The sequence below is a fragment of the Rosa rugosa genome, chromosome 6 (genome assembly GCF_958449725.1).
Source record: "Rosa rugosa chromosome 6, drRosRugo1.1, whole genome shotgun sequence".
Classification (NCBI taxonomy): domain Eukaryota; kingdom Viridiplantae; phylum Streptophyta; class Magnoliopsida; order Rosales; family Rosaceae; genus Rosa; species Rosa rugosa.
Genome location: NC_084825.1, coordinates 53,695,375 through 53,810,211, shown reverse-complemented (window position 1 = coordinate 53,810,211; position 114,837 = coordinate 53,695,375). Strand labels below are relative to the sequence as shown.

The following is a 114,837-nucleotide window of genomic DNA, read 5'->3' as shown; positions in this document are numbered from 1 at the left end:
TGGGGCTATGCAATATTGCATGCAGCTGTGCTTATTCGTCTGAGGCCTACTGCCACTCAACCCTTTTCTGCGTCCCAGATGGTGACTGGGTATGAGCCCAATGTCTCACACTTACGCATATTTGGGTGCGCAGTTTATGTGCCAATTGCGCCTCCACAGCGCACCAAAATGGGTCCTCAACGACGATTAGGCGTTTACGTTGGTTATGATTCTCCAACGATTATCCGCTACATAGAACCCTTGACAGGCGATCTCTTTCCCGCTAGATTTGCGGATTGTCACTTCGATGAGACAGTCTTCCCGTCGTTAGGGGGAGATAAGAACATAAATGTTCAACAGGAACGACAGGAATTGTCGTGGTCTGTCCCCACTCTGTCTCATCTTGATCCCCGAACCGCACAGTCCGAAACTGAAGTGCGGAGAATTCTCGATCTTCAGAACGTAGCAGAATCGATGCCTGATACGTTTTCTGATATCGCTAAAGTGACGAGATCACACATACCTGCTGCAAATGTGCCTGCAAGGATTGATGTCCCTAAAACTAGAGGACATGACGCTAACTCAAGAGGATTTGAGCATGGCGCCAACGTCCCCTCTCACAGTGATGGTGACGTTGTGGCTAGGCCCATGGCTCCTGCCAGGAAGTGCGGGAGGCTTATAGGTTCGATGGATTCTCGCCCAAGAAAGAAAGCGAGTTTGGCACAAAATAATCCATTAATCATCGATGTGAATAATCCATCTCATGAGAATATTCCGGATTATGGTTATGTCCGAGAGACATCATTGGGGGACGCTCCAATGTCAGAACCAACTCCAGAGAATAGAGAGATCTCCATAAATTACACTAGTGTACATGAGATGATGGATAGAAATTCTATGGCAATTGATGATGCGTTTGCATATCATGTTGCAAAAGGAATCATAGAATATGATGATATCGAACCTCGCTCTGTTGAAGAATGTCAACGAAGAGCAGATTGGCCTAAATGGAAAGATGCGATCCGGGTTGAATTGGATTCACTAACAAAGAGACAGGTATTTGGGCCTGTAACGCAGACACCCCCAAGTGTAAAGCCTGTTGGCCATAAATGGGTCTTTGTTAGAAAGCGTAATGAGAAAAATGAGGTGGTAAGATATAAAGCCCGCCTCATGGCGCAAGGTTTCTCACAACGCCCTGGAATCGACTACGAGGAGACATATTCTCCCGTAATGGACGTTATAACGTTCCGCTACCTTGTCAGTTTGGTAGTTTCCGAAAAACTTGACATGCAGCTTATGGATGTGGTTACAGCATATCTCTATGGGGATCTAGATTCAGAGATATATATGAAGGTTCCAGATGGACTTCAATTACCCAAATCAAGTGGCTCTAAACCACGGAGCGCGTTTTCAATAAGGTTAAAACGCTCACTATATGGATTAAAACAATCCGGACGGATGTGGTATAACCGTCTAAGTGACTACTTGATTGGGAAGGGATATATTAACAATGAAATATGCCCATGCGTGTTCATTAAAAGAACAACTTCCGGATTTGCAATCGTAGCAGTTTATGTCGATGACATGAACCTAATTGGAACTCTAGATGAGTTGAAGGAAACTGCTAAATACTTGAAATCCGAATTTGAGATGAAAGATCTTGGGAAAACACGGTTTTGTCTCGGTTTAGAACTCGAGCACCGTAGTGATGGGATTTTGATCCATCAGTCTGCATATACTCAGAAAATTCTAAGGCGCTTTAATGAAGATAAAGCGAAGCCTGCGAGTACTCCCATGATCGGCCGTAGTCTTGAGCCCGGAAAAGATCCGTTTCGTCCAAGGGATGAGGACGAAGAACCCTTAGAGGCCGAAGTGCCCTATTTGAGTGCAATAGGCGCATTATTGTACTTAGCTCAATGCACAAGACCGGATATCTCATTCGCAGTGAACTTGTTAGCTCGACACAGCTCTGCGCCAACACGCCGCCATTGGATTGGTGTAAAGACCATCTTTCGATACCTAAGAGGTACGATTGATATGGGCCTATTCTATCCCTACAGAGAGAAAAGGAATGACGGAAAATTGGGATCGGACCCCAAAAGGCAAAACGCCCCCGTCCATGGAATGGCCGCCGGCCATGTGGCCGCCGCCGGCGCCGCCGCCGCTCATGGTGGCCGGCGTCCTCCTATCTCCCTCCATCAAAACGACAATGATGTCTTGATGGGTTTTGCTGATGCAGGGTACCTCTCTGACCCTCACAAAGGTCGCTCCCAAACAGGTTATGTCTTTACCATGGGAAGCACTGCGATATCTTGGAGGTCTACGAAACAGACCCTTGTTGCTACTTCCTCAAATCATGCAGAGATTATTACTCTACATGAAGCTGTACGTGAATGTGTATGGCTAAGGTCTGTAATTCGACACATTCAAGGAAGTTGTGGTTTGAAGTCTACCACAGATGAACCTACATGCATTTATGAGGATAATGCAGCTTGTATTGAACAAATGAAGTTAGGTTTCATCAAGGGCGACAACACCAAGCATATATCGCCTAAGTTCTTTTATAATCAGCAACAACAATCACTTCTAAAGATTGAAGTGAATCAAATCCGATCAGAGGATAATGTAGCGGACTTATTCACTAAGTCGTTACCTAAATCCACCTTCGAGAAACATGTGAAGAGTATCGGATTAAGAAGGTTATCCGAACTCCCATGATTGTAGCAATCAGGGGGAGATTTCGACATCAGGGGGAGTTACTCAGTCTCGAAGGATCAAGGACGTGTTGCACTCTTTTCTCCTCCTCGAGTTCATTTTTATCCCACAGGGTTTTTCACTTGAGCAAGGTTTTTAACGAGGCAACGGATGAAGCGTCACCACCAAGTTTGAGCGGCACAAGGGGGAGTGTTGAAGGATATTGACACTTAGTGTGCCTAGTCAAACTAGGATAAGTTCTATAGTTGTAATAGGAGAGGTTTCCTACTCCAAGTTAGATAAGGAATCCTTGTACTCTTAGATTATGCACTTGTAATCCCTATATATAGGGCTCCTATTCTCTATAATGAAATATACTTCTCTCATCAATCTCTCTCAATACCAATATACTTAAACACGCCCAACTATTTTGAAAGCAACTATGTGTCTATGTGAGCCTTTCTTCAATGATTTAGGCATGATAAGCTGATCATCCGATTTTTGTTGGGAAATTCTATCAGTTCTACAAGACATCAAGCAAATTACAAAACCAAAAAAATGAATAAAAGATTCTACATCACCAACTGTTTTTTTGGCTGGAAGTTCTATCAGTTCTACAAGACATCAAGCAAATTACATGTTGAAAGAATCGACATGATATGAATCACATTGTTTTCAACACCGTTTTTATTGGTCCACTTTTGTTGCAAGTCTTTGTACAGAAGAACACTTATTCAAAAACTTTTTTGTTTACCAAAAGAAAGAAAAACTTGTTTTCAAAGGTGTATATGGTTGAATGATTCAAAGATTGATGTACTGATGTAACTGATCTCACAAAATTTTTCTCTTTTCTGGATGAGAAGAATGCTTCATGTAGTTTGTATGCAATAAGAGGAACATTTGCTAATGAAAATTGCACTCAAATCCAACTGACAGCACTCTGTTTTACATTAATAGCAATACTTTTCTGAACCCCATCTATCGCTAATCTTTCTCTAAGATGAAACTTAAATTTTTCTCATATCTAACTTCAAAAGCGTATGATATGGAACCATGAACAATTTATGCTTAGTTAGTCTTCAATTTTCAGCTCGGAATATCGAGACTCTGCCGGTACGTTCCTCTGTCAACTCTAACACATATATCACCTTCTTGCAGATGATTGTCTTGACTCCTGAGTATATGCTCTCCAACCAGTAACTGAAATTCTTGCTCGTGCTCCATCATCACCGTCTCTGTAGGCAGTGTATTCAGCAGTCCAACTTCTGTCTAAATGTGCCTCCTCTACCGAAAGGTACCGTGGCAAAAGATGTTCTTATACCCTGCAATTGAAAAGCTAATGGTACGGTTGTTATCGACTTGATTATCTAACATGTTCCTCCTAGCTTGAAGGAGTGCATTGCGACCAGCTTGTTACTTTCTTTCATTATACAAAGTTACAAACTGGGATTGTTGAGAGAACTTACCAAACGATAGCTTAAGAATGAAGCAGTTAGTCGTAGCTAAAGATTACTAACTAAAACAGAATAAAAATTTCAATATATATGTTCCTCCTCCACGAATAGGGTATTTGATTTCAATATCATTCCAAACAAAGATGCGTACTTGGAAATGGGAATGTTCTCCTTCGATCGTAGCTAAAGATTGCAAAATAGCCTTGATCTAGTCTGTAAAAGGTGGCAAACTCCTCCCATCCCTTCTCTAACCATATTCGCTGACGACGAGATGATTGTTTCAATTGTATTTCCCAAGGCTTTCCACAATTTGGAACCTTGAGGAAGATATGTTCTGCCATTAATTTATCCCCATGCTTCCCCATAACTGCATTCAGATGTTCCTGTACATGTTTAAGTTTACTCAGATTTAGATGTGTAGGTAAATTCTAATGTTTGTATCCTAAACAAATAAACATATATATAACAGCATTATGCAGCAACCAAGACCAAGGTCATATAAATTAATCAAGCTGAAAATAAATTAAATAACATTTATCTTATGTGTTAAACAGCATTGCCAAAACAAGCCTCAAACAGATGAGAAGATGAATATACAGCTAAAAGCCAAGGGCAAGGGATTATAAACCCAATAAAGGTGAAAACTTGTTATGCGAAACAAGCCTCAAACTCATTACAATGCTGCTTCTTGCCTGTGTGCATGTACATTAATGCCTGGATTGCAAATGTACACCTAGCTGGCCCAAACTGAACTGTAGTGAAGTTAAATAATTGACATTTCCATACCAAGCCGCAAACTGAGAGAATACAACAAAATAAAGCAGATCAGGTAAATCCATACTCATTTCCCTTTGCCACTCTACCAGTAAAGTTTGTCTTAGCTCAACTTCCATTGCCAAAGGACCATAACCAAAACCAAAAACTGATCATAAAATGCATGTAGTTTCTTCCATTTCTTTACTAAAAAAAAAAAAAAAAACACATAAAATAAACATGTACAGGTCTCAATCTTCAAGAACAAGGAACATGAGAAATATTAAGCAAATGTATGTTCTTCAAAAAAAAAAAAATGTAAAGGTTTTGGTTTTCAAGCTGCAAAAATTCAGAAATCAAGCAGATCATTTTTCTTGGCTAACAAATGAGAAACAAAATCATGTAAAGATTTCTACTTTCAAGCTACAAATTAAATGAAGAAAATGTATTATTATTTTTTGGTCTTTTTAAAGAATAACTGAGAAAAGAAACTGTAAACTTAACTTCTAAGCTAACATCGTTGAGAAATTAAGCAAATACATGCTCCTAAATTCTAAAGGTATCAACTTTCAAAGCAAATGCATGTTTCAGCTTACAAAATATACAAGCTTTAAGAAGATTATGAGAAAAAACAAGCAAAGATGCAAATATACAACCTTCTACCGATTCAAACTTGGGGACAAATACGGTGAGATGCTAAAGAACGTTTAAACCTAGCTTCCCCCCTTTTTTGACCGAGTAAACCTTTTCTCTTAGTTGAAATAGTCATCGATTGAGATTACATGAAGGCAAAGGGTGTAGTAATTTCATGTTCTTTTCAGAACAGGGCACCCTATTACATCAAATAACTAATACCTTTTAATTAATGGGGAATTTGATTCTACACCCAAATTCACACACCAATTTTAGAATAAACCCATCCACAAGAGTGTTTTAATATACACCCAAACCAATTAATTAGGTTTATTCAAAATAAAAAAAAACCTATTAAATAGGATAAATATTAAAATCCAATGTTGTTAAGAATTACTAAAGCTGCCACTATCAAATTCTCCATTCACCTATTAAATAGGATTAATATTAAAATCCAGTCTTGCTGCTGATGGAAGTCATGAAACGGTTGCCCATAGACGTTGCCCGGAATTACTCAACCCTAGATTCCAATAATTGAAAACTCTCCTCTGGGTTGGAGGTTATGTAATCTCCACATTCAAAAGCCTAATCTCTACATTCAAAGCCGATATCAATATCTCCACAATCATGCGATTATGTTTTTGATTTCAAATTGTGATTGTGATATAAATGGATCTCACAATCAGAGGTTGGTGGGTTACCTTTGTTCAACTGCATATCCCTTTAATCTGATTGGCACGGTTGATGAGCATTGTGTTTTCTACCTATTCAATAGGTGTGTGTCTTCCTGGCGAAGAGGTATTTGTTTTGTGATTTTTCAGGGTTTATGCTATTGAATAGGTATAATAGACTCTACAAGTTCTTGATTGCATGTTTCTTTTTTCTCTTATTGTTTCTCAATAGATTCTACAAGTTCTTGATGGCTAAAGAATACTCCCACCTAGAGTTTATGTGCTATCTAATAATAGGAATATCTCCACATAAGGATGTTTAATCACGTTGAGAAATCTACGAAATCTAATAGGAATATCTACACAAACATATCTACTAAAAAATAGCAAATATATAGATCAAATTTGAAAGGAAGAGATATACAATAATTAAGGCAGTTAATCTTTTTAAATAAGGAATATCTACACAAACATATCTCCTAAAATATGGCATCAGTTATATACTATAATTAAGGCGATTATTCACATTTAGATAATAATAGGAATATCTACACAAACATATCTACTAAAAATGGCAAATATATAGATCAAATCAGAAAGGAAGAGATATACAATAATTAAGGCAATTAATCCTTTTTAAATAAGGAAAAATAAATTGACTGTATTAAATTCTAATTTGTGTTTATAACTGATGCCATATTTAAATTCAAAAAAAAGCTATATTTGAGGAATATTTTCCTTATTCAATCAGAAGGGTAAAATAGTCAAACTAAAAAAACATGAAAAAACTTAATTATAGACTTAAAACCTATAAGGAAGATTTTTCTTAATAGTAGCTTCATTTTTTGGGTTTTTTTTTTTTCTAATTTTCTCTTTAATTAATAAAAGGGTCCTTGACCAAAAGCCCCAAAATGAGCAAAAATTATCCTACTTACCCCAGCAACAGATTTTTATTCCCACTAACCCAATTTGAAATAAAATAACAATTTTACCCTCCATCTAATTAATGAATTACATCCCTATGCCATCAATTTTCTCTCCTCTGTCTCTATCCCTCTGCGATCTGCAGACTCTCTCTCTCTCTCTCTCTCTCTCTCTCTCTCTCTCATCCCTCTCCGATCTGCTCTCTCTCACCGCCGTCGTCATTTTCAAATTCTGCCGCTGGTCTCACCAGGCTCGCAACGTCGCCGGAATGGATTGGGTCGTCGTGGAGGCCAGGAGATTTCGTCGGATCCAGTTTTGGAGATCATCTCCGAGCGCCGGTTATGGACATCGTCTCCGAGCGCCTCCACCGCTGCTTCACCGCCTGCGACACCGTCAACTGCACCGGCTCCCTCTTCGACAATCTCAATGCCGGCCATGGAGACGAGGACCGCAAGAAGGACCACCACCACAAAATCATCACCAGCGACTCTTATGCTGGAGACGACGATGCCGACCCAACCCGGTCAGGGCTTCGCCTTGTTGGAATTCGGATCTCCATGGTTGGTTCCTTATATTCGAGTCCAATTTGGCAGGTTTGGCACAGTTTCGACTGCAACAAAAATGGAGAAGACGACATGGGTGCCCAGAGCTTTTCTCTGGGTGCCCAAATCAATTTATCTGTTTTTTTTTCGTACAATGGTGCAGAAGGCCTAGAAAGAAAGAAAAAATGAAGGAAAAAAAGTTCTATTGGGGCAATAGAAGTCTGTTAAAGCGTCTATTGGGGGGTAATAGATGTTTTGAATTGATGTAATATTCTCATTTTTTTCTTTAATAAAAGTTTTATTTGTCTAAATCTAGGAAGATTAGTTCCTATTCTGGCGACTGAAAGTCCTATTGGGAGACAATAGACATCTATTGGGGGGCAATACATGGCTGATAATCGTCTATTGGGGGCCAATACATGGTTGAATAGTCATCTATTAGGGGCAATAGACGTCTATTAGGGGGCAATAGATGTCTATTGGGTGCAAAAAAACTTTCCGGTGAGATTTTCAGCAAATTCCGGTGACCGGAATCCGGCGGCCGGTGACCGGGCTCCGGCGAAGTCTCTCATGGTTTCTCTCTCTTCAATTTTCTCTCTCTCTCTCTAAGTAACAAAGGGGTGAGGGTAAAATGGTATTAAAAAAAATTAAAAAACAAAAAAAAAATCTTAATTGGGTATTAGAGAAGACCTCCTTAGAGTGTTTTGGGTAAGAGGGAATTAAAAAAACTTAATGGGGTAAGTGGGAAAAAAATCTCTAAAAATGGTGTAAATGGACAAAAACCCTTAATAAAACTGCGAGCCAATACAATATGAGTTGGGTGATGTTTCACTTTCAGCCAAAGTCTTCTCTTTCGGTCGTCTCCTTCTGTGTCTCTCTCCTTCGTTGTTTCCATTACTTGAAACCCCTTTCTCTCGATCGCGTACCATTTCTTTTCCAGTGATTGTGCGTTTGGAGCAGAACTCTGATCACCAATCAGTCACTTTCCAATGCCGTTGAGAGCCCAAGTTAGAGCTTCTGGGGGTTCAGCTTTTCGGTGGAAATACAACGTGTTTTTGAGCTTCCGAGGTGAAGACACACGTAAGGGCTTCACAGACCACTTATACGACAAGTTACAGTGGCGAGGAATTAAGCCTTTCCGGGACGATCCACAACTTGAAAGAGGCACAGCCATCTCTCCGGAGCTCCTCACAGCAATTGAACAATCGAGGTTTGCGATCGTTGTTCTTTCGCCAAACTATGCTTCTTCCACATGGTGCTTGCTTGAACTGTCTAAGATTCTTGAATGCATGGAGGAGAGGGGAACAATTCTGCCAATCTTTTATGAGGTGGATCCCTCTCATGTGAGACATCAAAGGGGCAGCTTTGCTGAAGCGTTTCAAGAACATGAAGAGAAGTTTGGGGAAGATAATAAGGAGGTGGAAGGGTGGAGAGATGCTTTAACCAAAGTGGCCAGTCTCGCTGGATGGACTTCAGAGAGTTATAGGTAAGCTCGAATGACACATAAATAATGTACTTTAATGTTTGAATGCTAGTGAGTGCTTACACACACTATGCCAAATTTTGCAAACATGTGTGAAGTTTTACTCTTGCTAGGAGCATAGAATGCCACTTTATTATTGCGGTTCAGTTCTATCTTACAAGAGAACTTTATATTCAACATGGGATTTGTTATATTCTTGTTGTAGGTACGAAACACAGCTTATCAGAGAGATTGTGCAAGAACTATGGAGCAAAGTGCATACTAGTCTCACAGTATTTGGTTCCTCAGAGAAGTTAGTTGGAATGGATACTAAGTTGGAGGAAATAGATGTTCTTTTAGATAAAGAAGCAAATGATGTTCGCTTTATAGGGATATGGGGGATGGGTGGTATCGGTAAGACAACCCTTGCTAGACTAGTTTATGAGAAAATCTCTCATCAATTTGATGTTTGCATCTTTCTTGATGATGTCAGAAAGGTTTCCGCAACCCATGGTCTAGTTGATCTACAAAAACAAATTCTTTCCCAAATCTTGAAGGAAGAAAATGTTCAAGTATGGAATGTTTATAGTGGAATAACTTTGATAAAGAGATGTTTTTGTAATAAAGCGGTTCTTCTAGTTCTTGACAATGTGGATCAATCAGAGCAATTGGAAAACTTGGTGGGAGAAAAAGACTGGTTTGGTTTAAGGAGTAGAATCATCATTACAACCAGAAACCGGCGTGTACTAGTCACACATGGTATAGAAGAACCATATGAGTTGAAGGGATTAACTGAAGATGAAGCTCTTCAGCTCTTTAGTTGGAAAGCCTTTAGGAACTATGAGCCTGAAGAAGATTATGCAGAACAGTCTAAGAGTTTTGTTAGGTATGCTAGAGGTCTTCCCTTAGCTCTTAAAATTTCGGGGTCTTTCTTGTACAAAAGAAGTTTAGATTCATGGAGTTCTGTATTTCAAAAACTAAAACAAACTCCCAACCCAACAGTTTTTGAAATACTGAAAGTAAGTTTTGATGGACTTGATTATATGGAGAAGAAAATTTTTCTGGACATCGCTTGTTTCCGCGGGCTGTTTCATAATGAGTCTATGATTGAACAAGTATATGGTTCCGAGTTTTGCTCTCGTATTGCAATAGATGTTCTTGTTGAGAAATCTCTCTTAACTATTTCATCATACAGCAGGATATTTATGCATGACTTGATACAAGAAATGGGATGTGAAATTGTTCGTCGAGAGAATGAAGAGCCTGGTGGACGCAGTCGGTTGTGGCTGCGCAACGACATTTTTCATGTATTCACAAAGAATACGGTAAGATTTTGAAAAAATTGAATCACCAAACTTGGTTAGTGCTGTCATTTAATTTAACATGAAACATACTTAATCCTGGAATTATCTGTTATAACAGGGAACAGAAGCCATTGAAGGCATATCGTTACACTTGTATGAATTAGAAGAGGCAGATTGGAATCTTGAAGCCTTCTCTAAAATGTGTAAACTGAAGCTGCTCTACATTCATAATTTGAGGCTTTCTCTTGGCCCAAAATATCTTCCTAATACCTTGAGATTTCTGAACTGGAGTTGGTATCCTTCAAAATCTCTCCCACCATGTTTTCAACCGGAAGAACTTACTGGACTCAGTTTGGTTCATAGTAACATTGATCACCTCTGGAATGGAATAAAAGTAAGTTTATTGTGTAAAACCATAGTTACATGCTCACAACATATGCACAACAATCATAATAAGATTAAGGCTTACCTTCAGCAATAACAGTCATGGATTCCATCTTATGCAGCTGCTAAACACGATCACTGAATATGGTCTTCTGTTACTTACCAACTTGCTTCTCAATGGACAGAACAATATGCAATAGTCGTGGTAGTAATCAGGGACCAATTCATCTGTATATATATGAGACTTAAACCTCAAGAAGCTTCCCATTAAAGCATTCCTTGTCGGTTTAGGTTTCACTATTAGATTCCTAATGTATCACAACTTGTAGCCTTTCTTGTCGACTAAGCAATGGATTACTATCCTTAATGAATTGATACACTATTCATTAAGTTATTAGTATTGATTTACTGTTTGTATCCATGTTAAACTAGGATTGATATTAAGCTAATCATCAATTACTTTATGATGATATGTGTTATGTCCATATTTGATCTTACAATCTCCCCCTTGGACTCATACATATCATGCTCGATGATTTGCACCAGAGAACATCAAAACCTACTTAACTTACTGAAGTGCGCGCCAGATAACAAACTCAAATCGAAAATCCATTCCAACATGGTCAGATCACAGTTACTTATGTAGAGCAAGAAACAGTATACATTTTAACAAAAATGCAGAGTTTCAAAACCACTAACACAAACTTCTGAAATCCACATATGTTCAACCAGAAGTGATACAATATATGTTAATGTGTATCAACAAGTAAACATATATTAGGTCCTACTTTATGTTTCTAAAACTAGAAACTCAAGCAAATTCACTGAACACTGATGGCTTAAAAATATTGCTTGAACCTTATCATCATGCTTCACATGATTTAAGCCATCTGATAGCAAGTATAACTTTAAACACAAAATCGATAATTTTCAGAACATTTAATAAAAGCTGCAGCAATAACCAAAATCTGAAAATACCTCAAAATTTATTAATAATAAAATCTGTCATTACAAACAAGTTGTGATAAATAAAGTCAAAAGATCACAACTAAAAATACAAGAACTCAAAAACCTTAGAAATTTAAATTGCTCCAACTGGATTAACTCTCTACTGAACCTAAGCATCTAGATTAGCTAAAACTCCAATGTTGGCTGTATGCTTCTGGAATGCTGCTACTGACAATGCCTTGGTGAAGGGGTCTGCTAGCTGTGAATTCGTGTCAATGCTCAAAACAGCTATCTCACCATGCTTAACCCTTTCTCTAACACTGTAATACTTTAAATCAATGTGTTTAGAATTATTTGATCTTTTACTGTTCTTGCTAAAGAAAACTGCTGCTTCATTATCACAATAAATCACAAGTGTGCCTGCCACAATGTGACTTAACACTTTGGTCTGCATCAAGAAATTCCTGATCCAAAGTCCTTCACACACAGTTTCATATACTGCAATAAATTCAGCTTGCATGGTGGAGGTTGAAACTAGTGTTTGCTTCATGGTTTTCCAAGCAACTGCACCTCCTGCTAGCATGTACACATATCCACAAGTTGACTTCTTGGAGTCTGGATAGTTCCCTGCGAAATCAGAATCTGAAAATCCAACGAGTTTCAAATCCTCCACTTGCCTATAAACTAGCATGTGACTTTTAGTTTTCTGCAGGTACCTCAACACTTTCTTCCCAGCTACCCAATGTTCATGGCCTGGATTAGATTGAAATCTCGATAAAATCCCTACTGCAAAAGACAAGTCTGGCCTAGTGCAGACTTGTGCATACATGAGACTTCCTACAAGTCTAGCATAAGGCTTTGACTCCATATTTTCTTTCACAACATCACTTTTGGAACTTTGCTTATTGGTTAGTTTATCTCCTTTGGACATGGGGACTTCTCCAGCTGCACACTTCTCCATACCAAATCTCTTCAAAACTTTGGTAATATAATTCTGTTGAGACAAACCAAGTAGTCTCTGTGCTCTATCTCTTTTAATCTCAATGCCTAGTACATAGGATGCTTCTCCTAAGTCTTTCATGTCAAAATTCTTTGACAGAAAGCTCTTGGTGTCTTTGAGCAGTTTGATGTTACTGCTAGCCAAAAGTATATCATCCACATAGAGTACCAGAAAAATAAAATTGTTCCCAACTGTCTTCAAATAAACACACTCATCAACAAGATTCTCTGTAAATCCAAAAGTAGAAATCACAGAATCAAATTTCTTGTACCACTGTCTAGAAGCTTGTTTAAGGCCATAAATTGATTTTCTTAACCTGCATACTAAGTTTTCACTTCCAGCTTGCACAAAACCTTCTGGCTGCTTCATATAAATCACTTCATCTAGTTCACCATTCAAGAAGGCTGTCTTAACATCCATTTGGTGTAGCTCCATATCAAAGTGAGCCACTAAAGCCATGATTATCCTAAACGAGTCTTTTGTAGAAACTGGAGAAAAAGTCTCAGTAAAATCAATGCCCTCCTTCTGTGTAAAACCCTTGGCAACTAATCTTGCTTTATGTCTCTCTACATTGCCATTTGCATCTCTTTTGGTTTTGAAAACCCATTTACAACCTATAGGTTTCTGATTAGGGTCAGGTTCAACTAATTCCCAAACTGCATTTTGGCTCATGGAATCAATTTCTGCTTCCATTGCTAGCTGCCATTGGTGAGATTCATTACTTTCAATAGCCTGGTTAAATGTAGTTGGATCATTGTCCTCTGCACAGTCCATTTCAATTTCTGCTTCTTGCAGATAAACAATGTAGTCACTATCTTCCCCCCCATAAGTTGGTTTTCTTGCTCTCTGTGATCTTCTAGGCTGAGGGTTGACAGGGACTTGATCAGTTACAGGGTCAGTTACTTGACCAGTGACAGTTACTTGGTCAGTGACTTGACCAATGACAGGTACTTGATCAGTTACATGGTCAGTTACATGACCAGGTACAGTTACTTGGTCAGTTACATGGTCAGTGACATGACCAGTTACATGACCGGTTACTTGATCAGGGACAGTTACGTGGTCAGTTACTCGACCAGTGACTCGATCAGTTACATCTTGTTCTAAAGGCAATACAACACTTATATTCTCATCCGACACAATTTCCTCAAAATCTGAGGTTAAATCCTCAAGGTTTGTATTGTGAACTTTTTCACTTAGAAACTTTACTTGATGTGTTTCAAAAATTCTAGGTGAATGATGAGCAGAATATAATTTATAGCCTTTAGATTTATCTGGATAACCTATAAAATAGTAACTAACTGTCTTAGGATCAAGTTTATTCAAGCTTGGATTATAAATCCTAGCTTCTGCATGACATCCCCAAACATGGCAGTGATGAAGACTAGGTTTTCTGCCACACCAAAGCTCAAAAGCAGTCTTTTCTATAGCTTTGCTAGGTGTTCTGTTGCAAATATAATTTGCAGTTTTTAAAGCCTCACCCCACAAAAATTTTGGCAAACCAGTTGTACACATCATGCATCTAACCATGTTCAAAAGAGTCATATTCTTTCTCTCTGCAACACCATTCTGTTGTGGGTTATAGGGTGTTGTATATTGAGCTTTAATTCCATTGTCTTGCAAAAACAAGGCAAATGGACCCTTTTGTTGGCCGGATTCAGTGTACTTGCCATAGAACTCACCCCCTCTATCTGATCTCACTGTTTTGATTTTCTTTTCTAGTTGATTTTCTACCTCAGACTTAAAGATTTTAAAGGCTTTCAATGCTTGTGCCTTTTCTGAAAGTAGATAAATATAACTGTATCTAGAAAAGTCATCAATGAATGTGATAAAATACACATTTCCACAGATAGTTTGATGCCTAAATGGTCCACATATATCGGTGTGTATGAGTTCTAATAAATTTTGGCTTCTATATGCAGTCTTCTTTCTAGTATTAGTTATTTTTCCCTTAAAGCATTCAACACAGTCTGTTAGATCAGAAAAATCAAGTTCATTTAGGATGTTGTTTTTCACCAAAATTTTCAGTCTCTCTTTTGAAACATGGCCGAGTCTTCTATGCCATAAAAATGCAGACTTTTCATTTAGTTTGGTTCTTTTAACACCTGTTAAAGTGCTAGTACTGTTGGTGTTATTTTCAACAAGTAAAATTTCTTGTTGAGCCATTGAACAATTTAACTGTAAATAATCATTCATAATAACACCAGAACCAATTTGAACAGAATTTTTAGAAATAAGAATTCCATTACTATCCATAACAAGTCTACAACCAGATTTTACTAAAAGAGAAACTGAAACCAAATTCCTTCTCATGGAAGGTACATAAAAAACATTGTCCAGAACTAATAATTTTCCTAATCCTAAATCGAGCTTTAAGGTTCCAATAGCCTTGACTGCCACTCTCATGCCGTTGCCTACACACAGGTTCACTTCATCACTTTTTGGGATTCTCCTCCTTATGAATCCCTGCAAAGAATTAGTAATATGAATAGGTGAGCCTGAATCTATCCACCAAGACTGTGGTTCAACATTTATAAGATTAATTTCTAAGGAAAAAACTGTATTAGAAAAAATCTTACCCTTTTTGGCTAACCAATTCTTATAGCCAGTGCAGTCCTTTTTCATGTGTCCTACTCTTTTGCAAAAGTAGCACTTGAACCTGAATGGCCTGTTTTCCTTGGCCACTGCAGCTGTTGAACTCTTAGTTATGGCTTTGGTAGGCTTGAGCTTGTTCTGGGGCTTTTTCCTTTTAGGCTTCTCAATGAGGTTAATGGTTGTAGCAGGTTCCTTTTCTTCCTTGATCCTAGATTCCTCATCCACACAGATGGATATAAGTTCATCTAGAGTCCAGTTTCCCTTTTGAGAGTTGTAACTGGTCCTAAGATGACTAAAACTGTTAGGCAAGGAATGTAGTGCATAATGCACTACTTGCTCATCCCTAACCCCCATTAAGAGTTCCCTGAGTCTGCCATTTATATTGATCATCTTCATAATATGCTCTCTAACTCCCCCTGAACCCATGTACTTTAGATCATGAAACTCCTTGGTTAGCCTAGCTGCTTCTGCTTTTTCACTTTCTTTAAACTTAGCACCTATGAGTTCCAGAAAATCTGATGCTAGCTCAGGCTCTTCTATACTTCCCCTGACAGTCTTAGACATAGATGTTCTAATGAGGTTCTTAGCCATTCTATTGGATCTATGCCACTTCTTGTAAAGGTCAGTATCTTTCTTGGTGCTCTTTTCATTTAACTCTTCAGGCTTATTCTCAGTAAAGCAGTAGTCTATGTTCTCATGCATTCCCATATAATTTTCCACAGAGTCTAGCCAAGCTCTATAGTTGGTTCCAGTTAACATCAAGACACTGTTCAAGTTCATGTAAGAGTTACCTAAGGAGCAAAACAAAAATTCGAGTGAGTTCTCAGTTTGTAAAGAAAATATGTTTAAGTTTTCTGTGTTTTATTTAGCTTTAAGTAACCAAAACAAGAACATACAGAAAACCTAAGCAACCATACTTGCATTCATGTCAGTCCATAACAAAAACAATATTAAGCATCACTTTTGAGCAGAAACTTAATATCCTGGAGTTCTTTATCAATATGCCATGTTCAATGAAAACAAGTTATCCAAAGAAATTTATCCACATCTTTAGACAGAAGAAAAATTTCTAAGTATCCGTATTTATTTTCATCAAGCATGCATACTGCTGTTTTGTATTCTAAAACCATACTTAACCACTTCTTTGGAAGATAAAACTGAAGCATAGTTTTAAAACACAAAACACAATTTCAGTTTTGTTACTCGATCAGGTACAGTTACTTGGTCAGTTGCTTGGTCAGTTACTTGACCAGTTACACGTACCTGATCAATGTTTTCTGCCAACATCAATGAAGGATGCTTTGTGCATCATAATCACTTATGCCAACAGAAAACCACAAAACATATGAGCTCTTTTACTTTACATTCTATCCAGATTCATCCTTGTAAGAAAATTAAGCTCTTGTATCTGTCAACTTTAACGTGTAAACAAAATCTGGGAGATTTCTGTTCTTCATACAATTTTACACAATCACAGATACAATACCATATCATCAATCAATTCAACATGCATATTCAAGCATAACCAAAATTGATTCGATTCCAAGAAACCACAGAACAATCAAGAAATTGTAAATTTCATCCGGTCACCATCTACTTTAACCTAACGCACGCCGGGAATGCAACTAGGGTTCTTGGGCACAATCAAAAATTCAATTATCATGCTATGAATCAAAATCAATCTCACAGAAAAACCTGTTTTTTGCTTTTTCCCCAATTTGCTGCTAAAAAATCATAGCGGAAGCGTGAATTTTATAATTAACCAGATGCAGCAGTCGACTTAAGTAACTTACCTTGATCAGGTACCTGACCAGTTACTTGGTCAGTTACCTGGTCAGTTACTTACTTGGTCAGATACCTGACCAGTTACATGACCAGTGACTTGGTCAGTAACCTGATCAATTACTTGACCCGTAAAGCAATTACTTGACCCGTAAAGCAAAAAACTCTTAAAAAATTTTATGTTTGTTTTGCAAAACCCTAAAACGATTTTTCATATTTGTGAGCCTATGCTCTGATACCAATTGTAAAACCATAGTTACATGCTCACAACATATGCACAACAATCATAATAAGATTAAGGCTTACCTTCAGCAATAACAGTCATGGATTCCATCTTATGCAGCTGCTAAACACGATCACTGAATATGGTCTTCTGTTACTTACCAACTTGCTTCTCAATGGACAGAACAATATGCAATAGTCGTGGTAGTAATCAGGGACCAATTCATCTGTATATATATGAGACTTAAACCTCAAGAAGCTTCCCATTAAAGCATTCCTTGTCGGTTTAGGTTTCACTATTAGATTCCTAATGTATCACAACTTGTAGCCTTTCTTGTCGACTAAGCAATGGATTACTATCCTTAATGAATTGATACACTATTCATTAAGTTACTAGTATTGATTTACTGTTTGTATCCATGTTAAACTAGGATTGATATTAAGCTAATCATCAATTACTTTATGATGATATGTGTTATGTCCATATTTGATCTTACATATTGCAGAAGTAAAATTAAATTTTAAAGTTCAGGCATGGAAGCTGATTGTTCTACTATTCTTCATGTTTTCTACAGTACTTAGGCAAGTTGAAATCCATCGATCTTAGTTACTCAAGAAACTTGAGAAGGACCCCAGATTTCACAGGTATTCCAAATCTTGAGAAGTTGGTTCTGGAAGGTTGTCCCAATTTAGTTAAAATTCATCCATCCATTGCATTGCTGAAGAGACTCAAAATTTGGAATTTTAGAAACTGCAGAAGTATAAAGAGTCTACCAAGTGAAGTAAATATGGAGTTTCTTGAAACATTTGATGTGTCCGGCTGCTCAAAACTGAAAATGATTCCAGAATTTTTGGGGCAAACGAAAAGATTATCAAAGCTTTGTTTAGGTGGGACTGCTGTTGAGAAACTGCCTTCATCAATTGAGCACTGCAGTGAGAGTTTGATGGAGCTTGATTTGAATGGAATTGTTATAAGAGAGCAGCCACACTCCTTTTTTCTTAAGCTGCAGAATCTCATAGTAAAATCTTTTGGCTTATTTCAAAGAAAGATTCCTCAACCTTTGATTCCTCTGGTAGCGTCCTTGAAGCAGTTCTCTTCTTTGACGAAATTAAAGCTGAATGACTGTAATCTCAGTGAAGGAGAAATTCCCAATGACATTGGTTCTCTGTCCTCCTTAGAGTGGTTGGAACTCAGAGGAAACAATTTTGTTAGCCTTCCTGCAAGTATTTATTTGCTTTCTAAGCTTAAAGGTATTGATGTGGAGAATTGCAAAAGGCTTCAACAATTGCCAGAACTTCCGGCAAGTGATGACTTATGCGTGACGGCCGACAATTGTACTTCCTTACAAGTGTTTCCAGATCCACCAGATTTGCGCAGATTACGGCACTTTAAACTCACTTGCATCAATTGCTTGAGTATGGTCGGTAACCCCGTATTATATTCAGTGGTGAAGCGGCTGCTTGAGGTAGATACTCCTCTCTCGGTTCATATGCAGGATTTCTATTTCCGGTTTGTAATTCCTGGAAGTGAAATTCCTGAGTGGTTCAATAATCAAAGTGTGGGAGACTCGGTAACTGAGAAGTTACCTTCGGATGCATGTAATATCAAGTGGATTGGGGTTGCTTTGTGTGCTCTATTTGTACCTCAAGACAATCCGTCTTCCGTTCCTGAAAACCGTCTGTTAAATCCTGATTTCTGTTTCATTACTTGGACTTGGAACCGGGTAAGTTACGGTTTCAGTGTAAGACAAATTGTTTCAGATCACCTTTTTTTAATTGTTTTGCCCATGTTTAACTGGAAACCTGAGAACTGTCTGAAGGACACAGACATTGAGGTTGAATTTTTCTTCGAAACCGCTCGAGCCGTAGGAAGCAACAGATGCATGAAGGTAAAGAAATGTGGGGCCCGTGTATTGTACGAGCACGACATGGACGGGCTGGTAGTAAAGTGAACCAATCCAAGAGCAGCATTTGTCTTTACCAGGGTATGGATGAACAAGAAGGTGCCATGGTTAAGGCAACACAAGAGGCAGCAACAAGTGGAAGTGGTGGCTCTGACGACGAATATTACTATGCAGAAGAATGAAGGAATTTCAGAAGACTTGCACTGTCTTGCTTTGTGCTTGGTTTAACCACCCAGTGCCTCGAAGCAAAAGTACGTGAAAGGCCAACACTGCTATTCTCACTAATAATAAGAAGTGACCATTTCAAATTATGACTCCTAGTTGCAACTGGGTATTCTCAACATCTTTCCTCTCTCTCATGTGCTTTTATGTCGGGACACATATATTTTATCATTTGCTCTGCCATCTTAATCAATAACATGACTGTAGAAAACTGAATCAAGACGTTTTGTCTTGTGGTAATCTTGTTTCAGAGGTTTCATCTTTCAAGCTAGTGAAAGAAGATCAGAACTGACGCAAATGCATGTTTCAGCTTATAATGTCACAAGCTTTAATAAGATTATGAGAAGGACATAAAGTAAAGGTGTAATTTTACAACCTTCTTCACGTCTTTGATATCATCAAGATTGAGCATGAAGCCACTGGAATGGCAGGTCGTTTTCCCTTTCGATCTCTGTTGGGGGAAGAAGCCACTGAGCATGAAGCGGAGTGAAGCTGAAAGTTCCAAATTTTGAAGGTCCTTTTTGTTTGGGCAAGAGCAGAAGGACCAATTTACAAGTGAAAAACCATATACTAGTGTTGGATATAAAACAATAAAATTGTCCAAAAAAGAAAGAGAACACAAAACCAAAGTCAATACATACGTTACATTTATTTTCTGTCATTGAACCATCTAGTCCATCATTTACATTCATCACACCACTAAACTAAAAGAACAATGATTTGGATGAGAGTTCCAAGGCTAGAGCTCATAGAGGTCTTTCTTGACGGCCACTCGATCATAGACACCTAAAGCTGCACCTTTTGAGCCTTGCACCATAGTTCTAACTATGTTGAGAGTGTTACACTAATGGCCTTACAAATGATTTTAGGCATAAGCTGATCATCCAAATGTTTTATCATTCTCTTCAAGATATTTAAACGAGATGTTTGTATTGATCAAATGATTTCTTACAACTTGTTTATTTACCCCAAAGAAGGAAAATTTTGTTTTAAAAGTGGAATGGTTGACTGTCAGAGATTGGTGCATTGATCTCAGTCTTTCTTTTCACTGCATCAAAAGAATGCTTGACATAGTTTGGATAAAAGAGAGAAGCAACTGTGTAAAACTATCCCCTTAGACATAGGAATATCTGCAAATGAAAATAGTACTCAAATCCAACCAAAAGCACTCATTTTTACATTGATAGCAATACTTCCTCTGAGCTTCCTCTACCACTGATTTTTTCTTAAGATGATACATAACTTTTCCTCACATCTAACCTCAAAAGAGTATGCTCTGGAACTATGAACAATTCATGATATCTTCACTTTTTAGCTCAGAATATCGAAACTCTGCTCTATCACCTCTAGCACACAGACATCAACTTCTTCCAGATGATTGTCCTGCCTAAATACTTTCCAACCAGCACCTGAAATTGTCACTGAAATGGAGTTGGTATCCTTCAAAATCTCTCCCACCAGGTTACAACAATTATGCACATGGTAGGATTAGCTTCACAACACAATTAGTAAGCTATTGCATAAAATGAGGACAACCAAAGAAGAAGAAACAAAATCCTTAATATTTGATGCACAGACATATTATCCAATTTTTTGACATTCAACTATTCTAATTCTCCCAAATACTAACTGCGACTAATAGATTACTAATTGTGTTGTGAAGCTAATCCTACCATGTGGGAAAGATTATAGAACATAGCGTTCTGGCCATTAGAATAGAAAAGCGCATTTCACGAGTAAGAGACGAGCACATATTAAAATAACACAATTGAAGAGCAGCTGCATTTTTCATTACATTCTCAACAAGAGTATAGGACAATCAGCTGAGGAGGTAAAATACATGGGAAACTAAGAATAATTCCTTAATCTTATAACCAAGAGAGTATAGGACAATATTTTCAAAGAAAGCATTGACATACTGAATAGTGTTAGGATCTTTGCAAACATGGACTTCACACACACATAAATGGCTTCAAAACTTGAATACAACAAAATGTGGGAAGCATCTCATAAATGAAATTGAACTATCAAGAAGATATATAAAATCTGCCACTTGTTACAATGCAATACATTTATCAGGGAAGGGGAGGGGGTTGCATTTATGATTGAATCATAAGAGAAACAATCAGGAGTGCAATAACAAATTTGTATGTGCGTGTTTGAGAGAGAGAGAGAGAGAGAGAGAGAGAGTCTGAAGGTCGAGTACGAGGCTCACTTGTTGATTTATAAGAGCACTTGTTTATGAACTGCAAAGTTGCACCCACATAAAGAAGACAAGCTGTCGGTAGCCTTACATTACACAATTTAGTATCAGAATGAATTCAAACCCAAGTTTACCTTACAGGAGCCTAAAAAACTCAAAAAATTAACAATTATTAGTACAGAACATAGATATCCCCAGTTCTATGTGAACTGAAACACTCACTTCCATATTCAAAACTGTTGATTCGATCAAGCTCATATTTGAATAAGGGAAACAACAAAACCGACTGTGAAATAAAAATTAAATGAAGTTCAATTACAAACCTAGGAGGCTAGAAACAGATTTATAATAGCAACCAGTCGAAAGTTAACAAGTTCATCAGTAACTCTCAATCTTCGAAACAATATGCTACTATCTTCAACAATGCCAGTAAATTATCTCAATCCGTAAGCAACTCTAAAGCATCAATCATAAAGAAACATTAAACGAAGCATTACATAGTTTCTAAATAACAACCTTTCCAACTATCCATTATCCTCATTTCCAGGACTTGTTTACTTCAGCCTTTCCTAAAATGATCATCTTCAACTCTAAACATTAAAAACCAACCCATAAACCCTAAACTCAATGAAACTTTCCATTTACAAGATAATATAGAAACTAAATAACTACTCATTCTAAATTAGGTGAAGCTAGTTTGCGCACTAAGACTACTGTTCCCATAAACCCTATCTCAGCTTCAATGCGGTGATCTAAGGTTCTGCTGATATAGTGTAGTCCTAACAGTACCATACACAATAGAACAGTAGAAGCCGTAATTGCACTCCTAACACCAGAAACCTCACCCAATTTTCAAATGCAGGAAAGATTTCATGAGAAACAGAACAGAGCACTCACCTCTGCGCCTGTAGGTGCTCAGTCTTGCTCCCCTATTCCAGCTTCACCAAGCAATTACATCATTCAGCACACAAATCACAATCGAAATTTCCCAATTCAATCAGCAATATCCAAAATTATCTCAAATTTTCAACAATTCAATACTCCAGATCACTCTAATTCATTGAATACTGATCCGTTACCTTTCGTTTGAGCCCCTGCAACCTGGAGACGAGGAATTGAGGTGACGTAACGGCGTCGTCGCAGAGCATGTCGTCGCGGTCGGCGGCTTTGGTCACTTTATTGATGACGGCGGACATCTCCTTCTCGTCGACGCGGTGGTTGGCGCGGATCGTCGGAGCCGGAACCCGAGGTCGGTGGTGCGGTTGGAGGTACGCGAGGGATTGGAGGAGCACAGCCGAGGCGGACTCGACGGAGGCGACATTGTGGCGGGGGATCCGATGCCGGCGCTGCTCATCGTTTCGGGCGGTTTAGGGCTTAGGCTGGTGAGGGCTTCCATTTGCTGTTTGAGAGTTGAGAGGTTCGGAGTTCAAATCTTCACTATTTTACATGTTGAAAGAATCGACATGATATGGATCACATTGTTTTCAACACCGTTTCTTATTGTTCCATTTCTGCTGCAAGTCTTTATTATAGAAAAAAAAAAACACTCATTCAGAACTTGTTTGTTTACCAAAAGAGAGGAATTTTTTTTCTGAAAGTGTATATGGTTGAATGATTCAAAGGTTATTGCACTGATCTCACACAATCTCTTTCTCTTTTCTAGATGAGATACTTTGGATACAATAAGAGGAACATTCGCTAATGAAAATTGCACTCAAATCCAACTCAATTTTACATTAATAGCAATACTTCCTCTGAACTCCATCTATCACTAATCTAAACTAATTAATTTTTCCTCATATCTAACCTCACAAGCGTATGATATGGAACCATGAACAATTTATGCTTAGTTAGTCTTCAATTTTCAGCCGGAATATGGAGACTCTGCAGGTACGTTCTACTCTATCATCACCGTCTCTATAGGCAGTGTATTCAGCAGTCCAACTTCTGTCTAGATGTGCCTTCTCTACCGAAAGGTACCATGGCAAAAGATGTTCTTATATCCTGCAATTGAAAAACTAATGGTTGTTATCGACTTGATTATCTAACATGTTCCTCCTCGAAGGGGTGCATTGTGCCCAACTTGTTAATTTCTTTCATTATACAAAGGATTGTTGAGACAACTTACCAAACGATAGCTTAAGAATGAAGTTGTTATTCGTAGCTAAAGATTACTAACTAAAGCAGAATAAAAATTTCAATATATATGTACCTCCTCCACGAATAGGGTATTCGATTTCAATATCATTCCAACCCAAGATGCGTAGTTGGAAATGGGAATGTTCTCCTTCGTCAAATCCTTGGTCAAATCTGTAAAAGTTGCCAAACTCCTCCCATCAATTCTCTAACCATATTCGCTGACGACGAGATGATTGTTTCAATTGTATTTCCCAAGGCTTTCCACAATTTGGAACTTTGAGGAAGATATGTTCATCAGCCATTTTGTCTCCATGCTTCCCCATCACTGCATGTTTAAGTTTCTGTACGTGTTTGTATAAGTAAATTCTAATGTCATATATATAACAGCATTATGCAGCAAAATAAATTAAATAACATATATCAAATGACCAATATGTTAAACAGCATTGCCAAAACAAGCCTCAAATAGATGAGAAGATGAACATACAGCTAAAAGCCAAGGCCAAGGGAATATAAGCCCAATAAAGGCGAAAACTTGTTATGCGAAACAAGCCTCAAACTCATTACAATGCTGCTTCTTGCCTGTGTGCATGTACACAAATGCCTGGATTGCAAATGTACACCTAGCTACCCCAAACTGAATTGTAGTGAAGTTAAACAATTGACATTTCCATACCAAGCCACAAACTGAGAGAATACAACAAAATAAAGCAGATCAGGTAAATCGATACTCATTTCCCTTTGCCACTCTACTAGTAAAGTTTGTCTTAGCTCAACTTCCATTGCCAAAGGACTATAACCAAAACCAAAAATTGATCATAAAATGCATGTAGTTTCTTCCATTTCTTTTATAAAAAATAAAAAAATCAACACATAAAATAAACATGTACAGGTCTCAATCTTCAAGAACAAGTAACATGAGAAATATTAAGTAAATGTATGTTCTTCAAAAGAAAAAGGAATGTAAAGGTTTCGACTTTCAAGCTGAAGAAAGTTCAAAAATCAAGCAGATTATTTTTCTTGGCTAACAAATGAGAAACAAAATAATGTAAAAATTTCAACTTTCAAATTTCAAATTTTTCTTGGCTAACAAATGGATCCCGTGGTGTCTTGCGGCGGTTGGAGGGGAGGTCGGGCGCGATGGATTGTAGGATCGGATCGATGGGTTGACGGGTTGGTGGAGGGAAACGGAGCGGAGGCGGATCTTTGCTGGATCGGAGTGGGGATTGCTGGGCGGTTTCACGACGGTGGATTGGGTGTAGCAGAGCCACTCCGGGTTGGTGGATCGGGATCGCTGGTTGGTGGTGGGTTGGAGGAGGGCGGACGTGCTTGCCTGTTTATTGGATTGGATTTTCGATCTGGATTTGGGCCATACGGGTTTGGGAGTTTGATGGGGTGTGGGATCCTCGCTGTTGGTCCATCAGCGGCGGGGCGGCGTTGGGGGTGAGGGTCCGACCTTGGGGGAAGTGCGGCGGCGGTGGCGAGGTGCAGCTGCTAGCTTGGACCAGGAGGGTTGGATACGATTCCTTTACTGATCTGGTCTTTTGGGCTTGGATACTGTCTGTGGGCCCTCGCTGGGCTGGAGTTTGGGTTTGGGCTTACTTTGTGGGCCTTGCCCTATGTTTTATTTTATTTCAAGTTTTTACTTATTTATGTTGTTTAGCACGGTGTTGGGAGAAGGCGGACATGGGTGTTGCCTGTCACTGGCCTGACGGCGGTGGTGACACGATGGTGGTGGCGCGGTGGGCCCTTGTTGGTGGGCAGTTATTACTAGTTTTTAGGGCTTGGTCTTTTGGTTTTGTTTTTCAGTAATAAGTTTTAATTGTTGGGTCGGTGCACTACAACTATTGGCATGGGCAATCTTCTCTTCGGCGGTCTAGAGGGTCGTTCCTGTTCTGGAGTTGGGTCAGCAGTGGTGGCGAAAATGTCTGGCTGTGGCATACTAGCATAGACAATCATCCTTGGCCTTCTAGTGGGTCGTTCCTTTCTGGTTTCGGGTTGGAGGTGATGGCGATTTGGAGCATCTGTGGATTGCCGGTGTTGACATTAAGGTGGCAATGGAGTTGGGTTTAGTTTAGTCTCAGGTCTGATGGTCCAACATTTCAATTTGGTCGGGTTCGAAGTCACAATCAGTGTAGACTTGGTCGATCAAAGGCAGGTCAGGAGGACTCTGGGTGGCGAGTTAGTGTTGACATAGTTGTGAGTTAGGCATTCACTGCTCCTGCGCATGTTGTCTCTGTCTTTTAGTTGATGTGCAAGTTTTGAGTCTGTCGTTGAGTCGGGGTTTTTTGACTCCATCAGTCAGTCATTATGGATTTCTAGTGTGAAGTCCAGTGGCAATTTCTGTGTAAGAGATGTTGCCCAAACTCATTGTAACCAGTTCATTATTAATGAAGTTCTTTCTTGATCAAAAAAAAAAAGCTAGAAAATGAAGAAAATGCATTTTTTTTTTTTTTTGGTTTTAAAGAATAACTGAGAAAAGAAACTACAAACTTAACTTCTAAGCTAAAATCGTTGAAAAGCAAATGCATGCTTCTAAATTCTAAAGGTTTCAACTTTCAAAGCAAATGCATTTTTCAGCTTACAAAATATACAAGCTTGAAGAAGATTATGAGAAAAAACAAGCAAACATGTCAATACACAACCTTTGACATATACAACCTTCTACCGAATCCAACTTGCGGACAAATACGGTGAGATGCTAAAGAACGTCTAGACCTTCCTCCCTTGTTTTACCGAATAAATCATTTATCTTAGTTGAAATAGTCATAGATTGAGATTACATGAAGGCAAGGCTGTAGTAATTCCATGCTCTTTTCTGTACAGGCCACTCTGTTACATCAAAATTAATACCTTTTAATTAATAAATTAGACTGCCTTATCTCCCAGATCCAATAGAATATAAGAGTCGTCTGACCCTACCCAGTTCTCTATTATTGAAAGACTTTTTGTGATGTTTCAGTCAAAGTCTTCTCTTTCCGTCGTTTTCTTCTCTCTCTCCCCTACTTCATTTTGTATGGTCGTTGGACTTATGCATACAACGGATTACAGAGAAATTTCCAATGGATAAGTAGATGTACGTGTCACAATTGGCTTCGCTAATGGTGGGAATGGACCCCGGAATCAATTGACAATGAGATAGTGCACTTCTCTCTCTCTATTATTTCCATGACTTGAAACCCCTTTCTCTCGATCGTGTACAATTTCTTTTCCAGTGATTGTGCGTTTGGAGAAGAACTCTGATCACCACTCACACACTTTCCAATGGCGTTGAGCAGCCAAGTTAGAGCCTCATCGGGTTCAGCTTTCCCGTGGAAATACGACGTGTTTTTGAGCTTCCGAGGTGAAGACACACGCAAGGGCTTCACAGACTACTTATACCATGAGTTGGAGCGGCAAGGAATCAGGACTTTCAGGGACGATCCACAGCTTGAAAGAGGCACAGCCATCTCTCCGGAGCTCCTCACAGCAATAGAGCAATCGAGGTTTGCGATCGTTGTTCTTTCGCCAAACTATGCTACTTCCACGTGGTGCTTGCTTGAACTGTCTAAGATTCTTGAATGCATGGAGGAGAGGGGAACAATTCTGCCAATCTTTTATGAGGTGGATCCCTCTCATGTGAGACATCAAAGGGGCAGCTTTGCTGAAGCGTTTCAAAAACATGAAGAGAAGTTTGGGGAAGGTAATAAGGCGGTGGAAGGGTGGAGAGATGCTTTAACCAAAGTGGCCAGTCACGCTGGATGGGCTTCAAAGGATTATAGGTAAGATTGAATGACACATAAATAACATACTTTAAAGTTTGAATGCTCGTGAGTATTGAAATTTCAAAATATGAGCTTAGATTAGTGAGTGTGACACACACACACACACACAATGCCATGCACATTGAATTATTGAACTAATTGGATGGCTCGCATCTGTGAAGTTTTACCCTATAGGAGCATAGAATGCGCGCCCACTTTATTATTGCGGTTCAGAGAACTTTATATTCAATATGTTCATATATTCAGCATGGGATTTGTTATATTCTTGTTGTAGGTATGAAACACAGCTTATCAGAGAGATTGTGCAAGCACTGTGGAGCAAAGTGCATCCTTGTCTCACTGTATTTGGTTCCACAGAGAAGTTAGTTGGAATGGATACTAAGCTGGAGGAAATAGATGTTCTTTTAGATAAAGAAGCAAATGATGTTCGCTTTATAGGGATATGGGGGATGGGTGGTATGGGGAAAACAACCCTTGCCAGACTAGTTTACGATAATATCTCTCATCAATTTGAAGTTTGTATCTTTCTTGCTAATGTCAGAGAGGTTTCCGCAACCCATGGTCTAGTTCATTTACAAAAACAGATCCTTTCCCAAATCTTGAAGGAAGAAAATGTTCAAGTATGGGATGTTTATAGTGGAATCACTATGATAAAGAGATGTTTTTGTAATAAAGAGGTTCTTCTAGTTCTTGATGATGTGGATCATTCAGAGCAACTGGAAAAATTGTTGGGAGAAAAAGACTGGTTTGGTTTAAGGAGTAGAATCATCATTACAACTAGAGATAGACATGTACTAGTCACACATGATATAGAAAAACAATATGAGTTGAAGGGATTAGAAGAACATGAAGCTCTTCAGCTGTTTAGTTGGAAAGCCTTTAGGAAACATGAGCCTGAAGAAGATTATGCAGAACAGTCTAAGAGTTTTGTTAGATATGCTGGAGGTCTTCCCCTAGCTCTTAAAATTTTGGGTTCTTTCTTGTACAAAAGAAGTCTAGAGTCATGGAGTTCTGCATTTCAAAAACTAAAACAAACTCCCAACCAAAAAGTTTTTGAAATACTGAAAATAAGTTTTGATGGACTTGATGAGATGGAGAAGAAAATTTTTCTGGACATTGCTTGTTTCCGCAGGCTGTATGACAATGAGTCTATGATTGAACAAGTATACAATTCCGAGTTTTGCTCTCGTATTGCAATAGAGGTTCTTGTTGAGAAATCTCTCTTAACTATTTCATTTGACAACCACGTATATGTGCATGACTTGATACAAGAAATGGGACGTGAAATTGTTTGTCAAGAGAATGAAGAGCCTGGTGGACGCAGTCGGTTGTGGCTTCGCAAGGACATTTTTCATGTATTCACAAAGAATACGGTAAGATTTTGAAAAAAAGAAAAAAATTGAATCACCAAACTTGGTTAGCGTTGTCATTTAATTTAACGTGAAACATACTTAATACTGTAATTGACTTTTCTGTCATAACAGGGAACCGAATCCATTGAAGGCATATTGTTAGACTTGGCTGAATTAGAAGAGGCAGGTTGGAATCTTGAAGCCTTCTCTAAAATGTGTAAACTGAAGCTGCTCTACATTCATAATTTGAGGCTTTCTGTTGGCCCAAAATTTCTTCCTAATGCCTTGAGATTTCTGAGTTGGAGTTGGTATCCTTCAAAATCTCTCCCACCATGTTTTCAACCGGATGAACTTACTGAACTCAGTTTGGTTCATAGCAATATCGATCACCTCTGGAATGGAATAAAAGTAATTTATTGAATATCTTCTATTGCACAAATACAATTAAATTTCAAAGTTCATGCATGGAATCTGATTGTTCTAACATTCTTCATGTTTTCTACAGTACTTGGGCAAGTTGAAATCTATCGATCTTAGTTACTCCATAAACTTGACAAGGACTCCAGATTTCACAGGTATTCCAAATCTTGAGAAGTTGGTTCTTGAAGGTTGTACCAATTTAGTTAAGATTCATCCATCCATTGCATTGCCGAAGAGACTCAAAATTTGGAATTTTAGAAACTGCAAAAGTATTAAGAGTCTACCAAGTGAATTAAATATGGAGTTTCTTGAAACATTTGATGTATCTGGCTGCTCAAAACTGAAAAAGATTCCAGAATTTGTGGGGCAAACGAAAAGATTATCAAAGCTTTGTTTAAGTGGGACTGCTGTTGAGAAACTGCCTTCAATTGAGCACTTGAGTGAGAGTTTGGTGGAGCTTGATTTGAATGGAATTGTTATAAGAGAGCAGCCACACTCCCTTTTTCTTAAGCAGAATCTCATAGTATCATCTTTTGGCTTATTTCGAAGAAAGGGTCCTCAGCCTTTGATTCCTCTGTTAGCTTCCTTGAAGCATTTCTCTTCTTTGACGACATTAAAGTTGAATGACTGTAATCTCTGTGAAGGAGAGATTCCCAATGATATTGGTTCTCTGTCCTCCTTAAAGAGGTTGGAACTCAGAGGAAACAATTTTGTTAGCCTTCCTGCAAGCATTCATTTGCTTTCTAAGCTTAGACGTATTAATGTGGAGAATTGCACAAAGCTTCAACAATTGCCAGAACTTCCGGCAAGTGAAGATTTAAGGGTGATAACGGACAATTGTACTTCCTTACAAGTGTTTCCAGATCCACCAGATTTGGGCAGATTAATGTGGTTTGATCTCGAATGCAGGAATTGCTCGAGTTTGGTTGGTTATCAAGATTATTTTTTTTATTCAGTGCTAAAGCGGTGGATTGAGATTGAGGTACTCTCTCGTTGTGATATGATGGTTCATATGCAGGAAACCCGTCGCGGCCCTAAACTGTCTCTCTCGTTTTTAATTCCTGGAAGTGAAATTCCAGAGTGGTTCAATAATCAAAGTGTGGGAGACTCGATAACTGAGAAGTTACCTTCGGATGCATGTAAAGGCAAGTGCATTGGGTTTGCTGTGTGTGCTCTAATTGTAGCTCAAGACGATCCGTCTGCCGTTCCTGAAAACCCCCATTTAGATCCTGATACCTGTCTAATTATGTTTGATTGGGACAAGTATACTTCTTATGGTCAAATATTCAGAGTAAGACAATTTGTTTCAGATCACCTTTGGTTATCTGTTTTGCGAAGCCCTTTATGGGAACTTACTGAGAAGCGTCTGGAGGTTGTCTTCGAAACCACTGGACCTGTAGGAAACAACAGATGCATAAAGGTGAAGAAATGTGGGGTCCGGGCACTGTACGAGCACGACATGGAAGAGCTGATCAGTAAAATGAACAAATCCAAGAGCAGCATTTCTCTTTACCAGGGTATGGATAAACAAGAAGGTTCCATGGTTAAGGCAACACGAGGCAGCAACAAGCGGAAGTGGTGCTCTGACGACGAATATTACTCTGCAGAAGAATGAAACAATTTTAGAAGACACTGTCTTGCTTTGTCCAGTGCCTCGAAGCAAAAATGAAAGGCCAACACTGCTATTCTCACTATTCATAAGAAGTAAGTGACCATTTCACATTTTGACTCCTAGTTGCAACTGGATATTCCTCTCTCTCTTGTGCTCTTATGTCGGGACACATTTTTTCATTTGCTCTGCCATCTTGATCAATAACATGACTTTAGAAAACTGAATCAAGAAGTTTTGTCTTGTGTTAATCTTGTTTCAGAGGTTTCATCTTTCAAGCTAATGAAAGAAGATCAGAACTGAAGCAAATGCATGTTTCAGCTTATAATCTCACAAGCTTTAAGAAGTTACGAGAAAGACATAAGTAAAGGTGTTAGTTAACAACCTTATTCCCGTCTTTGATATCATCAAGATTAACAATCCTGAAGCAGAAGAATGGAGAGTCCTCTGGAACGGCGGGTCGTTTTCCCTTTCGATCTCTGTTGGGCGAAGAAGCCATTGAGCATGAAGCCAAGTGAAGCTGAAAATTCCAAATTTTGAAGGTCATTTCTGTTTGGGCAAGAGCAGAAGAACTTATGCAGAGTTTTTTAACTGAATTGTTCACACTAGAAGGTTCTATAAATTGTTGGTGTCAGTGTTTGAAGACTTGCAAAAGTTGTACTCGACCAAAATCACCACCGTTCTTTCAATTCAAAGGAATGGTGCAGATAATGAGTACAGTTACCAAATGAGAAGGACCAATTTACAAGTGAAAAACCATTTACAAAGTGTTGGATATAAACAATAAAATGTCTAAAAAAGAAAAAGAACTCAAAACCAAAGTCCATACATTTGTTACATTTCTTTTTTGTCATTGAACCATCTAGTCTATCATTTACATTCATCACACCACTAAACTAGAACACTGATTTGGATTTTTGGATGGAGTTCCAAGGCTTGAGAGAGGTCTTTCTCGCCGGCCACTCGATCATAGACACCCAAAGCAGCCACCTTTTGAGCCTGGCACCATAGTTGTAACTATGTTGATAGTGTTAAAGTAATGACTTTACAAATGATTTTAGGCATCATAAGCTGATCATCCACATGTTTTATCACTCTCTTCAAGATATTTAAACGGAATGTTTGTATTGATGAAATGATTTCTGACAACTTTTTTATTTACCCCGAAGAATGAAAAATTTCTTTTAAAAGTGTACATGGTTGAATGTCAAAGATTGGTGCACTGATCTCAGTCTTTCTTTTCACTGCATCAGAAGAATGCTTGACATAGTTTGGATCAAAGAGAGGAGCAACTGTGGAAAACTATCCGGTGAGACATAGGAATAACTGCATATGAAAATAGTACTCGAATCCAACCAAAAGCACTCATTTTTACATTGATAGCAATACTTCCTCTGAGCTTCTTCTACCACTAATCTTTCTTTAAGATGATACTTAACTTTTCCTCACATCTAACCTCAAAAGAATATGCTCTGGAACTATGAACAATTCATGTTATCTTCACTTTTTAGCTCGGAATATCGAAACTCTGCACTTACGTTCCTCTATCACCTCTAGCACACAGACATCACCCTCTTCCAGATGATTGTCCTGCCTAAATGCTTTCCAACCAGCACCTGAAATTATTGCTTGTATTCTTCCGTTACTTCTTTTGTATGAACAACACTGAATTGTCCAAACTTTGTCACCTTGAATATTCTGTAGCGTCAAGTCACAACAAGTGTCTGCTTTATAGAAATGTTCCGAGGCAAAAGCTTGATTTATAAACTGCAAATATGACCAAAAAAATAATGGTTAGTTAATTACGTCACCATCTAACACGTTCCTCCTTGAACGCGTGCACAGTGCCCAAACTCGTTAATTTCTCTCATTATACAAACTAGCGTTGTTCAGAAAAGCTTACCACACGAAAGGCCAAGGTCTTGGCTGGAATTCTGATATCAAGAAATGGCTTATCCGACCTGAAACTGCTCACATCATATTCGTGTTCATCAGCAGAGGATCTTGGGGAAATTGAAATGGCTCTAGCTTCAGCTTCAGATCCTGATACACTCCTTCTTCGTCTTCTGACCTTAGCCCCTGTTTAATTACGATGATTAAGTCAACACAATGCTGTCCATGAGACATTTCTAAGGAAAAACCCTATAGAAGTTGTAAACACCAAACTAACATACATACTTCCACGTTCATCAGCAGAGGATCTGGGGGAAACCGAAATGGCTATAGCTACAGCTTCAGCTCCTATTTCTTTTCTCTCTGGTGTGCTGACATCACCTGCTGTTTTAATTCCCACGGTTAATTCAATAGTGTTGTCCACAACAAATTTTCCAAAGGAAAAATCGTATAAAATTTATAAACGCAAAACTAACAAAAATTTCCATATATGCATACCTCCACTGCGAATAGGGTATTCTATTTCCATATCATCCCAACTATAGATGCTTACTTGAAAATGGGAATTTTCGCCTTCAGAGCTGAAGGTTGCCATATCGCCTTGGTCTAGTAAGTAAAAGCTGGCAAACTCTTCCCATCCCTTCTCTAACCACATTCGGTCACCACGAGGTGATGTTCTCAATTCTATTTTCCAATGTTTTCCACAATTTGGAACCTTAAGGTATATATGGTCTGCCAAATGATGTCCATACTCCCTCACAGCTGCCGGCGGAAGTTCCTGTACATATTTAACAGGTAACTCAGATTAATATGTACAGAAAAACTGTAACATTAGATCACATACAAACAAATATGTATGTAACATCAGTGTGCAGCAACCAAGACCAGCATGTCATATGAAACTAATACCCATTTATCTAATGACCACCATTTTCAATAGCATTGCCAAATCAAGCCTCAAACTTAGTACAATACTACACTTAGACATCGCCACAAATTCAACCACAGTGAACTTAAATTAGAGTGCCAAAACAAGCCGCAAACAGATGAGAACTTGTTAGATTAAAATGCGAAACAATCCTCAAACGCATTATATTACTGGTAAGAGCCTAAGTACATTAATACCTGCGTTACAAATGTGTACCTAGCCACAAACCTGTAGTGAACTTAAACAAAAAACGTGTAATACTTTCAAGCTTATATTCTTCATACAAAATGTACCCACAAAAGAGAAAATGAGAATATAATTTAAGCCGAAATTGTTTAGAAGAAGCAAATGCATGTATATAAACTCTAAAAAGGTTTCAGCTTTCGTGCTAAAGAAGATTAGAACTGAACGAAACGCATGTCCCAGTTGACAAAGCCACAAGCTTTAAGAGCCTTCTGAGACCAAAAAAAAAAAAAACAGAAGCAAAAGTGTAAGTAATTCACAACCTTCTTCCCGTCTTTGAGATCTTCACGACTGAAAATCCTCAAGCAGAAGGCTGGAGAGTTCTCCTGAACGGCATGTCGTTTTCCCTTTCCAGCAAGGGAGCTGGAAGAAGCCATCTGAAGCTGAAAGGTCCAAACTTTGAAGGCCCTTTTTCCCTGGGCAAGAGAGTGAGAATTTCTCAGAGGCTAAAACTTCGAATTGGGCTAAATTCCCAATTGGCTATGACCCAAAAGTGAGTGGAAAAAGAAGTGTGATCAATTGTGAAGAAAGGGTTTTTGTACCAACTCAAACATTGAATTACAGTACAATTTTGTGATGTGTAGATTTGTCTGAGGAAGAAGGAAGGAGAAGAAAAGGACAGAACATGGATGAAGAAGGTTCTGTGTTGTTTGGGAAAGAAAAAAAAAACAAAAGAAATGGGGAAATGGGAAGAGGTAATGACCATTTTATCCTATTCAGATTGCATAATTCCACTGTAGCCGAGTGGTGTTAGTACTGTGTGCCTGACCATCCAATATTCTTGGGAATTTGTATTAGATGTATGAGAAGCTTTAATCACCAAGTGCTTGTTTTTTTTTTTGTTTTTTTTTGCTGGAAATGAATTCTCACAAGTTGCATCGAGGTTTTACATATTGAAAGATCTTTGAGTCTATAAAAGTTTGAAGTTCATGAGTTTATAAATGAGCAATTATTCAATGAGTTTAGGCATCATGAGCACTTCTTCGATGATTTTAGGCATCATAAACCGACCATCCAAAAGTTTATCAACTCTATTCAAGATCCTCAAGCAAGATGTTTGATTTGATGAAAATGAAGTCTCACAAGTTCTATAGGGATTTTACATGTTGAAAGAATAGACATGAATGAATCGATCACTTCTTTCTCAGGTTTTATCACAAAAGAAAGAAAAACCTGTTCTGAAAGTGTATACAATTGAATCGATGCACTTTTATCACAAAAGAAAGAAAAACCTGTTCTGAAAGTGTATACAATTGAATCGATGCACTGATCTCCATATCTTAAAGCCAAACGAAGCCTATCTCACAAGGTCTTTCTTTCTACTGGAGTTCTGGATGAGAAGAATGCTTCCCAGAACTCATTTTTACATACACCCCAATACTTCTCTCAACTCCATCTATCACTAATCCTTCTTTCAGTTGATACTCGACTGTTCCTCAAATCTGACCTCAAAAGAGTATGTTGTGGAACCATGAGCAATTCAAATGCTAGGAATCTTCACTTTTGCGCCCGGATTATCGAAACTCTGCACCTACGTTCCTCTATCAACTCCAACACTAGGACGTCACCCTCTTCTAGATGATTGTCCTGCCTAAAGGATTTCCAACCAGCTCCTGATATTACTGTTCGCATTCTTCCATCACTTATTGTGTAAGAAATGCACTGAACCGTCCAAATCCTGTCACCTAGAGTATTCTGTAAGGACAAGTCACAACAAGAGCCTTCTTTACAGAAATGTTCCAACGCAAATTCTGGATTTATGAACTGCAAATTTGAGAACAAGAATTGGTTGTTAACTACAATTATCTAGCACATTCCTCCTCGAAGGAGTGCATTATGCCCAAACTCGTGAATCTCTCTTGTACACAATTGTTGAGAAACGCTTACCACACGATTGGTTAAGGATGTAGCTGTGATTTGGACATTAAGACATGGCTTGTCAGATCTGAAACTGCTCACTTTGGAAATATCATATTGGTGTTCATCAGCAGAGGATCTGGGGGAAATTGAAATGGCTCTAGCTTCAGCTTCAGCTTCAACTCTAGTTTCTTTCCTTTTTGGTCCGCTGACATCAAGTCCTGTTTAATTCTCATGATAAATTCAAACACCATGTTGTCCATGAGAGATCTCCAAAGGAAAAATCCCATAAAAAGCTATAAATACGAAATAAAAAATCACAACAGAAATTACCCCATATGCATACCTCCTCCACGAATAGGGTAATATATTTCCATATCGTCCCAACTAAAGATGCGTATTTGGAAATGGGCATGTTCACCTTCAGAGCTGAAGGTTGCCAAGTCGCCTTGGTCCAGTAAATAAAAGCTAGCAAACTCTTCCCATCCCTTTTCTAACCACATCCGGTCACGACGAGGTGATGTTCTCAATTCTATTTTCCAATGTTTTCCACCATTGGGAACCTTCAGGAATATATGGTCTGCCATTTGATCTCCATACTTCCTCACAGCTGCCGGAGGAAGTTCCTGTACATTGGTAACAGGTTACTCAGATTGAAATGTAGAAGCAAATTGTATACAAACAAACATGTATATTAACATCCTTGTGCAGCAACCAAAACCAGCATATCAGATGAAACTAACACCATTTACCTAAATGATCAAGATGGTAATAGCATTGCCAAATCAAGCCTCAAACTCATTCGCATACTACACTTAGACTTATCCACCTACTGAACAGTAGTGAACTTAAACCCAATAAAGTCGAAAACTTGTTCGATCAAATTGTAAAACCAGCCTCAAATTCATTAGCACAGTAACAGCCTCAGTAGATCAATGCAATGTAGGTCTAGCCACAAACCGACTGTAGTGAACCTAAACAATGAACATTGCCAAACCCTTTTTCACTCTTCTACTAAAGTTTCGTTTACCCAACTACAATTAACAAAAGAACTAAAACCAAATCCACAAATTGATCCAAAAATGCATTGCACATGCAACTCCTCAGCAAAAAAAAAAAAGCTACTAAAATCCTCAACTTCCAAGCTCCAAATCGTTCTAAAGCTAAAAAACTGAGCAAAACTAAATATAAAGGTGAAATCTTTTGCACGTTTCACCTCACAAATTACAATCTTTACCAACATTATGAGCAAAAAGCTTTCAAGAGGTACATAAGTCCACAACCTTCTTCCCATCTTTGAGATCCTCACGACTCTGAATCCTCAAGCAGAACCCCTTAGACTCCTCACAAACGGCGGGTCGTTTTCCATTTCGGTTCCTCTCCCCCATCTCAAAGGTCCAACCTTTCAAAACCTTTCTGGGTTCTTTTCTGCATTTTTCAGAAGCCCAAAATGGGGCCCTACCTGTACTCAACACCAAATCACAACCGTCCATTAATAAGTAAATAAAATAAATATGCCCGAGAGCCCTTCAGCCCTTGCACGCTTAAAGCTACTCGCACGTGCGGAGGAGCATGTATTCAACAAGAAAGGCAAAGACTTTAGAGTAGTAGTCATAAACCAACTGTCGATCAATGAAAGTTGGTTTTGCTCGTCTTCTTCAGATTTTGCCCTAAATCCCCAATTCACAGCTCTCGCCGATCTCGTTGTTTCTGATCAAAAGGTACCACTGATTCATAATACCCATATCTGTTTGTATATAATCTTCGATAAAGATTGAAGCTTTTCTGTGATTTGCGCTAAGTTTCGATTGATTGATCTGAGAAATTGCCCCAATTTTGTGCCCTAACTGGGGAAATTGGATGTTTAGAGCTGATTATATTTGATGAAGTTGAATTGGGTTTTGCAAGATTTGAGCTTGGAATATTGGGTTGTAGTGCATTTTAGCTCTTGAGGCATGAATTGGGTTTAAGCATTATAGAACTTACATCAAGTGCATATTGTGTGTGTGTCTTTAGTTCAAAGTCGTCGGGTTTTTCAAGAGCAAGAGGGCATGTTTTGTAATGTGTAGGCCATGAAGTTTTTATTTATTTTTGGTTGTATTTTTCAGGTCTGTTGAGAGCGATTTACGACTTGGGTTTTTGTTGTTATCAGCATGGTAAGGTTTCATGGACAGTCATGCTTGCTGCTGCTGCCATTCTTTTACTGTCGTCTGTGTACGGATAAATTGTGATTGAATCTTCCTGATATTGATTTGGAACAATTCGGATTTGTTGCAGAATTACATAATTGGAGCATTCAAACCATCTTGCAACATTTCAATCACATTTTCTGATGCAAAAACTCGCAAGCAGGTAATCTACCGATAAAGAATGAAGCAAAATATTTTTAAGGCCATTATAGAATAAATCAGAGAGGAAGAATAATTCTTTGCTTCCAACAAAATATTATTTCATTCTTCCTGGCATAAACGATGGATTTTTTCTTTCTTTATTGGTGATGATGTCACGTGGTATTGCGGTGTGCTGCTTGTTATAATTTGAAGATTCTGACTATGATAGTTAACTTACCTGTATATTTGGGATCATTTAATTGGTTTTGGGTATATTGGTGGTTTACATAACGAACTAGTGCTGATACCCAGTGCTACAACTTTGGGTCATCAATAAAATCAATGTGTGGTTAAGGTTGTTCCATCAGTGGCTTATATTTTGAATATAATTTTGTTTTTATGAAGCCGAATCCATTACTAGATGCATTTCTATAGGGTTGAGATGTTCAGATGTTTCTTGACGCTTTTAACATCCTTTGCAATCTATTTCTGCAGGTTCCATTAAAGAAGGAAGGTGGTCAAGCAGTATCCGTCCCACTCTTTCAAAGTCAAGAAAACATTTCTGGGAAGGTATATTGTTTGATTGCGTTGTTTTTATTGTCCAGCATTATTGTACAAGATAGATTTCTTTTTGAAATTGATTTATGATAGTTTTGAGTACAAAGATTGTTTATTCAGTGACAATTCCTTCCCGTGTTGTCATTTTCAGATTTCTATTGAACCAATTCAAGGGAAAAAGGTTGAACACAATGGAGTGAAAGTTGAGCTCCTTGGTCAAATAGGTATCATCTTCTTGATGAAAGCTTTCTTTGTGTTTCATTTTCAACAATTTCACAAGAGGAAGTTTGTCGTAAAATACTAGCATGTTAGTTTTTTTTTTTTTGGATGATTACGTGGTACTCTAGCTGCTCCTCCCAAAACAAGCACTCTAAGAATTTTAATTTATGTTGCAGAGATGTACTTTGACAGAGGCAACTTTTATGACTTTACTTCCCTTGGTGAGTGCGCTTTGGCTTCATTGTATTAGCTTTGGACAGTTTCTACTTGTTTTTTAATAAAACTGACTCTGGTATATGGTTAAATGTTCCCCAACCCTTTCATAATAAAGAAAGAAAATAAAGGCACTACCATTCTGACTTTCCTTCCGAAACCATCACCCTTGTGTATTTCTTGTATCACAAAAGATAAAAAAACTTGTCCGTTTCATTTCCGAACTGTAACTTTGCAGCTGTACTCCCTGCAACTTTTTTTTAGGAAGCGCTAAGCTCATTGCTCTTGTTTACAGTTCGTGAACTTGATGTTCCTGGAGAGATATATGAAAGGAAGACATATCCTTTTGAGTTTTCTACAGTTGAAATGCCTTATGAGACTTACAATGGTGTCAATGTGAGGCTTAGGTAAGTCTTAAACCTTTCGGTGGATACTTGTTTAATTTATTCTTCTGTTGTTATAATGACAGTTTGAGTACTTAGGGATGCTGAAGCATTTGTTAATGTTTGTTCGCCTATGAACATGTCACTTTGTATCACTGATACTAATGGAAGAGTAAAACAATGAAGTAGCATGTTTTATGATACTTTTTATAGATGACTTGATGGATTTCATGTATTTGGCTTAATTAATTTTCTTTCCACTTACCTGTCTCTTACAATATAAGCCAACAGTATCTTAGTAAAGCTAAACTATGCGGCAGTTACCAATGATTGGTTGAGCTGCTTTAGTTAGCTGTCTTTTGTGGAGTCAGTGAGCCATTATTTTCTTTTTAAAGTTTTGGAAGTACTGTGTATTATTATTGTGTTCTGAACATGAAGGGTAGAACTTGTCAGTTCTTCCAACGTGTCCATGCTCATTAGGTTCTTTACTTAATATATAAGTAATTGAAGTAATTATATCCATTGCCAACTTTAGAATTTTTTGCATTGCAACTGCAGTTAATAATGTAAATTGTAAACATGACGTTGAACATGATAATTTATGCTGACATGTTTGGAAATGTGCTTGTTCTAGGTATGTTCTGAAAGTCACAGTTAGTCGTGGTTATGGTGGTAGCATAGTGGAATACCAAGATTTTGTGGTAATCTCTCTCTCTTTCTTCTCTCACAATGGAAATACCAGGACTTCAATATTGGTTTTTTTAGTTAGTATTTATGTTTACTATTATTTATTGAAGTTATCTTGTTCGTTTAAAATCTACTAGTTCAAAATTATTGCTCACAATTTATATTGATATCATTTTCTGCTTCAGGTTCGCAACTATACCCCAACCCCATCTATCAACAATAGCATCAAGGTGAGTACATCATTCTAATGTTTGTGTTCTCAGCATCTCGACCTGACTACCATGGAATCATGGTCATCATTCATACTTAGAAGGGAGAACAAAATGTTTGTCTCCAATCCCCCATTAGTTTAATTCCATTATAAGGGTATATCGAGCAAAAGTTAGTCCCATTGTTAGCCTCCCCAATTGAATTTTTCTTATAAACTTATTGCCTTTGCAGATGGAAGTGGGAATTGAGGATTGTCTGCACATTGAGTTCGAGTATAACAAGAGCAAGTAAGTTGAAACATTTTTCATGAACAGGGATTTCTTGTTTATTGTTAGTGCTCTAAATGCGCGAGATGAATTCTGGAAATATAGAGTTATATTTGGTAGGCTATTGATGACTCAATCTAGGTCCAGCCTTCGCAGCTATAGCCTGAGCTCACTTGTTAGGGTGGATTATCAGAAAGATTATATGTTTATTAAGTTGCAATAAACAAAACATTTTGGTATTTGACTATTGGTGTGCTGATATACAGGTACCACCTGAAAGATGTTATTATTGGCAAGATATATTTTCTTCTAGTAAGAATCAAGATAAAGAATATGGATCTGGAGATCAGGCGTCGAGAGTCAACAGGGTCGGGGCCCAATACCCATGTTGAGACAGAGACACTTGCTAAGTTTGAATTAATGGATGGTGCTCCAGTCAGAGGTATGTTTGCAATGCTTTTGCTTATAATACTGGTACGAGCAGGAGAAGGCTTTAGTGTAACAATGCTTGTGTGTTTAATTTGTAAAAAAAAAATCACAATAAAGGATTTTTTCACCAAATTTGTATCTTTAATCGGGATGATCGGGTAAAAGTAGTGTGATTGAATTCAATAGAAAAAAGTTACTCAACTCTAAGTCGCTGACCTTTATGCCTATGGATGAATGGCTTACATGCATATGCTTGCTTTTTCAGGTGAATCTATTCCCATTAGACTTTTTCTTAGCCCTTATGAACTGACACCTACACATCGCAACATCAACAATAAATTCAGCGTGAAGTATTATTTGAATCTTGTTTTGGTTGATGAGGAGGACCGACGATATTTCAAACAGCAAGAGATCACCATATACAGGCTTCAAGAGACTTCATGATCGCTCATCTCATATGCTATCCCCAATTGATCTGGTTAATAGGGAAAAAGCGCCTTGTAAAGCTTAAAACTATCAGGATCTTGTTGTGCTGCAATCTCCTGGTCCTTGCCGAGTTGCACTTTGATACAGTATTGCTGCATGTATATGGACGGTGGAAAGAGACAAGATCAGTGGTTGCTGTTACGAGAACTCATGAACAATCTCCTGTATCTCCAACTTTTTGTGAATTACCATTGCAGAGGAAACATCTTTGGTTTGAAAATATTATCCGTGCTATGTTTGAACTATAAGTCTGTTTTTCAATTGTTATTGACGTCAAGATTAGGGATTGAGATATCCATGTTTCAATATAATTTCTATACATCATACTGAACTATTGTTGGTTTTGTCATTACAACAATAACACAATCAAATTCCACACCGAGACCTTTCTAATTACGAGATTTTGCATCAGAATTCACAAGTGCTGTTAGTACTTATGGCTAACAGTTCATTGGCAGTCACTCATTTGGGGACAAAACACGAGCTCATTTCCTTTGGATGCCAACGCATCTTCACTCTTCTTCTTCTTCTTCTTTTGATTCTACCGGCAGTCCCTCTTTGAACCACGAGTAAAGTCCGCCTTCTAAGTGGAACACATTGGTATAACCGTTGAGGACAAGTAAGTAGGCTGCTATCAGTGATCTGTGGGAGTGAAGTAGTAGTGTGAGTAATCAATCATATATGTTATTCATTTGAACAAGGAACAACAAGCACTTTAAACTCTAATGAAATGAAGTGTCACCTTGATTGTTGACCTTCTGGTAGATTCTGGGTTGGTCTCATTGTACCCCCAGATGCACAAGCCACTATTATCTTTGCCTTCTTATCTATCTTTGATTCCACAGCTGAACGTTACCATATATTCCAAACATTAGTAATTTCTAGTGTTTCTAAACACAAGGTAAGGGTAATAAGACTTTCTCATACTTTGGATGAACTCAGGGTTCTCTTCTGTGCCCGCAAAAATGCCGAAAAATGCAAATGCAGCTCGCCTAGCTATATCCCAAGCTGTCCACTCCTTTATAAGCCTGTAAATTTGCACATTGACAGCGTTCGGCGGATGAGCCTACATGATGCACCAGAAAACATTGATCTTCTGATAAGTAGCCTACACCAGAATCGTATAACACTAAAAATGAAATGCAATGGCTTGGTGATGATCAGTAGACAAACCTCTTTAAACTCTGCTACAGGCCGTACGTCAAGAATCACGAAGTTGTTTTCTTTCTGAAGCCGCAGAGCTTCTTTTGCATCCACACTTCTTACCTGAAAAATAATATGAATCATCTTTAGCTAATTGTCACTATAGTCTTTGTTAGGACTTGGGAGTTTAGGACCTTATGCAATACATGATCTCATTCAACACTTGTTGGAAAGCTAGCTAAAAATCTCTACTTAGTTGAAGCTAGAATTATAAATGTTGAATTGTGATCTACATAAACTGTTTTGTGATCAAACTTGTACCTTCTTCTGTAGCAGGAGTTCCCTCTTAATCTTCCAATCCTCTTCAGCTACCTCACCAAAAGAAGAGAAGCAAGAAACAAATTGAGGGTTTGTCGATTTAAGAGATAAAAACTCAAACTGATATGCAAACACTCGGTTCAATGAATACATAAGAGTTGGTTACCTGGTGTTTTGGCTTGTTTTGTTGCTGCACTTCGAATTTTCAGGCCCCGTGGGACGGTCTGCGATGACAATCCTTGCCTTGTGGATCTTACTGATCTCACTGTAAACCAGCAAGAAGTATGATCATGTTTAGAAGCAAATCCCAATAGTGAAGATGAGTGTAGGCTGATTGAAGTAAGAGAAGCCATTGGTTATATATGAAGGCTCCAAAACAAAGAAATGAGCTATCTCTCTAGCTAGCTATTGAATGTTCACTAAAAAATCTTTGGTTACAGATTAGGATGTACAAGAAAAAGCTAGCATATCACTGTCTCTGCTTGATTGGTCTGCTTTTTATTTGATTAGGTTCAAGATCCTTTTAGAAGCTTAGATTGGACACTCTAACTGGGGCCATGGATATTGTAGAGAATTTTATCTCCACCAGAATCTGAGTTTGTGGTGTATATTCATAGATATTACTCTTTGAATTTCTTTCATCCTCACCCATTTGTCATCTTGTAGGGCCATATAACTCAAAATGATATATGCTTCTTCCAACCTGGCTAGTAGCCTAGTACTTCATTTATAGAAGCATATAAAGAGCGCGTTACGGAGACACTTTAAAGAGTAAAAACATTTATTTTTAAAGGTTTCAACTTTGATTATCCTCTCTCTCGGAATAACATTGAACACCAGTTTCGAAAAAAACTCATTCAGGCAGTCTTTGTATCCAATCTAACAAATTAGCAAACCTAAGCTTCTGCCTAAGAAGCAATCGGAGGTAACAGGGCCATGTTTGTATCAAATTGTACTAAAGTATCCATGTCTAAATATGCTATGGCCTGGCAAGCATTGATGAGCACATGACTCTGGATTATGAAAGTAGTAGGTTAAATATATTTCTTAAATTAGTAAAGAAAAAATTGAACAATTAAAATGTTTATTTCCTTTTCATTTTTTCAAGGGATCATCTACAGTACATTAATGTACCGATACATCAAGTAGACTAGTTCAATACAGAGGTAGACTAGCTCAGTACATGGGTAGACATGTATGGAGTTAGTCTACCTTTGAACCGAGCTAGTCTACCTCTGTATTGAACCTAGTCTACTTAATGTATCGGTACATTAATGTACTGAAGTATTTCCCTTTTTTTAATATAAGAACAAAAACCAAACAATTAAGAGACACCATTACCCTCACATTGTTGTGTCACCTTTCCCCGTTAGCAATATTATGCACCCACCTCTCCTTGCTTTGCTCGTACCCTCATAATTTCATAAATACCATGACGTCAGCTACCATATTGTTTGGGCACAAAATGGATACTCTTGCATCAGCAATAACTATCAAATTAATTAATGAAATTGTGATCCACAGTTTCAAGATCCAATACGCTGCCGCTGCAGGTGTGCCTTTTCAGCACCGACACCAGCAATTCTCCATCACGAAGCCAGATTTCGCCACGTGTCACATCAGCGCCATTGCCGCTAAATAAAAATTATAAATTTTAATACCGCGTCCTCGCTTTTCTGTTCCTCTGCAGTCTCACCCCACCCCTACTCCTACACTCGCAATCTCTACCCCGATCAGAGATGTGCATAATATAAGAAAATATATATGTGTGAATCATTCAGAAATTTTAAAATATTAATTTAAATTCATTTTTGTTCAATACTATTCATAAAATATGTGAAAAAAATGTAAAAATCATGTATGATACATGCATGCAGAAATGTTCACTCGGTCAGTAACTGATTAAAAAAAAAAAATGTTCAACCATCCTTAGATGTAAGTCTAACGGCAGAGAGAATTATTATTAAATCGAGATGTTTTATTTTCCACCATTACATTTACATATAAAGGGTGATTGAATATTATTTTCTTAATCAATTACTAACTCGGTGAATACCACTGTACATGGCTACGTGCATAATACTTTTAGTCTAAAAAATATGGTTCCTTTCAAAAATACGAAGTACGTAATTATATTTTTATTTTTATTCGCCTATCATACAGTAAACTACCGACAGAATTAAAAGCACAGAAGTCAAATGCACAACCCTCTAATCACTCTAAATGCACGTCCTTGAAACACAAGCGTCACACGGGATCCCAACCCCACCTCCTTCTTCTTCTTCTTCTTCTTCTGCTCACTCCATCGCTGTGTATAAATACCAACACAAATCCTCCACTGCTCTCAAAAACCACGTACATTATTACCAGTGAGAGCACCAACAATGGAGGCCTTCTACTACCTCGTCTTCGGAGTACTGGCGGTGGTCGTCGCCGGCGCCGAGCTCAGCAAAAGCAACAAGGACCGAATCAACACCTCCTCGGCTTTCAATTCCTTCAAGAACAATTACCTCGTCATTTACTCGCTCATGATGGGTAAGTCCTTCTAGATCGATCTTTCTCTCTCCATTCGTGTGTTTACGATGTGTAAATGTGTGTGGATTCGGTGAATTTGGATCTGATCTGATGGTGTTAGTGAGTTTTGTGGCGTTGTGTAGTTGAATTGAGAGTAGATCTATGCTTCAATATGGTCTTTGATGGTTGTGATTGATTTTGTGTGTTGAGAATTTTGATAGTGTGTGTGGTGGCATTGCTTTCGTTTTGACGCTTAGAGCTGGAATAGTAGTTTGAAGCTGCTAGTTACTTAGTGGCTTGCTTTGTTAATCTAATTGGTGATTGGGAGGTTGGATCTGGATTGCAGAGGTTGTAGTGATTTGATCTATTCGAGTCGGTAGCTCTATCTGTTGTAGCAGCTGATTCCTTTAAACCTCAATAATGATTCTTTGTGTTGCCATAATAGATATTGCATCGTAGATTGATTGCATGCGATACTAAGCTTTTTTACGAAACTTATTTCTTGTGGAGCACTTTACTAGTCATGTTTTGAATTTGAGCCGAGTTTTTTTTTGTTTATGATCCAAGTAAGCTTACTGACAAGTTATTGTTTGTGTGGCAATAGCTGGGGACTGGTTGCAGGGTCCTTATGTCTACTACCTTTATACTACATATGGATTTGGAAAGGGCGAGATTGGACAGCTTTTCATTGCTGGCTTTGGCTCCTCCATGTTGTTTGGAACGATTGTTGGATCTCTGGCAGACAAACAGTGAGATTTCCCTCTAAACTTTGTTATAGGGTTTCCGTACTTCTTAGACATTGATAGCTTTCTTACTGACGATGTCTTCAATTTAGGGGTCGAAAGAGGGCATGCATCACTTATTGTATTACTTACATACTGAGCTGCATCACCAAACATTCTCCTCACTATAATGTCTTGATGTTGGGCCGTATTTTGGGAGGTATCGCCACATCACTTCTCTTTTCAGCGTTTGAGTCATGGCTTGTTGCTGAACACAACAAGGTAGGGGTTCACTGGATGGTCATTTTGCTAGTATGTTAAAAATGCCTATAACTATCAGCTTGTAACATGTGATTAATCCATTCTTTTTGTCATTAGAGGATAATACTAATATGAAGGTTACTTGTAAACAAAAAACTTGCTTCAGGTGCAAACTCCGTTGCTCTATATTTCATTTTGATAAATTAATATCAATAGGCCATGATTTTGATAGTGATGGCTCTATACGCTGAGTTGTTTAAGAGCTGTCCGGTTATTTGAATAGCCTGTGTTTTCCTTAGTTGCAGTTTAAACTGTAAAGTGTAAACTGTGTATGAATTAATTTCTTCTTGGAATGTTTCCCCTTCTTACCAATAATCATATATGTGATATTTTTGTTTTACTGTGCAGAGGGGTTTTGAACCACAATGGTTGTCAGTAACATTCTCAAAGGCAATATTTCTTGGTAATGGTGTTGTTGCTATCTTGGCTGGGTTGCTTGGAAATACGCTTGTTGATACATTGGCTCTTGGGCCTGTTGCACCGTTCGATGCTGCTTCGTGCTTTCTTACAATTGGAATGTTCGTCATTTTATTCACATGGTCCGAGAATTATGGAGATCCTTCAGAAAGCAAAGACTTGTTTACCCAATTCCGCGGTGCTGCTGTGGCTATTGCTTCTGGTAAAGTATTAACTATATCCTAAATACAGTACTACTTTTAGATAATAAACTGTATATGTGCAATGGTAGGCTGTGGTGATTGTCTACATGACACATGCTTTGTGGCTGGATTCATTTCATGGTTCTGTCTCATTAGTGAGCCAAAATGAACCATTTTTCCATGATAGTTCTGTGTTCTTAATAGTTGCTTAGGATGGCTATGTAGAATGTGGCAACGGTTACCTTGTCTTGATGTTGGTATCTTTTATACTATAGTGCTTATTCTTTTGTTTTTGTACAATACACATACACATATATTAATGTTTATAATTTCATACTGAGAAGGTACAATATGATTAACATATACAAAACTCCCACCCAAAATGAAAAGTAATGTGACTGAGCATTATTCTCTAATCCATTACTGGAGATCTATATATATGAACATGTATATGAGGAACTGTAAATTTCTAATGGGCCAAGATTAGCCATTTCTTGTTGTCATTTGTTCAACATTATGTACTATTTTTTCCTTATCTTGAAGTCTTAGTCTTTTGGTTTATTTTGTCTTCCTTTGGTCTTTAAGTTATGCCTTTCCCCTCATTTAGTATTACTTTTTGTGTGGTTCAGATGAGAAAATTGCATTACTGGGTGCAATACAGTCTCTGTTTGAAGGATCAATGTATACGTTTGTGTTCCTCTGGACTCCTGCTTTGAGCCCAAATGATGAAGACATTCCACATGGTTTTATCTTCTCAACATTCATGTTGTCTTCAATGCTTGGAAGTTCCCTTGCATCTCGGTTGATGGCTCGCCAATCACCTAGAGTAGAGAGCTATATGCAGATTGTCTTTGCCATTTCAGCTACCTCTCTCCTACTTCCCATTGTGACCAGCGTATGTCATGTTACACGGTTTCAGGGGATTGTTTTCTTAAATATTTTATGATCGTTTGCTGTTCTCTAACTTTGCTAGTTTCGAAACAGTTCTTGGTAACACCTGCCGGCACAAAAGGAGGGAGCATCTCGTTTGCAGGCTGTATCCAGCTTCTTGGATTCTGTGCCTTTGAGGCTTGTGTTGGACTATTCTGGCCATCAATTATGAAGATGAGGTCCCAATACATACCTGAGGAGGCCAGGAGCACCATCATGAACTTCTTCCGTATTCCACTTAATATTTTTGTCTGCATTGTGCTGTACAATGTATGTTTCTAGCCTATACTTACAATACAGTTCCTTACCTTCAAATTGCATTGACCCCGTAGATGCAGATAGCATGTTATTAACGATTGTTTTGTTTGTCTTTGAAGGTTGATGCATTCCCCATGACTGTTATGTTCGGGATGTGCTCCATTTTCCTCTTTGTCGCATGTTTCTTGCAGAGGCGCCTCATGGCAATTTCAGACAAGCCTAGTAAGTCCAATTTCCGCTTCTTTATCTTGCTATTCTAGTTGGCAATTTTCTTTAGGTCCATCTCCCAATACCTTATTACTTGGTGCTTATGGTTGGAATTATTTTTGTGTTTAACAGAGACAGAAGATTGGGTAGGAATGAAAGATAGGGACACCGAGGCAGAGCCATTAAACCTTTGATGCAGTTGTTTTTGGATATCAATCATTTAGATAGTGAATTAGTAACTGGCAATTTTTTCGACAAAGGAATCTGCTCTTGTAATACCATTATTATTCTTTTACAGCATCTATAGTCTATAATTTTCCTCAATTAAGTTGAAGTGAAACTGTACCTATGATTAGTCAATTCAGTTTTGTATTAATCTCTACTTTCTACCTTAACAATCAAAACTTGGATTGGTGCTTTTAATGTAGATTATATGCTCGCAGCTCGAATGCGTTCTAAAGATAACAATTGAGTTCTCCCAAATGAACAACATTCATTGCTAATTTATTTCCTTTGGATTTTTGGGACTGTGCTTGCTAGTGTTCATCTCTAATGATCGAGCCCTGCCCTCATTTTCACCACCTTCATTTCACTATAGTTATTACTCTAACGACTCACTCATCAGCAAAAGACTCGAATAAAATAAAAACACACTTTTGACGACAAATCAAGCGATGACAAATTCAATCATAAATAATAAAGGGGGTGAATATTCTTACAAAATTTTGTCGACAAATTTCTCTTATAAACTTCCTTCTTTCGAGGCATTCTTTTTCTATATCATATTATCAGTGAATAACAAGAGTGATCAGAAAGACACCACAGTCTGCTTGTGTAACTGAGCCAATACCAATATTTGCAACGAAACCTTTAGACCCAACAGATCACCAGCTACAAATACAATTTCCACCTGACAAACATATTAACATATACAGCGAACTACCAAATTCTCATTACTATTTTCATTTAGAGGAAAAGAAAACTAAAATGCCTTTTCATCTAACGTTAGTTGAAAGCAATGACGATGCATGTCGGATCAGATTTTCCATCTTGCCTCTCAAACTGGAAATAGTGTTCTGCAATGCATCTTGTGAATGCGTCTCATCCGGAGTGGATTTGTCATGTAGAACATTAAGCTGCACCTCCAGAAATCTTCCGAGACTTGCCTCGGCAATATTAACAAGGCTAAGTGATGCATTTGTGTGCATAAATTTTGTAACAACGAGTCCTGCTAGAAGCTGCTGATCTCCCTTCACAAGCTCTGAAATAAAACAGGGGAAGAGTACTCTTCGAAAGAGCAATAAGGATCTCTCATTTTCTCCCAATGCACTGTTTCCTTTCTGCCTCTGATTTTGTAACTGAGCTGCTTGACACTTGTGGGATAAGTTCCCAACCAAATAGCAGATATAAGAGAAAGTGTTACCATAGGAAGAATTAGAAATGATGGAGGACACGACACCAGAGAATAATACAAGCATTAAAAACTCGATGTCTCCACCAATCGTGTCAGAGATGCCTCCTTGCTTCAACTTGTCCTCAACAGCAGCCAAACACTGCAACTGTAGTGGTTTGAAAGGCAGTAATAGCACCAACTTCAAAGCCATGAAGCAATCTATTTCAAGAACGATCTGGCTCAAGCTCTTTGCACCTTCTTCATCAAGCAATATCCCACCAGATTTAATTAAGGACCGGTCAATCAGTCTTAGGACAACTTTAAAATGGGAGAGCGTTATGAGTTTCTTGAAGATCGCCAACCAACACACATGCAGTGGGTTAATGGAAATAGAACTCTCGTTTTCTTTCTCAGAAGGCCCTACTTCCTGGAAACTCTCCCATCCTTCGTCCCAGTTATCTTCAGTCCAGTCATTTCCAGCATCAGATACTTCTACAGAGGCTTCCTTATCGTCCCTCACCAAGAAAAATCCTTCCCATTCTCCCAACACAGCAAGCAGAGATTCAACATGGGAATAATTTTGAGCAACATCACACAACTTTAGGAAGCAAGAAACAGCTGTCTCCAGATTCAAGAGATCATCTGGGGTAATTTCCATGGTGGGTGAGATATTTGCCACAAGCTGAGATGATTTGAGGGCAACTAATGTACTTGTAAACCTGTTCGATCTATCATTATGATCTGCCAAACCCTGATTGGCAGTAGTTTCACTTTTTTTATTTGTAAAGTGCACCTCATCCCATCCTTCCCACGGTATAACACTAGATTGTATCCCAGCAGAGAAACCCTTTATATTTTTTCCTGTCAGGTATTGCATCAGCTCTAAAGCAAACACTCGAATGGAACCGGGAAGCTGCGGGTTATCAGAGAACTCAGCCATTCTTTCCCAAATTATATTCCTGACCTTATCCAAATCCTCCAAATCTCCTTCTAATTTACTCAAAGAGGACAAAAGCTGGTATAAATTCTGGTATTCCTGGGATTCACTAATGACCACATCCTGTAAAATATGTTCCAAGATATTCAAGTAGAGATGGGGGAGTTCCTGGATTTCTCTGTCTCCCACCAACGTGAAACCAGTTGGACCCCGAATTACTGCTTCAGAAAATACTTCAGCCACAGGTCCAAATCCACAACCAGAAAAAATCATCGCTCTACAGAATAAATAAAGTTCAGAAGCAGATTGACCAATTAAACCATGCTTGATAAAGCTGACAAGTGTGCCCCACCCCTGACTAGGGGAGACACTGTCCTCCATTACCAACCTCATACAAACTTTTAGACAATGCAATAAGCAATCTAGATTGAGCTTGAGGCTTGGTCTAGCATCCTCATGGGATGCAATCTCCTTCATCTCATCAATCAATCTTATCCAAAAGTTCAAGAGAATTATAAGACATTCTTGCAATGCCGAGTTATCTGGTAGACCCCCATAAGAACCAAAAAGAGGTAGGATTATTGTGAAATACCGCTTCATAATGTTCAAAGAATCTACACGTGCCAAGAGTCTGATATACCTTCTGCAATATTCATAGCTCTGCTCAAGTTGACATACAAAACCTTGAAGAGTTTCAGTGCTTTTGATGATGGAAGCTGTTCCAGCTTTAGTCTCTAAAGCTGTCAGCAAACTCCATATATAATGTTTGTAGACATCCTGCCATGTTATGAGACCCTCTGGCAACGGATCAGAATATATGCTGGTAAAAGTCTGTATCATCTTTGACAAAGCTTCCAAGCTACTATCATAGACATGCATGTAGACTTCAGAGCTTAAGCACTTAAAGTTCAAACCACCTAATCCAGCAATATTTTTAAAGTTCAGGTTCACAATAAAGGCAACTCTTACGCACTCTTGCTCCACCAACCTGTAAAAACGAGATAATCCAAAACCAGAGACATGTGCTTGATCAGGATGTATTATTGGTAATTTTTTACCGGTTTCTTCCAGTCGCAAGTAGCAGTCAGAAAGGAGACCAAACAGGTAAGCAAGGCGCAACTTGTTGCATCCATCGACTGCAGGGTACACAGCAGAGGAGATCGCTTTGATGGTTTCAACAGCTTGGTCAACTATTTCTCCTCTAAATTCAGAAATTTCAGCTGTGATATCATCATTTGTCCATACCTCAGAGACAAGGACAGAACTTAGATATCGTAAAAAGACCTGCAAATAAACAGTTACACACTATTACCAAACATGCAAAAGATGTATTCGTCTATATGCAGGCCTTTACAAGATATGCCAACAGAAGCTGCCTACCTCTGCACGATTCAAGCCATAGCCATCAGCTAATTTCAGAATGTCCTTTAAAATGTGCTTTTTCTCTAACTTTACAGAATCGATCAGGGGAAGAACAACACTCCCAATGTAATTAAAGTCTCGAGACAAAAAGCGTGTTGTGTCAACACCAGGAATTATTTTCTCTAATGCTCTACAGTGATCTGCAACGCGCTTTTGGTCTTCTAATTTCAGCTTCCATTCTCTCCAAAAGGTAGACTTTACCTTGTCAAATTTGTCAAATTCATCTGACATCAATAAATAACACGAGAAAAAATGGGTCAACACAAAATCAACAGCACAGCGCACTAGCTTCTACAATTACTCTTAAAAGAATGTATTTTCAGCATAGCAAACTTTAAATAAGTATAATATCAAGAAGAAAAAATGAACTGTATATAGTACAGAAAATCACCAGTACTAGATTGTGTGTGCTTCTCTTTAAACTTCCTCAATAGCAGCTCCCTCCTTTGCATAGGACTTTCACACTCAATTGCAGAACTATATAATAAGCTATATGTCATCCCCACATTCATGATGCTAGATATTTCTTGGTAATCCTTCCTTGTTCTAAGCTGCTCTTCTATCACTTCAACCCCATTCAATGGATCCACCAGATTCAAGAGAAAGGAGCAGCTGGCTATATATTCCTCTTCAGTAACAGGTGGTTCAATAATAGATTTTGCAAGAGAGGCAACCACATTGTCTGTAGGAGCTAAACCATGTCTTGCCAACCAGGAGAGAATGGTTACCAAAGCCTGTGTTCTTACACTGACATACTGCTTTCCAGGAATCACATTAGTATTTCGCTTCTTACAGTGTTCTGTTTTCCTGCTTAGTTCAAGCAACCAAGGAAGCTGTATGGCAGCAAAAGACAAAACTTTTCCATTTTCTCTCAAAAGTGATTCCAAATTGGTACCATTATCAATAGGCGGGTTTTTAGTAACAGCAGAAAGTGAATTCTTAATGTTACTAATATGAACTTCTTGGTCATCACAACTAGCTCCCTCAACCATTTCCAAGCAACCTTTTAGCTTGATTATATCTTGTATACTGTGGGCTGAATCTGTAATGATCGAGGAGCCTTGAATTGAGAAATCTGGACATTTTGTCTCACTCAACATCATTAATGTTTCACACTGACCTTGCAAATCTAGATCTTTCCATGCATAGAGCAACTCACTAACTGATTCCTCATCACAATTACTTAAAGCAAAACCCAGTAGCTGCTTTCGAGAATTTATATCCATGTTTTCAAGCGCAGGACCCCTTGCTATTGCAGCAGATAAATCCCAAATATGACCATGTCCTTTCTTAGCCAAAACAAGACAGAGATCAAGTGCCAATTGCAGATCACCAGCAACCGCAGCTTCTCTGGCAATAGCTTCCTGAACAGAAGATATGTTGTCTGGAGAGCTCAATCCAAGTAGTTTGGCAATTTCAATGAGTTCATCAACATGTATATATGCACCAGTTTGACTTGTGATTGCCATTTTGATAATCTCCATTGGATCTTTTATTTGCCTGAATTGCATGGGTAAGAGAGTCACTCCTAGACTGGGAAGTCTAAATGTAAGTGCATCAATAATATCCGACTCTACTTTAACGTTTCCACTGCTTGGAAATATATTGAGGCATTCCTTAGCCTTCCAGATCTGAAAAAGAGTTGCAACAATAAAATAAAATAAAATTTTAAAAAAAAAAAAAAACACACAAAGTAAGTATCAGACCCGACTCTATCATTTCATGCTTGCATATATCATATACAACCAGAAAATATAACCATCACACTTACTTCGGGACAAGAAAGGCTTGAAGCTGAGAAAAAATACTCCCTTGCAGCTTGAATGACAAGGTTCTCAGCCTTGTCTGATGCCAAAGCAACTGAACTTGTACCCTTTAAATAATTCCTGGCAAGAGAAAACTTCCCAGCTTTCAGCAGTCCTCTGCAAAATTCCATTAACATATACTCCAAGTCCAGAAAAGGAAATGCTTTTTCCCTAATGCATTGCATATCCCGCCACATGGTTGCCCAATCAGTATCTGAACGACCAGGCTGCCGACGTATAAACTTTGAAATTATAAGGCGAAGAATTTGCTTTACACCTTTTCCATCTGCATGAGACTCTAAGAAAAAGTTCACCGACTTTGGTACCTGAATAAAATACCAGTCATTCATTAAATGCCAAGTCATCATCATTGAATATAGAATTCCAGTCTCAATTATATTCTCAGACCAATTAACCATGGATATAGTTCATGCCACAAATACAAAATCTGAGATTTTAGGATTTCCTCGTTAATAATATCAAGTGATTCATTCTTACTCTGTCAAGCAAGCATTCTAGTGCCTGCTCATGTCTGTCCATCTATTCTTTTAGTTGGGTGGGGGGGTATAAAACTAAATTAGAAAAGCCTCCAACAAAGAAAGACTACAGACCTGATAAAATGCAAGGAGTCTCCCAACATCAATATGGCCTTCCGCCAGTTTCAATCTTCTCTCCAGACTCTCAAAAGATATTTCACTACCTGTTCAGTAAGAAAGACAAACATTACCATATACATGTATATGGAAATACATAAATAAATAAATAAAACTATAATTCTTACAACAAAAGAAAAATTAAATTTATTTGTGTAGCTTCTCTCATCATATTACGCTACCTGACAATTTCCTTGTAAAGTAAAATTATATTCTTTCATCTTAAATAGAAGGATAAATGTAAAATCCTCAAAAGAAAAGATTCCACTGTAAAACTATGTCACCAATGAACATAGTACATATGATTTCTGTGACTTTTTCCAATTTGGCACCCAGGTCCTCAAAGGAGATCTATCATCCCCTTAAATAAAGACACAACTCGATATAATCTCATTGACCATTGACAGAAATTAGACTTCTAAGAAGCAAATTACCTTGCATTTGTGGAAGTTTTGACAATATAGCTGCCATTGTACTCCATTTATCTGTAGATGTGCACAGATAAATGCACTGCAGTGCACAATCTATAGCTTCAACCTCATCGTTGAATAGGCTGCTACTTTGGAAATCTTTGCACCCTTCCTCTATTACCAGCAAGCAAATGTCCAATTTGTTCTCATAAGCAGCTTCCTTCAGCCATCGAACCAGAAATGACTCGTCCTTATTACCATCTGCAGCATGATGGTCATCTGTCAACCAACCTTGAGAAACAGAGGTTGTATAATGAAACCTATCTCGCATAAATGGAACTGCCATATCATGGAATCTTGCAATCATATTCTCTTCTTTAACTCCTTTAAGCATCGCTTTAAATTTATCATAATCAGATAATTCTTCCCACATGACAAGACTCAAATTTACTTCACCACCACTCTCATCAGAATAAATAAGTTTGTGCAGGTAAGAGACATCCTCATGGAACTGCTGCAACTCATGAACACCTTTGTGATGAGCGAACTCAAGCAAAGAGATACAATTGTCTAGCTGCCCACTAAGAGTGTCAATATCCCTAGCTCTCTTCTTGTACCACATTGAAAGTTCATTAATGGATGGCCAAACAGATCCTAGGCACTGCTTGACTATAGGCTCAGTCTGGATTTGGATATTGATCTCATGATCCCTGGTTGTCTTGTTGATAAAACTTATCATTTTCTCACATTCAACCCAATCCACTTCCCTCATTGCTATATTTGTAGGAGGGCACCTCCCAGGAAGAAGTTGACCATATGTTTGCACAGGAATTGTTTCAGGGATAGAACCTAAAATCTCCAATACATAAGGAGCCAATGAATAAGGATGACGCTTGAACAGAAGGTTTAAAGCTCCGATTTTCCCACTCTCAGCAAGTGTTACGGCAGCTTCTTTTATAGGCATGACTCGAAATTTGCTATATTCCTGCACAGAAAACCTACACAAAACTAAGTCATTCAACCGTGGATTAAGGGCAACCATCAGAAAATAGAAGTTCACAACAAGTTGTGACTGATTATGTTCCCAGGCAAAGTAAAAACACATGCGATCATCAACTAATAAAAGAGAGAAGAAAAGAGCTACAAAACAAAGAATAAAATTGAAAATATTAATATGTATGCACTACACCAAATTTATGCCAACGAGTGTGCAATTTCTACCGAGAAGTAATTTTAGGGTCTAGGTACATGATTATTTTTATAGGAGGGTTGCACATACCTACACATAGTAAGATATCATCCAAATTGAACACTTTCAATATGTACAAAATATACCAATGCATCGTCATTTAAGTTACAGAAAAAATAAAAGGTTTTTTGGTCTGGCAGTGAAAATAAAGGTTAGGAGAAAGCTAAAAGAAAACTTATGTGCATACACATCTCTGCAAGCTCGATAAAAAACATAAAAATATACAAAACTGAACATACTGGATCCAAAATGCATAATTTTTTCACGCAAGTATTCTTAGCTTCTGAAGAGTGTACCTGCCCATATTTATCCCGAGATATGTCTCCAACCTGTCACTGTATTGCAATAACTTAAGTCTAGCCATGCGGAAATCCCAAATTTGGCTACCTTCAGTATTTTCTGGTTCAGAAAACCTATACTGGTTAGTTATGTGCAGCCCATGTACAAGCAAAGCCCTCACAGAATCTTCTGTTGGTCCAACCTCTTCAACACATTCAGAGAGTACAAAATGTTTATCCTTAACCTTTGACAAGAATGTACTTATTTCATTTGCTCCTTGGTTGGAGTGTAACCATTGTGATTTTATAACTTCATCTTTGTCCAGCCCATGACGATCAGCAAATTCCAAGGCAGCTTGATACTTTTTATTTCGAAGTAAAATATTATACATTTCAACAACGGATCTCTCAGAAAATGATACGAGGCTCCAGTTCAACCTGGAAATGTCAATTTGGTCAAGGCTGTCCATAGTTATCCACTCCATCGTATGTGAATCTTTAGTTTCATCAGAACTAGATCTCTCATCAGAAGTCAAAGTTTCCAAAAGAAACAGATTTCCTTGAAACAACTTTATTCTTTCTAAAACAGGCTTAGAATATACAGTTCCATTCTCCTCTACTTCTAACCCACTTAGAAGGTCAAGCATGGTCACAAGGCCACTCCGCTTTGCAAAAGTAAGGATGTGGTCGGACCACCATGTAAAGTCAACAATATCAATTAACTCTTTCCCTTCTCCACTTGACAAATTATTTGTCACTTGTGACTCGTATCTCTCTCTGCATGTAAATTTTGAAAGTGAAAACCTTTCTTTATCCATCTTAAATACGTGCAACCTTCCTGTCAGATCTAAAGTAGCCACAAATTTGGCTTGTGGTGAGATTAGAACCTTTGGATATGCTAGCTGACTTCCAAGAGCTATTGGTTTGAAATAAAAACCATCAAACTGAATAGTAAACAACTGCTCCAGATCAATTATCCCACTTCTACGCCAAAGAGAAATATAACAAGACCCTGGAAGAAGACTACAAGATTCATTAATGTTTATTTAATATAAGTAATACAGCTCATCAGTGAAAAGAAGGCAAACGAATAGTCACAGTCTTATCAGATACAAGTTTATACTCATTGGTAGAGATTTTAGTTTACTTCGATTTAAACAAAAAATTTGCACAGAAGTATAAGAAAAATTATAGCATGAACATGATGGTCTGTATAAATAAATATCTTCACACATAGCCCTTGGGAAAAGGTAGATGTAACCACCTGATGTTAATGTGACACCAGCAAGCAAAGAAAGCTCTGGATGATAGTCAACACACAAAACGATATGAGCGGACTGTCCCTTTACAGTTAGTCCATTATGTGAGGTCTGTGCAGAATAGATAGAGGAACTTGGATCCTGACTAATCTCAATATGCTGGAGGGAACCATCAGATGTAATGATAATGAAACTACACCTGGAAACATTTCAATAACCATAAGTGAAAAACTGTGTCAACCTTGATAAAAGAAGAACCTCAAACAACAAAATAAAGATCACATCAACAAGAAACTGAAGTTCATAACGTGTTTTATGTATAATTCATGCAGGGTGGGCACAGTAAGAACACTCACAAACAAGATTTCTGTACATCAGAATCATCCAGCACAACCAAGCTTATCACTGGTAGAGATACTTTTAATTGCCTCCTGCTGATTCTCACTATCTCTGAACCATTTGCTTTGATAAAATATAATGTATCGGTATCATCAGACACACCAAGAACATCATGACTTTCTGACCAGGTTCCTGTTGTAAATGAAGCAGGGCTGCCGCCTGATGCGTAGAACACGGATTAGAAACAAAAATTAATAAAAAAATGTAACTGGTTTCAGATGCATCAAATAGCAATCATACTGTGTATCCACAAAAGTATGCCATCCTGAAACAGAGGCCTGTATGATGAGTCTATAATCTCACCAACTCTCCTTGACAAACTTGTCCAACCAGGCCGAGTTCTTAATTAAACATCTCTCTAACTCCAATTATATGTACACTGTTGACTATTCTAAATCATATCTTGTTGTAACACTGATAAACTGAATGCCATTGTATCACTGATAAAATTTTAACTTTTTCACCTTGGAGCATGATACAACATCATGACAAAAAATTGATGATTCAGAATGTTATCAATAAAATTAGCGCGTATATCTTACTTGTAAAAGTCCCACATGGCTCTGAGTAGTCATCCTCCTTCTTCAAAATTGTTATCTGATTTCCAGCAACCACAGCTACATGCTCACCTCTTGGAGAGATAAACAAGGATGTCAATCTTCTCATTTTTTTTGGTTGCTTGTATTCGTTCCATTTTTCTCTGAGTTGACTGATACCTTCATGGATCAAAGGAAAGAAGCTCATAAGTGGGTAGGTGTTGGACAGCCAAGTAGACAAACCAATCACATTTACACGAGCATAAACATCAATATTATGTCTGACATGGTGCTAAAGTTTATTAACAAGAAACGTTACTTTGTCTTAAGAGAACACTCTACTAGTACAACATGTCTAATCTACAAATTCCATCCTATATTGATTGTCTTCTTATTAAAAAGAATATACTACAATGTATAAAAGGAAATGATCACAGAAAAGAAAAGGAAAAAAGTAGGCCTGAATATATCTCATCAACCATTGTAGTCACCACAACTTAAGTTTCCTTCTCTTTAGAATAGGCATTAACTGAAAAAGCCAATAGCAAGATCAAAATAAAAGTTGGTCGACTCGATTAGAATAGCAAGCAAAAAAAAAATTAGGATAGCCAATATAAACAGTGTGTCATACACCATATGAATCAAGAAAACCAACAAAGAATTAAAAATAAAGGGGGAGTGCAATGTACCTCGAAAGGAAAGCAGTGATCGAATGTTCCCTTTACCACCATCATTTGCCTGAACTCCAAACATGCACACATAAAGAAAAATGATCAAAAAATTGAACAACCAAGCAACACAAGATTGACTAGCTCGAAACTCAAGAAAATCGTAGAATTCAGAACCTGTTGAGGAGGATAATTAGGAGAACACGGTCTAGTAATGTGCCGTTTCGTCTCAAAAAACACTTTGTCTATCCTTTCATCCATTTCTAAATCTTTCGGTATCCTTTCCACCCTCCAAGATCTCAACACTATCGTCCTACAGACTCAACAAACCCTGCGAAAACCACGAACATTGCCCTCATTATAACATCCAAACAGACCTAATCCTCCAACACATTAAACTACTCGCAATTCTGCTCGTTTTCTCATTCCGCAATTCAATTACTCACTCAAGCATCTCCACAAACAGACCTTCTACTCATAGAACCGAACGAAACGAAACAAATAGTAAGAGTTATACTGTATAATTCACCACAAAAACCCTAGCTCACTTACCTTCAAACTCCAACACTAAACTCATAGGAACGCTGGTAATGATTCGCAACCTGCATCACACAAAGATGAATAGGTACTCAAATTTCTCAAGCGAAACGATCCAACAAGATCAGTCAGCTTAAAATTTACACATAAATTTTGACGATTTGTGAATTTGAGCATGTGAACTATAAAGGTGGAGTAGATCAGTACTTAGAATTTGGTGGCGGTGGATTTTCCGGCGACTGATCGGCGGTGGTGTCTTGAGAGCTCGGCGACGACGACGACACTCGTTTTGGTTCTTACTGATCCTTGCTGTTCTTCGGTTTTGATATTTGTTTGTTTTGTATTGATTTAGTGGGCTTTGTAATTTGGGCTTCTTTTGGTCTCTGCCTAGTTTTGGGCCTCTGACGTGCTGGGTCTCTTTGGGCTTTAGGGAAGTATTCTCAGGACCAAAAGACAAAAAGATGGGATATGAGATGAGGGCCCTAAAAATTAAAATTAAAAGTTTAATACTATCACCTAACTACAATATTGGAACCACTGACCTTGTTTAAAATTCTAAAAAAAAAAAAAAAATCTTATTCAAAACCATGAAATCTATCCAAAATTGTAGGTATAGCACACGATTTTTTGCCAAAATTTCATATTCTTATTTTCTCACCAAAATTTTTACACCCTCAAATAATAATTTTTAATCACTTCTCAAACTGATGGAACTCAAAAATTACTATGTAAATTTTTATTATGATTTTTTTAAGTCATAAAATAATATAATTCTTTTAAAAAAATTCATTCGAGGTTACAATGTTCCGTAAGTTAGAAGTTGGAACACGCTATAGAATTCATGCTCTGCGAATAGTGAGCTTATGGTGCAAGAAAATTTCAAGAAAAAATAGTGCTGACAAGGTTTAACATGTTTCGTGCATATCATTGCATTTCACAAGTGCTTCTAGAATACATCCCAACGTGTCAAACCATGCAAAAGCTCATTCTTATTCAAATTCTCATGTGTCTTGATCTCACAATTAGTAAAGTATGATCTTTAAAACTCTTCTCCGGCCCACAAAATATGACCATATTTATAATTTGAAATTTGTTATATTTTCTTCTTCTTCCCCTCAAAACAAAAACAACCGGGCACCGTACCCTTGATCGACGACCAATGGTTGTGGCCGCTGCTGGTCACCGCATATCGCGATCATTCTCAAGCTCTTGTGTAACTTAAAGTCCAGTCAGTATGAGAGTTGAATAATGCTAAAAGGACCATATTCTTGTACCATATTCACCATGTATTAAAAGTTAAAACTCCGTAACTCATAACATCCAAATTATACAAACAGATATTCATGCATATGAATATATAGTTAGATTTCAGAACATAATCTGATCGAGAAATTATTCTGCTACGATATGATCGATCAAGTTCTTGCAAAGTCAACTAGCCACTAGCTTGATCATGTACATAAGTATCGACAAAGTCAAGAGAACTGGTATATAATGCGTGCATGCACACAGTTCATGGCTCCAGAATCTCTCATAGTCTATGTATAGTCTATGCGTACGTACATAATCTCGATCACTCAGTTAATAGATTCTAATCAAATAGCATATTCTTCATCGACACATAACACTACTGGATCAGATTAATGGATTAAAATGGGGGCATGGAATATAACTTTTGTGGATGAAAACTATACAAATTGCTTGCACGCAATCAAGAATCAACGGAAAAATAACTAGGGTGGAGAAAATTACCGACTCTCAAATCAGCGGAGGAGAGAAAGCATATATATATAACTCTTTTGGGGGGAGAGAGAGAGAGGTTGTCCTTGTTTATGATCAGACTTAATTACAAGGACAACTTTTATTTCCATTATAAAACATGATGAGAACTCTACTACTTAAGCTACAAAGATTATGACTAATGGAATTACATTCCACCATCGATTAAGAACAAATCCATTAAGGACCGACCGAATCTAGAACTACTAGCTTCATACAGTGACCAGGCGGCTGCTGGTTTTAACTATATAATCCCTAAAAAATAAACTATTAATCCCTACCACTACTATACTTGATTAATCAACATTAGTGGTGTACTAAATTACTAATATATGCTTCAAATGCATCAGATCGAAGGACCTTAATTAGTTATATATAGACACACGCGCTAATGTACTAATGTTTCATATTTTATAGACCATATATATAGTTCTCTACTTTAATTTGATCGATCGACCATGCATATGGATTTTTCACATATTCAATTCCTCAATTATGGCTTTTCATACTATTGATAGAATTTCTGCTAATTGTCTATTGAAAGTTAAGAACGAAAGAGAAATGATCTCCAATTAACTTGAACTTCCTTCTAAAGAAAAAGATTATTCCTTTTCATTTTTATATATGATTGTAAATTACATAGAGCTGGCTTTATGCATGTTACCAAATAATTAATCCTATCCTTAAAACTTTATGTCTTTTCTGATACTATGGTGCCGTTTCCTGTTCAGAGCAATGCACAAATGGGGTGGAAACATACACATGTGACTAAAGCCAAGCTTTTGTTATTAAGTTATTTGGCCAATTCTATAACATTCAGATATGATTTTTTTCAATCACCAAAACCAAAAGGAATTTTATTAGTTGGATGGAAGCCACATTACTCCAGTGATATAATATATAATGTGGAATTATATAGGGAAAATTTCAAGAACAATACATGAAGTATCGCCTGTTCTAACCTTTCTTGAATCAATCAGTTTTGTTAAAATTAAAACGGTACATATGACTTTTAAGGGCATCTCCAACAGACTAGTTAAATTCAAATTTTAGCTATATATAACTATTTTTAAAGCAAAATTCAACTCCAACAGACTAACTATTGCTAAGTTAAATTTAGGGGGGTGTATTCAATCTAAATTTTAAATGATTTTATCTGACTTTTTATAATTCATGGATTTTCGTGGATTCTTCAGAATCCACGGATTGTTTTAATTTCATACGGATTTAAATAGATTCTAATGTATTGTATTAGCAAGATTTGTTTGGATTTTAATAAGTGCTTGGATTTCTTGGACAATGATAAATTGATAAAGGCTGGCCATTATGATTGCTGCAGATACAAATAATCGAATAAAAACCGCTACAAGAGATTTTATACACAATAATCTATTGTCCTTTTAATTTTCAAGTACCATCACAATGCAATACCATTCAGATACTATACACCATATATAACATAACATCAACAAAGCCTTTACAAGTATAGTTGGTACCAAATTTTCCTACTCAGGGCAAATTCAGCAAACAGTGGCAATCTTCTTCTTGTAGTAGAACCATAGACAAGACTCAGCACAGCATTGCTGGGTGCATCCGTATCTTCCTTCATTGAAGGTATTTCAGTTGGAGACAAGATAACCCCAATGCCATCATCTTGGGGTGACCAGTCCTTGTAGCTGATGACAGTAACTGGGATCTTGCCGGTGTTATTTGGCTTTGGCAATGAGGTTAACGTTGTTGTTGCTGCTGCTTCTGTAACAGCTAATGCCATGACCTGATGGGAAAAGTAGGACTTCAAGCTGGGTGTGCATAATCTTGACTCTTGAGCTACTTGTAGACTTGCACATCTGTGCCTGGGAAACAATAACAGAATAAAAGTACAATGGCAGTTTCAATAGTTGAATATGTCAAAATTTGGCAGCTAATTAGCGCTTATCCGACTGCTAACCTCAGATATGTTCTTGGCAGGGAAAGAAGTTGACGCAGATCTTCTTGGACATTTCAGAGTGAACATTAGGTTCGTGTACAGAACTGACTAATAATTTCACTGACTACTAAAAATATATACAGTACCTCATGGACTGAAGTACACTTACAATTTAACCTCTCAATGACCAACTAAATTCGATAGAACACTACTACTTTCATTCCCATAATTATTAAGCTTATGGACGGATGGCACATAAGCTACTACTTGTTTACTTCAGAGAAGGCAGGTTAACTTTCCCTGACTTCCTTATCAACTCTAGTATTAACTCAAGGTACAAAAACATGACTTCAAAATCTTATCGCCAAGCCAACAACTTATTGTCCAACTGTGACCTAGTAGACATTATTTCAGGAGTAATAGCTTCATCTTCTATTAGGTTTCATTCAATTTCAAAATTCCCATTCAGTTAATCCTAGAACTGTACGTAGGATGACAAAAGGTGGTGACCATTTTCTACAACAAGCAACCTAATTTTACATAAGAACAAATTACATGTCAAAACCATCAACTTGACTAAACACAACATTGTCAAATATCTCGAGGAATAGTAATACTACAACTCGTATGTGATGATCTTTGATACAGCTAGTAACGACATTTTCTGCTTGTGCTTGTGTATAACCAAGCAAATATTGTTGTTTAGTAAGCTTAAGAAGCAGGAAGTGACAACATTTTCCGCTTCACTGCGTTTTTATTGACTATAGCATCTATTTGTAAGTTTACTCTTCCTAAAATGTTAGTGAACTACTGGTAAAATACTACTGTCGTTTCTCGAACATTCATTTCACAAGTCAAAAAAAGCTCTTAATGGATTGTAATTTTCGCTGACCATAGCAGTAGCTGAATCTCAAGAAATTGTGAATGTTGGAATGTTAAGCCCAAGATGGCGAACCATATTAGTTCAAGAGCAAGAACCCTAAACTAATTCAAGTTTGCATCTTGCAGCGTCTATAAATATTAAACCAAGTGTAATTCCCAAATCTCAACCAAAACGAAACAAAAAAAATCACACAAAGTCTAATCACCTTGCACCAGTTGTTAAAAGAACCAATTGCAATTGACAATAATTATGATTTCATATATAAATCGATGAACAAGAGAGAGAAAGAGATGGATAACTAGCCTTTGGTGGAGTCGTAGCTTCGGGGACCGAAGTGTCGTCAATCACCAGAAGCTCCTCCCTCTGTGCGCGATTGGATTCTGCACGAGCGCAAGCGGTAACAATTGACGACGACTGTACTTGAAGACGTCGATCAGTTGGTGTTTGCACCAAGCACCCAGAATCCTACACAATCTCACGTCTAGAGGATGGATTTTAGATAGGGTTTGGTATTTATACTAAGCACCCTCAAATCCTACACAATCAAGCACCTAATATAATCCTTCAAAATCGTTAGACTTTTGAATACCACTAGATTTGAAATGAATTTTTAAAATCTTAATTGAATACCACAAAATTTTAAAGGATTTTTAAAAATCCTAATTGAATACCACAAGATTTTAAAAGACTTCAAAAATACAAAACAATCCAATAGACTCCTAATTGAATACACCCCCCTTAGCTTTAGCTAAATTGGCTAGCTATATTTAGCTAGAGAATCATGCATAGCTAAAGCAAAAGTTATATTCCTCTCTCCTCTTTTGTCCACATGTCAGTTTATGATTTGATAAAATATAATATATTATTTATAAATAGCTACTACTGCTGGAGCAACCGAGCAACATTGTTAAATCAATAGCGATATTTCACAATTTTAGCTATATTTATGTCACACCCCAAACCCGAGACCAATATTATACTGAAATATGGTACCCGAATTTGTGATGTGGGTTATTACAAATAAAACTTCCTCAAATGATAGATTAAAGTAAAAGAATTTGCAAATAAGTCTGAATAATACTTTTATTAGAAATTGAAATTATTATTTTTACAATACTAAAGCTGAACAAAATATATTACATTATTTCTTTTGAGAAAGCAGTAGAAAATAAAACATTCATTTATTTAGAGAAACGCCCCATTTTCCCCAAGCGTCTAATCGCTACCTGAAAACAAGAAGGTGTAGCATCATGAGCAACACAAGCCCAGTAAGTACACAACATACATTCTTATATTAATGTGTCTTATAGGAAATCAAAGTGAATAACCAAGTAAAAATGTACCGGGAACCATTTATATGTTCATACGAATTCTTAAATATGTATATGTATACACACAATACACACACACATATATACAAATATATTCATCCGTGTGAATGGTTTATAATAAATCATATAGTCACATCACCTTATTGAACCAACAATATATTGCAGCATTAATACGTGAAGTAACCTCAAAGAAATGCATGCTCAATTCTCTTTTTCACTTAGCATCGTAACATATTAATAATATATCGCAGACATATATTTGATTGAAATAATATAAGTACACTTCTCTTCTTAGTGAATTTTCGGATTAACTGGTAACGAATCATAAATCCACGTACTAGGGTCCAACGTATTATACCCAAAGTACGGGTAAGCCGCAGCATACTAGGGTCCAACGTACTATACCCAAAGTATGTATACCCAAGGTCGGCTACTTCCTTCCTATGAGTATAATAGTGCACTATCTGTAGGGACTAGGGCCCAGGCTAACTCCTCATAACACCAAAACACATTTACCAGTAATTCACTTAAGTACGGGGTAATACTAATCACCCGGCTTCACAATTGTACTTTTCAAACATAATCAAATCCTCAAAATACAATCTTTATGAATTATAGATCGTAATATATATGTATAAGTACACACACATATATATAGAGACATATACTTAGGAATAATTTCATATGAAAACATATGTAACATAATTGTATAACACAAATAAGTAAATTCACTAGTAAACAACATAATAAAATAAATAAGCTTATACATAATTGAAATCAAGTAAAATAATAAAGCACAAGCATTAAATGAGTAACTATACACAATTAATAAGCTTGTAAATAACTGAAATAAAGTAAAATAATAAAGTACAAGCATTAAATAAGTAAATATACAGAATTTAACAAAATTATATTATAGTTAGTATTTCAGTTCTTATGTCCAAATCCATTGAAGTTCATCAACCATGTTCATGTTTCTCCGATTAGAGTCATCAAACTTCAAGATGTGTTATATTGTCCATCACAAGTCCGAATTAGTCAAATGAGTACACCATTTCAAAGGGTTTTTCACAAGGAATTCAATGGAATAAGTCATGTAGTCCAGATCAGAGGGATATAGTCCAGAAATGGTGAAGAACCATAACAGTGCAGAAACCGATATTTTTGTTACTGACCTTTGGTGTTTAAGTCTTTACGTTCTGTGTATTTTACCATTAATTCTCAAACTCTCCAGATCACAAGTAGAGGTCCTAAGCTTCAAATTGATATAAAGTTTGTAGAAAATGATTAAGGAATGAGGGAGATATGAATTTTTGAAGTTGTGATAACTGTATGAGATTTCCAGCGAGTTTAAAAGTTGAAAACTTTGATTAGCCATAACTTCTTCATTTCTTAACCTTTTTTAGTGATTCAAAAGCCTAAATTGAAGAACTTTTGATGAGGAATTTAATACTGTAAATATTTTTGACAAAACAGACTTTTTTATATACGAAAATACAGGTTTGCAGCAAAGCAGATCCTTTTCCATTTTATCATTGATTATGTAGTTTGATAAATCTTAAAGACAAAAGAATATAGAAATGTATTCATGTACTTACTTAAGGAACTCAGAAGGTCTTGTGATCAAACTTTGGACTTCTTTCACAAAAGGAAACTTCTTAAGGGAAATAGGATGAAGGATTTGTGTGAGGAACTTTTAGTTGGGTTTTCTCTTCAACTAAGGGAGTTTTTGATCAAATTTTGCATTTGATCTTCAAGTTGAGTATGATTAGATCATAATGATATATATAGGCTAGAATTAAGCACTAAGATAAGTGAGTGACTAATATTGTAATGCAAGTGGCTAATCCACTTGTTAGGTTAAATGATTAAAAGGAAGAGTAAAATTAAAAGAGTAGTAAAAGAAAGAAAACATAAAGCATCTTTGCCAATTATATATATATATATATATATATATATATATATATATATATATATATATATATATATATACATGCACACATCCATAAATATATAGATACACATTTACCTAATTGATAAGTAAAGAACTTTAGTGCTTTCTTAAGGTAAAAAGAAAATATCAATAATTAGTACTAAAATGACATGCATCATAAAAATAATATGGATGAGAGTCTTGAGCTTAATAACAAAGTAAGACATTTCGAATATAACTAATAATATAGTACTCTATAGTTGACACTAATTTTCGGGTTATTACAATTTAACTATAAGATAATTCCTACTGTTGGAGATGCTCTAAATCTCGACCAAATTTCAGTGTATGCCGTCAACAATATCGTTAACGTTATGTAATTATTTATTTATTGAAGGGTAATATGGTATTTTTACAGTTTCCTCTCTCTCTCTCTCTCTCTCTCTCTCTCGACACTCTCTGACTCTGGCTCTCTCCCTCTCTCTCCCACAGACCCATCTCTCTCCCCTTTGTTGGCTCCCAAGAGACATTATCTCTCATCTTCTCTTACAGTTTCAACCCCAAAGTCATAGTTGGATTATCTCACAATTTGAGTTTTGGGGGCCTTGTTCTGATCTAAAAAGGGTTTTTTTTTTTTTTTTTTTTTTCCTTTGTATGAAATCTGAGAGTTGACAATAGAAGTGGGGATGAGGATATTGGCGAGTCATCGGCCGTGCTCCGGCCGGCGAGGAAGAAGAGGGCCTCCGGAGATGGATTCGTCAATAGGGTTAAGAAGTTTCACTTACCGGCGAACGGAGGCACGGGGGCGGGATTGGAGTCAGAGAATGATCAGGTCCGTGCGCTTGGGTAGCGACGATAGGGTTGATTAGACAAGGGATGAGGTGGAGGCGACCGCCGTGGAGACTTTGTCTAGGCACTATTGGGTGAGTTTGGTTAAAATTTATATGGTTTTAGAGTTCATTGAGTTTTGGTGTTGACTGAATTGGGTTGTATGAGCATGATTTTAGGGGTTTGGTTAAGCTTCTAGTTGCTAATTGTGTGGAAATTGGGGTTTGATTAGGGATTGTAGATGATCAGGGGAGCGAATTGTAGTGTTAATTGAGTTTGACTATTGTTGTTAGAGAGTTGACTGATCGGAATTTGCTCAATGCTACCACAGACCCAATCCTTTCTCTTCCTCCATGCCGCAACCAGAGACTTGGAAAGTGTGGTGGTCGACTGCGGTGGTCAAAGTACGGTGGTCGACTGCGGTCAGTACGAGAAAGGCTGGATTTTGGATTGAAGGAGAGACTGGGTGAGAGAGGAAAAGTAGGGTGTGACTGATTTGCCCTTGCAAATATGACGGAAAGCACACTAATTAACAGAACCCGTAACGGCATGGACCTAAATTAGGTAGAAATTTGAACTTGATGTACCGTTTTGATTTTAACAAAACTTGATTTACGAAAGGTTAGAATGGACCATACTTCATGTACTATTTTTGAAAATTTTCCTATATATATATAATTAATGTGAATTCCTTGTCTAACATTTACACATGAGTATAACCACATACAAAGAGTTCACGTATATCCAGTTCTCCTACTAGAAAATATATACAAAATTATAAATCACTTATGTGAGACAATCATATGCGAGACACGTCTAATTCATTAATATATAGAAGAAAAAAAGTTACGAGGGATATAAATTTTGTATTTTAACTTTTCAGGTTTTATTTTGAGCATAAATACTATTAAGATGAGGTACCAGACCAACCTAATTAAGACTTTCTCAGCCGAGACGAGAGGAAGAGAAATAAGATTTTTTTTTTTGACTCTGTCAAGGGAAACCCAAAGACTTCCTAGGTCCAAGATAAACTTCTTCGGCTCATGTGAAATGCTTCAACTGTGCATTGCAGCACAGTACCTAGCCACTTTGACAGCTTCGGGGTTCGAACATGGGTTGGGGAGCACACCCAACTAGACAAGAACCACTAGGCCACTTGCAATGATTAAGAGAAGGGTAAATTTCTCCTATGGTACCTGAGGTATTGCTACTTGGACAGTTTGATACCCGATGTATTAAAGGGGACAGTTTGATACTTGAAGTTAGACTCCGTTTGACACTTTGGTACTTCTGTTAATTTTTCTGTTAAATGTAAGAATAAAATTGACATTTAGAATATATGTATAAAAACATAATAAAAAAAACATGAGTTTGTGGGTTGATTGCCGTTCTTCATAATTTTATAGGTATGAATTAATGTTTATGAGTTATGTTGAAGGTGAAATATTCAAATTTTATGTTAAAGAAATATAATAATCAGATATTTTTTTGTACTATTCTCTATGAATCCACTGATTTTTCCTCCAAAACTTGGATTTTTCCTCCTCTTCATAAATACAATGCGATGATATTATTTGGTATTATTTTAGGTCTTCATCATTTTTTGGGTCATTTAGGAGAAAATGAAAATAAATTAATGCTTTTGGGTGATGTTAAAGTTGACATAATTGAATTTTATGTTTAAAAAAATTTAGTTGTACGAGACTAGTTTCAATGGAGTACTCTCATGGGTGTTCACTATATGATTACTATATTTCTTAAGCATAAAATTCGAATATTTCACCTTCAACATAACTCATAAGCATTAATTCATAAATGGACTAGTAAAAATAATTGATCGATCAAACTGCCAAAGGAGGAAAAAACCCTAAGAGCTCTGAGAGAGAGAGAAAAAGGTCGGCGGCGGCTCAACAAAGATTTTATCTCGTCCGGCGGCGGCTATGACATTCGGGATGACCTTTTGGCCTCACCAATGACGCGTGATCTACTGCCGGACGGGACCTGATGGCTAACATCCCGGAGGCTCTGGTGTGGGTTTGCTCGAAGGTCTTTGCAGGTGGTTTTTGGCTCATGATCGACGGAATTTCTCTGGGATGCGTGCGGTGCAGTTATGGTGGATCTCGGTTTGCAGATCGACAGCGTTGCAGCTGTTGAGGAGCGCTGGGTCGTGGCGGTCTCGACTTCGGCGGCGGCGTGGAATCGTGGAGCGATGGGTCGTGGCGGGGTTTTGTGGCGGTGTTTGCATCGGGACTGCCGAAATCCTGCTGGAGCGGGCGTGGGCATGGTGGTGGCTGAGGACTCCTATGCTTGTTGCACGGGTTTGGAGATGGAAGTATGGTCTGGGCCATTCGTGGCCTGTTGGGCTTCAGTAGGCCTGCTATTGGAGCTCCTTGGGACAAAAATTTGATGGGCTAGGGTTTTGCTCTAAGCCCATCCCTATGTTTTTAGTTCGTCTAATTACAACAAATTCCTTGTATTTTCAGGGACCTATGCACTTTTGTTTTTTTGTGCCTATTTACTATGATTGTTCATAGTTCATAGGCTCGCTGAATAAGTGAGCACTGGTTGTCTAATGGGTGGTGCTAGCATACCACGTCCTAAACTTGTCCTTGATATGGCAAGGGAAGGTATGTATCCGTGCCATTCTGGCTTGAGTATGAATGAAATTGATGTTTGGTTCAAAAACAAAAAAAAACATTAATTCATACCTATAAAATTATGAAGAAAATCAACCCACAAACTCATGTTTTTTTTATTATGTTTTTATACATATATTCTAAATGTCAATTTTATCCTTACATTTAACAGAAAAATTAACAGAAGTACCAAAGTGTCAAACGGAGTCTAACTTCAAGTACCAAACTGTCCCCTTTAATACATCAGGTATCAAACTGTCCAAGTAGCAATACCTCAGGTACCATAGGAGGAATTTACCCTTAAGAGAAATAAGATTCGAGTACCAGGTGTGGTTTTAGCTGTCACGTATACCATGACGTGCAAATGAAGAAGAGTTGTGACATAAACATTATGGCAATATATATGATGGATGGTACTGGAGGGTTTTAATTATCACGTGTGAAGTGCACGATTAGTGAATGGATTAAACTAGTCCTCCATTATCATCCTAGACTTTTTCTAAATGAATTATAACCACGAAGTTGGAAAGTGATTGGTAGTGGAAACTGAGATTCTTAAAATCTTGATCGAATTCTTTCTACTCGTGAATGATCATGATATTATTTGATGATCGAATTGTGTCCATATTCCTTATCCTTAAAACTAGCTAGCTGTCCTCCTTCACAGGAGCCAATACTAGCTAGCTACTTTGCATTGACTCGAACAGTTGTCATATATTCCTTTATTACTACTATATAAAGGGCAGAAGCTCCAACTCTTCTAAGCGCTCAACCTGCATTTCATAGCTTCAAGCGTACTCAAAGGACAGTATGTAGTGTCCATATATATGTATGATCTGCAGAAGCAGACATGGCGTGATATTGGGTCGGTTCATCGATCAATCCGAGTCATGTTCTTGCATGTTCACCTCATGTTAATATGATTTCTGAGACGAGCCGAACCAATATCACTCTTGTATGCTTCTTTGCACAACGATTGAGGCTCAGTGCTAGGGCTAGCTTAGCTGCAGCAGCTTCATCATGCAATTGTAGGTTAGTACTCCCTGATACTCCCTGATCAACAATTACATGTTTTATCATGCTACTACTGCACGGTATATTTGGAAATTGTGTACTGCAGAATCTAAAACTGAGGAGAATTAAAAGGCTTCGATCCAAATTACAGCTCGCTGAGTCGTTGCTGATGGAGTACTCTTTGCATTTTCTCATTTTTAGCTTCATCAAACAATACAATTTATATATGTATTAATTGTTGTTTCTTCTCCCTTTATGATTAAATACTCTACGTTTGTCATACGGTATACTAATTATACCTTTTTGCATCACTCTAAGTTTCTAACCGTAGCTGATCGATGAATCATGAATCATTCATGACGTTCTCCTATTACCAACCGTATAATTAAATACTCTCTATGTATGTCATACGTTATATACTAAATAATTATTTTCAAAACTACTCATCTAGATAATTAATACATATATATAGGCTGCCATTCATGAAGGGCAGCCTTAATTACATTATGATTTGTTAACCCCCTAATTACGCAGTGGTTCATCAATATCATATACATACCCATCTTGCTTTTAATTTCTAAATTATAATCGTGCATTCAACTCTTTCATTGCCATGAGATAACGACGCCACTTGATGTTCCACGCATTTTCTCGAGTATTTGTGATACTTAGCTTAATATATGAAAGCTTTTTTTTAATCTCTTGACCTAGCTAGCAGTCTAACACTAATATTTAAGAGATTAATAAATTTGGCATTTTGAAAGCTCTTCTTAATTAGCAAAACCTTATTCTGTTTTAGATGACACAGATAATCCTAGCTATCTATTTCTTTGTCGCCATGCATCATCCTGTGTTATATATATATCCTTTAGTTTCATCAACTGGTTATCCTATACACACTTCCTATATATCGACAAATCCTTTTCCAGCAACAACACAGAAGTAGTCTCGTACGGAATAAAACTTGGATATCTGTTATATGAGTGCATCTCGATCTGTTATATATGCCACCTTCTATATGTAATATGGGTCTGGTTCAATAGCCACCATTTTTTTTCACAATTTTATAACTGTTCAGTTTAAAGACTCTAGCTCAATGATGAGAATTAATTATGAAGATCTACTAAATTACTATTCTTTTTTCTTCATTTAATTTTTGGGTAGATTCCAGCTGGTTCCTTTGTACGTACAGCCTAAAGCATTGAAAGAGAAAAGAAAAGAAAAGGAAAAAAAAAAAAACAATACTATAATTCCAACCATATGTCCTCTTTCTTGTACCCCAAATTCAACTCAAAGGATCGAGAGAAAAAAATCCCACTGGCGCAGCTCTTTTTCCAGATCATGTGTCAACTCTTTTTCACCTCTTTTTGTCCTCCATTAATTTCTTCATATTGAAACTCAGAACAATTGGCTTTTGCAAAGTTAATTAGCAGCCAAAGTAATCAAATTAAAAGGGAAGAATTCATGATTTTAATAATATGATCTATTGGCAAACATCGAATTCTATGGAATTAGATTCATTTAAATCCTATATTATGTTGATTATTGAGGCTCGGATCTCGATATGAAGCTTGAAGATTTAGTTTTGTGATGAAGATGATGGATGGGATCGGAACTTAGTTGATTTCAGATTTTTTGAAAAAAAGAAGTTAATCTCGAAAAAGAAGAAAAATTATTAAGTTGTAAATTGTAACCGTCAATCCTCACCATGGAGAGGATTTAAATCTAATGGTTCTAAGGTTGTGTAAAAAACATTGCTCATTGAAGCTAACCCATGTAATGGGTATGTATTATATAAAGGAGAGTGAAATTTGCACTCTAATTTTTGCATTCTACACTCTCTCTTTAATTTTTTTTATTTTAGGAAAACGGAATCAGATTCCATTATATTAACTACGTTTCTCCATCAAGCTTGAATCCTTCACAATACATCTCAAATGACAATTCAGACTGCATAAAGCAGAGCTATCAAAGAAAACAAAATCTAACCAAAACTAAACAATGCAGAATGTAAAAAACCCTAAATCAAAGCAACTGACTTGACAAACATTGACGCCTAAGACCTTCCTGGTGTACATCGCCACTCATCAACCAGCATACAGCTACAACCAAGGGCATAACAATGTGAGAGCACTTATTCAAAGCAAAAAAAACTAAAAAACCCCTCCTTAATTTGTTATTACTTTATCTCTCAAAAGCTATGACATTTTGATAATAAAAAGCAACATATGTTAATGAAAAAATATTAAAAAAAACTCAATTGGAAGCATAGATTGTAAAGAGAAAGTGTAGATTTACTCCCTATATAAAAGTATTGCCCACTTAGCCATCCAATCTTGATAGTGTTGCATTCTCTAAATAACTACTAATTAAGCTTTCGAATTTACCGCCCACCAACTTATAAAATTTAGCTATAAGAGCAACTCCGGCCAACAGCTTCCCCATATTTTAATTTTTCTCTATTTTAGAGAAAAATGAGCATTTTTTGCTCTAATAGATTCCATATAACTATCTCTATTTTAAGGATAGTGAGGAAAGAGAAAACCAAATTCCCTAAATTTACAGCAATCTCTAAAATTTTAAGGAAGAATTATGGAGATTTTAGAGATTGCTATAAAATAAGGAATCTGTTGGAGTTGGAGAACAAAAAGAGGCTAAAGCTTTGACTTTTGCTTCCCTATAATACAAAAATTATAGGAAAGCTGTCCATAAGGAAAAGTTTTTATAATACTAAAGACTACTAAAATTTGCAAGTAATCGGGAGCTTTAGAATAAGCACTGCTCACTCAATGAATCAATTCAACGGTTTTTGAAACTCCGATGCATTATAAAATGCCCCGGTCTACAATTTTAATTGCTTTAATAAAGAAAAAAAAATAAAGACCAAAACCAGTGAGTGTGTGAAATTGACATGCTTTCCAAACTTCTAAACTTACATAAAGTCAAAATAAAATTCATTTTCAAGCAATCACATCAGCTATTATTTTTGATTTTCTTAACTTACTAGAAGATTTCTAAATAGTCATAACAAGAATATTTGAACTTATTAGAAGAATTTTAAATAGTCGTAATAAAAATCTAAAATGCGGTTCAAATTAACATAGCTAAATTAAAAACAACTCAAACATCCTATACAGAAGAGGCTATACACATTTTTCATGTACATCCCTGATTTCTATATATATAAGCACACACTCTCTCCATCACATGTCAAGGCATCATTGGCAAGAGGTTTCATTGCAAATGTTGCAATTTCAACCCCAAAGGAGCACTTGCTTCCCAAGTCTCACCAAATATCCATGTTGGGCTCATAACGGGTCGGGTCACAGAATCAAGTCCGAGCTAGACAGGGTCCAACATGCGCATCTAGAATCTCGACACGTGGCGAAACCTAAATCCCTGAGCACGTTGTTGACCAGAGGGAACAGCGTTGACTTGGTTGTCAGGTTCGTCTTGTCCATGCCAGCTGCTCGACGTAAATTAAGCTTCTTGGAAAAAAACCATACAAAATAAAACAAACAAAAATTCCTCAAAACTTAATTGTAGACTAATCAAAATCCCTTTTCATAGTTTCTGGGTTCCCAGAAAGACCCCATCTTTTTGTGTTCTGGGGAAGACAAGCTAGCTATAGCTCTTCAAAGCCTTGTAAGAGCACGTCTGTTCTGGAGGATGAAGATACTCTGTTGACTTGTAATGTCAGGTCAACTCTCTCTCTCTCTCCCTCTCTCTCCATTGTTAGTTAGTTAGTAAGGAAAAACTGGAAATTTTTATATTCAGTACTCTAGTTCAAATTTAGTTTATATACTTTAAGCTATACCAACTTTGTAATGGGATTAACCAATTTGAAGCTGTTGCTGATCATGGTGTTGGAGTCACTTGACCTTGAATACGAGTGTTGAAGTTCATAAGCTCAAATAGTTCATGGTTTGGTCATACTTTTTTGGGTCAACATGGTTTAGTTTCATCCTTAGGAGGGTGAAAGAAATTGAAATGTTAGAGTAATTTTGAAGTTAATGAGCTTTATTGATTTGCTTTGGTCTAAAATTGTTTAACTATAGGAATATGAGAATCAAACTAATAGGAATATGAGAATCAATATCTTGTTTCTGTATTTTAACTCTTTCTTGGTAATCTTAGCAAATAGCAACTACACCGTTTTGGTACCTTTTGTCAAAGAAAGACTCTCCTTTATATAAAAGTAGTACTTGTTGAAAACCAATTAACATCTGAAGGTTGTTTTTGCAGATGAAAACTTGTTCAGTGTTCTTCCTTTGTGTTTAGAATGTGGTTCAGTCAGAGCTGAGGGTCTATATTCTTAGATTCTCTCATACCAAGATGGCAAAGGATATAATTATCGGTGCCTCTTTTGTTCCGGTGTCTGAATTACTCTCTCAGACAGTGTTTGCCATGTTTGATACTGTAAACTCAGCCAAGGAAGTTCTCATTCACAAAGAAAGCTTCAAAGTATTCACTACATACTTGGAGAAAACCTCTTCTATATTGAAGGAGTTGTCAAAGAAAAACATTGAGCATTCAGAAGGCCTAGTTAATGCTTTGGAGATTGTCAATCGAGAGGTGGAAGTTGCTAAGCATCTAGCTCTTGATTGCAGAAAGAAAAACAAGGTTTATCTCTTGATCAATTGCCGGAAGATTCTTAAGGCGCTAGAGAGCAGTACAAAAGATATTGGTAGAGCACTTAGTCTACTGTCACTGCCATCTTTGGATGTTTCATTGGGTATAAATAACCAGATTAGCAATCTATGCAAGAACATGTTGGCTGCTGAATATCGAGCAGCTGTAGCTGAGGAAGAGATTTTGGAAAAAATTGAGCAAGGAATACAAGAAGGAAATGATGATCTGTCTCACACAAATGATTTGCTTCTTCGTATTGCTGAGACTCTTGGGATCTCTAATGAGCATTCTGAACTGAAAAAGGAATTTGAGGAGTTCAAACGTGAATTGGATGATACCAACTTGAGAAAAGGCTCTGAAGAAGATTTGCAAATGGAACAGATTTGTCACATTATAGCATTGCTTGAAAAGACTAATGCTAACACAACTGCTGAGGACAAAGTGAATGGGTATTCAGAAAGGAGAGTTTCTTTGGGAAGGCAACCGTTGGAACCTCTTCGGCAATTTTATTGCCCTCTCACTCAAGAAATCATGGTGGACCCTGTGGAAACTTCATCTCAGCAGACATTTGAAAGAAGTGGAATAGAGAAATGGTTTGCAGAAGGTAAGAATCTATGTCCTTTGACTGATATTCCCTTGGACACTTCTGTTTTACGGCCCAACAAAGCTCTAAAACGATCCATTGAAGAGTGGAGAAATAGGAATACCATGATCATCATTGCCTCTATTAAACCAACACTTCAGTCAAGTGAAGAGCAAGAAGTGCTTCAATCCTTAGACAAGCTGCAGAACCTATGCTTGGAAAGTGATGTTCACCAAGAATGGGTGATAATGGAGGACTACATTCCAGTCCTTATTGGACTTCTTGGTACTAAAAATAGAGAAATAAGAAAGAATGCTCTTGCCATCCTATCAATCCTTGCAAAAGATAGCAAAGAAAATAAGGTACCTTCTAAGGTCATATTCTCTTATATATGATTGATGAGTCATTTCTAAATTTCTTGTATTTCATCATGAACACGTTCATTAAACTTTACAGGGAAAAATCACAGCAGTAGATAATGCACTTGAAGCCATTGTCCGCTCACTTGCACGGCAAAGTGGGGAAAGCAAGGTAGCATTGCAGCTGTTATTGGAACTATCGAGAAGTAGCGTTGCACGAGATTTAATGGGAAAGGTTCAGGGATGCATACTTCTCCTAGGGACAATGTTGAGCAGTGAAGATGATCAAGTCACTGGATATGCAATAGAGCTTCTAGAGAATCTTTCTTGCATTGATCAAAATGTTATACAGATGGCAAGAGCGAATTATTTCAAACCTTTGTTGAAGCTTCTTTCTTCAGGTATGCTTGGAACTCCGGTTGCAATTATTATGTCATATCCTTCTTGTAGCTAGCTTGTGTATTGTAACAACTTATACTTGATGCAGGACCAGAAGATGTTAAAATGGTTATGGCAGGAACTTTGTCGGAAATTGAGTTGACTGATCACAACAAACTATCTATAGTTAAAGATGGGGCACTAGGACCACTTCTTGAACTGCTTTCAAATGGTGATTTAGAGAAGAGGAAAGTGGGTGTTAAAGCTCTTCTTCACCTCTCTAGCTTACCTCAAAATGGCCTAGAGATGATTAGAAAAGGTGCAGTTGGACCGCTGTTTGAACTTCTCTATTCTCACAGCTTATCATCACCGGCCTTGCGTGAGCAGGTAGCCGAAACAATCATGCACCTAGCCATATCAACCACCACCCAAGAAGCCGCAGAGGATCAGGTCTCGCTGTTAGACTCCGAAGAAGATATTTTTAAACTCTTTTCACTAATATCTTTAACTGGACCTGACATACAAAGAAGCATCCTCAAAACTTTCCATGCAATGTGCCAATCTTTTTCTGGTTTAGACATCAGAATAAAGTTGAGACAGGTAATAACATTTTTTCTTTTTTTTCTTTTTCTGTGAATAACATGCAGTAATATACACTGCTTCTTGTGATCTTTTATTCCATATTTACTTGCTGACTATTTATGTAATTCTCAGCTCTCTGCTGTCCAAGTATTGGTTCAATTGTCCGAGGCTGATAATTCTACTGTCCGAGCAAATGCCATTAAGTTGTTCTCATGCTTGACAGAAGATGGTGATGACAGCACATTTTTGGAGCATATAAGTCAAAGATGCATAGATTCCTTGCTAAGGATTATAAAAAGTTCTAGTGATGTGGAAGAGATAGCTGCTGCAATGGGAATTATTGCTAATCTTCCAAAGGATCATCCGCAGATTACTCATTGGCTTCTAGATGCCGAGGCACTTCACATCATCTGGACATGCCTAAGTGATGGGAATAGAGATGCCTCATATAGAATACAATTAGTAGAGAATGCTGTTGGAGCGCTTTGTCATTTCACAGTAGCATCAAATCAGGAATGGCAGAGAAAAGTAGCTGAAGCCGGTATTATCCCAGTGCTGGTACAGCTACTAGCTTCTGGAACTGCTTTGACAAAACAAAATGCTGCTATTTCGCTTAAACAGCTATCCGAAAGTTCCAAAAGCTTGAGCAAGCCGATAAAGCATGGCATTTTTCTGTGCTGCTTCTCTGCACCTGAACCTGGCTGCCCTGCACATCTAGGCATTTGCACGGTTGAGTCTTCATTCTGCCTAGTAAAAGCCAAAGCTCTTGATCCACTTGTGAGAATGCTTGGGGAAGGAGATGTCGGAGCATGTGAGGCTTCTCTAGATGCACTGCTGACATTGATAGATGGCGAAAGACTAGAACAAGGCGGCAAGGTTCTAGACGAAGCAAAAGCTATCGGTCCGATTGTTAAGCTATTGAGTTCACAGTCTGCCAGGTTACAAAGAAAATCTCTCATGGCTTTGGAAAGGATTTTTCAAGTAAATGAGTTGACTCTCAAGTATGGAACTTTAGCTCATATGGCATTAGTGGACATTGCTCAGAAGAAAAATAGTGACATGAAATCTCTGGCTGCCAAGGTACTCGGTCAATTGGGTGTGCTTGGTAAACAGTCTTCTTACTTTTGATTGATTATGTTGTACAATAGATCTCAATACACTTCTCATTCTTGATTGCTATAAATTAGACATTCACTTTTTTTCTTACTCAACTATTTGTTTTTTCAAAATTTTCTTATATAAAATCACTTTTTTTTTGGTTAGTTCTAAGTTCAGTTTTTCTTAGCTGCAAGATATTGGATTGAAAACATGGACTGTGTAGAACATGTCTCATATCATTGATATAATATATGTAATGGAGAATGTAATGTCATATATTCAAACAAAAGTTCCCTTATGTAATGTCATTGATATAATATAGAGATGACATGCCCTTTGCTTTTTCGTCATCACATATGAAATCTATACAAAAGTTCCCTAGAAAAGAATCCAAGACAAGCAATTTACAGACAAAAGTAAAGATTGTTTCTTCTAAAAGATCTAAAATATGAAATTTCCTCTCAGAGGACCGGGCAGCCAGCAATGACAACCCCTTTCGCAGTAGGGCATGTAGCCAAGGGGCAGAGCTCTCCTTTGTTCCCCCACCAGTCGAGTTCAATATTCTGGGACTGCAAGGTAATGAACACCAATATCGTAACAAAGGCAGTTCCGGCCTCGAGAGCACCAGAGGCGACATAGTTATACTTCTTCCACAAATCTTGCCGGTACCTGAAGACAACAAAACCTGAAAGAAATGCCACAAATATCCAACTTGTAAAGTTCAAAGCAGTGGCAGGGGGCATCATTGCCGTGGCACCTAGCAAGACAGGCATGTTAACGGCAAGAATCCATTTTTGTTTGGGAAATATCCTGTGAGCAAGCCAAACAAGCACCGGGGCAATGGCGCCACCAAGGAAAAACCAGTTGATGTTACTGTATTCACCGAGGTTTCCAAAAATTCTCCGTGGTCCAACGAGACCCCAGATAACAGACGCATCAAAGAACACGCGGTCCTGTGGACAAGTCCAAGGGCTGTCTGGTGGCAGCAGGGAGGTATCACAGAGGTTGGGAATGTCTGCCATCAGCCACCATGCTGTACACTGGTATACAACCACAGCTACAACAGTTCCTACCGTCTGTGCTGTGAACATTGCTCTTGGTGGAATCTTCATGTAGTGACCGAGCTTAAAATCCGACACAAAATTTAGACCTTGCATCATACTTATGTAACCATACACTTTGAAGCACATGTTAGCTACAGGGCGCTCAGGATAAAGGTATCCAATCACATATTCTGTGATAATATTCAAACCTGGTTGCTGTTATATACCATGAAAAAGAAGGGACAAATGTCAGAACCAGTACAAGCTTACGGTGAATAACAAATGAAAATTTTAAATTTTGTTACCTGGTTTGTGGTGGCTTGGATGACACCAATTGGGTACGTGAACACAACGGCCATGAAACAAGCAAGCAATGCACCCCACCAAGGCAGTTGAAGAGACTCCTTGTAATACACACAAGCAAACAGGATAAGAGCAATATTGATCACAAGGATGAGGATAAACCACAATGTTGGCACTGATTTATAACTCTTCATAAGCCTTGCATGGACATCCTTTTTCTTAATTCCACGAAACGAGTCCAGTATATCCCTGCATAGAAAATCAAATGATGTTTCCATACACATTAAAGTCAAGCCAGAGCATGAACATAATCGACTTCTTGATTTATTGAAAGTAAATTAATTTACCTTGCATTAAAAAGTAGAACATGCATAACTGTAGCAGAAAGAGTGGCAAATCCAAGACCATAAGTAAAAGCAAAAAAAGTGCTCATATGCACAGGCCCCTTCTTTGCATATTCGCCGTGATCAAGTTGAAACCTGGAATCAATGATATCGAGGACCTCGTATCTTGAACCATTAGCCATGAACAAATTGCTAGAAAATATTGGGAATGTCTTGGCGCTGTAGATATTGAACCAGTAAGTGATGGGTGTCATCACATACATGAGAGAAAAATCCAACAGCAATGTTGGCTGTGGCGAACCATGGGCTAGCCAAAGGAGTACTAAGGTATGCTGCAATAGCAGACCACTCAATCCCAAAAGAACCGATTCCAAGGCCTTTCATGCCAGAACCCAGCTGGTTAACTAGAATAGAATTGGGTCGAATCCAACACACCCAAGAGACAGATGTTAGCATAATGAAAAGATAGCCGGGGAAGATATAGTAAGCAAAACTGGCAATCATCACTAGGAGGAAGAACTGGGTACGAGTCATGCATCCTTTAGGCCTCTTGCTCCTCTCATGCAGAGCACTGCAAGCAATCAGAAATTAAGAGATTCTTTACTATTAAGTAAACAATAATAAAAGAAACAATTGGCTAATTCCAAGGAGCTTAGACAAGTTTACCTGAACAATGAAACCTGAACCAGAATAACGGGCCACCACATCTTCTCTGGCTCAACCAGGTATTTTCTGAAAATTCCAGCCCAACCAAACCCCAACACCTATAATTTTAAACAACATGAATACAAAATACTCAAATATTTGTAATATATCAGCATCAAATCAATCAAAAATTCAATGAAGATGAGCAAGAAAAGTACCTGAGTGGTGAGCATAACAATAAAGGCAGGAAGAAAAGTGAGCCTCCTCTTGTAGTAGATCTTAACAGCAGTCAAGATATGAGTAGCATAAACAGTTCCACCCCCGCAATTTGCAAATATGGTGATCAAAACATGTTCCTTGACATTAAAGGGCCCCGGATTCATGGTGAACTCAAACCGAGTACCTTGGAGAAAACGGCGCGTGGGCAGCACTCTCGCCATGAAATGTCCTATTGGCGCGCACCACAGCAATCTGTGCACTCATGGATGTTACAGTAAACGGCTGAGTCCTGTACCAGAAAAACTGGTTCACAAAGGAGAGAAGGACACATGAGACCAAACCCAGAACCCACGTTCGGAATGTGAGCACCGGCAACGTGGGGTCATCGGTTTTCGGCACTGTCAACTCCACTTGCTCAATGGAAGAGCGCTCATCTTCCTGCTGGACCTGCTCCATCTTTACAGCACTACTATTATCTATCTCCATGATTCACAACCAAACGAAAAAATCAAAACCAATATGCATGAAAGACTCTCTTAGTCAGAATCTGAGAGAGAGAGTGTGTGTGTGTGTGTGTGTGTTCTTAAGCAGCTAGGCACTCATTCTTTGATCTAGGATGGTTGGTTGGAGGTCCCTTTTGATGTACCTAGCTATTGTGTTAATTAATTATGAGCTTCTGGATAGTTTGTTCTAGTTGTGTTTGATTGGATATCACTTTCCTTGTGCTGGACAGAGATCTGGGATTCAAAGCGAGTCACAGTATATATCCACGCTGCATTGCCCTGCACACCAAGGCATTTACACAGTTGAGTCTTCATTCTGCCTAGTAAAAGCCAAAGCTCTTGATCCACTTGTGAGAATGCTTGGTGAGGCAGATGTCGGAGCATGCATGGGAAGCTTCTCTAGATGCACTTCTGACATTGATAGAAGGCGGAAGACTAGAACAAGGCGGCAAGGTTCTAGACGAAGCAAAAGCCATCGGTCCGATTGTTAAGCTATTGAGTTCACAGTCTGCCAGGTTACAAAGAAAATCTCTCATGGCTTTGGAAAGGATTTTTCAAGTAAATGAGTCAACTCTCAAGTATGGAACTTTAGCTCATATTGGCATTAGTGGACATTGCTCGGAAGAAAAAAAAGTGACATGCATGAAATCTCTGGCTGCCAAGGTACTTGGTCAATTGGGTGTGCTTGGTAGACAGACTTCTTACTTTTGATTATTATGTTGTACAATAGATCTCAATACACTTCTCATTTTTGATTGATGTAAATTACACATTCACTTTTTTTCTTACTCTACTATTTGTTCAAATTTTTCTCATATAAGATCACTTTTTTGGTTAATTCTAAGTTCACTTTTTCTTCCGCTGCAAGTTATTGGACTCTTTAGAACATGGCTCATATCATAGAAATAAAAATGTAATGTCATATATTCAAACACATCTCTACAATACATGCCCCTACAGTTCTTCGTCATCACATATGAAATCTAGATAAAAGCTGCCTATAGAAGAATTACAGACAAGCAATTTACAGACTAAAGTAAAGATTGTTCTTCGAAAATATCTAAAATATGAAATTTCCTCTCAGAGGACCGGGCAGCCAGCAACTACAACCCCTTTGGCGGTAGGGCATGTAGCCAAGGGGCAGGGCTCTCCTTTATTCCCCCACCAGTCGAGATTAATGTTCTGGGACTGCAAGGTAAGGAACACCAATATTGTAACAAAGGCAGTTCCGGCATCAAGACCACCAGAGACAACATAGTTATACTTCTTCCACAAATCTTGCCGGTACCTGAAGACAACAAAACCCGAAACAAATGCCAAAAATATCCAACTTGTAAAGTTTATAGCAGTGGCAGGGGGCATCATTCCTGTGGCACCTAGCAAGACAGGCATGTTAACAGCAAGAATCCATTTTTGTTTGGGGAAAGTCCAGTGCGCAAGCCAAACAAGCACCGGGGCAATAGCACCACCAAGGAAAAACCAGTTGATGTTACTGTATTCACCGAGGTTTCCAAAAATTCTGCGGGGTCCAACGAGACCCCAGATAACAGACGCATCAAAGAACACACGGTCCATTGGACAGGTCCAAGGGCTATCCGCTGGCAGCAGGGAGGTATCACAGAGGTTCTGAATGTCTGCCATCAGCCACCACGCTGTGCACTGGTATACAACCACTGCTACAACGGTTCCTACCATCTGTGCTGTGAACATTGCTCTTGGCGGAATCTTCATGTAGTGACCGAGCTTAAAATCCGACACAAATGATAGAGCTTGTGTCATACTTATGTAACCATACACTTTGAAGCACATGTTGGCTACAGGGTGCTCAGGGTAAAGGTATCCAATCACATATTCTGTGATAATATTCAAACCTGGTTCCTGTTGGAAAAGATCGCACAAAATGTCAAAACCAGTACAAGCTTACGGTTTATAACAAATGAAATTTTTAATTTTGTTACCATGTTTGTTGTGGCATAGATGACACCGATTGGGTATGTGAAAGCAAGGGCCATGAAACAAGCAAGCAATGCACCCCACCAAGGCAATTGAAGTGACTCCTTGTAATACACAGAAGCAAACAGGATAAGAGCAATATTGATCGCAAGGATGAGGATAAACCACAATGTTGGCACCGATTTGTAATTCTTCATGAGCCTTGCATGGACATCCTTTTTCTTATTTCCATGAAACGAGTCCAGTATATCCCTGCATAGAAAATTGTCTATTAAAAGAATCCAATGATGTTTCCCTGCACATTAAGGTCAAGCCAAAGCATGACCACAACAATCCTAATTTAAAGTAAATGCTGAAAGTTTAATTTACCTTGCATGAAAAAGTAGAACATGCATAATTGTAGCAGAAAGTGCAGCAAATCCAAAACCATAAGTAAAAGCGAAAAAGGTGCTCATATGCAGAGGCCCTTTCTTTGCATATTCACCGCGATCAAGTTGAAAATTGGAACCAATGATATCGAGGACCTCGTATCTTGAACCATTAGCCATGAACAAATGGCTAGAAAATATTGGGAATGTCTTGGCGCGGTAGATATTAGACCAGTAAGCGATGGGTGATATCACATACATGACAACGAAAAATCCAACAGCAATGTTGGCCGAGGCGAACCATGGGCTAGCCAAAGGAGTACCAAGATATGCTGAAATAGTAGACCAGTCAATCCCAAAAGAACCGATTCCAAGGCCTTTCATGCCAGAACCCAGCTGGTTAACTAGAATAGAATTGGGTCGAATCCAACACACCCAAGAAATAGATGTTAGCATGATGAAAAGATAGCCAGGGAAGATATAGTAAGCAAAACTGGCAATCATCACTAGGAGGAAGAACTGGGTACGAGTCATGCTTCCTTTAGGCCTTTTGCTCTTCTCATGCAGAGCACTGAAGCAATCAGAAATTAAGAGATTCAATACTATTAAGTAAACAATAATAAAACAAATAATAAAAGAAACAATTGGCTAATACTAAGGAGCTAAGAAGAGTTTACCTGAACAATGAAACCTGAACCAGATTACCGGGCCACCACATCTTCTCTGGCTCAACCAGATATTTTCTGAAAATTCCAGCCCAACCAAACCCCAACACCTATAATTTTAAACAGCATGAATACAAAATACTCAAATCTTTGTACTATATCAGCATAAAATCAATCAAAAATCCAAGAAAAGTACCTGAGTGGTGAGCATAACAATAAAGGCAGGAAGAAAAGTGAGCTTCCTCTTGTAGAAGATCTTAACAGCAGTCAAGATATGAGTAGCATAAACACTTCCAGCCCCGCAATTCGCAAATATAGTGATCAAAACATGTTCCTTGACATTAAAAGGCCCCGGATTCATGGTGAACTCAAACCGAGTACCTTGGAAAAAACGGCGCGTGGGCAGCACTCTCGCCATGAAATGTCCGACTGGCACCACAGCAATCTGTGCACTGATGGATGTCACAGTCAACGGCTGAGTCCTGTACCAGAAAAACTGGTTCACAAAGGAGAGAAGGACACATGAGACCAAACCCAGAACCCACATTCGGAATGTGAGCACCGGCAAGGTAGGGTCATCGGTTTTTGGCACTGTCAACTCCACTTGCTCAATGACAGAGCGCTCATCTTCCTGCTCAATCTTTACAGCAGTACTATTATCTATCTCCATGACTCACACTAGAAAACTGAAAACCAAAAGAAAAATAAAACCAATGAGCTCCTTGCTGTGTGCATACCACACACAACGCAGAGAGAGAAAAACAAGGACGAAAGATTTGTGTTATTGGGGTATGGTGTATATAATAGAGAGATAAAAGGAGATGTAAATGCAGGTGAAGAATCAGAATCTAAGTGGATAATGTATATACTAAAACAGATAGGATTGTTAATTAGAGATGAAGATAGGAGTCCAGTGGGTGTAGGACTTGAGTTAAATGAGGAGAAAGATTCCACGATGCATGTGAGAATCCTAATTGCAGTAAAACTATAGAAGTCGTTAGGTTCATAAATACAAGTCCATATCTGTGAAGAAGCGAAAGACGGGCCAGCTAAGAAGTTACTGTTGTTTGTCAAAGGAAAGGAGTTATTGTTGTTTAGCGAACAACCAACCAGAAATCGAATATGAATACGACTCCCTTAATCAGAGTGAGAGAGAAAGAGAGAGTGTTCTTAAGGAGGCAGTCAAAGATTGATTTTAGGATGGTTGGTTGGGTGTCCCTTTCGATGTACCTATTGTGGTATTTAATAATGAGCTTCTGGGTAGCTTGTTATAGTTGTGTTTGATTCACTTTCCCCGTGTTGTACAGGAATCTGGGATTCAAAGCGAGTCATAGTATCCACGCTGCACTGTTGACTAAAAAGGGGTGAAAATCCGACTCAACTTAAGAAAAGAAAAAAAACCACCAAAACGAATTCATTTCTCCGGCTAGATAGACAGTTTATGCTTGACGATCCGAGCCTCCGAGGTGTAGAATTGCTAGAACGTAAGTTTTAGGATTCGTAATTGGATTTTGGATACTCAAGAGCTAAACCCTAATTCTAAAGCGTTGAATTATTATTATTATTTTTTTTTTTAAGATTATCTTTGATACATGTTTTAGAGAGGGTGGGTAAAGAGATTTTCTGGAAGGTTGGACTTTAATCTTCACTAACTAACAAAATAACTCCTTCACTTGGACTATGGAAAAGGTAGTGGTCCCTTGGCCCACTTTTGTCACAAAGCCCACATCACCCCACTTCTATTATTGTGTAGACTGAGGATTTGATAGACCATTTGTCATCAATACTAATTCTAATATTCTATAGTAGGAAGAGGACTGGTTTAATGGAATTGGATCCCATCTCTCTGGCCTATTTTTAACTAGCTTTTACAAATCTCACTAGGTAAATTTCAAAGTCAGCAGCATCTTCCTAATCCTTCCATCTACGGCTCTCGTTTTTTTTCAATGAAAAAAGAAAAATTACAAAACAGAGAGAACAAAATGGAAGGCAGAGAGAATCTTATTATCGTGCCAACAAGCAACATCACCCTTATAACCGAGATTCACCAAAGCATCCGCAACGAAATTAACCTCTCTCGAGACGTGCACAAAGTCAATATGCTCAAAAATCAAAATGATTAGCCAAAACTTTGACATCATGCACTATGCGCCAAGGAGTTGTAACTTGTTGATACAGCCAATTCACCCTCGACCGAGTAACCATGCAAACAGCAGGCTTGATTACAATCTCAAGGCAAGATCTTGTAATCTTTGACTTCTACGGCTCTTGTTGCTTTTGGAAGTTGTCCTTTCATTTGTTGATATTTGTTTAATATTATGGAAAGCAAATACAACTTCTAAGTCAGAGAAAACCTATCTGTGAATCAAAATGTCCTTTTTTAGATTAAACGATTACGATTGGAACGGACCGTTACCGCAAAACTACTCGGCTTTTCCACCTCTCCCCGACAATCAACACGGTCGACAGTGCTAAACCCGTGGAAGAAAATCACCATGGGTCATTTGTACCCAAAAAAAAAAAAAAAAAAAAAAATCACCATGGGTCATTGTCTTCAACAAAGGCATGCATATGCATGACCTTGGGGTGGGGCAAAGGCCACATTGATGATCCTCTAATGATTTCTGTGATATCACATCCTCTATCAACAGATGAGTATGAAACCAATAATTTCCAAGTGGTTACTAGAAGCATGCTGCAATTGACTTTATACTTCTAGACAGGGGACCTAAATCTGAGTAGTTCTTCAATAGGGCAAGCGCTACGGAGGCTACGCAATGCGAGGAACAGTGTACAAGGTAGCATACACTTAAACCACTGTAGCACACCGTATCTAAGATTTCAACCCTAATTTATGGACATGTTATACTAATAGAATCAGTAATCGAAAGAATCAGATGCAACCCAAATGACCATATGCTAACTAATTTTTCTTTCAAAATAAAGAGAAAGAAAAGCACCCAGCCAAAAGGAGGAAATACAACAGGCAAAATAAAATGCAGCAGAGTTTAAAACCAGCTTTTCACAACAATTCTAAAGTGATTGTATCATTAATAAGAACATCTTTAAAAACAAAATGCAGCAGCAATCATTAGAAACCTGTTTATGGTAAAGAAAACAATAAGAACTAAGAAAATGTGTCAATGCTTGAAACAATTTTCTCAAGCAGGACAGGGGCAAAGGCAAATATAAGTTCTGGCCCTAAGCGAGGCCAAAAAAATTAAGTTGCCAGCAACCCCAATCCTAAACAAGGACCGTCTGCCAAAATAACCTATATACATGCACCTGTATCCAGTTTAGCATTTGATTCTTTGAGGATCATCTATAATATAACTGACAGAAGAGAGCAGTGACATACAAAGAGCAATGTTTTCAATACATAAGATATCTACTTCATCAGTTACCACACTTCATCACTAAACAGATATTAAACACTGATCCCTGATCCCAGAGCATGTGAAAATGCAAGTGATCTCAACACGTTCAACTAAAAATAAGTTTACAGTATCTAACGAAACGCATATGGCTTTAGTAATAATTAAAGTGCATACGGAACAGTCTGAAATAAATATATAAAATTGTCTGCAGATGCCAAACCGGAAACCACTCTAGCGATTGCCCCATGATAATCAAGAACCGCATAATTTGAGTTGGTCCTAACTATGCGCCTTTAAAATTCTTGAAACTGCATGTTTGTTGTACGGCCCCTCATTATCACAACCTCCCAAATCATGCAAGTCCTACAGAGAAGAGTCGTTCCACGATTTAGCGTGAATTTTCTTTTTTAATATTTACTCGGCACCTAACGGCCATAAATGAAAAAGGTCGTGTGGATCAAAATCGTTAATCACCTGAAAGACCGCATAATTCAACGCTTCCCTCGGTGCCCCCCACCTGACCTCGCACCAGGATAGCGAGCAAATTGCAACCTTAAATTGACCGAGTCCCGGTCATGCTCATCGAACGTATAACCTGCAAAATCGAGGTCGCCCATTTACGCTGTAACTAGGTACGTTTTTAACGGCGAATTAGGGCATCAGCAGATAGATGTTATAAGACGTGAAATCATTAGCTTAAAATTAGGCCCATCACTTTTCAATACAGCTAACCAGCAAATGTGGTTTCGCACACATTTCCTAAAACAGGTCACATGCTTTAGTATACAGTGATTAGGGAAACCTCAGGAGAATAAGGGTTCAACTTCCAATAACAAAAAAGGAAGTGTAGGTTAACACATGAGATGACTATTGGCTGCTCATTCTTAGACAGGGATTACTAATGTAGCCGAAAATGATCACCCATCTTTTTTAACGAGTTTCAGTAGTCCATTTCACTAATGGACCTTCAACCAATCAAGGCCACATGAAGCAACGGCAATTCCTTCTATTGGTTAGAAGAATTTGGCTTGGGGTATTGGGTGACTTTGCAAACCATGCAACTAGGGACCAAAGTATCAGGTGAAACCAAGACCTAACTCAAGAAACTGACAGATGCTCTTGAAACACAGAATAGGCTGTGACATAAGGGCAACAGCAATGTTCGTTCACCTCCTTCAACTTCAATGTACTCTGGCTCAGAAGACACACACCATTCTTCTTAAGGAGAAGTCCCACGCTTCCTCTCTTGAAATGGATATGCTACAGAACTAAGGAAATGAGAAGCTTTCAGGCTTGAAAATGTCGGTAAGCTTTGGAACTTCAAAGTTTACCCTCAAAAATCTAGTGCACAGATTTCCCACGTGAATTGTGTTCAAATGATGCACTAGTAATCTTTCCTTTCTCATATATATATTATTATTGTTACCTTGCAAAACTAATTATTCTTTCTTTCTCTTTTTTTTTTTTTTTTGGTTAATTGTCAATTCCATAGCACAGTCAAACAGCAAACGACACAATTGACTACATACAACTTTATCTTCTTTCTTGCTTATTTTAAAGGAAAATGCATCATGAATGATTTGGCAGTGCCTCTTCTTGCAAAGTGACTAAATGATTTAGGAAATGCAACTCCACCACCAATTGTATAAGAAAATCCAACAAATAAGCAATTAACTGGAATGGCCAGCTCACATATGTGGCTATGGTCACTAAAACTTGAAAGGAAATTGTAAGCTCACCTTGCAAGGCATCCATAGCAGTGGCTGCATGGGCAGGGCTCATAAAATCAACAAAACAAAGTACCAAAGGTTCACCTCCAGGCTGCACAAATAGGCTATTAGTGAATCCACTAACCATTAGCTATTGAATCTACCCTTGAAGAAAGATAAACTTACATGTCTTGATTCCTTGCTTACGAGTCTCACTTCTTTGTAGCCAACAAATGGGCGAAAGATGTCTTGAAACAAAGTGAAGGAAAAGTCTACTAAAGGTAAAGAGCAACGAAACATAGAAAAGAGAAAGAAAACTGAGAGCTATCCAAAGTCCAAAAATAAAAGGATACGAGCTACTTCACGTCGTGTACAGTTGGCAGGCAATCCTTCCACAAAAAGTGTACTGGTAGCACCAGGAGGAAGGGGAACCTCAGGCCTCCCACTTCCCAATCCCAAGACCCTCTCTTTTACAGGCCCAGGTTCAACCATTCCCATCATTCGTGGGTCATCAACAGAACGACCAGGTAGTCCCCCGCTCATGTTTCTAGCAGACTGTCCCCCACTATAAGATGACATTTGCTGAAAGTTTACTTGTTACATTAGCCTCCTACTATAAATAAAATATATAGAGTGAGAATGTAAGTGAGAAGCAAAAAGTGAGTACCGCAGAACGCAGGTAGCGATCATATGATGCATTAATGGAGTCTGTATCTCTCATCCCACGGAGTGAACCTCTATCATCTTCATGGGGATAATAACCAGGCAGGTCATGGCCACTATGGGAATCTAAAAGATTAAGGGTGTACATCAGTAACAGCACATGATTCTAAGAAATCAAACTACAACAGCATGGAACATACAGAAAAGAGAATATCAATTTAATATTGCAGAAAATGTAAAAGAAGTCGATTGCTGTAATCACTTGAAACACACTATTAGTCAATCAGGTAATTAAGTAGTTAAGATCCATAAAGATGCCCAAATATCAGAAGATTATGCATCTGCTAACATTATCTCTTGACTTTCTTTTGGCATCCAAAGTGACAGCTCAGTACTTTAATGCTAGCTATAGTGTAGTGATCCAGAATAATAGCATATCTCCGAATAACCACAACTAAAAATGTGGATAATATGATCTGCATACCTTCAAATGGAATGCAGAAACAGGCATAAACAGACAATCCGTAGATGAAAGTAATTCTTAAATGATTAATAATTATAGATAGCCTAAAAGGGCATTTAGTCACTTTCCAGAAAGCAGCTATAATTTCAAAATATGAGTGCAGCAAAGAGCCAGCACAAAGCCTGGATTTAAAAATTAGGTAAAAACAGATAAAGAACCCAAATATTGAAACTTCAACAGTACCAACAGTGAAGAGAACCTAAGAGTCGGAACCAGCCAAGATGCTACCCTAATTGAATCAATACTGATCATTAAACAAACAAATGGGTGTCCATGTTATAAGGAAACTGCCTATCCTCAAATGCAGTTCAAGGGATAGGAAATTCTTCACAAAAGTGATCGAATGAAGTTAGCAATGCTTATTTCCAGCTACTATATGCATGCTCTAAACAGAAAGGTTACAGTCATAACTGTGCAACCAACACACCACATGCAGATACCGAGCTACCATGAACGCAAACTTATCATCTAATGCAATCGAGGACACCCTAGTAACAATGCAAAGCACCAATTGTATGCATCAGAATCCAACACAGCACCTTAATAAGCTGATTTAACACACACAACAACAATGATGGAATCGATACAGCACAGATCATACTAAAGTCATGTTACCACCACTTAAAACCTCCAATAAACTGCTCAAACAGTAACCAAATCTAGCATTTCAATCACAAACAAAACAACTTCCACTCCAATTTCAATTCCTCAACCCAATAAACCCTAGCTCCACCACTACTGAGCTCTCCCTATGCCATTTAACCAAAAAAACTCTTATCTCACTTTCAATTCAGCTCTCTCAGCACTCCAAACAGATCCTCTCAAATCCAGTAACCCTAATTTCACCAATCAAATCAAAGCACCAGAAAGTTAAAACGAAACCGCACCCTAAACCCTTGGAATTCTACGAGATTCGTGAAAGGAATTCGATGCGTACCGTAATCGGGACGCGGGCGCTTCCCCATGCCGGAATTCATCCCCGACGGAGGCGGCTGCCGTCCGTCGCTGTACCTCCAATAAGCGTCGGCCATGTGTAAGAGTCTCTGTGAGGGTTTGAAGAAGAGAGAGAGAGAGAGAGAGAGAGCTGAAAGCACGAAGGAGATTGAGAGAAGAGGGGAAATGAGATCGTGAGATCAAAAATCTCTAATGGTGTGAGGTGAAGTGGCCAAGTGCTCAGAGAGTCTCTGCAGTTACGTTTTACTTTTACAATCGTCTCTTTACTTTCCCTTCACAGCTTTTACCTCCAGGTAAATTTTTTCTTTATAAGTGTATTTTCACCATTTTGGTAAAGTAAACTTTCACTATTTGTCCGTTCTTGAAATTTTAGTTCAATTCGTAGTAATTTTATTGTTTTTACCGTTCATTATAATACAAGTGCAAAAGAATGAAGCTCGATTGGTCATGGAAACGTACCGACTAAACAGACAGACAAAAACTTGCTATTATATATTTCGATGGTCAAACGATTTTTTTAATTTAATTGATTTTTTCTTCTTCTTTTGATGTAGAAATTTTTTTTTTCTTAGGAATGTAAATATAAAATATTCACTATTTGCGCGATTGGTCCCTATTTAGTCATAAAAATGTAAAGTGATTTCATTGTATTTACCATTCATACAAGTGTTAGATGAATGAATCTCGTTTTGTCATTGACATGTATCAAATAAACAGACAAACAAAAATATTAACTTGTTAATATATATTTCGAAGATCAACCGAATTTTAATTTAGTTGATTTTTTTTTCTATAAAGATACTTTTTCAACTATAATGTGAAGAAATTATAAATTTATTTTATGATTAACAAAGTAAGTCATAAGAAGAGTTAAAAATGAAAGTTACTAGCATTACTCATTTGATGTACACTAAAAATACATTACTCATTCCACTGCAGAACAATGCCCATTCAATTAATGAAACACTACCTTAGTTATTAAGTTTCATTATTAGGCTTCCTGATTGGAAGAGTGACATTAGTTAATAGTTAATAAACCAATAAGTCATTGCTTGAGTGCTTGTGTGACAATGTGACTCAATACCTGACCAAATCGCTTTTTTTTTTTTTTTTTTTTTGAGAATACCAAATCGCTTAGTATAAACATAGTCAACAACTCAACCTAGTCATTCACCAAAGGTTTTTCTGGGCCATGATTCATCAAGTCCATCCATTTCTTCTTATCCCTCTTAAGTTAACTTCCACTTGATTTTATTTTTTTATTCATTGTTTCTCCTTTTATATCTCTTTGCATCACCTAACCTTGTCTCATCTCAACCTCAATTCCAACTCCAAAAGCCTCTAATATACTAAAACTGTTCCAATTCAACTTTCTGACCCAGCTTAATTGGCTGGCCTCCTGATCCTATAAAGTTGTCCACCTTGTGCTGTTGATCATCTTATCTCACGGAGCATAGTTTCTTGACACTCCTCCATCCCTTGTATGCAGATATTTTAATTCCTCTTTTGTCTCATTAACTTTGCCCTTTCATATATAATGATTACTTTCATGTTGGAATAGAATGTGAATCTGTGATTGTGATTGACTTAATCACTATTGGTGTTGTTAAGCTTTCAGTTTAATGGCGGAATATGGTGGCAACCCCTTCTTCAGCTGCAGGAGCTGCAAAAACCCTCTGGCTCTGCACGAAGATCTTCTGTCAAAAAAATATTGGGTGAAGAATCGAAGATTAATATTGCAGTTGTTTAACCTAAATTGTTGTACATTAATAGTGTAATAGTGTTAACTATGTTGCTTGTTGCTGATATTTGGTTGTTTAGGCAAAATCTGGGGCAGCATACATGTTCTCTCATGCAATGAACGTCATTGTGGGACAAAAGGAGGACAGGAAGTTGATTACTGGTGTTTTTTCTGTTGCTGACATATATTGCAGCAATTGTGGTCAAGAATTAGGATGGAAGTATGTTCAAGCTTATGATCCGCGGCAAATGCACAAGGAAGGCAAGTTTATAATCGAGAGAGCAAAAATTCTCAAGGAGTACTAACAATAATACTGTCACATCAGAGATGAACAAGGCAATACATAATTACATACGACTACTGAGAATAAGTCTATTACCATTTGGAAGTTCTCTCTTCCTTTGTGAATATTATGTCTGCTTGTTGGTTCTGCTTGTTTTTGCAGCAACTGATGTGATGTTATGATTATCTGAGAAATAAGATTATGTGCTATCTGTACCTATTACCTAATGTTAAAATTTGAGTTTGTTACTGCAGTTTCTCTTAATTATGTTGATTGAGATTGCTCACCTTACATGCATTAAGAAGAACTTCAAGATTTAAGGCTTGATTATGTGGCTCAAAGTTTGGAAGGAGAGTACTGCAATTCCCTAATATATATGAATTAATACCAAACTTGGGAATTAAATCAATTAATAACCATCGTTGTTAAAGTTATAAGCTTTATTTTCGGCTGCTCAATCATCTGAGGATCCATGGCTCAAAATGACTCTGGTGCCAAACTAGTCTGCATTATATATAGCAGTTGGCACTTTTGCATATCCTCCATGTTTCAAACTTCAAAGGGTTAATAAGCTTAACTCACTTCTGCATATTTAGATCCACAAAACAAGATCAGTTTTCCACGCTGTTGTTTAGGCTCATTCTTTGATGTGACATGTGAAGCTAAAAGGCTATCCTTTTTGCACAAGAGTTGGGATTCCTATATGTGGTATAGACAACTGAAAAGTCTCCATCTTTATTTAGCTCTTGGGAATTTGGCTTGAAATTCATGCCTGTAGTCTGCATCTTCTAGTTAAAATACTGGAAAGTTTCCACTTGGGTAAAACTTGGGTCAGGTGAGACCCATTTCTAGCTTTCCAGTTTTGACAATTCAACAAGTTTAGATGATTGATACCAAACATAACCAACAAGGCAAATGAGCTTGCGCGTGTTCAGCTCTCACTCTTAGAGCGCGTGAGTGTTAACACTTGCTGACTCAACCAGTTAAGTCATCAAGCTCAATCTTGTCAAAAAAAAAAAAGTCATCAAGCTCAAAACACAGCAGAAAGTCCTCCTTCTCCTCCCAACTCTATTATTATAGTTTGGAATAAGCAACCATGAATCTCAAGACTCCACAGTTCACAGGTTTAGTTCCTTTTCTTTTCTCCACTCCATCACATCAGTCTTGCTTTTCATTAAAACCAATGTGATTTCTCTGTGAAATTTCATGCCTTGGATTGCACTTAATGCTCTACAATTCAACAAGGTTTCATTACTCTCCAATTCTTCAAGTAAAGTGCAAAGAAGTTTCACAAATTATTGACAAACTATGATTTATTAGGATATGATCTTACTCATTTTACAGCTCAGATCCTCATCCATCCCCATTACACTATCATTTTATTATTGGGTTTTACTTTTTTTCCATGAAAGACTCCACCTTTCCCCTTCTTAATTATTTGTTTATTGATTTTTACACTCGGTTGTTAAAATTTATCTTCAAAATGTTCTTGTTGCTTATCCTTTATTGCAATCATGTCACTTTCACAGCCTTTTTTTTATATATATTTTTTGTAAATTTAATATTTTGCTTTTGGAATCTTTGTTCAACCCTGTAATCCATTGTGCTCTAATCTTGCACGCTAACACAGTCGGTGCTCTTATCTTTTGGTTTCAGGTTTCTGGGTCATCATTGATCTTGTTCTAGGTGATCAAAGTTCTGTTCTTTTCATTCATTTTTTTGCTACTGTATCTTTGTGTTCTCTGTGTTTGATTGTCTGGCTTTGTTGTTTGGTTTTTCTGGTTTTGGTGAGCAGTGAGGTGTTTAGAGCTGAATTGGTTAAATTAATGGCGGATTTGGTAGGGCCTAGATTGTACAGCTGCTGTAATTGCCGAAACCATGTTTCACTTCATGATGATATAGTTTCTAAAGCCTTTCAGGTGAGCCACAACAACATTAGAGTTGACTTGTTTGATGCTTTTGCTGTTGTTATTGGTTCATATGGTTATTGATCATTGATTGTTGAGAAGGTTATACTTATGGGGTTAAGGATCAAGTGGTTTTGAAAGAGCGTAAATTTTTGTAAGAAAAATGATCTTGTGTAGAAGAATTACAGTTGGGGGTGCCAACTTTATGTGTGTAGGTTGTTTGCTATGATCAATGTGAGAAGATAAATGCCAAATCAATATAAGATGATAAAATTTATGTCTTGATGATAGATTCATATCTTACAGACATAAAGCGAAAGCTGAACTACATTGAAAATAAGAATTCGGATTGCTCTGTTGGGCTTTGATCTTGTGACTCCAATCTTTTGAAAATTATATGAATGTTTGGTTTCATTTCATAATTGACTGTGATAGTAGGTTTTGGACATGTTTTAGTGATTTAGTCCACCATTGTTTTCTGCATTTCTGTTTCTAGGGAAAACACGGTCGAGCTTTTCTGTTCTCCCATGCGATGAATATAGTTGTTGGGGCGAAGGAAGACAGGCATCTGATGACGGGTCTGCATACTGTGGCTGACATCTCTTGCGGCGACTGCCATGAGGTGTTGGGGTGGAAGTATGAAAGAGCCTATGAGGCTTCACAGAAGTACAAGGAAGGGAAGTTCATATTTGAGAAGTCGAAAATTGTTAAGGAGGGTTGGTAGCAACTAGCAAGGGGTTGTGCCTTTCATTCCGATTGATATGTTGTACAGATCAAGCTTGGGATCCCTTGAAAATTGGTCATTGTTTTGTGCTTTTGAGTCTTGCCATTTGCAATTGTCCATTGCCATTGCAATTGTCCAAAGTTGTATGATCATCGAATTCATGTGTCAATAAAAGTTGTGGCATTTCTCAACTCAAGTTTTGTGTGCTATGTTGCTGTGTAAATCAGTAATTGACTTGTTCTGTTGTTCTATAAAATGATTTACTGTGTGAAGAATCAATAGCATGAAATAGAAGGATATGGCGTCGGTTTGGTTTCCTGATAAAATAAAGGGCAAATTTTCCTTGCTATGGTTCCAGAATAACATAAGTTGCAGAGCAGTGAGAAATATAGTCATATCCTTCCAGTTCCAGAGAAGTGAAGCAATGCAGTTGTGTGAACTTATGATGGCAACTAACCAGATTGTTAAGTTGCATCTTCTTTTAGAATGCTTTTAGGAATGTATTATATTCCAGATTGTTTTAGGAATTATTCTTTACTGGTGATCTTAGGTAGTTTAGAAGTATTAGGAATAATCTTTTACTATCAGTTTTAGAACTAGTCTAGCTTCTATAAATAGGAGGCATTGTAGTAGGTGAAGGGCAGACCTGATTGATAACGATTATAAACTTCCTAAACCTCCTGTTCTTAATTCTCTCTTCTATTTCGCAGTTCTCTTCTCTAACCCCTATCTACTATCCTTTCTTTCTACATCCTCAGTCCCTGACCACCTGCTTCTACATCAATTTGGTATCAAAGCCATACCCCGATCTTTGCTTCCCTTGATCATTTTGCTCACACCTTGTCTATCTACAACTCCACTTTCTCGAGACACCATGACAGTGAAAGAACTTGAGGAGTCCCATGCTGTGCTGAAGACCCAAGTCACTGAACTTAGTAAGAACATGACCAAGTTCCAAGCCGAGGTTGCCACTCTTAGCAGGGCTGTGACCCGATCCCAAGAGGAGACGACCACGTTTCTCCATGCATTTTGTGAGAAGATACAGAAACAACTTCAGATTGCAGAGTCCAAAAAGGACGACACCCCTAAGCCAAAACCGGTCACTGATGGCATTCTTCCTACATCCTCAGTCTCTGACCACCTGCTTCTACATCAACTTACCTCGATTAATTTGAAGATTGGGGTACATGCCTGTACATTGAATTGTATATCTGCACACTGCACACCTTTCATCATAGAAAAAAGAGGAATTTGATTATACACCCAAATTCACACACACCTTTTAGATTAAACCCATCTATAAGATTGTTTTAATATACACTCAAACCTATTAATTAGGTTTATCTAAAAAAAAAAACTGTTCAAGTAAATCTCTATTTGTGTCTGGCCCAAACTGTAGGTTTCTTGACCTAGTGATAATAGGGTTTAATTAGATAATCTCAGAGAATCTGAGAGATTCCTATTCAATGTATGATTACATTTCCTTGTACAATTCAGATTCTATGCCTTGTAATCCTCTATATAAAGAGACCCCTTATCAATGAGAATACACAACAATTTTCTCTCAATTCTCGTTTCCCTAAAACACGTTATCAACACGAAACTTTAACCCTGAAACCCTAATTTCGCACCCCTCAAATCCCAGCATCCACCGCCTCACATATTGAAGCCAAAGCCTCAAGGAACCCAGAACCGGCGGCGGAACCACCAGAACCGGCCGGAATCATCCTGAACCGGCCACCGAAAAATTCAGACCGGACATCTCATTCGCTGTGAACTTGTTAGCTAGATATAGCTCTACGCCAACACGACACCATTGGACTGGTGTAAAAGATATCTTTTGATACCTAAGTGGTACGATTGATATAAGTTTGTTCTATCCCTACAGAGAGACGATGGATTAAGACCCATCAAATGCCAGGGACACCATACATAGTGGTTCACGTCCCCTATCCCCATCCCAAAATGATATAAGTGTTTTGGAAGGTTTTGCTGATGCTGGGTACCTCTCTGACCCGCACAAAGGTCGTTCCCAAATTGGTTATGTATTCACCTAGGCCTCCTCATTTAGCCCTTCGGCCCTAAGCCCGCCCGGCCGGCAGGGCCGAAGCCCTACCCGGCCCTTGCATTAGGGCGGGCCGGCCCTACCCTTTCTTAAATAGGGTAGGTTTAGGGTCATGCAAATGAAGCCCGACCCTACCCTACGACCCGGCTCGTTTGAGCCCGTTAGGGCCCTTTAAGCCCGCCCAATTAAGCCCTAATAATTTTCTATTTTTTAAATATGTTTCTCTTTAGTCTATAACATACAACTTATCTCTTTTCGTAATTGATTTCCAAGCTTTATTTTCTTTAATTTTTGTTTCTTTTGTTAAACAACAATTAATTTGGGAGATTTAGAGAGATAGTTAATTGAATATAACCATCTTAACTAATATTTATAAATGTTATAACTTATAAGTTAATTCCAATATATATATATATATATATATATATATATATATATTTATATTAAAAATGATCAACAAAAAACAATGAGTCTTGTATTAGCTATATAACCATTGAGCCACATTTTGAGATAAAAAATAAAAATAATATATTTCTTTTTGTTAAACAAATTAAGGCCCTTTTAGGCCCATTTCGGCCCTATTTGGCCCTATTCGGAAGGCCGGCCTGACCCGGCCCTTTCGGCCCTAGTGGCTCGGGCCTTTCGGGCGGGTAAGGGTTAGCAAATATAAGCCCCGGCGCGACCCTACCCGACCCAAAATTTTGTTGACTTTGACTAGGCCCGACCCTAAGCCCTAAAATTTAGGGTAGGGCCGGCCCTAGCCCGGCCCATGATGACCCCTATATTCACCATGGGAAATACCGTGATATTTTGGAGGTCTACAAAGCAAACCTTAGTTGCTACCTCTTCTAATCATGCAGAGATTATTGCTCTTCACGAAGCAGTTCGTGAATGTATATGGCTTCGATCCATAGTTACGCATGTTCGAAGTAATTGTGGTCTGAAGTCTACCACAGATGAGCCCACGAGCATTTATGAGGATAATGCTGCTTGCATTGAACAAATGAAGCAATGCTACATCAAAGGCGACAACACCAAGCACATATCGCCCAAATTCTTCTACAATCAGCAACAACAGAAGCTCCTCAAGATCAAAGTGAACCAGGTTCGATCTGAGGACAATGTGGCAGACTTGTTCACTAAGTCATTGCCTAAATCCATGTTCGAGAAACATGTGGCAAGTATTGGCTTGCGTAAGTTATCTGAACTCCCATGATCGTAGTCATCAGGGGGAGGCGCAGACATCAGGGGGAGATGTCTACATGTTCATCTCGAAACGTGAAGAGTGTGTTGTACTCTTTTTCTCCTTCGACTGAGGTTATTTTTGTCCCACAGGGTTTTTGTTACTCGGCAAGGTTTTTGACGAGACAACGAGAGGAGCACCACGTTTTGGCGACACAAGGAGGAGTGTTCAAGTAAATCTCTATTTTGTATATGGCCCAAACTCTAGATTTCTTGACCTAGTGATAATAGGGTTTAATTAGATAATCTCGGAGAATCTTAAAGATTCCTATTCAATGTATGATTACCTTTCCTTGTACAATTCAGATTCTATGTCTTGTAATCCTCTATATAAAGAGACCCCTATTATCAATGAGAATACACAGCAATTTTCTCTCAATTCTCGTTTTCCTAAAACAAAAACCTATTAAATAGGATAAATATTAAAATCCATTGTTGTTAAGAATTACTAAAGCTGCCACCATCCCCAAACTTTTTGTAGATGCAAGTCTTGAAACGGTTACGCAAAGACATCGCCCAGAATTAATCAACTCTTGATTCCAGCAATTGAAATCAATATCTGGGTTGGTGGTTATGTAATCTCCACATTCAAAAGCTGGAATTATAGGTGCCTAGAATGATTTAGGTACAAATTGTGAACTCCCTGAATGATAGGTACCTAAATCATTTGCTTATGTTAAAACCCACACGATGTTTAACACCTGAATGATAGACAAAATTATGCAATTTTACATATGGTTCATTCTACCTAAGTTATTCCCTGATTGATAGGTACAAATTGTGAACTCCTAAATGATAGGTACCTAAATCATTTGCTTATGTAAAAACTCACGTGATATTTAACACTTGTACGATAGGAAAAATTATACAATTATACCTATGGTTCATCTAGAAATACCAAAATTAGCAAGTGAAAGTTAATGACAAGGGTGTTGGGTTATTCTATTTTATTTCCGGTAAATGAGGTGAAATGAATATTTTACTAAAAAGTCAACAACTATATTTGAGAAATATTTTATCTATTCAATCAGAAGGGTAAAATAGTCAAAATAAAAAATGTGAAAAATCATAATTATAGACTTAAAACCTATAAGGAAGGTTTAATTATGTGAATTGGTGTAGATTAAAATAAAATATAGGAATTGTTTAAGGAAAACTAAAATTGGGAGAGAATTGAGTCGTGCTTTCATTGATAATAGGGGCCTCTTCATATAGAGGATTACAAGCATAGAGATAGAGTTGTACATGCAAACATAATCGTACATTGATTGGATATCTCTTAAGATTCTCCGAGAATATCTCTAATATAAACCCTATTTCAACTAGAGCAAGTAATCTCGAGTTTGGGCCAGACACATATTCTGGATTTACTTGAACACTCCCCCTTGTGTTGCCCAAACGTGGTGCTCCTCTCGTTGCCTCATTAAAAACCTTGCCAGGTAACAAAAACCCTGTGGGGCAAAAATAACCTCGGTCGAAGGGGAAAAAGAGCACAACACACCTTTCACCGAGACCATACATGTAGACATCTCCCCCTGATGACAACGGTCACGGGAGTTTGGATAACTTCCGCAAACGATGCTACCAACATGTTTCTCGAAAGTGGAATTTAGGCAATGACTTAGTGAGCAAGCCTGCCGCATTGTCCTCAAATTGAACCTAGTTCACTTTAATCTTGAGGAGAGTCTGTTGTTGCTGATTATACTTGGTGTGGTCGCTTTTGATGTAGCCTTGCTTCAAAACAAGCAACATTATCTTATATGCTCGTAGGCTCATCTGTGGTAGACTTCAAACCACAATTGTTCGAACATGAGTAACTATGGATCTAATCCATATACATTCACAAATCACTTCATGAAGAGCAATAATCTCTGCATTGTTCAAAGATATAGCGACTAAGGTCTATTTCTGTAGACCTCCAAGATATCACGATCTTTACCCATGGTGAACACTTAACCAGTTTGGGAACGACCTTTGTGTGGGTCAGAGAGATACCCAATATCAGCAAAACCTTCCAAAACACATGTCGTTTTGGGATGAGGATAGAGGACGCAGGCCAGTGTTGGCGGCGTTCCTGGTGTGTGATGGGTCTGAATCCATCATCTCTCTGTAGGGATAGAACAAGCCCATATCAGTCGTACATCTCTAGTATCGAAAGATATCTTTTACACCAATCCAATGGCGTCACGTTAGCGCAGAGCTATACCTTAGCTAACAAGTTCATGGCAAATGAGATGTCCGATCTTGTGCATTGAGCTAAGTACAATAATGCGCCTATTGCACTCAAGTAAGGCATTCTTGTCTCTAGCGCATCTTCGTCATCATCCTTTGAACGAAGAAAATCCTTTTCAGAATCAAGACTACGGACAATCATGGGGGTGTTTAAAGGCTTGACCTTGTCAAAATGCCTAAGCATCTATCAACATGATGCTCAAGTTCCAAACCGAGACATAATCGTGTTCTCCCAAAATCTTTCATCTCAAACTCGGATTTCAAGTGTTCAGCGGTTTCCCTTAACTCTTTAAGGGCTTCTAATGAAGATCATGTCCAACATGAACCGCGATAGAATCCGAAACTTGTTATGGAAACGCGCGGGCATATCCCTTCCCAATCAAGTAGTCACTTTAGTCCCTTCCCAATCAAGATTGAAATGAGCTCCGTGGTCTAGAGCCACTTGACTTGGGTAAATGAAGTTCACTAAGAACCTTCATCCCATTAAGTCAATTCGTCTTGACAATGCTGGAGAGTTTACATCAAAAACGTTTGATGACTATTGCATGTCCATTGGGATTGAGGTTGAACACCCTGTTCCTCATGTTCACACCCAAAATGGTCTCGCAAAAGCTGCCTTTAAAATACTTCAAATGGTCGCTAGAGCATTGGTTATGCGCACCAATCTCCCTGTTTCTGCTTGGGGCTATGCAATATTGCATGCAGCTGTGCTCATTCGTCTGAGGCCTACTGCCATTCAACCCTTTTCTGCGTCCCAGATGGTTACTGGATATGAGCCTGATGTCTCACACTTACGCATATTTGGGTGTACAGTTTATGTGCCAATTGCGCCGCCACAGCGCACCAAAATGGGTCCTCAAAGACGATTAGGCATTTATGTTGGATATGACTCTCCAACCATTATCCGCTACTTAGAACCCTTGACAGGCGATCTATTTACCGCTAGATTTGAGGATTGTCACTTTGATGAGATAGTCTTCCCGTCGTTAGGGGGAGATAGGAACAATAATGTTCAACAGGAACGACAGGAATTGTCGTGGTCTGTCCCCACTTTGTCTCATCTTGATCCCCGAACCGCACAGTCCGAAATTGAAGTGCGGAGAATTCTCGATCTTCAGAACGTAGCAGACTCTATGCCAGATGCGTTTTCTGATATCGCTAAAGTGACAAGATCACATATACCTGCTGCAAACGTGCCTGCAAGGATTGATGTCCCTAAAAATCATGGACGTGGAGCCACCCCTAGGGGTATTGGCCATGGCGCCGCCACCACTAATAGTGATGGCAATGTGGCTCAGGCCGGGCTCCCAGCAAGGAAACATGGGAGGCCCAAAGGTTCGATGGATTCTCGCCCGAGAAAGAAAGCGAGTTTGGCACAGAAAGATCCATTAATCATCGACATAAATAGCCTGTCTCATGAAGATATTCCGGATTATGGTTATGTCCAAGAGACATCATTGGGGGACGCTCCAATGTTAGAACCAATTCCAGGGAATAGGGAGATCTCCATGAATTACACTAGTGTACATGAGACGTTGAATCGAGATTCTATTATCCTTGATGATGTGTTTGCATATTCTATTGCTCAAGGAATTATAGGACATGATGATATCGAACCTCGCTCCGTTGAAGAATGTCAACGAAGAGCAGACTGGCCTAAATGGAAAGATGCGATCCAGGTTGAATTGGATTCACTAACAAAGAGACAGATATTTGGGCCTATAACGCTGACACCCCCAAGTATAAAGCCTGTTGGCCATAAATGGGTCTTTGTTAGAAAGCGTAATGAGAAAAATGAGGTTGTTAGATACAAAGCCCGCCTTGTGGTGCAAGGTTTCTCACAACGCCCTGGAATCGACTTCGAGGAGACATATTCTCCCGTAATGGACGTTATAACGTTCCGCTACCTTGTCAGTTTGGTAATTTCTAAAAAACTTGACATGCAGCTTATGGATGTGGTTACAGCATATCTCTATGGGGATCTAGATTCAGAGATATATATGAAGGTTCCAGATGGACTTCAATTACCCAAGTCAAGTGGCTCTAAACCACGGAGCGCGTTTTCAATAAGATTGAGACACTCACTATATGGATTGAAACAATCCGGACGGATGTGGTATAACCGTGTAAGTGACTACTTGATTGGGAAGGGATATGAGAACAATGAAATATGCCCATGCGTGTTTATAAAAAGGGTTCCGGATTTGCAATTGTAGCAGTTTATGTCGATGACATGAACTTAATTGGAACTCTAAATGAGTTAAAGGAAACTGCTAAGTACTTGAAATCCGAATTTGAGATGAAAGATCTTGGGAAAACACGGTTTTGCCTCGGACTAGAACTCGAGCACCGTAGTGATGGGATTATGATCCATCAGTCAGCATATACCCAAAAAATTATTAAGGCGCTTTAATGAAGATAAAGCAAAGTCTGTGAGTACTCCCATGATCGGTCATAGTCTTGAGCCTGAAAAAGATTCGTTTCGTCCAAGGGATAAGGACGAAGACTTATTAGAGGCTGAAGTGCCCTATCTAAGTGCAATAGACGCATTATTATACTTAGCTCAATGCACAAGACCGGACATCTCATTCGCAGTAAACTTGTTAGCTCGACACAGTTCTGCGCCAACACGCCGCCATTGGATTGGCATAAAGACAATCTTTCGATACTTGAGAGGTACGATTGATATGGGCTTGTTCTATCCCTACAGAGAGAAGAAATAACGGAAGTGTGGGATCAGACTCCACAAGCCAAAACGCCACCTTCCGTGCTCCTCTTCCCCTCCATCAAAATGACAACGATGTCTTGATGGGTTTTGCTGATGCAGGGTATCTCTCTGACCCTCACAAAGGTCGCTCCCAAATGGGTTATGTCTTTACCATGGGAAGCACTGCGATATCTTGGAGGTCTACAAAGCAGACCCTTGTTGCTACTTCCTCAAATCATGCAGAGATTATCGCTCTACATGAAGCCGTGCGAGAATGCATATGGCTAAGGTCTGTAGTTAGACACATTCGAGGAAATTGTGGTTTAAAGTCTACCACAGATGAACCTACATGCATTTATGAAGATAATGCAGCTTGTATTGAGCAAATGAAGTTAGGTTTCATCAAGGGCGACAACACCAAACATATATCGCCTAAGTTCTTTTACAATCAGCAACAACAAACACTTCTAAATATTGAAGTGAATCAAATCCGTTCAGAGGATAATGTAGCGGACTTGTTTACCAAGTCGTTACCTAAATCCACCTTCGAGAAACATGTGAAGAGCATCGGATTAAGAAAGTTATCCGAACTCCCATAATTGTAGAAATCAGGGAGAGACCTTGACATCAGGGGGAGGTATGATGTTTACATGTTCGATCTCGAAGAGTGAAGGACGTGTTGTGCTCTTTTTGCCCTTCGACCAGGGTTATTTTTGTCCCACAGGGTTTTTGTTACCTGGGAAGGTTTTTAGTGAGGCAACGATCAAAGCGTCATCACCGAGTTTGAGCGGCACAATGGGGAGTGTTGAAGGATGTCGACTACTCCACATTTACGCGCGTTGTGCTCTTTTTCTCCTTCGGCCAAGGTTGTTTTTTCCCACAGGGTTTTTATTACTTGGCAAGGTTTTTGACAAGGAAACTTAGAAGCGCATAGTCTGGCAACACTATTGACATGGAATATTCAAGGGGGAGTGTTGTAAATGATAATGAATATTCATGCAATAGGTATTGCTTAATGTATGTGATTGACATACTCGTAATGTATGCGATTGACATACTTGTAATGTGCGATTGACAGACTCGTAATGTATGCGATTGACATACTTGTAATGTGCGATTGACAGACTCGTAATGTGTGCGATTGACATACTTGTAATGTGCGATTGATTAGTATAGCTATTATGTATTGCCTTTTGTATATATGATGTAACCCTATATAAACCTCATGGTGAGATGAATACAATACAATACAATTTTTCCAATTCTCTACAACAAAACTTTTATTATTGCCAACGAAAGTACAACCATGATTCTTGACTAAAAGAGAACCAGAAATTAAGTTTCTTTGCATAGAAGGAATACAAAGAACATTTTCTAAATCCAAAGTAAAACCAGTAGTAAAAATAAGTCTGACAACTCCTATGGGCTTCACAGCTACTCTGTTCCCATTCCCCGAGCTAATCCTAGCCTCATCTTTATTTGGAATCCTCTTTCTTAGAAAACCCTGCATAGATGTAATTACATGAATAGGGGATGCAGTATCAAACCACCAAGAACTACTAGACACACTGACAATTTTAGACTCTAAATGAAAAACAGTTTTATCAAGGAAATCAGTTTTCTTACCTTTTTTACTCAACCAATCTTTAAAGCCTCTGCATTCTTTCTTAACGTGTCCAGGCTTATGGCAGAAGAAACACTTAACAAAGCTTGATTTTTGGTCCTGAGGGTTGTTAGATCCGGCAGAAGAAGGTCCAGCTGCTGCCTTTGAGGTAGAGGGTGCTGAATAGGTAGGTTTATATGCCTTTTTCTTAAATTGTGGCTTATTAACCAAGTGAACAGCTAGCCACCCCTTTTATTTTCTTAATTCTGTCTTCTTCTTGAACACATATAGAGATCAGCTCGTTCATAGTCCATTTTTCCTTCTGTGTGTTGTAGTTGCACTCTAACTGAGAGTATTGAGATGGTAATGAGTTTAGAATAAGGTGGACTAGGAAAGGATCATCTATGGTAACCCCTAAAGGCTTCAGTTTTGCAGCAATCTCAGTTCCTTTCAAAATGTATTCCCTGATGCTTCCTACCCCATCAAACTTCATTCAGGTAAGAGCACTCATGAGAGCACCAGTTTCAGCTTTGTCTGATATCTGATATTTTTTTCCTCAATATTTTTAAAGTGCTCTCTGGCCAATTTCGCATCTGGTATGCCACCCTTAACTGCTTCAGACATAGATCTCTTCATAATGACCAGGGCCATCCTATTGTGTTTATGCCACTGTGCATATTTATCCTTAGCTTCTCTAGTGCTAGTGGGTGTCAACTCTGCTGGGGGATCTTCATTCAACACATGCTCATAGTCACTATACCCTAGACATAATTCTAGGTCTTGTTTCCACTTCTTGAAGTTTGAACCGTTAAGGGTTTCCATTTGGTTGCAATTAAAAAGCATATTCAAAGCTGAAATTTATTTAGAAGTTTATTAGTAAGCAACAATTTTATAACTGAAGAGGCAAAGATGCAGTGCCTAATATGAATGTGTCATGCTTTACCTAGAGTGGCAGAAAGACAATATAGACACTTTTATAACTTAATCATATACCCAAAGCTCAGGAAACCCAACTGTTGGTATCTAGAACATGTCATCACCTAGAGTGGCAAGAAGACAGTTCAGGTTACCATATTAAGGTGAGCCTTGAACCTTGTTATATGCTGATATTAATCTCAGAAACCATAATCTTTTAAACCTCCTGTATGGAGCAAGGATTCAAGCTCCTGAAATCAACATCACAATGTGTTGATCCAATATTAAGGTCCAATAAAAGTACTTTACATGGGACTTCTATGGACAGTACTATATGTAAAGTTCTTAAATTGGAACTGGACCAAGACGTTTTAAGTGTTTTGATTAAGTTTTATGCAATATATTTTACTGTGATTTAGAATAAAAGGGAGATGAATAAACACAGTAATACAATATCATTCACAAGAAAACACAAAACCCATCCAGAACACAATACAAACAATACTTTGTAAACAATCGCATATATAGGCCTCAACAAGGCTATCTGAATCATTAAATTTTGCAAGAAATTAAAAACGGAGCATGCAAGGGCCACACACCTGGGTTCGAGGATTCCATGAAGATTTTACCAATTTTGACAATCGATCCAAGAGCAAAATAAGAGATGTAGAGGTTCCTTGATTAAGGATTCAACAAGCTGTAGAGAAAAATTTAGGCGGAATTCTCTTGTTGAAGGCTTAATCAACAAACCCTTACATCTGGAGCAACCCAGAATTGGGGCTAAACCGTTGTAGAGCAACGGCAAAAGTTTTTCTCCACTTGCTATTTGAATGCAGGCCATCGGGTCAAAATTTTGGGCATGTGTTTTATTAAGTGGCCCAAAACAGATATAAGTCATATAACTGAATGCTCTCCCCTTTGGTGTTTGGTTAAAAACTTGAAACATAATCCCTTTGTTTTTTTTTTTTTTTTTTGAATAAAGTTTTCTGCAAATAAGGTTTTGATAAAATCATGTCGATTCTTAAGCAAGCACAAAAGGCTCTGATACCAATTGTAAATCAAATCATAACAGTATATGTGTATATGCATGCTTGTACTCTACTTAAGAACACAAACGTACCTGGAGCTGCAGCCATGGTGGAAGATGACAAAGTTGGTCTTCCTGATTTGATGCACTTGGTTACTTCTCCTCTGAGCTATCCTTGATGAGAATTCTCTAATGGGCAGAGCAATGTAATCTCAGATGCAGGTAATGATAGCTAGAGCAGGGACGTCCAAGTGGTTCCTTATATAGGCCAACAAGTCTAGGTACCTTCCCATAAATGTTTCCTATACCGATTAGCAATAGGAACAACATTCCTGATTCATGTACATAACCTAATGCAGTGAGGTATGATCAATTATGTATGTTCCCCCAATAAACTGGGAATCCTAATTGAAATATCAATTACGAGTCCGATTGCTTGTTCTGCATCAAGAGTAGCAAGTTGCTTGTTCTTTAAGTTGACATTGATAAGTCCAAATAATCTTACAATGTGATTATGGTAGTTAATTTTCAGGATCATCTATTACGGAGATATTAACATTTTGCAAATATATCTCTAATTTAGTGCTCCCGGTATTGTTGTTTGGTATTGTGCAGGTCAATTGTTGTCATAGACAATGTCTTCTGCATTTTCATTGGGACTTTGGAGAACACTTACTGATCGACCTGAGACGATACTATGGCCTTCCAAGGCAAGCAACAGAAGCCATGGTTGTGGTTGAAGTCTATATATGAAGTCCTAAGAGGTCGAGCACCCTACCCACCTGATCAAGTCATCAAAGATCTGCAAGGAAAAATTGCATTTATCATCTTCGATGCTAGATCTGGAACCCTAGCCTAGCCTTTTCGCAACCATGGTGCGTTACTAAACGGACTTTAACAATGAAATATATTTCATAAGTTCCTTTTGAAAGTTTAAGGGTTTAGGGAACTGATAAATAGAACAAGTTATATCAATAGAGTTATATTTCTTAAATGCTTCCTTACATCATTATAATTCTCAGTACATGTTCTATTGAGCTCTAATACAGCTTACACCAGGGTTTATTAACTTATACATATTGGTACTGGTCTGCCTAGCCTGATTCTGTTGCCGGACCATTGCTTGGTTCTGGTGCCCAATCATCACTTGTACTGATCACTTGGGTCTTGGGATCAAGACATCTCTTAGGATCACATCCTCCGCCTCCACCCGTGAGGACTCCACCATAATAATCACCTGTGGCTCCGGCGCCAAAGTTGGCACTTGGGCTGGGTGGTGGGATGGGGGGATTCCTGCCATTGAGGTCAAGTACCCCTTCACTAATACCTCCAATGTGGAAGCCTGGTTTTAAACCAATATGTACCCCCAAGACAACCTTTTCTGGTTTATATTTGGGGTCCTTGTCCTTGTAACAAGGACCTCGGGTAGGACAGACTATTGGACCAAACATTTTGACTCTACCAGCAGAGCTGACTTCCAAGCTAAGAAATAGAAAAAAAGCCATGCATGCCCATTTTGGTGTTGCCATCTTTAGCTATTTGTTGTTGCCTATCTTGCTCTGTACATTAAGTGGTTTATATAGCACGCCGCTCAGAGTTTGTTTCAGCAAAAATGGCCATGAAATTGGCAGTTTGATGAGTGAGACACAAAGCAAGCATATGAATTTGATGCATTTGGTTATGGAAACCAGCTAGGTATCATGATGTTCATGTGACCAGAGAATTACGTTTTAGTTTATTCTAAGTATTCATCTACCAAATCATTTAATCATCGATTGACTGGTCCTGCTGATGAACCCTTCACTTTTAGTGTTGAGGCCTTGAGCCCCTAACCCTCTTGATGCCCTGCGCATTTTAAGTATAAAACAAAGAGGCAAGTTGATGCCATACCCAAATCCCAAAAAATGGTATATTAATTGGGCTATTAAGCAGGGGCGGATCTATGTGGTGGGCTATATGGGATCAAGCCTAGACAGTTTTTGGGGCAAAAATCGACCAAGTATGTATATATATATATATAAGATTTTTTTCAGGTGCGGACGTCTGTACCGAAATTTCGGTACGGATTTTCTGTTTTCACCCACTTTCCGATCACATATTTTGATCTTAACCGTTCAGTTTTTAGGTCCTAATGTATAGATCATCTCTACAAAATTTCAGCAAATTTGGTGATCGTTAAGGCATCCAAAACTGCAATTTACACGAACGAACCGAATCTGTCAAACCGGAACCGTTCGTGTACATTGTTGTAATTTGCAGTTTTGGATGCCTTAACGATCACCAAATTGGCTGAAATTTTGCAAAGGTGATCTATACATTAGGACCTAAAAACTGAACGGTTAAGATGTGAAAATGTGACCGGAAAGTGGGGGAAAACTGGAAATCCGTACCGTCCGCATGGTACGGACGTCCGCACGGTACGGACGTCCGCACCGTAGCCGGACTGTATATATATATACAGATCCTATCCAGAGCGGAGCTCCACTTTGAAATTAAAGTGTGAAGTTCGAGTTTTGGGTCACTTTTCCGTCACATATCCACATCTCGACCGTTCAGTTTTTAGGTACTAGTGTATAGATCATCTCTGCAAATTTTCAGCCAAATTGATGATCGTTAAGGCATTGATAACTGCTTTAAAGCTAGTACGGTTCAGGTTGACAGATTCAGTCCGTCCATTGGTTTAAGCGAGTTAGATACCTTAACGATCATCAATTTGGCTGAAAATTTGCAGAGATGATCTACACAGTAGTACCTAAAAACTAACGGTCGAGATGTGGATATGCGACCAAAAACTGACCGAAAACTCGAACTTCACACGTTAATTTCAAAGCGGAGCTCCGCTCTGGATAAAATCTGTATATATATATATATATAATTTCAGCCCATACCCAAAGAAAAAAAAAAAAATAGGGAGGTAAAATCGCGTTCTCCCCCAGCCACAGCAGCTCACTTCTCTCCTCTGTGGTCGAGACGTCGACTCGTCGAGTGCTTCACTGCTTCTCTCCTCTCTTCGCCTCCTCGCCTATTTTTCACTAAACGGAAATATCAGACCCTCCGCGGCTCCGCCTTTTCTTCTCCACCTCTCCCTTCCATTGCCCGATCTAATGCCCAACTGCCCAAGGTTTCTCTCACTCTCCTTTAAGCCAATTTCTTATCTTGTTCGATTTTCTTAATGTGGGTTCACTGGGTTGCTCCACTTTTTTATTAATCATTTGCATCTCTATGCTATCTCACTGATTGAAGTTTTGATTCTGGGCATATTCCATTTCACTTGCAGATTTGCAGATTTGTGTTTTGATTAATCAAATACTCCACTTTATGTTTTGATTCTGGGCATATTCCATTTCACTTGCAGATTTGTAGAGATTCTTGGCATCTTGCAGACTGGAGTGGAGTGACCGAGTGATTGCCTGGGTTTCTGGAAGAGTTCTGGCCCTCCATGTAATTGTGAGTTGGGATTTTGAGTTTTAGGTATAAGTTGATGATTGGGATTTTTGGATTTGTTTTAGGGGATATCGGTTTTGGGTTTGTTTCACTCGGCTTAGGCGGCTATCTTCCTATCTCTTTTAAATCTGTCTTGCTTGTGTATAGTGTTTGTGTAGATAAATGAGGCTGAACTGTCAGAGGCTACGATAGAAAGTAGGGGAGCTATTTTTTTAGTTAATTACTACTTACTCCCTATACTTATAGGGTTTTATCGTTTCAGTCCCTGACCTTCGAATTTCACCTAAAAAGTCCCTGAACTCCCAATTTCCTCCCAATTGGTCCCTGCCGTCAAAAACTCCGTTATCTTCCCCTAAAAAGTCTATTATACCCTCATTTACTTAAAAATATATATTTTTTTCTTCCTCTCTTTTATTATTTTTTTTCTTAATTTTACCTCTTCTTCTTCTTCCGGCTCTCTTGCCTCCTTCTGTTCATCTCCTCATCAAGATGGTTCCAATCCACAGACCTTCAAGAGGTGAAATGAAAAAAAGAAATAAAAGAGAGAGAAAAAATAAATTAAAAAAAACAAAGTAAGTGAGGGCATAATGGACATTTTCAGCAACTTTAACAGAAAATTTTGACGGCAGGGACCAATTAGGAGGAAATTGAGAGTAAACAGTATTTAATCCTTAATATTATGAGGCTAACTAATGCTCAACTCCTGAGTTTGATCCTTATCGCAGTGTTTCGGACTTAATTGACTGCTGTTGAGTGTTGATGCCCTTTCCATCTGGTTAGTGTTACTAACTTTATATTCTTTTGCCTGTTATATACACATAATTAGACATTAAAGTCTGCAGCAAGTTAGTAACTAATAGTAATGTATAGTTAGTTGTAGTTGTGTTATGTCTGAAATGTACATATATATGTATAATTCTAATGGTGATATCTATATAATATTACGGAGTTTGGTTTTATGTCCCCTCCGTTGTATGTTTTGATTGAAAATAATAAAGACGTGAGGATGAGCCTCCCATTGGGTTCCAAACCTCAAAAAAAAAAAAAAAATTAGTGTACTTCTAATTAGACTAGACAACTCTCGGATCCTGGATCTGCCACTGCTATTAAGTACACAATTGCTGCTCATAATTTCTTCTTAAGAATTTATTTAGGTTGAAGCTTTTTTTTTTATTTTTTTTTTATTTTTATCGAAAGGAACTTCATTGGTAACAAAAATTACAATGAGAATGAGTACAGTGATTTTCGAAAAAATCCTGCCCACTAGACTTCAAGACTCGAAGTCCATACTGACACACTGTTGGAGCCAAATAGGCCCTGATTTCAAACAAAGAAAAGGCTGACTAACTAACAAGGTTTCCTTTGCTAGGCGGTTTGCAACTTTTTGGTCACAAATTTCTAGAGAAAATTAGATAAAAACCCAAAAAACAAAGCTCCTATTAAGAAAAATCCATCCCTATATTTTCTTTTAATCTACACCCAATTCACATAATTG

At 38.0% G+C, this 114,837-nt stretch overlaps 12 protein-coding genes, 1 long non-coding RNA gene and 3 pseudogenes across 19 annotated transcripts; 7 read left to right on the top strand and 9 right to left on the bottom strand.

Moving 5' to 3' along the window:
* The first annotated feature begins 8,474 nt into the window (after positions 1-8,474).
* On the top strand, positions 8,475-19,695 carry LOC133715417 (TMV resistance protein N-like; annotated as a pseudogene).
* Positions 19,696-20,572: 877 nt separating this feature from the next.
* Positions 20,573-23,995, bottom strand: LOC133718049 (uncharacterized). 3 transcript variants are annotated; one of them, XR_009850076.1, is made up of 3 exons: positions 23,889-23,995; positions 22,756-23,680; positions 20,573-22,614 (listed from the first exon to the last, which is right to left on the bottom strand). It is a non-coding gene; the product is annotated as an uncharacterized LOC133718049 (long non-coding RNA). The 3 variants fall into 3 exon arrangements; XR_009850078.1 differs by having other exon boundaries at positions 22,756-23,075; positions 23,889-23,969; XR_009850077.1 differs by having other exon boundaries at positions 20,573-23,680.
* Positions 23,996-26,866: 2,871 nt separating this feature from the next.
* On the top strand, positions 26,867-30,981 carry LOC133715416 (TMV resistance protein N-like; annotated as a pseudogene).
* Positions 30,982-32,096: 1,115 nt separating this feature from the next.
* On the bottom strand, positions 32,097-34,691 carry LOC133715418 (putative B3 domain-containing protein Os04g0346900). Of its 2 annotated transcripts, none has more exons than XM_062141905.1 (5): positions 34,288-34,691; positions 33,352-33,631; positions 33,139-33,237; positions 32,864-33,039; positions 32,097-32,727 (listed from the first exon to the last, which is right to left on the bottom strand). In XM_062141905.1, the coding sequence occupies exons 1-5, from the start codon at positions 34,399-34,401 to the stop codon at positions 32,461-32,463; spliced, it is 936 nt and encodes a 311-aa protein (XP_061997889.1). In that variant the 5' UTR covers positions 34,402-34,691; the 3' UTR covers positions 32,097-32,460. The 2 variants fall into 2 exon arrangements, with proteins under 2 accessions (XP_061997889.1, XP_061997890.1); XM_062141906.1 differs by having other exon boundaries at positions 33,139-33,234.
* Positions 34,692-35,067: 376 nt separating this feature from the next.
* Positions 35,068-37,389, bottom strand: LOC133714306 (uncharacterized). The gene is made up of 4 exons (XM_062140401.1): positions 37,165-37,389; positions 36,228-36,507; positions 35,912-36,102; positions 35,068-35,788 (listed from the first exon to the last, which is right to left on the bottom strand). Exons 1-4 carry the CDS (start codon positions 37,372-37,374, stop codon positions 35,522-35,524), a joined length of 948 nt encoding a protein of 315 aa, XP_061996385.1. The 5' UTR covers positions 37,375-37,389; the 3' UTR covers positions 35,068-35,521.
* Positions 37,390-37,463: 74 nt separating this feature from the next.
* Positions 37,464-41,996, top strand: LOC133714307 (vacuolar protein sorting-associated protein 26A). The gene is made up of 12 exons (XM_062140402.1): positions 37,464-37,602; positions 37,990-38,037; positions 38,159-38,233; positions 38,707-38,781; positions 38,921-38,993; positions 39,165-39,209; positions 39,497-39,608; positions 40,219-40,285; positions 40,457-40,501; positions 40,713-40,768; positions 41,014-41,189; positions 41,442-41,996. Exons 2-12 carry the CDS (start codon positions 38,035-38,037, stop codon positions 41,618-41,620), a joined length of 906 nt encoding a protein of 301 aa, XP_061996386.1. The 5' UTR covers positions 37,464-37,602; positions 37,990-38,034; the 3' UTR covers positions 41,621-41,996.
* Positions 41,957-43,621, bottom strand: LOC133714309 (rhodanese-like domain-containing protein 14, chloroplastic). Its single transcript, XM_062140403.1, has 6 exons — positions 43,290-43,621; positions 43,127-43,173; positions 42,836-42,928; positions 42,590-42,728; positions 42,405-42,507; positions 41,957-42,304 (listed from the first exon to the last, which is right to left on the bottom strand). Exons 1-6 carry the CDS (start codon positions 43,474-43,476, stop codon positions 42,175-42,177), a joined length of 699 nt encoding a protein of 232 aa, XP_061996387.1. The 5' UTR covers positions 43,477-43,621; the 3' UTR covers positions 41,957-42,174.
* Positions 43,622-45,368: 1,747 nt separating this feature from the next.
* Positions 45,369-49,056, top strand: LOC133714450 (uncharacterized). The gene is made up of 8 exons (XM_062140567.1): positions 45,369-45,658; positions 46,242-46,386; positions 46,473-46,641; positions 47,029-47,299; positions 47,909-48,174; positions 48,264-48,479; positions 48,587-48,689; positions 48,807-49,056. Exons 1-8 carry the CDS (start codon positions 45,508-45,510, stop codon positions 48,866-48,868), a joined length of 1,383 nt encoding a protein of 460 aa, XP_061996551.1. The 5' UTR covers positions 45,369-45,507; the 3' UTR covers positions 48,869-49,056.
* A 423-nt stretch (positions 49,057-49,479) lies between these two features.
* On the bottom strand, positions 49,480-60,518 carry LOC133714449 (MAG2-interacting protein 2). Its single transcript, XM_062140566.1, has 14 exons — positions 60,429-60,518; positions 60,236-60,285; positions 59,861-60,014; positions 59,705-59,753; positions 59,022-59,195; positions 58,437-58,638; positions 58,086-58,279; positions 56,840-57,833; positions 55,319-56,292; positions 54,843-54,931; positions 54,198-54,557; positions 52,818-54,057; positions 52,385-52,650; positions 49,480-52,288 (listed from the first exon to the last, which is right to left on the bottom strand). The coding sequence occupies exons 3-14, from the start codon at positions 59,942-59,944 to the stop codon at positions 49,670-49,672; spliced, it is 7,245 nt and encodes a 2,414-aa protein (XP_061996550.1). The 5' UTR covers positions 59,945-60,014; positions 60,236-60,285; positions 60,429-60,518; the 3' UTR covers positions 49,480-49,669.
* Positions 60,519-76,092: 15,574 nt separating this feature from the next.
* Positions 76,093-80,347, top strand: LOC133717353 (U-box domain-containing protein 44-like). Its single transcript, XM_062144049.1, has 5 exons — positions 76,093-76,251; positions 76,797-78,128; positions 78,223-78,526; positions 78,613-79,103; positions 79,218-80,347. Exons 2-5 carry the CDS (start codon positions 76,887-76,889, stop codon positions 80,211-80,213), a joined length of 3,033 nt encoding a protein of 1,010 aa, XP_062000033.1. The 5' UTR covers positions 76,093-76,251; positions 76,797-76,886; the 3' UTR covers positions 80,214-80,347.
* Positions 80,348-80,538: 191 nt separating this feature from the next.
* LOC133713653 (oligopeptide transporter 6-like) lies at positions 80,539-83,378 on the bottom strand (annotated as a pseudogene).
* A 733-nt stretch (positions 83,379-84,111) lies between these two features.
* Positions 84,112-91,556, bottom strand: LOC133713655 (oligopeptide transporter 6-like). Its single transcript, XM_062139685.1, has 7 exons — positions 91,499-91,556; positions 91,343-91,424; positions 86,423-86,912; positions 86,239-86,336; positions 85,563-86,132; positions 85,199-85,445; positions 84,112-85,118 (listed from the first exon to the last, which is right to left on the bottom strand). Exons 3-7 carry the CDS (start codon positions 86,894-86,896, stop codon positions 84,321-84,323), a joined length of 2,187 nt encoding a protein of 728 aa, XP_061995669.1. The 5' UTR covers positions 86,897-86,912; positions 91,343-91,424; positions 91,499-91,556; the 3' UTR covers positions 84,112-84,320.
* Positions 89,561-93,690, bottom strand: LOC133713656 (RNA-binding protein 2-like). Its single transcript, XM_062139686.1, has 7 exons — positions 93,436-93,690; positions 91,980-92,101; positions 91,666-91,894; positions 91,499-91,560; positions 91,343-91,424; positions 90,078-90,198; positions 89,561-89,966 (listed from the first exon to the last, which is right to left on the bottom strand). The coding sequence occupies exons 1-6, from the start codon at positions 93,527-93,529 to the stop codon at positions 90,095-90,097; spliced, it is 693 nt and encodes a 230-aa protein (XP_061995670.1). The 5' UTR covers positions 93,530-93,690; the 3' UTR covers positions 89,561-89,966; positions 90,078-90,094.
* Positions 93,691-94,639: 949 nt separating this feature from the next.
* On the top strand, positions 94,640-95,724 carry LOC133717048 (protein yippee-like At4g27740). Of its 2 annotated transcripts, none has more exons than XM_062143673.1 (3): positions 94,640-94,933; positions 95,071-95,167; positions 95,274-95,724. In XM_062143673.1, exons 2-3 carry the CDS (start codon positions 95,075-95,077, stop codon positions 95,496-95,498), a joined length of 318 nt encoding a protein of 105 aa, XP_061999657.1. In that variant the 5' UTR covers positions 94,640-94,933; positions 95,071-95,074; the 3' UTR covers positions 95,499-95,724. The 2 variants fall into 2 exon arrangements, with proteins under 2 accessions (XP_061999657.1, XP_061999658.1); XM_062143674.1 differs by having other exon boundaries at positions 95,064-95,167.
* A 772-nt stretch (positions 95,725-96,496) lies between these two features.
* On the top strand, positions 96,497-98,190 carry LOC133715601 (protein yippee-like At4g27745). 3 transcript variants are annotated; one of them, XM_062142143.1, is made up of 4 exons: positions 96,497-96,600; positions 97,133-97,162; positions 97,272-97,395; positions 97,880-98,183. In XM_062142143.1, exons 3-4 carry the CDS (start codon positions 97,303-97,305, stop codon positions 98,105-98,107), a joined length of 321 nt encoding a protein of 106 aa, XP_061998127.1. In that variant the 5' UTR covers positions 96,497-96,600; positions 97,133-97,162; positions 97,272-97,302; the 3' UTR covers positions 98,108-98,183. The 3 variants fall into 3 exon arrangements, with proteins under 3 accessions (XP_061998127.1, XP_061998128.1, XP_061998129.1); XM_062142144.1 differs by having other exon boundaries at positions 96,591-96,721; positions 97,880-98,185; XM_062142145.1 differs by lacking the exon at positions 96,497-96,600 and having other exon boundaries at positions 97,152-97,162; positions 97,880-98,190.
* A 10,273-nt stretch (positions 98,191-108,463) lies between these two features.
* On the bottom strand, positions 108,464-110,007 carry LOC133717028 (uncharacterized). The gene is made up of 2 exons (XM_062143651.1): positions 109,992-110,007; positions 108,464-108,807 (listed from the first exon to the last, which is right to left on the bottom strand). Exons 1-2 carry the CDS (start codon positions 110,005-110,007, stop codon positions 108,464-108,466), a joined length of 360 nt encoding a protein of 119 aa, XP_061999635.1.
* Positions 110,008-114,837: the final 4,830 nt, after the last annotated feature.

Bases quoted from the DNA above. Each gene is read 5' to 3' on its own strand.
- LOC133715418 (XM_062141905.1), bottom strand. From the start codon at position 34,401: ATGGCTTCTTCCAGCTCCCTTGCTGGAAAGGGAAAACGACATGCCGTT. The intron at 33,632-34,287 runs GTTGTGAATTAC...AAATATGTACAG, and splicing joins ATCTCAAAGACGGGAAGAAG to GAACTTCCGCCGGCAGCTGT. The intron at 32,728-32,863 runs GTAAGCTTTTCT...TCATATTTGCAG, and splicing joins AGACCTTGGCCTTTCGTGTG to TTTATAAATCAAGCTTTTGC.
- LOC133714306 (XM_062140401.1), bottom strand. From the start codon at position 37,374: ATGGACGGTTGTGATTTGGTGTTGAGTACAGGTAGGGCCCCATTTTGG. The intron at 36,508-37,164 runs GTTGTGGACTTA...ACCAATGTACAG, and splicing joins ATCTCAAAGATGGGAAGAAG to GAACTTCCTCCGGCAGCTGT. The intron at 36,103-36,227 runs GTATGCATATGG...AGAATTAAACAG, and splicing joins TTACCCTATTCGTGGAGGAG to GACTTGATGTCAGCGGACCA.
- LOC133714307 (XM_062140402.1), top strand. The intron at 38,234-38,706 runs GTAATCTACCGA...CTATTTCTGCAG, and splicing joins ATGCAAAAACTCGCAAGCAG to GTTCCATTAAAGAAGGAAGG. The intron at 40,286-40,456 runs GTAATCTCTCTC...TTTCTGCTTCAG, and splicing joins TGGAATACCAAGATTTTGTG to GTTCGCAACTATACCCCAAC.
- LOC133714309 (XM_062140403.1), bottom strand. From the start codon at position 43,476: ATGGCTTCTCTTACTTCAATCAGCCTACACTCATCTTCACTATTGGGA. The intron at 42,929-43,126 runs GTACAAGTTTGA...ATTATTTTTCAG, and splicing joins AACTCCTGCTACAGAAGAAG to GTAAGAAGTGTGGATGCAAA. The intron at 42,729-42,835 runs GTTTGTCTACTG...TGCATCATGTAG, and splicing joins CTGTAGCAGAGTTTAAAGAG to GCTCATCCGCCGAACGCTGT.
- LOC133714450 (XM_062140567.1), top strand. From the start codon at position 45,508: ATGGAGGCCTTCTACTACCTCGTCTTCGGAGTACTGGCGGTGGTCGTC. The intron at 46,642-47,028 runs GTAGGGGTTCAC...TTTACTGTGCAG, and splicing joins TTGTTGCTGAACACAACAAG to AGGGGTTTTGAACCACAATG. The intron at 48,175-48,263 runs GTATGTCATGTT...GTTTCGAAACAG, and splicing joins TACTTCCCATTGTGACCAGC to TTCTTGGTAACACCTGCCGG.
- LOC133714449 (XM_062140566.1), bottom strand. From the start codon at position 59,944: ATGGATGAAAGGATAGACAAAGTGTTTTTTGAGACGAAACGGCACATT. The intron at 58,280-58,436 runs GTGAGTGTTCTT...AAATGTTTCCAG, and splicing joins GATGTACAGAAATCTTGTTT to GTGTAGTTTCATTATCATTA. The intron at 57,834-58,085 runs GTGGTTACATCT...GTCTTCTTCCAG, and splicing joins TGGTGTCACATTAACATCAG to GGTCTTGTTATATTTCTCTT.
- LOC133717353 (XM_062144049.1), top strand. From the start codon at position 76,887: ATGGCAAAGGATATAATTATCGGTGCCTCTTTTGTTCCGGTGTCTGAA. The intron at 78,527-78,612 runs GTATGCTTGGAA...TACTTGATGCAG, and splicing joins GTTGAAGCTTCTTTCTTCAG to GACCAGAAGATGTTAAAATG. The intron at 79,104-79,217 runs GTAATAACATTT...TGTAATTCTCAG, and splicing joins TCAGAATAAAGTTGAGACAG to CTCTCTGCTGTCCAAGTATT.
- LOC133713655 (XM_062139685.1), bottom strand. From the start codon at position 86,896: ATGGAGATAGATAATAGTACTGCTGTAAAGATTGAGCAGGAAGATGAG. The intron at 86,133-86,238 runs GTAAACTCTTCT...TGATTGCTTCAG, and splicing joins GTTCAGGTTTCATTGTTCAG to TGCTCTGCATGAGAAGAGCA. The intron at 85,446-85,562 runs GTAAATTAAACT...TTTTCTATGCAG, and splicing joins GTTCTACTTTTTCATGCAAG to GGATATACTGGACTCGTTTC.
- LOC133713656 (XM_062139686.1), bottom strand. From the start codon at position 93,529: ATGGCCGACGCTTATTGGAGGTACAGCGACGGACGGCAGCCGCCTCCG. The intron at 91,895-91,979 runs GTACTCACTTTT...GTAAACTTTCAG, and splicing joins ATCGCTACCTGCGTTCTGCG to CAAATGTCATCTTATAGTGG. The intron at 90,199-91,342 runs GTGAGCTTACAA...TCGATTTTGCAG, and splicing joins TGCTATGGATGCCTTGCAAG to GTTATACGTTCGATGAGCAT.
- LOC133717048 (XM_062143673.1), top strand. From the start codon at position 95,075: ATGGCGGAATATGGTGGCAACCCCTTCTTCAGCTGCAGGAGCTGCAAA. The intron at 95,168-95,273 runs GTGAAGAATCGA...TTGGTTGTTTAG, and splicing joins TTCTGTCAAAAAAATATTGG to GCAAAATCTGGGGCAGCATA.
- LOC133715601 (XM_062142145.1), top strand. From the start codon at position 97,303: ATGGCGGATTTGGTAGGGCCTAGATTGTACAGCTGCTGTAATTGCCGA. The intron at 97,396-97,879 runs GTGAGCCACAAC...TTCTGTTTCTAG, and splicing joins TAGTTTCTAAAGCCTTTCAG to GGAAAACACGGTCGAGCTTT.